The 144179-nt window shown below is 45.4% G+C and overlaps 1 protein-coding gene and 1 non-coding gene across 2 annotated transcripts; both read right to left on the bottom strand.

Moving 5' to 3' along the window:
* Window positions 1–8973: 8973 nt before the first annotated feature.
* On the bottom strand, window positions 8974–9045 carry TRNAR-UCU. The gene has a single exon. It is a non-coding gene; the product is annotated as a tRNA-Arg (tRNA).
* A 49865-nt stretch (window positions 9046–58910) lies between these two features.
* Window positions 58911–113606, bottom strand: PWWP2B (PWWP domain containing 2B). The gene is made up of 3 exons (XM_040361361.1): window positions 113353–113606; window positions 97223–98918; window positions 58911–59624 (listed from the first exon to the last, which is right to left on the bottom strand). Exons 1-2 carry the CDS (start codon window positions 113493–113495, stop codon window positions 97235–97237), a joined length of 1827 nt encoding a protein of 608 aa, XP_040217295.1. The 5' UTR covers window positions 113496–113606; the 3' UTR covers window positions 58911–59624; window positions 97223–97234.
* Window positions 113607–144179: the final 30573 nt, after the last annotated feature.

Here is a 144179-nt window from a genome sequence, read left to right as displayed (position 1 = left end):
TAGTACAAGCCAGAGGTGAAACAAGGAGATCAGGATAGGCAGGTCAAGGATCATGATACAGCAGAAACTTGGATTATGAGCATAATCCATTCCAGGAGAATGCTTGTAATCCAAAGCACTCGCATATCAAAGCGAGTTTCCCCATAGAAGTCAATGGAAACACTTGTGCTTGCGCCATTGCGCCTCTGCGCGCCCGTTCACGTCATCGCGCATGTGCGTGCGCCAATGCTCATGGGAGTCCACCTGATGCGGCCATGATGTGCACTGGTAAGATTGCCAGTTCTTTGGCCATTTACCTGACACGGGGTCTAGTTAAAATCCTGGTCTACCATCCACCATTTATAAACGGCCCTGGTAGAGAAGTTGTTAAACAATCTTCCCCTAAGATTAAATGTGCATTTAACCACTTGGCCCCGGACCATTTTGTTGCTAAAGGACCAGGCCACTTTTTGCGATTCTGCACTGCGTCGCTTTAACTGACAATTGCGAGTTTGCTCCCAAACAAAATTGATGTCCTTTTTTTTTTCTTGGTATTTTTTTTTTGTGGTATTTGATCACCTCTGCGGTTTTTATTTTTTGCACTATAAACAAAAATAGAGTGACAATTTTGAAAAAATATCAATATTTTTTACTTTTTGCTATAATAAATATCCCCCAAAAATATATTAAAAAAACCTCAGTTTAGGCCGATACGTATTCTTCTTCTACATATTTTTGGTAAGCGTTTATTGATTGGTTTGCGCAAAAGTTATAGCGTTTGCAAAATAGGAGATAGTTTTATGGTATTTTTATTAAAAAAAAAAAAAAAATGTAATAGTAATGGGGGCGATCAGCTTTTTTTTTTTTTTTGTGACTGCGACATTACGGCGGACACATCGGACACTTTTGACACATTTTTGGGACCATTGTCATTTTCACAGCGATCAGTGCTATGAAAATGCACTGTTTACTGTGAAAATGACACTGGCAGTGAAGGGGTTAACCACTAGGTGGCACTGTAGGGGTTAAGTGTTCCCTGCATAGTGTTTCTTACTGTAGGGGGATAGGCTCTCTGTCACATGACACTGATCTCCGCTCCGAGTACACAAAGCCGAGATCAGTGTCATTGTCACTAGTCAGAGCGTTTACACAAGCATCTCCCCGCTCTACGCCTCCGTGAGACGATCGCAGGGATGCCCGCGGCGATCGAGTCCGCGGGACCCGCGGTCCGACTTACTGGGATGGTGGCAGGGTCGCGACCACACGGACAGACATTTAAAGGGGACGTACAGGTACGTTAATATGCCTGTCTGTGCCATTCTGCTGATGTATATATGTGCAGGAGGCGGACCTTAACCACTTAAGGACCGCCTCCTGCACATATACGTTGGCAGAATGGCACGACTGGGCACAAGCACGTACCTGTACACCCTCTTTAAGTGCCTAGCCGTGGGTCGCGGGCGCGCGTCCACGACCCGGTCCGAAGCTCCGTGACCGCGGGACCCGCGGACCTGATCGCCGCTGGAGTCCCGCAATCGGACCCCGGAGCTGAAGAACGGGGAGAGCTGTGTGTAAACACAGCTTCCCCGTTCTTCACTGTGGCGCCGTCATTGATCATGTGATCCCTTTTATAGGGAAACACAATCGATGACGTCACAGAGCCACACCCCCTACAGTTAGAAACACAAATGAGGTCACACTTAACCCCTTCAGCGCCCCCTTGTGGTTAACTCCCAAACTGCAATTGTCATTTTCACAGTAAACAATGGCCCAGATTCAAGTAGCAATTGCGCCTGTGTAACCATAGCTTACTTGCCCCGGCGTTACGAATGCTCCTGATTCAGGAACATCGTAACGCCGACTGCAGCCTAAAATCTGCGTGGCATAAGGCTCTTATGCCCGCATATCTTAGGCTGCATTCTTGCGATGACCGCTAGGGGGCGCTCCCATTGTGCTCAGTGTATAGTATGCAAATTGCATACTAACACAGATTCACAATGTTGCGCGAGCCCTGCGTACGCAAGTTACGTCGTTTCCGTACGGCGTGTTTAGCGTAAGGCTGCCCCTTCTAATAGCAGGGGCAGCCAATGCTAAACTATACCCGGCGTTCCCGCGTCGCGACGTTCGAATTTTACGTAGTTTGCGTAAGTGAATCGTGAATGGCGCTGGACGCCATTCACGTTCACTTTGAAGCAAATGACGTCCTTGCGACGTCATTTGCCGCAATGCACGTCGGGAAAGTTTCCCGACGGAGAATGCGCTCTACGCTCGGCGCGGGAGCGAGCCTAATTTAAATGATTCCCGCCCCCTACGGGATCATTTACATTGCGCGCACTTACGCCGGGCAATTTTGCCGGCGCGCCCTCGCAATTTACGGAGCTACTGCAGGGCAGCGCAAAATATTTGCGGGGGCGCAGGGCAAAATCGTTGCCCTGCGCCTCCGCAAATAGAGCGCAATTCTTTCTGAATCCGGGCCAATGGTCCCAAAAATGTGTCAAAATTCTCCGAAGTGTCCGTCATAATGTCGCAGTCACGAAAAAAATCGCTGATCGCCGCCATTAGTAGTAAAAAAAAAAAAGTAATAAAAATGCAATAAAACTATCCCCTATTTTGTAAACGCTATAAATTTTGCGCAAACCAATCGATAAACGCTTATTGCGTTTTTTTTTTTTTTTTTTTTTACCAAAAATATGTAGAAGAATACGTATCGGCCTAAACTGAGGAAAAAAAAATTTTTATATATATGTTTTTGGGGGATATTTATTATAGCAAAAAGTAACAAATATTTCATTTTTTTCAAAATTGTCGCTCTATTTTTGTTTATAGCGCAAAAAATAAAAACTGCAGAGGTGATCGAATACCACCAAAAGAAAGCTCTATTTGTGGGAAAAAAAGGACGCCAATTTTGTTTGGGAGCCACGTCGCACGACCGCGCAATTGTCAGTTAAAGCGACGCAGTGCCGAATCGCAAAAACTGGCCAGGTCCTTTAGCTGCCTAAAGGTCCGGGTCTTAAGTGGTTAAGTGGTTAATCTTTTTATTATAGACTCTCTGTAAGTATTAACGATTTAATAGTAACAAAAATGGGTAAATGATTGGAGTGTTCCTTGTTTGTGTACCTACAAGGGGACAAGCAGCAATTCTGTACTGGACACTGACAAGATGCATTCACACATCTGTTTTCACAGCAAGGTGTACAAAACCGTTTTCCTTCCAAAACTGCAACCTGCATAAAGGAGGCAAACAGACGTCTCTCTAAAATCTTCACATAAACTGGAATTTTTTTAACCAGAATCAATATTTACACAACTTTGCAGTCAATATGCACCTATCCACATAACTGGAATATTCCAAATGGAGATAATATAGACAAGCTGTATCTCATCTTGTTTATATTCACAAAAGCATTGGGGTAGATTCAGGTAGGGGCGCGCGCCTCCGTAAATTACTTGAGCTACGCTTCATTCATGAAGCATTTGCTCCGTAATTTGCGGGGGCGTTTCGTAAAAGTGGCCGGCGTAAGCGCGCGTAATTTAAATGATCCCGTAGGGGGCGTGGATCATTTAAATTAAAACGTTTCAGCCAATCAGTGGCGGCTGGTGCTCAAAATTTTTGGGGGGGTTGCAAACAAAGAAAAGAAAAAAATTGCAGCCTCACTGTGCCATCAATTGTCACCACTGTGCTATCAATTGTCACCACTGTGCCATGCCATCAAACACAGCCACTGTGCCATCAATTGTCACCACTGTGCCATCAATTGTCACCACTGTGCCATCAATTGTCACCACTGTGCCATGCCATCAAACGCAGTCACTGTGCCATGCCATCAAACGCAGCCACTGTGCCATCAATTGTCACCACTGTGCCATGCCATCAAACACAGCCACTGTGCCATCAATTGTCACCACTGTGCCATCAATTGTCACCACTGTGCCATCAATTGTCACCACTGTGCCATGCCATCAAACGCAGTCACTGTGCCATGCCATCAAACGCAGCCACTGTGCCATCAATTGTCACCACTGTGCCATGCCATCAAACACAGCCACTGTGCCATCAATTGTCACCACTGTGCCATCAATTGTCACCACTGTGCCATCAATTGTCACCACTGTGCCATGCCATCAAACGCAGTCACTGTGCCATGCCATCAAACGCAGCCACTGTGCCATCAATTGTCACCACTGTTCCATCAATTGTCACCACTGTGCCATGCCATCAAATGCAGCCACTGTGCCATCAATTGTCACCACTGTGCCATGCCATCAAACGCAGCCACTGTGCCATCATTTGTCACCACTGTGCCATGCCATCAAACGCAGTCACTGTGCCATGCCATCAAACGCAGCCACTGTGCCATCAATTGTCACCACTGTGCCATGCCATCAAATGCAGCCACTGTGCCATCAATTGTCACCACTGTGCCATGCCATCAAACGCAGCCACTGTGCCATCAATTGTCACCACTGTGCCCTTTAATTGTCGCCACTGTGCCCATTGATGTCACTGTGCCCTTTAATTGTCGCCACTGTGCCCATTCATGCCGCTGTGCCAATTGTCCCCACTGTGCCCATTGATGTCACTGTGCCCTTTAATTGTCGCCACTGTGCCCATTCATGCCGCTGTGCCTATTGTCCCCACTGTGCCCATTGATGTCACTGTGCCCTTTAATTGTCGCCACTGTGCCCATTCATGCCGCTGTGCCTATTGTCCCCACTGTGCCCATTGATGTCACTGTGCCCTTCTTCGCCGCTGTGCCCTTCTTCGCCGCTGTGCCCTGTAAAATGCCCCTCCCCCGCCCGGCACTTACCTTAACTGGAGTCAGCCATCCACGTCCCTCGATGTCTTCTCCCGCCCTCGATGACGCTTCAGCCAATCAGGTTACCGTTGGCCAGAACCGGTGAACCTGATTGGCTGAGACGCCTGTCAGTCTTATCCAAGGAACGCACCCCCCGTACGTTCCCTGGATAAGCTTCCGGATGCTGAGGGCTGTACTTGGAAGGCTCTGATAGGCACTTCCATACAGCCAACCAGCTGCCGTTATTCAGGTGGTCGGCACTCTATGTCCAGCCATCTGAATAGACCAGCGGGAGCGTGACAATAACATACATTCATGCAATGCACAAATCTATGTTATTAGACTCAGTGGTGGTGCAGAGCCAGAGGGGGCGGTGCTCCAGCGCCCTCTATAGATGCACCGCCACTGCAGCCAATACAGATTAATAATCAGCGGGGTGAAGAATCCGCAATGGAGACACATCGGGAATCTTCATTTAACCTCTTCAGCCCCAGCCCAGCCTCGTTTTGACACGTGTTGTTTACAAGTTAAAATCCGTTTTTTTTTTTGCTAGAAAATTACTTAGAACCCCCAAATATTATATATATATATATTTTTTCAGACATCCAAGAGAATAAAATGGCGGTCATTGCAATACCTTATGTCACAACGTATTTGCGCAGCGATCTTACAAGCGCACTTTCTTTGGAAAAAATACACTTTTTTGAGTTGCAAAATAAGATAACAGTAAAGTCAGCCCAATTTTTCTTTATATTGTGAAAGATAATGTTACACCGAGTAAATTGATACCCAACATGTCACGCTTCAAAATTGCGTCCGCTCGTGGAATGGCGACAAACTTTGGCACTTAAAAATTCCCATTGGCGAAATGTTTAAAAATGTCTACAGGTTGCATGTTTTGAGTTACAGAGGCGGTCTAGGGCTAGAATTATTGCTCCCGCTCTAACAATCGTGGCGATACCTCACATGTGTGGTTTGAACACCGTTTTCATATGTGGGCGGGACTTACGTATGCGTTCACTTTGTCGGGACGGGGAGCTTTAAAAAAAAAATTGTATTTTATTTTACCTTTTCTTTTTATACTGTCCTTTTAAAAAAAAGGACAGAAAAGTCAGATGGGAGCTTCTGGTCGGATATTCCGACTACGTGTACGCTCCATCGGACTTTTTCTGTTAGAATTTACGACAGACTTAGATAGAGAGCAGGTTCTCTATTTTCCTGTCAGAAATTCCGACTGAGCTTTTTCCGATGGAAAGTCCGACCGTGTGCACGCGGCATAATAGAAAAAAATCATGACAGGTCCTCTTAAAGCGGGGGTTCACCCTATCGACGGGAAAAAAATTTTTTTTTTTTTTTTACCTTAAAATCAGGCATTGTAGCGCGAGCTACAGTATGCCTGTCCCGAATTTTTTACCCCCGTACTCACCTTGTAGTCATCCATCGAAGATACCGGGGAATGGGCGTGCCTCTGGAGACGGAGGATGATTGACGGCCGGCTCTGGCGCGTCACGCTTCTCCGGAAATAGCCGAAATAGGCTTGGTCTTCACGACGCGTGCGCATAGCCTGTGCGCAGGCGCCGTGAAGAGCCGAGACCTACTCCGGCTGTCTTCGGGGAGAGTGACGTGCCAGGGCCGGCCGTCAATCATCCTCCCTCTCCATAGGCACGCCCATTCCCCGCGGGAGCCGGAATCTACGATGGACGACTACAAGGTGAGTACGGGGTTAAAAAAATCGGGACAGGCATACTGTAGCTCGCGCTACAATGCCTGTCTCGATGGTAACATCATGGGATTGTGGGTGAACTACCGCTTTAAATATGAGATCTGGGGATCAAAAAGACGTCAAATTTAATATTTACACAAAAATGCAATAAAAAAAAATGTATGTAATAAAAAAATAAACCCCCTTGGAGATCATTGGGCAGAAGTGACATTTGACGTCGCCTCCGCCCTCCAATGCTATGGAGCCAATCGGGGGCCATCTTTCCCTCACTCGGCATCTGGGCTGTTAAGGGGAAATGACGCGATCGACTCCTCCGCTACCGACGGCTCCGGTAAGCAGCGGAGACACCAGGAGCAGCGGGAGGGGAGGGGGGGCCCTCTCTCGCCCCTGATAAAAGTGATTTTGCAGCGAATCCGCCGCTGAGACCACTTTTATCTGAAAGAGAAACGCACGCCGTTCCTGAAAATACTGGGGTTATGGCGGCTAGCTGTTACTATAACAACGGTATATAGCGTCATACAGGAGCGGCGATTTGTGTGAAGTGGTTAAAGAAGAACTCCAGCCCAAATGTTATTTTCGCATGCAGTGGGGCGGAGCCGGTACTGCACAGGTTAACTGCTCATTTCTGTCTAGGGGATTGCAGAGTGGAGATATACTTACCTATTCCACCGATCCTCCAGTGTTCAAGGCTGATCCACGCTGCTCCTGCCTCCCCCCCTTCCCCAAAGTTAGCAGTCTTGTGAATGGACAGTTCCTGACGTCATCACGCCCTTCCCCCGGCTCTGGATGTGAGGACGGCTGAAGCAATCCACCGCTGGACACGGGGGAGCGCGGTTCTCCAATGCAGTGCCGGGAACAGCGCCACCACATGGGAGACAAAACATTTTCATGGAGTTTGGCTTTTGAAACTTTATTAACCACTTCACCCCCGGAAGTTTTTACCCCCCCCCCCTTCTTCTATTCAGCACTGCGCTACTTTAACTGGTAATTGCGCGGTCGTGCAACACTGTACCAAAATGACATTTCTATAGTTTTTTTCACACAAATAGAACTTTCTTCTGGTGGTATTTGATCACCACTGGGGGGGGGGGGATTTTTTTTACTTCCTCTTTTGCTCCCTGATAATCCTGCAAATTAAAAGCATAATGGGCTAGTATGCATGGCACAGTCCTGGGGGTTAATAGTGTGTCCGCTGACACCAATGCTGGGGGTTATTAGTGCGTCCACATAGTGCTCTCCGACCAGGACACGGCCAGGATGGGATCACATGGCCCCTATAGTAGGTTCATAGTGATCTCCGACCAGGACATGGCCAGGAAGGGATCACATGGCCCCTATGGTAGGTTCATAGTGATCTCCGACCAGGACATGGCCAGGATGGGATCGCATGGCCTCTATGGTAGGTTCATAGTGCTCTCCGACCAGGACACGGCCAGGAAGGGATCACATGGCCCCTATGGTAGGTTCATGGTGATCTCCGACCAGGACATGGCCAGGAAGGGATCACATGGCCCCTATGGTAGGTTCATAGTGATCTCCGACCAGGACACGGCCAGGATGGGATCACATGGCCTCTATGGTAGGTTCATAGTGCTCTCCGACCAGGACATGGCCAGGAAGGGATCACATGGCCCCTATGGTAGGTTCATAGTGATCTCCGACCAGGACATGGCCAGGAAGGGATCACATGGCCCCTATGGTAGGTTCATAGTGATCTCCGACCAGGACATGGCCAGGAAGGGATCACATGGCCCCTATGGTTACAGCATTTGTTCACACCTGGCCAAAACTTTGCTACAGTACTGTAGAGAGAACATTGTATATACAAATATGATGGGATGGGGTGACACTTTACCAGATGAGGCATCCCTCTTGTGAGATTGCATTGGCCTGGTCAGCTGCTCAGTTAGCAGCTATGCTCACCACTGCACCACCAATGTGAGGTAGCGTGTCTTTGGAGTGTGGGAGGAAACTGGAGTACCCGGAGGAAACCCACACAGGCACAGGGAGAACATGCAAACTCCATGCAGATAGTGTCCTGGTTAGGATTTGAACCATGGACCCCAGTTCTGCAAGGCTCACCACTAAGCCTCTGTGTTGCCCATAGGCGGCCTCTCTAAGGCCCACCCCCGCTGTGTTGGGTATATCAGTAATGTCAATTGTCTTGTTTGTCCAACTACATTGATAGTTGGTGATTCAGAAGCTCCAAAAACAAAAATGGAGGGCTGATCGGAAGACCCACCAGTGTAGTGACCTGTGCTGGTACAGCCGTACCTGGTCCCTGGGAGGGTTCCTCAGACTTTTTGTTGAGTCTTCTTCTAGGAACAGCCAATCGTCTTGTTTGTCCACTTACATTGATAGTTGGTGATTCAGAAACTCCACACATTCGTTTCATTCCTCATTCCACCGCTAATCTATACTCAGCATTGACCTTGTATAGCGCTTTTCTCTCTGAGGACTCCAAGTATTGGAGATTGCGTTTGCCGGGAATCGAACCCGGGTCAGCTGCTTAGAAAGCAGCTATGCTAACCACTGCACCACAAACGCAAAGGTAGCATGTAGTGTGGGAGGAAACCGGAGTACCCGGAGGAAACCCACGCAAGCACAGGGAGAACATGCAAACTCCATGCAGATAGTGTCCTGGTTAGGATTTGAACCAAGGACCCCAGTGTTGCAAGGCTCACCACTAAGCCTCTGTGCTGCCCATATGCGGGCCTCTGTTCTCTAAGGCCCGCCCCCTCTGAGCGGGGTATGTCAGTTATGTTCACTCAACACACCTCCAGAAGAAATCCAAACTTCTTCTAAACTACAATCTATATATATAACCCTCCAATACACCCCCAAAGAATAATACACCTCCACACCATATCCAAACTTCTCCTAATCTACAATGTTTAACGCTCCTATAATAAGACACACCCCAGTGGTCCCTAAATTAGAATGGGGATGCACAGGTGTTCCCAGCATCCTGTGTAGACAGGCCCATTGCTGTCAACTGTACCCAATGTGACATCTGTGTGGGTGCCGGTGCACGGCCCCGAACACACCCATGGTGCGTCCGTGCAACTGCACCCACATGGATGTCCTTTTTGGGGTTAACGCATCCCCCACACAGGGTACAGATTCATACACCTCGTATGAGTGAGGCCTTGGACTTCTCCATGAAGGACCTCACTGGTGGGAAGAGTTCTCATTTCTCCAGCAGAGAAAGCCTAAAGAAAGCTGGAAAGACCGCTCACACCTCTGAAGACAAAAAGAGTTCCAACCTCCCATCATAGCCGATCCAACACACGCCTCGAAAATATACCGGCCTCCAACCTCCCATCATAGCCGGTCCAACACACGCCTCGAATTAACTGGCCTCCAATCTCCCCTCATAGCTGGTCCAACACACGCCTCAAAAACATACCAGCCTTCAAACCTCCCCTCAGCCGGTCCAACACACGCCTCAAAAACATACCGGCCTTCAACTTCCCCTTTTTATAGCCGGTCCAACACACGCCCTAAAAACATACCGCCTCCAATCTCCTCATATAGCCGGTCGAGCACACGCCTCAATAACGTACCGGCCTTCAACTTCCCCTTTTATTGCCTTCTCCCACATGCCTTAAAAACATACCGCCTCCAATCTCCTCCTCATATAGCTGGTCCAACACATGCCTCAAACACATACCGCCTCCAACCTCCCCTAATTGTTCATCCAACACACGCCTCAAAACCCCAATGTGACATCTGTGTGTGTGCCGTGCATGGCCCCGAACTCACCCAGGGTGCATCCACCCAACTGCACCCACATAGATGTCCTTTTTGGGGTTAACGCAGCCCCCACAGAGGGTACAGATTCATACACCTCGTGTGAGTGAGGCCTTGGCCTTCTCCATGAAGGACCTCACTGGTGGGAAGAGTTCTCATTTCTCCAGCAGAGAAAGCTGCAAAGACTCCTCACACCTCTGAAGACAAAAAGAGTTCCAACCTCCCATCATAGCCGATCCAACACACACCTCGAATATACCGGCCTCCAACCTCCCCTCATAGCCGGTCCAACACACGCCTCAAAAACATACAACCCTCCAACCTCCCCTCATAGCCGGTCCAACACACGCCTCAAAAACATACCGGTCTTCAACCTCCCTCATAGCCGGTCCAACACACCCCTCGAAAGCCTACCCGCCTCCAAACTTCACAACATAATTGCTTAACCACTTAAGCCCCGGACCAAAATGCAGCTTAATGCCCAGAGGTGTTTTTACAATTTGGCACTGCGCTGCTTTAACTGGTAATTGCGCGGTCATGCAATGTTGTACCGAAACGAAATTTGCGTCCTTTTCTTCCCACAAATAGAGCTTTCTTTTGATGGTATTTGATTGCCTCTGCGATTTTTATTTTTTGCGATATAAACGGAAAAAGACCGTAAATTTTGAAAAAAAAATGATTTTTCTTAAAACAAAAAGTAAAAAATATAGAATAAACTAAATTTTAGTCAAACATTTAGGCCAAAATGTATTCAGCCACATGTCTTTAGTAAAAAAAATCGCAATAAGCGTATATTTATTGGTTTTCGCAAAAGTTATAGCATCTACAAACTAGGGTACATTTTCTGGAATTTACACAGCTTTTATTTTATGACTGCCTATCTCATTTCTTGAGGTGCTAAAATGGCAGGGCAGTACAAAACCCCCCCAAATTACCCCATTTTGGAAAGTAGACACCCCAAGGAAACTGCTGAGAGGCATGCTGAGTCCATTGAATATTTTTTTTTTGTCCCAAGTGATTGAATAATGACAAAAATGTTTTTTTTTTAAAGTTGTCACTAAATGATATATTGCTCACATGGTTATATGTGGAATTGCACCCCAAAATACATTCTGCTGCTTCTCCTGAGTACGGGGATACCGCATGTTTGGGACTTTTTGGGAGCCTAGCCGCGTACGGGACCCCGAAAACCAAGCACCGCCTTTAGGATTTCTAAGGGCATACATTTTTGATTTCACTCCTCACTACCTATCACTACCTATCAGGCCTCGTACACACGACAGAGATTCTCGGCAGAATTCGCCGAGAAACTCGGTCAAAACCCGGATTCTGCCGAGAATCTCTGTCGTCTGTACAGTTTTGGCTCGATGGAGCCGCCGAGGAGCTCGACGAGAAAATAGAGAACATGTTCTCTATTTTCTCGTTGGCCGCGTTGTTCTATAGGAGAAGGCGGCCCGCCGAGCTCCTCGGCGGCTTCATCCCAAAACGAGACGAGGAACTCGACGTGCCAAGCACGTCGAGTTCCTCTGTCGTGTGTACGGGGCCTCACAGTTTTGAAGGCCATAAAATGCCAAGATGGCACACAACCCCCCCCAAATGACCCCATTTTGGAAAGAAGACATCCCAATCTATTTGCTGAGAGGCATATTGAGTCCATGGAATATTTTTTTTTTTGCCCTAAGTGATTGAATAATGACCAAAAAAAATAAATTTGCAAAACGTTGTCACTAAATGATAAATTGCTCAAACATGCCATGGGCATGGGTATATGTGGAATTACACCCCAAAATACATTCTGCTGCTTCTCCTGAGTACGGGGATACCACATGTGTGGGACTTTTTGGGAGCCCAGCTGCGTACGGGACCCCGAAAACCAAGCACCGCCTTCAAGATTTTTAAGGGCATACATTTTTGATTTCACTCCTCACTACCTATCACAGTTTTGAAGGCCATAAAATGCCAAGATGGCACACAACCCCCTCAAACGACCCCATTTTGGAAAGAAGACACCCCAAGCTATTTGCTGAGAGGCATGTTAAGTCCATGTAATATTTAATTTTTTTGCCCCAAGTGATTGAATAATAACCAAAAATTTTTTTTTACAAAACATTGTCACTAAATGATAAATTGCTCAAACATGCCATGGGCATATGTGGAATTACACCCCAAAATACATTCTGCTGCTTCTCCTGAGTACGGGGATACCACATGTGTGGGACTTTTTGGGAGGCTAGCCGCGTACGGGACCCCGAAAACCAATCACCGCCTTCAAGATTTTTGTGAGTGAAATCAAAGATTTATGTCCTTGGAAATCTTGAAGGCGGTGCTTGGTTTTCGGGGTCCCGTACGCGGCTAGGCTCCCAAAAAGTCCCACACATATGGTATCCCCGTACTCAGGAGAAGCAGCAGAATGTATTTTAGCGTGTAATTCCACATATGCCCATGGCATGTGTGAGAAATATATCATTTAGTGACAACGTTTTGTAAATTTTCTTTTTTTTTGGTCATTATTTAATCACTTGGGGCCAAAAAATTAAATATTCCATGGACTCAACATGCCTCTCAGCAAATAGCTTGGGGTGCCTTCTTTCCAAAATGGGGTCATTTGGGGGGGGGTTGTGGGCCATCTTGGCATTTTATGGCCTTCAAAACAGTAATAGGTAGTGATAGGTAGTGAGGAGGGAAATCAAAATTGTATGCCGTTAGAAATCTTGAAGGCGGTGCTTGGTTTTCGGGGCCCTGTACGCGGCTAGGCTCACAAAAAGTCCCACACATGTGGTATCCCCGTACTCAGGAGAAGCAGCAGAATTTATTTTGGGGTGCAATTCCACATATGCCCATGGCATGTGTGAGCAATATATCATTTAGTGACAACTTTGTGCAAAAAAAAATCAGTTTGTCATATTCTCGCAACTTGTGTAAAAATATAAAATATTCCATGGACTCGACATTCCTCTCAGCAAATAGCTTGGGGTGTCTACTTTCCAAAATGGGGTCATTTGGGGGATTTTTGTGCTATTTTGGCATTTTATGGCCTTCGAAACTGTGATAGGTAGGGTGTCAAAAAATAAGGGTGTCAAAAATGTACACCCTTAGAAAGCCTGAAGGCGGTGATTGGTTTTTGGGGTCCCGTACGCGGCTAGGCTCCCAAAAAGTCTCACACATGTGGTATCCCCGTACTCAGGAGAAGCAGCAGAATGTATTTTGGGGTGTAATTCCACATATGCCCATGGCATGTTTGAGCAATTTATCATTTAGTGACAACTTTGCTCAAAAAAAAAAAAAAATATATATATATTTTTCCCGCAACTTGGGTCAAAATATACAATATTCCATGGACTCGAGATGCCTCTCAGCAAATAGCTTGGGGTATCTACTTTCCAAAATGGGGTAATTTGGGGGGGTTTTGAATTGTCCTGGCATTTTATGCACAACATTTAGAAGCTTATGTCGCACATCACCCACCCTTCTAACCACTTGAAGAAAAAGCCCTTTCTGACACTGTTTGTTTACATAAAAACATATATTTTTTTGCAAGAAAGTTAAGTTGAACCCCCAAACATTATATATTTTTTTAAAGCAAAGGCCCTACAGATTAAAATGGTGGGTGTTGCAATTTTTTTTCCCACACAGTATTTGCGCAGCGTTTTTTCAAAGGCATTTTTTGGGAAAAAAATACACTTTTTTTTATTTTAAAGCACTAAAACACACTATATTGACCAAATTATTGATGAAATAAAAATGATGTTCTTAGGCCGAGTACATGGATACCAAACACGACATACTTTAAAATTGCGCACAAACGCGCAGTGGCGACAAACTACATACATTTTTAAAAGCCTTTAAAAGCCTTTACAGGTTACCACATTAGATTTACAGAGGAGGTCTACTGCTAAAATGACTGCCCTCGATGTGCCCTTCGCGGTGATACCTCACATGCATGGTGCAATTGCTGTTTACATATGACTCCAGACCGACGCTTGCGTTCGCCTTTGCGCAAGAGCAGGGGGGGACAGGGATGCTTTTTTTTATATATATTTATTTCGCTTTTTTTATTTTATTTGTAAACTGTTCCTTCCATTTTATTTATTTTTTACCATTTTTATTGTTATCTCAGGGAATGTAAATATCCCTCATGATAGCAATAGTTAGTGACAGGTACTTTTTTAAATGGGGTGATAAAATGCTTTCCCATTTTCCCAATGGCGCTGTTTATATCCGGGGGGGGGGGGGGACATTCCCTCCCACTGAATGTAAAAGCAGTCTAGAGGCTAATTAGCCGCTAGGACCGCTTTTACATGAAAGCCGACCGCTGGCTGAAAAGAATGATACCAAGATGATGCCAAAACCCGCAGGCATCATTCTGGTATAACCATTCAAAGTCCAGCAACATACCAGTACGTTGATGGTTCTTGTTGGACATGTATTGTAATCTTTTTTTTTTTCATGCAGACTGTTGGCTGAACGAAAAAAAGATTGATCGGTGGGTATGCCCACCATTAGAATACCTCCCTTCATCCACCCACTTCTAATGATGGGCATACATGCACCATTTATATATGCCGAAGCATGGGGGCATCCTCCCGCAAAAAAGTTATGCCGCGTACACACGGTCGGACTTTTCTATGCCGCGTACACACGGTCGGACTTTTCTATGCCGTGTACACATGGTCGGACTTTTCCACGGGAAAGCCTCCGTAGGAATGTCAACCGTATGTACGCGGCATTAGGAGCAAAATCGCTCCTCCGCCCCTAATGCCCCCATGCTTCAGCATATATGCTCTTTTTTTAACTGTGGTGGTGAAATCACCTCCTACAGCGTTGGAGTCGCGGCTTTATATATCGTGGGAGCAAACGCTGTTGCTGTCACGCTAAATAAATCCGCGCTGCAACTAAATGGCATACCTGCTAAGCAAATGATGGTTAACATTAAAACAAAGTAACATTACAGTATAACAATAAGATCATACCATACCTGCAAAGCAAATACCAAAAAAAAAACATAGTAAAAAATAAAACATTTAACGCAACCTGTGCCTAAAATATATATATATGCCGAAGCATGGGGGCATCCTCCCGCAAAAAAAGTTATGCCGCATACACACGGTCGGACTTTTCCACGGGCAAGCCTCCATCGGAATTTCGACCGTATGTACGCGGCATAAAAAGTTATGCCGCGTACACACGGTCAGACTTTTCCAAGGGCAAGCCTCCGTAGGAATGTCGACCGTATATAAGCGGCATTAGGAGCAAAATCGCTCCTCCAACCATAATGCCCCCATGCTTCGGCATATATGCTCTTTTTTTAACTGTGGTGGTGAAATCACCTCATACAGCACTGGAGTCACAGCTTTATATATCGTGGGAGCAAACGCTGTTGCTGTCAAGATAAATAAGTCCGCGCAACAGCTGAATAGCGTACCTGAAAACAGTAAAGTACATTACATACCTGAAAAGCAAACATAACAATTATAAAACTTTGCAGAATAGAATACAGTAAAAAAGAGCAGAACAATAGAGAGGGAGAGAACAATAAAACGACAACTATTTTTTTTTTTTTTATATATATATTTTTTTTTTTGTGTTTTTATTTTTTCCTTTTTTTTTTTTAACACTTTTTTTTGTAACTGTAACTTCAACTTTTCGGTTCCAGGTTTGGGTCTCTTAAAATGCGATGGCATCTTGGGAGACCCTGTGTAAGGCCCCATACACACGAGAGGATTTATCCGCGTATACGGTCCAACGGACCGTTTCCGCGGATAAATCCTCTCGAGGATTTTGATCCGATGGAGTGTACTCACCATCGGATCAAAATCCGCGCCAAAATCCCATCGCGATGACGTGTCGCGCCGTCGCCGCGATGATGACGCGGCGACGTGCGCGACGCTGTCATATAAGGAATTCCACGCATGCGTCGAATCATTACGACGCATGCGGGGGATTGATTCGGACGGATTGATCCGGTGAGTCTGTACAGACCAGCGGATCAATCCGTTGGGATGGATTCAAGCGGATAGATTTTAAAGCATGTCTTCAAATTTTTATCCGCTGGAAATCCATCCCAGGGGATAAAAATCCGCGGAAACAGATCCGCTGGATCGTACACACCAGGGGATCTATCCGCTGGAGCCGGTCCGCGGATCAATTCCAGCGGATGGATCCTCTCGTGTGTATGGGGCCTAAGTGTGCCTAGCCTGTGAAATGTTTTACCCTACGCTAATACTTCACTCGTGTGTGGAAGCGTTCAAAACATTACCAATACAAAGACCAGGATCGGCAGGACATTGGGGACAAAAATAACGGGTGTCCCGCCTAAATCCGCGCTTGGTACAGACACGACATCTTCTTTGGGGGGCTCTTTGGGTAGGGGTACGCTCAAGGGCATAGTGAGAGAGGGGGTTGCATGGTGCACCCCCCTTTCTCTGTCACCTTTGCTGCCCCTGCAAATTGTAATCTGGACTGTATAATCTCTCTCTACCCAGCCCTCCGTCACCCAGCCCTCCGTCACCCAGCCCTCCGTCACCCAGCCCTCCGTCACCCAGCTCTCCGTCACCCAGCCCTCCGTCACCCAGCCCTCCGTCACCCAGCTCTCCGTCACCCAGCCCTCCGTCACCCAGCTCTCCGTCACCCAGTCCTCTGTCACCCAGTCCTCTGTCACCCAGTCCCCTGTCACCAAGCCCTCTGTCACCCAGCCCTCTGTCACCCAGCCCCCTGTCACCCTGTCCCCTGTCACCCAGTCCTCTGTCACCCAGCCCTCTGTCACCCTGTCACCCAGTCCTCTGCCACCCAGCCCTCTGTCACCCAGTACTCTGTCACCCCGCCCTCTGTCACCCTGTCCCCTCACCCAGCCCTCTGTCACCCAGTCCTCTGTCACCAAGCCCTCTGTCACCCAGTCCTCTGTCACCCAGCCCTCTGTCACCCAGCCCTATGTCACCCAGCCCTATGTCACCCAGCCCTCCGTCACCCAGCCCTCCATCACCCAGCTCTCCGTCACCCAGTCCTCTGTCACCCAGTCCTCTGTCACCCAGTCCCCTGTCACCCAGCCCTCTGTCACCCAGCCCTCTGTCACCCTGTCCTCTGTCACCCTGTCCTCTGTCACCCAGCCCTCTGTCACCCTGTCCCCTGTCACCCTGTCCCCTGTCACCCAGTCCTCTGTCACCCAGTCCTCTGTCACCCAGCCCTCTGTCACCCTGTCACCCAGCCCTCTGTCACCCTGTCACCCAGTCCTCTGTCACCCAGTCCTCTGTCACCCAGTCCTCTGTCACCCCGCCCTCTGTCACCCAGTCCTCTGTCACCAAGCCCTCTGTCACCCAGCCCTCTGTCACCCAGCCCTCTGTCACCCAGCCCTCCGTCACCCTGTCCCCTGTCACCCAGCCCTCTGTCACCCAGTCCTCTGTCACCCTGTCCCCTGTCACCCAGTCCTCTGTCACCCAGTCCCCTGTCACCCAGCCCTCTGTCACCCAGCCCTCTGTCACCCAGTCCCCTGTCACCCAGCCCCCTGTCACCCAGCCCTCCGTCACCCTGTCACCCAGCCCTCTGTCACCCACTCCCCTGTCACCCAGCCCTCTGTCACCCAGCCCTCTGTCACCCAGCCCTCTGTCACCCTGTCCCCCAGTCCCCTGTCACCCAGTCCCCTGTCACCCAGTCCCCTGTCACCCAGCCCTCTGTCACCCTGTCCCCTGTCCCCTGTCCTCTGTCACCCAGTCCTCTGTCACCCTGTCACCCAGCCCTCTGTCACCCAGCCCTCTGTCACCCAGTCCCCTGTCACCCAGCCCTCTGTCACGGGCCCGCTGATTTCATGATACGCCCCTGCCCCCAAAACTGGCAAAAAAACTTTTTTTTTTTCATGCAGCCTGTTGGCTGAACGAAAAAAAGAATGATCGGTGGGTATGCCCACCATTAGAATACCTCCCTTCATCCACCCACTTCTAATGATGGGCATACATGCACCATTTATATATGCCGAAGCATGGGGGCATCCTCCCGCAAAAAAGTTATACCGCGTACACACGGTCGGACTTTTCTGTGCCGCGTACACACGGTCGGACTTTTCTATGCCGTGTACACATGGTCAGACTTTTCCACGGGAAAGCCTCCATAGGAATGTCAACCGTATGTACGCGGCATTAGGAGCAAAATCGCTCCTCCGCCCCTAATGCCCACATGCTTCGGCATATATGCTCTTTTTTTAACTGTGGTGGTGAAATCACCTCCTACAGCGTTGGAGTCGCGGCTTTATATATCGTAGGAGCAAACGCTGTTGCTGTCACGCTAAATAAATCCGCGCTGCAACTAAATGGCGTACCTGCTAAGCAAATGATGGTTAACATTAAAACAAAGTAACATTACAGTATAACAATAAGATCATACCATACCTGCAAAGCAAATACCAAAAAAAAACCATAGTAAAAAATAAAACATTTAACGCAACCTGTGCCTAAAATATATATATGCCGAAGCATGGGGGCATCCTCCCGCAAAAAAGTTATGCCGCGTACACACGGTCGGACTTTTCCATGGGCAAGCCTCCGTCGGAATTTCGACCGTATGTACGCGGCATAAAAAGTTATGCCGCGTACACACGGTCAGACTTTTCCAAGGGCAAGCCTCCATAGGAATGTCGACCGTATATACGCGGCATTAGGGGCAAAATCGCTCCTCTGCCCCTAATGCCCCCATGCTTCAATATATATGCTCTTTTTTTAACTGTGGTGGTGAAATCACCTCCTACAGCACTGGAGTCACAGCTTTATATATCGTGGGAGCAAACGCTGTTGCTGTCAAGATAAATAAGTCCGCGCAACAGCTGTATGTTATGGAATGCACAGTTGATCCAGAGGATGGCAAAAACCCTTGTGCAGCATGGCGTAATTTGCTCCAACTGGGAAAAAATTCCTTCCTGACCCCCGAAGGTGATCAGATTACTCCCTGAATCAACCGTCTGTGGTGTAGAGTAAAGAATGGCGCTCTTTACTTAAAGTGTTAGTTCACCTTTTCCATGAGACACAGTCCATGTGGTAAATTGTCCCATGATGCTAGGATTTCCCTAAACCTAGCTATAAGGCCCAAATGGGCACCCCCTCTATACTGGGGAACAGACTGCACCCTACTACATCCCTCCAATAGTTGATTTGCATTAATGCTGGGAGGGGCTTCAGGGGTGTGGTTAAATAGAACAAAATAGGTCTGCCTAACAGTAAAAATCTCCCCCAGTCAAAAAATGGCAGTCAAGCAGCGGAGTCCGTGGAGCAGGGCCGGTATGCTGATGAGCTGGGCGGGAGAGCTGTCCGGCTGTGGCCCCGATAAGTTGTTTGCTCTTGCAGGCTGGCAGCTGGTCTGTGCGGCAGGGAGCGGCAGCAAGCGGCTGTGTCTGCAATGTGGCCTCCGGATGTAGTGGGGCTTGAGCGGGAGAGCTTTCACAAAGTGGTGGCTTTCGTGAAAGGCTCTGGGATTCCCAAGGATGATGTCACTATGCCCCCCCAGCATGCTGATGTCATCCTTAGAAAATATTGGACCCGTTGGCGGAAGCCTCCGAAACTCTCCGAAGGGAGAGCAGTCACAAAGTGGTGGAGCTCAAGCCACATCCCGCGGTTGTGTGGCCTTCGGTAAAGGCTCGAGGATTCCTGAGGATGATGTCACCACGCCCCCCAACGTGGTGATGTCATCCTTGTGGATCCCAAAGCCTTTGCCAAAAGCCGCACAGCTGTGGGATGTGGCTTGAGTTCCACCACTTGGTGACGCCTCTCTTTTCATTTTGTTTCATTGCAGCAATAGTCTATATTTAGATGGGTGCGCCCCCTTTATGGGCCCTCTGATGGTGCTGGAGATGAGGCCATTGACTACGGCTTCAGACTTTCGCTCATGTAGGAAAAGCCTTCAAAGATCTTCTGCTCCCACCTCTCAATCCTCATCTCATTTTCGTTGCAGATCAAACAATCCTCTATTTTCATTCTTCTAGGTTCCGGTTTCTTGGGAAGCTGAAAAGGAGAAAAATACATTCATCAATGTTTCTGATTGATACAGGAAACGATACCAAAGCTTGGTGAACCCAACACCCGCTGGTAACCAATTACCCCAAGTAGGCTCCTTCAACCGCATCTCCCTCTAGTGGTCAAAAGAAGCCTTACACTGCATTATCCCACCCAAGGACCAAAATGTCACATATTGCTGTGAGGTCCTAAGATGTGGGGGCTGCATTCACTCTCTTTGTTTCATTTCAGGATAAGTGCAGGTACAGGACAATACCTGTTAATCCTGTCAGAAATTCAGTGTCCTTGTAAAGCAAGCCATAGATTATACAATTTTCTTTCCTTCCACCACCACGGGTGGAAGAAAAGAATATCGCTCGATTCCTCTCATCAACACATTCAGTGGTGATAGAGAAACCCCCCCCCCCACTGCACTATTGTGTTTTTCTGGTGGGGGGGCTTCCCTGCTGGTAGAACACAATGATCACTGCTGGTGGCAATAGCCGCTGGCAGTGATCGCATGCAGAATATCAGACAGACTGGTTGTACCCGAACGATGGATCAACTTCAGTACAACCAGCCTGACTATAGATGGATCGAATCTCAGCTGAACCGGCTGAGATTCAATCCATCTAAGGCTGGCTTAAGTTCCCAGACCATGTGATTGTCCCAGACCATGTGATTGTGCAGCAACTGCAAAGTCCCAGAGAAATGTGAGGATTCTGTACATAACATACGTTTTATATGTATGTGAGGTAAAGAAGAGCCTGGGGCTGAACCCCCCTCCCCCCATTGTACATGGACTCCTCCATTATTCGTATACTTACCTTGCTTGGTGGAACCGGTGAGGGTGATTTTCCTTTCTCTATGTCCTTCCAGTTGATCGTTCTGAAGAACGAGTGATATCTGATGCCCTGTACTTTGATTGCTCGCTCTTTCTGGTCAATCTGTAAGAGCTGTAAAGGAGAAAAAATTATGATAAGAAACCACGAGAGAGTAATAGCGATATGTGAACAATACAACCCCCGTTTTATGATTGGATTCTGACAGTGACATATTTAAACTTCTGTGATTTTGCTTTTTACTCCCCCTACTATGTCATGCTTGGATCGGGTCGTAGCATGACACCCTAGTGTGTAATATTGGATCGGGTCGTAGCATGGCACCCTATTGTGTAATATTGGATCGGGTCGTAGGATGGCACCGTATTGTGTAATATTGGATCGGGTCGTAGCACGGCACCCTATTGTGTAATATTGGATCGGGTCGTAGCATGGCACCCTATTGTGTAATATTGGATCGGGTTGTAGCATGGCACCCTATTGTGTAATATTGGATCGGGTTGTAGCATGGCACCCTATTGTGTAATATTGGATCGGGTTGTAGCATGGCACCCTATTGTGTAATATTGGATCGGGTCGTAGCATGGCACCCTATTGTGTAATATTGGATCGGGTTGTGGCATGGCACCCTATTGTGTAATATTGGATCGGGTCGTAGCATGTCATCGTATTCTGTAATATTGGATCGGGTCGTAGCATGGCACTCTATTGTGTAATATTGGATCGAGTCGTAGCATGGCACCCTATTGTGTAATATTGGATCGGGTCGTAGCACGGCACACTATTGTGTAATATTGGATCGGGTCGTAGCACGGCACCCTATTGTGTAATATTGGATCGGGTCGTAGCATGGCACCCTATTGTGTAATATTGGATCGGGTCGTAGCATGGCACCCTATTGTGTAATATTGGATCGGGTCGTAGCATGGCACCCTATTGTGTAATATTGGATCGGGTCGTAGCATGGCACCCTATTGTGTAATATTGGATCGGGTCGTAGCATGGCACCCTATTGTGTAATATGGGATCGGGTCGTAGCATGGCACCCTATTGTGTAATATTGGATCGGGTCGTAGCATGGCACCCTATTGTGTAATATTGGATCAGGTTGTAGCATGGCACCCTATTGTGTAATATTGGATCGGGTTGTAGCATGGCACCCTATTGTGTAATATTGGATCGGGTTGTAGCATGGCACCCTATTGTGTAATATTGGATCGGGTCGTGGCATGGCACCCTATTGTGTAATATTGGATCGGGTTGTAGCATGGCACCCTATTCTGTAATATTGGATCGGGTCGTAGCACGGCACCCTATTGTGTAATATTGGATCGGGTCGTAGCATGGCACCCTATTGTGTAATATTGGATCGGGTCGTAGCACGGCACCCCATTGTGTAATATTGGATCGGGTCGTAGCATGGCACCCTATTGTGTAATATTGGATCGGGTCGTAGCATGGCACCCTATTGTGTAATATGGGATCGGGTTGTAGCATGGCACCCTATTGTGTAATATTGGATTGGGTCGTAGCATGGCACCCTATTGTGTAATATTGGATCAGGTCGTAGCATGGCACCCTATTGTGTAATATTGGATCGGGTTGTAGCATGGCACCCTATTGTGTAATATTGGATCGGGAGGAAGGAAAACAGACTATTGCACTAAAAATAAAACACAAGATTTTTGGCAATGAATTGTTATGAAGGAGATCAGTCACTGCGGGTCAGTGTGATAGCAGCCTAATAGTTGTCACCCCTTTTATAGGTGCTAATATGTCCATTGTATGTGTTTTATACACTGACCTCCCTTTTCCTCTTCCAGCTTCTTCTTCTGCCATCGCTCTCCAGGCTGCTGGAAAGGTCCCAGGAGAGGTGCACTTGGTATCACTCTGCCTGGGGCAGGAGGTGGCGCTGCAGAGGAAGCATCGGCTTATGCGGCTCTTACTCCCTCCGCGCCCAGATTGCGATCGCTGACCCCCCCCGGAATACGTGAGGCCGGGGGGCACATCAGAGGGCTCGAAGGGCCACGGGTTAAGCAGTCAGCATGCTAAAAGTACTGCTATGACCCACATGAATGTGCAATGGTGTTTCCTAAAATCCTGAGAAGGTGTATATAGCCTTGAAAGGGTTTTGTCTGTTAGGAGAAGGTAATACTCACCTTATATAGGAGATCCTGGAGAGGAGTCGTTGTGGGTTTACAGATTTCTTTCCAAAGGTTTAAGAGGTTGACTCGTAAATTCGTAGATAGAAGCTTGCCCATGGCCATCTCGTATACTATCGCTCCCAGGGAGTAATAGTCTGCCATGGTGTAGTACGGTTCTCCGGCAATGACCTGTAGAAATAGAAGAGAGAGAAAGAAGGGTGAGCGAGTTTGTAGGCCAGGCAGAGGACAGAGACAATTGAGTATTCTCCATTTATTTATTACTGGTTCTTATATAGCGCCATCAATTTCTATGCAACGCTTTACACATATATATTGTACATTCACATCCATGATACTTTTTTTTTGCAATAACATTCAAATTTTCAGGACAAGCGTTTGTGGTGTGACCCCTTCATCAAGGTCCAAGAGTACCGTTTCAGCCAGAGAAAATGTGGATGTTGGTGGAAATGAAAACAAAGTATCACAGACAGTACTCAATTCTTCTTGTTGCAAGTGTATTTATACAACTTCAATCACCTCAGGCAGGATAGAGTACAGAAGGGTTAATACCCCTGCCCAGTTTATTTTTACTGTTTGTGTACCATTGGGGGAAAGTTCCCTACACTTCCTGTTCCAGAGATACAAGAGGAAGTCAAAGGAAATCTCCCACAGCGAGGGGCATTCTACTCTTAGGCCTCGTACACACGACCGAACATGTCTGCTGAAACTGGTCCGCGGACCAGTTTCCGTGGACTTGTCCGACCGTGTGTACGGCCTAGCGGACCGGATTCCTGGGCTAGCGGACAGGTTTCCAGCGGACAAATGTTTCTTAGCAATGAACTTCCTGGGTCGCGCACGTCGCCACGTCATCGTCGCCGCCACATCACCGTATATTCTGTCCGCTGGGAATTTGGTCTGATGGTGTGTACACACATCAGATCAAAATCCCCCAGCAGACGTGTCCGATGAAAACGGTCCACGGACCGTTTTCATCGGACATGTCTGGTCGTGTGTACGAGGCCTTAGAGTCTTTCACCCACCATTGGAAGACTTTCCCTCTATACCTGTTGTGGGGACAGCTCTAACATTTTCTCTATCAATGGTCACCAGTACAAATAAAGAGTGTGACGCCCCTAATGAGGACACAATGGAATTCTCCATTCAATGAATGAGGAAGTCCCCCCCCCCTCTCCCCCCCCCTAGCTCTTCTCTATATCCCATAATAAGCATTACAATAAAGTCTAATATCAGGAAATCACCAGTCTTACCTCTGGGGCCATGTAGAGTAATGTCCCCGCACGTCCTCTGATCTTATTGGCCTCGGAGACTCCCATCTCAGACAAGCCAAAATCGGCAATCCGAACGTGACCGGCTGCGTCCAGAAGAATGTTTTCCGGTTTGAGGTCTCTGTGAAGAAAAAGAGAGAACAGTTACATTAAGCAGAATATGACATGAACAGGGAGACTTCTGCAGCAGATGGAGTGAGACTATACGGGAGGCAACACAACTGGGAACTACTTCCTGATTTATCATAAAATAGCAGAAGCCCTATAAGGGGTGAGTGTTGGTCAGATAATCCAATACTTACCTATGGATGACCCCGCCAGCGTGCAGGTACTGCAGTCCACAAATAATCTCTGCCGTGAGATCTCTGAAAGGAGAAAGAAGAAAAATATGAATTACCATTCACAATCATCACAGACCAAGAAATGTAAAGCTTAGTGACTTCCCTCTATGGTACATAGGGGTGTGGATGGACGGGGCTCAGTGGGAGGGGCCTGGCTGTGTCACTGCCTGTTCTCATTGGCCAGCCACCCCTGACTCCGTCATGGCCCCGTCATTGGACTTACCTTATGATGTCCTTGTCAAATGATTTGTAGGCCAATAGTAGATCCTGAAGCTCCCCTCCGCTCAGGTATTCCATGGCAAAGAAGAGATGAGTCTGTGTGAAAAGAAGAGATAAAGGTTACATTAGAGACAAGTTAGATTTCATTTTATGGGAGAATATAGGAAGACACACACACACATACCGACAGACAGTGCAATGTGGGATGTTCCTTTAAGAGTTTGGGGGAACCAAACAGAGAAAATGCGTAGGCAGCCATGGCTGGACTATCCTGATCACAATACTAGTTTTGTCTGGATGTAAGGGTGATTCGGTGACTTCAATACTTTGGTCACCAGCATGGAAGTCCCATGTAGATCAGGAGGCCTGACTTCTACTGTCCTCCTAGCTGCAGACTGGCTCTGGCTCAGTGACTCAAAGTTTTGAGACCAAAGACAGCCAAGCAACTAGCAGTTTCCAAAATAGGTCAGAAATGGCAGCCTCTCAGTAAACGGTTTCTGTAAAGAAATCCTCTACTCTGTACAGTTTACCTAACTGGCCTCCAGCCTTGTAGGAGGCGCTCTAGAGTTCTGCTCTTACCTATACTGCTTCCCCGACTACAAAGAGCCCTCGGAACACCTGGTGTGGGATCTCCCTTCCACCTCCTCCAATTCAGCACTCAATGCCTAAAGGACTAATTGACAGACCTGAAGTCCATCACCGGGGGAAGGGGGGTGCCTAACCTTGTATAAGTTTTGACTCCCAACAGGGTTGTGATTTGAATAACTACAATATTTTAGGGGGTCTGATCAGTAGTGGAGCACAGTACAGAAAAGGGATGAAAACATAGAAGATGGAAAGACTTACCTCTGTCTGAAATGCTCCATATAGATGGGTGATATATGGATTTCTCTTATAGTTTTTGAGTATGTGACGCTCTTTGGTGGCCATGCTGGGACCATCATGAAGTACTTTTCGCTTTTTAAGGATCTTCACGGCCAGCTTCTGTCGAATGGCAGCATGAGAGGCCAACACCACCTTCCCAAAGGCCCCCTCTCCAAGTATTCCATGGAAATTGAATCTTTCCAACGATAGTACGCATGGCTGTTCTACCATGACATGTCTAATTGGGACTAGTGGAGGTGCCCCATGGCCTCTGTTGCTGGACTTTGGAGCTGCCACATTCACATTAGGCACAGTCACCTGTATTCTCCCGTTTGTCGGTCTTATAACCTGCATTCTCTGCTCCTTGTTGACTAGGTTTGTCTGTTTTTCCTGATCCATAGTGAATTTAGGCACATTCACCTTTATTCTTCTGTTTGTCGGTCTTATAACCTGCATTCTCTGCTCCTTGGTGAATGGGGTCTCCTGTTTTTCCTGATCCATAGTGAATTTAGGCACATTCACCTGTATTCTTCCGTTTGTCGGTCTTATAACCTGCATTTTCTGCTCCTTGGTGAATGGGGTCATCTGGATTTCCTGATCCATAGTAGATTTAGGCACATTTGCCTGAATTCCCATGTTCTTTGTCGGTCTTATAACCTGCATTCCCTGCTCCTTGGTGAATGGGGTCATCTGGATTTCCTGATCCTTGGAAGATTTAGGCACATTTGCCTGAATTCCCATGTTCTTTGTCGGTCTTATAACCTGCGTTCCCTGCTCCTTGGTGAATGGGGTCATCTGGATTTCCTGATCCATAGTAGATTTAGGCACATTCACCTGAATTCCCATGTTCTTTGTCGGTCTTATAACCTGCGTTCTCTGCTCCTTGGTGAATGGGGTCATCTGGATTTCCTGATCCTTGGTAGATTTAGGCACATTTGCCTGAATTCCCATGTTCTTTGTCGGTCTTATAACCTGCATTCTCTGCTCCTTGGTGAATGGGGTCATCTGGATTTCCTGATCCATAGTAGATTTAGGCACATTCACCTGAATTCCCATGTTCATTGTCGGTCTTATAACCTGCGTTCCCTGCTCCTTGGTGAATGGGGTCATTTGGATTTCCTGATCCTTGGTAGATTTAGGCACATTTGCCTGAATTCCCATGTTCTTTGTCGGTCTTATAACCTGTGTTACCTGCTCCTTGGTGAATGGGGTCATCTGCATTTCCTGATCCTTGGTAGATTTAGGCACATTTGCCTGAATTCCCGTGTTCTTTGTCGGTCTTATAACCTGCGTTCTCTGCTCCTTGGTGAATGGGGTCATCTGGATTTCCTGATCCATAGTAGATTTAGGCACATTCACCTGAATTCCCATGTTCTTTGTCGGTCTTATAACCTGCAATCCCTGCTCCTTGGTGAATCGGGTCATCTGGATTTCCTGATCCATAATAGATTTAGGCACATTTGCCTGAATTCCCGTGTTCTTTGTCGGTCTTATAACCTGCAATCCCTGGTCCTTGATGCACGTTGTGATATGTCTTAGCTGATCAATGGTGGATGGAGCTACGATCACTTCTACTTTCTGGCCTTTGGATGATGGAATCACGATCACTTGTACTTGCTGGCTCCTGGAAGATGGAATCACTACCACTCGTGCATCCTTGTCCTGGGTGGATGGAATCACTATCACTTGTGGTTTCTTGCTATGGGTCACTTGTCTTTGCTCATCCTTGGTAAATGGCATGACACGTGTCTCCTCCGTGGTCTTGGCGTGTGATGCTTTCCCATCCTCTGTGGTGATTGGAACCACTTGGGTTTTGTCACTGATGGATTCAACCAGTAGAATCGACCCCATTTCATTGGGGGTTGGGTCATTATATCCATCTGTGGATAGAGAAAAAAAAACAATTATTTCCATTCCTACTATTTACACTTCATTGATATCACACAGAATCTGTGGCTCTTTAAATGGGTTTCCTTTAACACATGTAAGTGAATGTTATCTGAGTTCTGGAAATGATCTTGTGTGACGCGTTTCTCTTTATAAACATGGAGGATATGGGGGTTCCCGTCCCTGGGATTCCATTCTCAGGACATGGATTTCTCTGCCAATATAAGTGTAAGTTGGAGTCCCTGTGGAATCTCTACCAGCTATTCACCCCGAATACCCAGACTTCAACCTTCAACCTTCTGTCCACCAAAAGGTAGAAATCCTGATGGGATCTCTGGTAATAAAGAGGGCCGATCTGCTACATTACATATGCAGGCTGTGCTTTCTGCTGGGTAGTGCTTGTGATTGAAGCCAACAAGGGCTGCTGTTAGGAATCATGGGGCCCCAATCCATATGTACCCCTGTCTGGTCTAATGATCGCCTTCCCTTGACCAGTCCTGATGGAGAACCAGCATTGATCAGTACATGATTGTCGGGGAGTGGGGCAATGGTTATGGACTAAAAAAAAAATTAAAAATGAAAACAAAAAAAGGGGCAATGCCATTTGGGGCCCTGGGGACCACCGGGCGCCTTAAAGGTCGGGGGGCTTTGGGTGCTGGCGAATTAAAAAAAAAAGGGTGATGACATCCGGGCCCATTAGAGGTCGGGGGGGGGATTTGGGTGCCGACGAACAAAAAAAAAGGGGGATGCCATCCGGGCCCCTGGGTACCACTGGGTCCCTTAGAGGTTGCGGGGGGCTTTGGGTGCTGGCGAATAAAAAAGGGTGATGCCATCCGGGCCCCTGGGGACCACTGGGCCCCTTAGAGGTCGGGGTGGGGGCTTTGGGCGCCGGTGAACAAACAAATTAAGAAAAATAAAGGGGATGTCATCCGGACCCCTGGGGACCACCAGACCCCTTAAAAGGTTGCGGGGGGCTTTGGGTGCTGGCGAATAAAAAAAGGGTGATGCAATCCGGGCCCCTGGGGACCACTGGGCCCCTTAGAGGTCGGGGTGGGGGCTTTGGGCGCCGGTGAACAAAAAAATTAAGAAAAATAAAGATATTGTCATCCGGGTCCCTGGGAACCACTGGGCCCCTTAGAGGTTGGGGGGGGCTTTGGGTGCTGGCGAAAAGTAAATAAAATAAAGGGGGGATGCCACCCGGGCCCCTTAGAGGTGGGGGGGGATTTGGGTGCCGGAAAAAAAAAAAAAGGGGGGGGATGCCATCCGGTCCCCTTACACGTGTACTGCCTGTACCCCCTGATGGTGGCTCTATGTGGGGGGAGGGGAGGGCATTCAGTACCATATATTCCTCTATAGTGCTTGCCTTATATTTCTCTATTATAATACTTACCCAAAATGTCTTCTCCCGCTCTGTCCTGTGATGATGATCCCTCCTCCTGGGTGATTTTCAGAGGCGGAGCTTCCCTCTTCTTTATATAAATTTCCCTATCTGCCTCAATCTCGCCCCTATGTGGACGGGGGGTTGGTTGGGGGTCCTTAGTCGGGGACCCCGCTCTTTCCTCTAATCCCTCTTGGTTGGTATACAGAGGGATTTTCTTCTTTTTCATAAAAAGCCGTTTTATTGCCCCAAGAAAACCTTTAGGTTTGCCCTGGGGCAGGGCAGCTGGCTGGCGTCCTTCCATTGGAAGCCCAGCTGTCTCCTGGAATAGCTGATCTTGTATGATCTGCATACCAAAAACTCTGTCTGCTTTAAATAATTTCAATGCGATGCGTAAAGTGCGTCCTTCTCTCTTCACTGTCACTCGCTGAATGAACTTTCCCTCTGTCCCTCCTTCCTTTTATTTCATCCCCTCCTCTGTGATGTCACAAGACTCACAGCTGGAAGCTTCGCCATGGCAACAGAATGTTTTGGCCAGCTGATTCAAAATTCACCATGGCAACAGAAGAATGACCTCACCAACTGCCAAAATTCAAACTGACCTGTAAAGAACTGTTGTGCAGAAAATATAGATTTTTAACTCTTTGATGACCGGACACATTTCTGACCCTTTTATTAAGTGGTCTTGCATAGCAAGAGCACTTATTGTAATCTCACATATATGTAAATTGTAACAAGTGAAATATTTGCGCTGTAAAGTGTTATACAAATTAATGTGTGTGTGCATATAACCACATACATATACAAGTACAAAAAATGGGTGGGGAAAGTCAAAAAAAGGGGGAGTGACACTAATATACCAGTAAACAATATTGTTGAATAGTCATTATTCGAGGGCACAGTGCTGAAGAGGTCCAGGTACAACAAAATCCAACCATGTAGGGGTGCAGTTCATCAATACTTTATCCAATCAATAACGTTGTGAAGTGAAAAATGTTGAAAAACACAACAATAAAAATAAAATATAAAAATAGAAATAAAAATAAAAATAAAAATAAAAATAAGAATAAGGGTCAAAGTATTTCAGAAGAAGGAGGCCTTGTATCCAAAAAGGGTGAAAGATAGAGAGTGAGCCGTAACCAAGATCTCATATATGCACCTCTAGTGATTCCAGCAGCTCACCTCTATATATGAGATCTTGGTTACGGCTCACTCTCTATCTTTCACCCTTTTTGGATACAAGGCCTCCTTCTTCTGAAATACTTTGACCCTTATTCTTATTTTTATTTTTATTTTTATTTCTATTTTAATATTTTATTTTTATTGTTGTGTTTTTCAACATTTTTCACTTCACAACGTTATTGATTGGATAAAGTATTGATGAACTGCACCCCTACATGGTTGGATTTTGTTGTACCTGGACCTCTTCAGCACTGTGCCCTCAATTAATGACTATTCAACAATATTGTTTACTGGTATATTAGTGTCACTCCCCCTTTTTTGGACTTTCCCCACCCATTTTTTGTACTTGTATATGTATGTGGTTATATGCACACACACATTAATTTGTATAACACTTTACAGCGCAAATATTTCACTTGTTACAATTATCACTTTTTGTCTATCGAGGTAGACCTCTTTTTTATTTGCAGCAGTATCCCCACTTTTCACTTGTCCCCTCACTCTAGACAGCGCAGGAGTTCACTTCACTTATATCTCACATATATATTATTCTTATTATTATAGCCAAATTTGCCACCCTAACTCCTCCCACAGTTTTTACACTACATAGACGAGTAATATATCGAGACGTGCGGATTGTTCCCGATCACGTTGCTATCACTTTGTGGAACGTTTCGCCGAATCATTCGCGAAATATCGTCATTTTTGCGGCAACATTTTCCCATAGGAATGAATGGTGAGCGGTAGAGTGTGAAATGTAAAAAACTGAAAAATCAGCACATGATTTGTAATCTGCGACCACTCCCTCATTTTTAAGCCGACCTACACAAATCGTATATCAAAACGTTCAGCTATCCCTGCTGGCACTACACTTGTTCACAGCTAAGCTATCGGCCAAACCGTTTTCACAATATGACAATTTGTTTGCAACCTACGAAATCAATTGACCTCCATTGACTTCCATTGAAATTCAAATCAAAACCCCTAAAAATTTTAGCACAATATATAAACTGCGACTGTGCTTTCAATTTTAATATTTCAGAGACATACTATACATCAAAATGTAGGTCTGGGTCTTGTGATTCACACAATATAAAGATATTCGCTGTACGATTTATAGTTTTTAACCACTTGATTACCGAGCCTGTTTTTCAGATTCGGTGTTTACGAGACTAAAACAGTTTTTTTTGCTAGAAAATTACTTAAAACCCCCAAACATTATATATATATATATATATATATATATATATATATATATATATATATATTCTAACACCCTAGAGAATAAAATGGCAGTCATTGCAATACTTTTTGTCACACCGTATTTGCGCAACGGTCTTACAAGCGCACTTTTTTTTAAAAAAAAAACACTTTTTTGAATTAAAAAATAAGACAACAATAAATTTTGCCCAATTTTTTTATATATTGTGAAAGATAATGTTACGCCGAGTAAAATGATACCCAACATGTCATGCTTAAAAATTGCGCCCGCTCGTGGCATGGCGTCAAACTTTTACCCTTAAAAATCTTGATAGGCGACGTTTAAAAAATTCTACAGGTTGCATTTTTTGAGTGACAGAGTAGGTCTAGGGCTATATTTATTGCTCTCGCTCTAACGATTGCGGCGATACCTCACTTGTGTGGTTTGAACACTGTTTTCATATGCGGGCGCTACTCGCGTATGCGTTCACTTCTGTGCGCAAGCTCGTCGGGACGGGGCGTTTTAAAAAAAAAAATTTTGTTTTTTTATTTATTTTTATTGAGTTTATAATTTTTTTACACTGAAATAAAAAAAAAAATTATCACTTTTATTCCTATTACAAGGAATGTAAACATCCCTTGTAATAGAAAAAAGCATGACAGGTCCTCTTAACCACTTGCCGACCTCCTCATGTAGATATACGTCAGCAGAATGGCACGGACAGGCACATGCACGTACCCGTACGTCCTCTGCTTGACGTGGGTGGGGGGTCCGATCGGGACCCCCCCCCACCACATGCGGCGTTCGGTAAGCCTCAGGGAGCGATCCGGGACGATCGCTCCCCGGAGCTGAAGAACAGGGAGAGCCGTATGTAAACACGGCTTCCCCGTGCTTCACTATGGCGGCGCATCGATCGAGTGATCCCTTTTATTAGGGAGACTCGATCGATGATGTCAGTCCTACAGCCACACCCCCCTACAGTAGTAAACACACAGTGAACTAAATGTTACAGCGCCCCCTGTGTTTAACTCCCAAACTGCAACTGTCATTTTCACAATAAAGAATGCAATTTAAATGCATTTTTTGCTGTGAAAATTACAATAGTCCCAAAAATGTGTCAAAATTGTCCGAAGTGTCCGCCATAATGTCGCAGTCACGAAAAAAATCGCTGATCGCCGCCATTAGTAGTACAAAAAATAAAAAAAATAAAAATGCAATAAAACTATCCCCTATTTTGTAAACGCTATAAATTTTGCGCAAACCAACCGATAAACGATTATTGCGATTTTTTTTTACCAAAAATAGGTAGAAGAATACGTATCGGCCTAAACTGAGGGAAAAACATTTTTATATATGTTTTTGGGGGATATTTATTATAGCAAAAAGTAAAAAATATTGCATTTTTTTCAAAATTGTCGCTCTATTTTTGTTTATAGCGCAAAAAATAAAAACCGCAGAGGTGATCAAATACCACCAAAAGAAAGCTCTATTTGTGGGGAAAAAAGGACGCCAATTTTGTTTGGGAGCCACGTCGCACGACCGCGCAATTTTCTGTTAAAGCGACACAGTCCCGAACTGTAAAAACCCCTTGGGTCTTTAGGCAGCATATTGGTCCGGGGCTTAAGTGGTTAAGTATGAGATCTGGGGTCAAAAAGACGTCAGATCTCATATTTAGACTAAAATGCAAGAAAAAAAAAATGTTGCTTTAAGACGCTGGGCGGGACTGACGTTTTGACGTCACTTCCGCCCAGCAGAGCTATGGGGACGGGTGAAGGAAATTTTTCCCTCACTCGCAACCCCAGTCAACAGGCGAACAGTCCCGATCGCCTCCACCGCTACCGACGGCTCCGGTAAGCGGCGGAGGGCGCGGGAGGGGGGGGGGCCCACTCCCGCCACCGATGACGGCGATCTCTGAGCCTGTGTTTAGAGGCTGCATATCAACAAACGCTGGTTTCCTAGGAGACGCTGAGGTAAAACTCCTCACACACACAGCTGTAAGGGGATTCTATAGCTCCTCCAACACAGTTGTGAGGTGATATCTGTGAGGTGATATCTGTGAGGTGAGTTCTGTGAGGTGATATCTGTGAGGTGATATCTGTGAGGTGATATCTGTGAGGTGATATCTGTGAGGTGATATCTGTGAGGTGATATCTGTGAGGTGATATCTGTAAGGTGAGTTATGGCTTCTACCACACAACTGAGGCAAATTATATCTAGTCTCACACAGCTCTGCTGCATGGACCTTTCAGCTTAGCCTATCCCAGCCACTTGGGTGTTGTGTGACGCACATTGTATATCTATATTTGCATTTTTCATCACTTATTTTATTGTTTATTTCACTTTACCATATAGAGTTCATGAAGTTATCTATTAGCACTCATGCATAGAAGTGATACACTTCTGTCAGCCAGTCCACTGATTATTTTCTGATGCTATTTTGTTTGTATTGCTATAATCACATACAGACCATCCTACTTCCTCTACACACCTTTCCCATCCCCCACCTACAGCGCAGCGCTACCTTCTTTTTTGTTAAAATCAATGGAAAGGTTTATATTTCTTATCATTTTTGGATGAACACCATTTAGGATTTAGGAGATCGGTCCTGTCCCCTGTCGGTCCCGTCCCCTGTCAGTCCCGTCCCCTCCAGCATCGGTCCCGTCCCCTGTCGGTCCCGTCCCCTGCAGAATCGGTCCCGTCCCCTGTCGGTCCCGTCCCCTGCAGCATCGGTCCCGTCCCCTGCCGGTCCCCTGCAGCATCGGTCCCGTCCCCTGTCTGTCCCATCCCCTACAGCATCGGTCCCGTCCCCTGTCGGTCCCGTCCTCTCCAGCATCAGTCCTGTTCCCTGCAGCATACAAATGACCTTCTAATGAAGAGCCTGGCCTCGGCGTTAGAGTAACCACGTTTCCCGGATTGCCCGGGACAGTCCTGCATTTTACAGGTCTGTCCGGGGTTTCGGGCACTTTCATTCCGGGGCAATATTGTTTCTGGAATGAAGCTGACACAGCCACTCCTCCCCCCCGGGCCGATCTGATGCCCCCAAAAAAGGCCGTTGCATCGCCGCTTTACTCACGGACAGTGCTTGTCCTGGCTGGCCGATACCCGTTTTACCTTGTTCCACCGCTGGCTCTAAACTACCCAAACTGGTTGCTAGGACTGCCTGCCGCCTGGCGTCTAACAACCAGTGATGTCACGTCACCCCAGAGCGAGGCCGAGACCCCAGCATTCAGAGCAGAGGAGGAGGATTTAACTTCCCCCTATGTGCCTAGTGCTTTAGCTTCACCCACCTCCACTTCAATCTTGTCCGGCGGCACGCTCAGAGGGAAGGAACTGCCAGGATTTGAGAGAAACTCCCAATAATCAGAGGTAAGGCCGAGCCCCGGGGATGGATCACCGTGTGTGTCATGAGGGGCTGGCAGCAGAGGGATGGGAAGAGGACACATCCTTAGATTTTAGGGTTACATGCTGGGACTTGTGACCCCCCAAAAGTGAAGGACCACAGGTTCCAGCAGGAATCCCTCAGAGCTGAAGATGTGATACCCCCCAACAAGAAAAGAACTACAGGTCCAAGTAGGAACCCGTGAAATATATGGCGGTCACAAAAAACTATCAAAAATCTTTTTGGGGGAAGGGGGGGGTGGTGTCCCTTAAAGGGGAGGTTCACCCTAAAAACGACTTTCTATTATTACATTGGCCCCCCACATTACAATACAATTATGCCTATTATGTTTTTTTTTGTGCTGTATCGGTATATACCTTGGTACAGCTAATTCACCCGTGGCTTCCGGGTTGCGAGTCCTGCGGGAGTGGGCGTTCCTAACATGCTGTTGATTGACGTGATGACAAAAAACAAGCTCCCCCCGTCGCGTAAGCTGCGTCACGATTAGCGAAAGGAGCCGAACGGCGAGTCGGCGCTATACTGCGCCTGCGCACCGCCGTTTGGCTCCTTTCGGCAATCGTGACGCAGCTTACGCGACGGGGGGGAGCTCGTTTTTGGTCATCATGTCAATCAACAGCATGTTAGGAACGCCCACTCCCGCGGGACTCGCAACCCGGAAGCCACGGGTGAATTAGCTGTACCAAGGTATGTACAGCACAAAAAAAAACATAATAGGCATAATTATATTGTAATGTGGGGGGCCAATGTAATAATAGAAAGTCGTTTTTAGGGTGAACCTCCCCTTTAATGTCAGTTTGGAAATGTGGTCACCCTAACATCGTCGTGCAGCGGTCAGCAAGTGGTTAAGACCTTTGTTGGGCTCTGCTAGAGGTTTCAGGGCCTAGCAGTTTTATGAAGGTGCTTAAAGTATCTGGAGATTCAAAGACGTTTTAAGGATTATTTCAGGCTAATTACTGACCCACCTGTTCTAACTTTGGGCTGTGTTGATGGAATTTTTGATACTTTGCACTTTTTTTTTCTGAAGCTAACATATGAGTTTTGGGGGGGGGGGGGAAACGAAATTAGTATGTCCCAGGAGTAATCTCTCAGTAATACATACCTCCCAACATTTTGAGATGGGAATGAGGGACACATACTAGCAAACGTATGTAGGCGTAGGACACTCCCCTTGCCACACCCCCTTAATGAAGAATTAACCAAATAAAAGTTAATTAAAGCGGATGTGCCATGGGGAAAAAATATTAAAAGCCAGCAGCTACAAATACTGCAGCTGCTGACTTTTAATATTAGGACACTTACCTGTCCTGGAGTCCAGCGCTGATCGCAGCAGAGCATGAGCGATCGCTCGTCTCTCTGCTGCTCCCCCCGCCATCCACGCTGAGGGAACCAGGAAGTGAAGCGCTGCGGCTTCACTGTCCGGTTCCCTACGGCGCATGCGCGAGTCGCGCTGTGCCCGCCGATTGGCTCACACGCTGTGTGCTGGGAGCCGAGTGTTCCCAGCACACAACGGGCGACAGACGGGAAGTCAGAAAAACCCATCTTTTGCCCGTAGCGTGTGGCCGGAAGTGGGTGCAAATACCTGTCTTTAGACAGGTATCTGCACCCCCCTCCCCCTTGAAAGGTGTCAAATGTGACACCGGAGGGGGGGAGGGTTCCGATCAGCGGGACTCCACTTTAGGGTGGAGAACCGCTTTAACCACTTAAGGACCGCCTCCTGCACATATACGTCGGCAGAATGGCACGGCTGGGCACAAGCACGTATATATACGTCCTGTACTTGTACCCAGCCGTGGGTCGCGGTCCGAAGCCCCGGGACCGCGGGTCCCGCGGACCCGATCGCCGCTCGAGTGCGGCGATCGGTCCCCGGAGCTGAGGAACGGTGCTTCACTGTGGCGGCGTATCGATCGCGTCATCCCCTTTATAGGGGAGACACGATCGATGACGTCACACCTACAGCCACACCCCCCTACAGTTGTAAACACTCACACAGTGAACCCTAACTCCTACAGCGCCACCTGTGGTTAACTCCCAAACTGCAACTGTCATTTTCGCAATAAAGAATGCAATTTAAATGCATTTTTTGCTGTGAAAATGACAATGGTCCCAAAAATGTGTCAAAATTGTCCGAAGTGTCCGCCATAATGTCGCAGTCACGGAAAAAATCGCTGATCGCCGCCATTAGTAGTAAAAAAAAAAAAAAAAATGCAATAAAACTATCCCCTATTTTGTAAACGCTATAAATTTTGCGCAAACCAACCGATAAACGATTATTGCGATTTTTTTTACCAAAAATAGGTAGAAGAATACGTATCGGCCTAAACTGAGGAAAAAAAAAATTTATATATGTTTTTGGGGGATATTTATTATAGCAAAAAGTAAAAAATATTGCATTTTTTTCAAAATTTTCGCTCTATTTTTGTTTATAGCGCAAAAACTAAAAACCGCAGATGTGATCAAATGCCACCAAAAGAAAGCTCTATTTGTGGGGAAAAAAGGACGCCAATTTTGTTTGGGAGCCACGTCGCACGACCGCGCAATTGTCTGTTAAAGCGACGCAGTCCCGAACTGTAAAAACACCTTGGGTCTTTAGCCAGCATATTGGTCCGGGGCTTAAGTGGTTAAATTCACAAGGGCTTTTTTTTTTTACCACTACTATTACTTTATATTGGCTTTTCAAATTTACAGATGCAGCAATTTAGAAATTGGATGAAAGGTTTACACTGGGAAACACTTTTTGAAAGATAAAAAGTGAATTTTATATCCAACTATATAGATCAGACCAGAATGAGGGACAAATGAGGAAAGAGGGACAGAGGGACATTGCTCCAAATCAGGCACAGTCCCTGGAAATCAGGGACAGTTGGGAGGTATGAGTAATGCAGGCAGGGCAGCCATCACAAATGTTGGGGCCCTTTACACAGCTTTAGGCAGGGCCCCCCTGGAGCAGAGAACCCTGGCCCTTGTAATGCAACAAAAAAAAAAAAAACTGGAGGGGGGCCTGTAAGGGGCCATGGGGACCATTGGGCCCCTTACAGGTGTAATGCAAAAAATAAATATATATATTTTTTTTAAATACAAAAAAGGGAAGGGGACCAGCCGGGCCTGTAAGGGGGCCTGGGGACCATCGGGTCCCTTACAGGTGTGATGCAAAAAAAAATAAAAAATGGGACGGGGGCCAGTCGGGTCTCTGGGGTGCAATGCATGTATTACCATGGTGCAATATAGTGTTAACAGACCCTATATGTTTTATTTTATTATCTGCATTGACTTTAGAGCACTTGTTCTTGAATCTAAAAATGTAATAAAAACCTAAAAGCAAATATCTATAGCCGGATTCAGAAACACTTACGACAGCGTATCAGTAGATACGCCGTCGTAAGTCCGAATGCGCGCCGTCGTATATTTAAGCTTATTCTGGAAACCAGATACGCTTAAATTTGGCCAAGATACGACCGACGTAAGTCTCCTACGCCGTCGTATCTTAAGTGCATATTTACTCTGGCCGATAGGGGCTTGTGCGTGGATTTACGCGTCGAATATGTAAATGAGCAAGATACACGGATTCACGAACGTACGTACGCCCGTCGCAGTAAGATACGCGTAAGCGTACGTGAATTGGGCTGGGCGTAGGTTACGTTCACGTCGAAAGCATTGAGCCGACGACGTTACGTAGGGAGTATTTGCGACGTGATTCTGAGCATGCGCTCAAATGCGCCGTACGAACGGCCCTCATTTACATGGGGTCACGGTTAATTTAAATGTAGCCCGCCCACTACATGCCTACTTTGAATTAGGCGGGGTTACGCCGGCCCATTTGCGCTACGCCGACGTAACTTAGGGAGCAAGTGCTTTGTGAATACTGTACTTGCCTCTCTATTTTACGTTGGCGTAGTGCAAATAGGATGCGTTACGCCGAACTAAAGATGCGCCCTCCTACGTGAATGTGGCTACTAGTGTTTGGCACCGGGATTACCTCTTCCAGTTTCCTTAGAATCTAATCCAGTCAATATGACATACAGCTTTACCCAAAGCCAGTGTTCTGGCAGACTCTCACTTACTCATATTAATTAGCTTAGTCATTTTCTATAATTAAATGACAACACAAGTATGAATGCTTCTCGGTTCGCTTCTCATTTTGAAACCTGCACACATGATTTAACGGGAACCATGGGCCAGATTGAGGCTAGGTTCACACCTATGCGAATTGAGTGCGGTTTAAACCGCATCTAATTCGCAGGACATTTCAAAATACATTGTTTTCAATGAGGCTGGTTCACATATGTGCGATGCATTCGCACTGCGTATTGCCTCCAAACCGCATGCGGTTTTTATGTCTTGCGGTGCGGCTCAGGTGCGAATTCAGTCCCATTATCTTCTATGGGTATGCATCTAATTCGCACATGTGTTCAGTTCTCTGCAGGAGTTTCTCTCATTCAGCTCAATACAATTCTCCCCCACTCTCCTCTCACCCGGAAGTTCTCCCAGGTCTCCAAATTCGCACCTGATCTGCAACTAAACCGCAGTTGATCTGCAGAACACCCTCTAGAGAAATCTGCAACGACAACGCAGCTCAAAAAAGCAACGCACTAGTGTGATTCCGGCCTCACAGAACAGATACGACGGCATATCGACTTGTCGTATCTATGCGACTGATTCATAGAATCAGTTACGCATAGATAGCCCTAAGATCCGACAGGTGTAATTGACTTACACCGTCGGATCTTAGGATGCAATACTTCGGCCGCCGCTGGGGGGAGTTTGCGTCGTATTCCAGCATTAGGTATGCAAATGAGGGTTTACTGCGATCCACGAAGGTTTTCGCGTTCGTTACGTTGGCGCAAGTCTTTTTTTCCCGTTGCAAAGTTAGGTGTGCTATTAACATGGTGTAAAATTACTCCACCATGTTAAAGTATGGCCGTCGTTCCCGCGTCGATTTTGAATTTATTTTTTTACGGCGTAAGTACGTTACGCACGTCGCGATTCACAAACATGTCGGGCCGCCATAATTTTGCGCAAAGCACGTCGGGAAAATTGCAAACGGAGCATGTGCAGAACGTCCGGCGCAGGAGCGCGCCTAATTTAAATGGTACACGCCCCATTTGAATTGGGCGGGCTTGCGCCGGATGGGTTTACGTTACACCGCCGCAAGTTTACAGGTAAGTGCTTTGAGGATCAGGCACTTACACTGAAAACTTGCGGCGGTGTAACGTAAACGGGGTACGTTGCGCCACCGCAATTGTACCTGAATCTGGCCCCATATTTGGATGCAAAGTGCGTGATCTGAAAATCTGTGGCTAAAGACGGTACTTTGACATAACATTTACTATTCAAGTCTAGGTGCTATAAAATTGTTCTAAAACTTTTTTTGGAAAAAATTCACAAGCTTAGATTGATCAATATCATGAATTATTACATTTGCAGACAAACATCTGCTCAGAGGCCAAAATTAGACACCAAAGGGTGACTGCAAAAACCATTAAAATATATGCATTAATAGGGCAGTATGAGATCGGGAAGGGTGAAGCCCACTCAAGCCTCGTACACACGACCATTTTTCCCGGCAGGAAAACTGCCAGGAGAGCGTTTGGCCGGGAATCCCGGCCGTGTGTATGCTCCCTAGCAGTTTTCCCGCCAGGAAAACAGCCGAGAATTCCGACTGGAAAATAGAGAACCCTGAGTGTTTCCTGATGAGAAAAACGTCATCTGTATGCTTACCTGTCCCAAGTAAACCCACGCATGCTCGATAAGAGTTCAACACATGCGCGGTACCATACAAGTTTAGTGTGGGGTGTAGCAAGATGACAGCGACGGCATCGAATGCGACGGGCGCCGGCTTGTCGTAGTCGACGACGTCACCGCGTTCTTGCAATTCAAAAGAACGGTGGTTCTTTTGAATGGCCGTCTGTATGCACGCCAAGCTTGCCAGGAATCCTGTCAGGAAAACGGAAGTGTGTACAGGGCCACAGACTTGTGTGCTTTGGTAATGCGCAACAAAACGTGCGCACTAACGTGAATTGCCACAATAATGGCATGTACAGTGGATATAAAAAGTTTACACACCCCTGTTAAAATATCGGGTTTCTGTGATGTAAAATAAATGAGACAAATATAAATGATTTCAGAACTTTTTCCACCTTTTAGGCCTCACATTGGATGTTTTTGCACATTTTTACAGCAGCTGTTTTTGGCAGTAGACGTTTTTTTTTTTTTCTACAGTCAATAAACTCTCCATGTTATCCTATGTGCCCATGCACACATAGGCTGTTATCAGCAGTTTTGGGCAGTGGTGTTTTTGAGCAGTAAAAAAAACCCAAAACTAGTGGGTTCTGAGAGACGTTTTCAGCTGTAAAAACTCTCTAATGCTGATAAACGCTCAAAAATGTAACTCACCAGCGTTTTTTAACCACTTAAGTCCCGGACCTTTAGGCAGCTAAATGCCCAGGCCATGTTCTGCGATTCGGCACTGCGTCACTTTAACAGACAATTGCGCGGTCGTGCGACGTGGCTCCCAAACAAAATTGGTGTCCTTTTTTCCCCACAAATAGAGCTTTCTTTTGGTAGCATTTGATCACCTCTGCGGTTTTTATTTTTTGCGCTATAAACAAAAATAGAGCGACAATTTTGAAAAAAATTCAATATTTTTTACTTTTTGCTATAATAAATATCCCCCAAAAACATATATAAAAAACATTTTTTTCCCTCAGTTTAGGCCGATACGTATTCTTCTACCTATTTTTGGTAAAAAAAAATCGCAATAAGCGTTTATCGAATTGGTTTGCGCAACATTTATAGCGTTTACAAAATAGGGGATAGTTTTATTGCATTTTTATTTATTTTTTTTTTTTTTTACTACTAATGGCGGCGATCTGCGATTTTTTTTCATGACTGCGACATTATGGTGGACACTTCGGACAATTTTGACACATTTTTGGGACCATTGTCATTTTCACAGCAAAAAATGCATTTAAATTGCATTGTTTATTGTGAAAATGACAGTTGCAGTTTGGGAGTTAACCACAGGTGGCGCTGTAGGAGTTAGTGTACACCTAGTGTGTGTTTACAACTGTAGGGGGGTGTGGCTGTAGGAATGACGTCATCGATCGAGTCTCCCTATATAAGGGATCACTCGATGGATGCAGCCGCCATAGTGAAGCACGGGGAAGCCAGGGAGCCATCGCGAGGGGGCGGCTAGAAACTAATAGCTGCGCCGTCGTCCCGGGTCGCTCCCCGAGGGAACCCGACCGCCGCATGTAGCGGGGGGGGTCCCGATCGGACCCCCGACCCGCGCAAAGGCAAGGACGTACCTGTACGCCCATTTGCCTGTACGCCCATTCTGTGGACGTACATATACATGCGGCGGTCGGGAAGTGGTTAAAGTTTTTGATCCATTTAAATATTGTATCTTAGAAATTGTGTGCAGCACCTTCCAAATCTATCGCAGGTACAGCAGTTGCTATATTTGTGCTTCCACTGTGGGTGGAACGGCCGATTAGTGTTGACCTTTTAGGCGATGGGAACTGAGCCTGTGTAATGTTTACTCTCTGGATTGCATTTTCTCTTTCCCTTTACCAGACACAGCGAGAAGTTGCACAAGTTTTCAGACTGCATTGTTTTGCAATGTAAAATTTATCATCTTGTATCATCTAAACATTTGTTTTTTGGTGGATAGTCGTGTTCCTTTCCTACAAGTGTGTTTGTAGAAGGACATTTTTTAACCACTTAAGACCCCGACCTTTAGGCAGCTAAAGGACCCGGACAGTTTTTGCGATTCGGCACTGCGTTGCTTTAACTGACAATTGCGCAGTCGTGCGACGTGGCTCCTAAACAAAATTGGTGTCCTTTTTTTCCCACAAATAGAGCTTTTTTTTGGTGGTATTTGATCACCTCTGCGATTTTTATTTTTTGTGCTATAAACAAAAATAGAGCGTCAATTTTGAAAAAAATTCAATATTTTTTACTTTTTGCTATAATAAATATCCCCCAAAAATATATAAAACATTATTTTTTTTCCTCAGTTTAGTCCGATACGTATTCTTCTACCTATTTTTGGTAAAAAAAAATCGCAATAAGCGTTTATCGGTTGGTTTGCGCAAAATTTATAGCGTTTACAAAAAAGGGGATAGTTTTATTGCATTTTTATGAATTTTATTTTTTTTACTACTAATGGCAGCAATCAGTGATTTTTTTCGTGACTGCGACATTATGGCGGACACTTTGGACAATTTTGACACATTTTTGGGACCATTGTCATTTTCACAGCAAAAAATGCATTAAAAATGCATTGTTTACTGTGAAAATGACAATTGCAGTTTGGGAGTTAACCACAAGGAGGCGCTGAAGGGGTTATGTCTGACCTCATTTGTGTTTCTAACTGTAGGGGGGTGTGGCTGTAGGTGTGACGTCATCGATTGTGTTTCCCTATAAAAGGGAACACACGATCGATGACGGCGCCACAGTGAAGAAGGGGGAAGCTGTGTTTACACACACCTCTCCCCGTTCTTCAGCTCCGGGGACCGATCACGGGACTCCAGCGGCAATCGGGTCCACGAGTCCTGCGGCCGCGGTCACAGAGCTTTGGACTGTGTCGCGTGCACGCGCCTGCGTGACCCCACGGCTGGGCTTAAAGAGTCACGTACATGTACGTGGATGTGCCCAGCCGTGCCATTCTGCTGACGTATATCAGCGTGAAGGGGTCCTTAAGTGGTAAAAGAACCTTACTTATACAATTTGTTTTTGAAAAGTGTACTCCCTTTTCCCTGTATCAATGGTAGAGGGGTCCCCAAATGAACCATATGTCAAGTTTATATAGAATTTATCAGCTGAATAGAAAGACCTAGGCAGCAATTTTTCCATTGAAAAAAACAATGATTAAAACTCTTTCCTACATTGGAGGTGATATTGAATACATAGAAAATGTTTTAACCCATGCATTAGTCATTTTTTCATTCAACCAATGGGTGGAATGGGAAAAAAAAACTACCCCATTACCCCCATCAACACCCAAGGTGGATGGGGGAATCCTCCTCGCTAAATTGTACAGTGGAACCTTGGATCACGAGCATAATCCGTTCCAGGAGAATGCTTGTAATCCAAAGCACCCGCATATCAAAGCGAGTTTTCCCATTGAAGTCAATGGAAATGAAGATAATTTGTTCCACATTGACTTCTATTGCATGCAATACCGCATGTGGTCAGAGGTGGGGGGGGGCGCCAGAGATTAAAATTTGCTCGTCAACCTCGTTACTCGTTGACTCAGGCCGTGTACACACCAGCAAACATGTACGATGAAACCGGTCCGCCGGACCGTTTTCACCGTCCATGTCTGCCCGGGGCTTTCTGTACGATGGCTGTACTAACCATCGTACAGAAAGCCGCACGTAAATAATACGCGGGGCGTGTCCGCGGTGTCGCCGCGACAATGACGCGGCGACGTGGGCGGGCCTGCCAGTTAAATGCTTCCACGCATGCGTCGAAGTCATTCGACGCATGCGTGGGATGGCGGGCGCTCGGACATGTACGGTAGGTCTGTACAGACGTCCCGAACATGTCTGAGCGGGCAGGATTCCAGCGGACTGTTTTAAAACAAGTCCAGGAATATTTGTCCGCTGGGAAAAGGCCCGGCGGGCAAATGTTTGCTGGAATCCTGCCCGCTCGGGCCTACACACGACCGAACATGTCTGCTGAAACTGGCCCGCAGACCAGTTTCAGCAGACATGTTTGGTCGTCTATACGGGGCATTAGGTTCCACTGTATTCTGCTGCAGGGAACTTTCTCGCTGTCAGAATACGCTGATCAGTACTGCTGCTACTGCCGACAGCACTGATAGATCAGGAAAAATCCAACAGGGTAGTTGTGCAAAAGTCATTCAGTAGATTGACTTCTGTACAGATACCAGTGGTGGACATCCAGTGGATATAAAAAGTCTACACACCCCGGTAAAATGTCAGGTTTCTGTGATGTAAAGAAATGAGACCAAGATAAATCATTCCAGAACTTTTTCCACCTTTTTAATGTGACCTATAAACTGTACAACTCAAATGAACAACAAACTCAAATCTTTGGGGGAGAGTGAAAATAAAAAGTGTGCACGCCCTCTTATAACTGGTGGTGTCGCTGTGTTTCGAATTAAGCAATCACATTCAAACTAATGTTAAATACTAGTGAGTACACACCTCCCATGATTTAAAGTGCCTCTGATTAACCCCAAATAAAGTTCAGCTGTTCTAGTAGGTCTTTCCTGACATTTTTTTAGCCGCATTCTACAGCAAAAGCCATGGTCTGCAGAGAGCTTCCAAAGCCTTAGAGGGATCTCATTGCTAAAAGGTATCAGTCAGGAGAAGGGTGCAAAATAATTTCCAAGGCATTAGATAGACCATGGAACATGGTGAAGACTGTCATCATCAAGTGGAGAAAATATGTCACAACAGAGATATTACCAAGAACTGGACGTCCCTCCAAAATTCATGAAAAGACGAAAAGAAAACTGGTCAGGGAGGCTGCCAAGAGTCCTACAGAAACATTAAAGGAGCTGGAGGAACATCTGGCAAGTACTGGCTGTGTGGTAAATGTGACAACAATCTCCTGTATTCTTCATATGTCTGGGCTATGGGGTAGAGTGGCAAGACGGAAGCCTTTTCTTACCAAGAAAAACATCCAAGCCTGGCAAATTTTTGCAAAAACACATCTGAAGTCTCCCAAAAGCATGTGGGAAAATGTGTTATGGTCTCATGAAACGGTTGAAATTTTTGGCCATAATTCCAAACTATGGCCTAGATTCACGTACGGCCGTTCTACGTTGCGCGGGCGTAGCGTATCGTATTTACGCTACGCCGCCGCAACTTAGAGAGGCAAGTGCTGTATTCACAAAGCACTTGCGTCCTAAGTTACGGCGGCGTAGCGTAAATGGGCTGGCATAAGCGCGCGTAATTCAAAGTAGGCTGGTAGGGGGCGTGTTGTATTTAAATGAGGCTTGACCCCATGTAGATGCATGGCCGAATGAACGGCGCATGCGCGCGCATGCTCAGATTCACATCGTATTTACGCCCAAAGATACGCCGGCTCAATGCCTGTGACGTGAACGTAACTTACGCACAGCCCTATTCGCGTACGACTTATGCAAACGACATAAAAAGATACGCTTGTTCCGACGTCCATACTTTGCATGGGCTGCGCCACCTAGAGACCTGCTTTATCTTTACGCCGGCATGTCTTACGTAAACGGCGTAACTAATTGCGACAGGCGTACGTAGGTTCGTGAGTCGGCGTATCTTGCTCATTTACATATTCAACGCGGAAATCAAGGAAGCGCCACCTAACGGCCAACGTTATTATTGCACCCCAAGATACGACGGCGTAGGAGACTTACGCCGCTCGTATCTTGGCCAAATCTATGCGTAACTGATTCTATGAATCAGGCGCATAGATACGACGGCGGGCCATTCTGACTTACACCGGCGTATCTGGAGATACGCCGTCGTAAGTCTTTGTTAATCTGGGCCTATAAGTGCTAAAACTACACTGCACATCACAAAAATAACACCATACCCACTGTGAAGCATGGTGGTGACAGCATCATATTCTGGGGCTATTTTTCTTCAGCTGGAACAGGGGCCTTAGTCAAGGTAGAAGGAATTATATACTGTTCCAAATACCAGTCAATATTGGCGCAAAACCTTCAGGCTTTTGCTAGAATGCTGAACATGAAGAGGTCTTCATCTTTCAGCATAACGACCCAAAGCATACATCCAAATCAACAAAGGAATAGCTTCACCAGAAGAAGATTCAAGGAATGGCCCAGCCAGCGGCCAGACCTGAATCAGATTGAAAATGTGTGGGGTGATCTGAAGAGGGCAGGAGATGCCCCTCGCAATCTGACAGATTTTAAGTGTTTTTGTAAAGAAGAGTGGGCAACTATTGCCAAGTCAAGATGTGCCATGCTGATAGACTCATACCCAAAAAGACTGAGTGCTGTAATAAAATCAAAAGGTGCTTCAACAAAGTATTCAGCCGTGTACACAATCGGAAATTCCGATAAGAAAACCGTGGATTTTTTCTGACGGAATGTTGGCTCAAACTTGTGTTGCATACACACGGTCACACAAATCTTGTCGGAAATTCCGACCGTCAAGAACGCGGTGACGTACAAGACGTACGACGAGCCGAGATCAATGAAGTTCAATAGGCAGTTCGGCTCTTCTGCTTGATTCTGAGCATGCGTGTTTTTTTGCACGTCGGAATTGCATACAAACATGCGGATTTTCCGACAGGAACTTTTTCCGTCTGAAAAATAGAGAACCTGCTCTCAGTCTTTTGTTGGCGGAAATTCCGCAAGCAAAAGTCAGATAAAGCATACGCACAGTCGGAATTTACGATCGTGTGTACGCGGCATTAGTGTAAGGGTGTGCACACTTATGCAACCAGATTATTTTATTTTTTGATTTTTACTTCCCTCCACCTAAAAGATTTCAGTTTGTTGTTCAATTGAGTTGTACAGTTTATAGGCCACATTAAAGGTGGAAAAAGTTCTGAAATGATTTATCTTTGTCAAATTTTTTTACATCACAGAAACCTGACATTTTACCGGGGGTGTGTAGACTTTTTATATCCACTATAGCTCTGCAGAAGATAAGAGCGCAGTCTCTACCTGCCAGACTAGGGTGACCACGTGTCCCGGATTGCCCGGGACAGTCCCGCATTTTGCAGGTCTGTCCCGGGCACCTTCGTTCCAGGACAACACAGTGTCCCAGAATGAAACTGACACAGCCACCCCCCGGGCAAATCTGATGCCCCCAAAAAAGGCAGCCGCATCACAGCTTTACTCACTGACAGTACTTGTCCTGGCCGGGAATGCCTGGAATGCCTCTCTACTCCCCTGTCAGAACAGAGATCTGTTTGTTTACATACACAGATCCCCATTCTGTCTCTCTGTGGCGTGATCATGGGTGGCCGGCAGACATCACGGCTGCCGGCCACGCACATCGGCATCCCCTCTATCCACGGCCGCCACATCTTAATTAATGCTCTATGATCCACGGCCGCTACCCCCTATTCATGCATCCGGCCCCCTTACAAGGATGGTGAATGCATGAATTACAAAGGCGGGGGTGGTTTTTTGAAGCACCTGATTAGAGCCATAGGCCATAGGCATCGACTCTAATAGGCTTCAAAATAGGGTGGACTCGGGATGCAGAGAATTGCGCCATGAGCCCACCAAGGTATTACAACCCTGAATGAATAATTCGCTGTTGCAACCCTGATCCTCCTCCCGGTCAATCGGGCAGCGAGTCTAATACCTGCCACCCGATTGGCTGAAAAGGACAGGTAATCCTATTGGGCGCCTAGGAGGAAGGGAAAAGAGGCACAGCGGTAGCGAGAAGACACAGGAAACCAATGCCCCCAATCCCCGACACTGCCCAATGTGCCCTCCGCCTGAATGGGGCAAGTGCCGGTGGACCGGCAGATGGGAGGGAAGGGGGTGTTTGAGGTGGCGCAAGGGGTGGTTGTTTTCCGCCCCCCCCCCCCCCAACAAAAAAAAAAACAGCCGCCACTGGCAGTAGGTTGTGAAGTCCTGCAGCTCAGTAACCTGCAGCGTGGTCAGTTGCACGGTGGAAACAATGCAGCATGTATAAACAGCATTGTGGTGTGAACAGGGCACAGAGGGTACAAATGTCTTTGCATTGATCTATGCAGATCCAGGAATATGGTTTGAACAAGCCTAAGGAGATCAGTATGTGATATGTTTGTGCATACTGTGACATCACTATGACATCACACACGCCGATTGGTTGGTTTTGGCAAATATCACTTTTCAAGGTCCCTGTAAATGTTGATGCTTTACATCAGGGCTCGACAAAATCCAGTCGCCCGGTCGCAAATTGCGACTAAAATTTGCGACCTGGTGCCCGGGGAAGCTTAGGCCTGCAGAAGGCCGCAAAGCCGCCGCCTCAATTACCGGCCGGCCCATCCTGTGTCTCTGTGCGCCCCCACCTCCCCCGCCGGGCCGGCCGGTAATTGAGGCCGTGGCTTTGTGGCCTTCTGCAGGCCTAAGCTTCCTTCTATGATCTGGCGCCATCTTGTGGTGGCTGTTGGCATGACAAGTAAATCAGCAATTCTAATGGAGCTTCCACAGTGTTTTCACTGCCATCTCCTTCCCTCTAATTAGGACCCTCAAATATTATATACCGTATATATCGGCGTATACCGCGCACTTTTTTGCCCTGAAAATCAGGGCAAAATCGTGGGTGCGCGATATACGCCGATACCCGCTTTCCTGCTCCGAGTTTTGAATACTGCGCCGACATATACCGAGCGCAGTACACTCGGGTATAGTCGGGCAGTCTCGGCTCCTTCCGTGCTCACGTCCTGGACGTACAGGACGTCAGCGCGGGTAGCCGAGCATTGCCGACAATACACGAGTGTACTGCGCTCTGTATATGTCGGCGCAGTATTCAAACTCAGCGCGGGAAACGAGCGGGGAGGACGCGAGGACCCCGCAGAAGGATGCCGGACCCGCCGAAGAGGACACCCGACCCGCCGAAGAGGACACCCGACCAGCCGAAGACGGATGCCGGACCTGCCGGAGAGGACACCCAAAGCCGCAGAAGGACGCCGGACCCGACGAGGCCGCCGATGGACGCCGCGCAAGACACCAAAACTGTAAGTACAAAAAAAACAAAAAAACTTTTTTTCCACAGGATTGGGGGCCACTTTAGGGGTGCGCGGTATACGCGGGAGCGCGTTATACCGCGATAAATACGGTATATTTTTTTATTATAACACCCTAGAGAATAAAATAGCGGTCGTTGCAATACTTTCTGTCACACTGTATTTGTGCAGCGGTCTTACAAGCGCACTTTTTTGGGAAAAAATACACTTTTTTAAATAAAAAAATAAAACCCACAGTAAAGTTAGCCCAATTTGTTTTTATATTGTGAAAGATAATGTTGCGCCGAGTAAATTGATACCCAACATGTCACGCTTCAAAATTGCGTCCGCTCGTGGAATGGCGACAAACTTTAACCCTTTAAAATCTCCATAGGCGATGTTTAAAAAAATTCTACAGGTTGCATGTTTTGATTTACAGAGGAGGTCTAGGGGTAGAATTATTGCTCTCGCTCTACCGATCGCGGCGATACCTCACATGTGCGGTTTGAATACCGTTTACATACGCGGGCGCTACTCACGTATGCGTTCGCTTCTGCGTGCAAACTCGGCTGGACGGGGCGTGTTTTCTGTCTCCTAACTTTTTTTTTTTTAGCTGGCTCCTAGATTCCAAGCAAATTTGTCAAACCCTGCTTTACATATACAGAAAGGTTCACCGCTTCGCTACAGATATTGTTGTTATTAACAGTTTACGCAGGCGCTTTACAAGGTAGAGGGGGGGGGGGGCAGCACAATTACAGTACAGGAGATATTGTGCGCCAGCTTTTCTGATAATAGGTGTCGCCTGCCAGCAGCCCACAATCTGCTTCACAAATCTACCATATGGATAAATGAAAAGAAGCCGCACTCCATAATAAAAGCCGTAACACCCATTTCATTCTTTGGTGCGCAGACAATTCCACCTGGACCTCCCTCCTCTATGAATTAATTCACTACCCTAGTCTAGTAGAGTCTACAATAACGTAGTATTAAACCCTAAAAGAGAAATGTAATATAGTGCAGCACACCGATCCTTAACCACTTAAGACCCGGACCTTTAGGCAGCTAAAGGACCTGGCCAGTTTTTGCGATTCGGCACTGTGTCACTTTAACTGAAAATTGCGCGGTCGTGCGATGTGGCTCCCAAACAAAATTGGCGTTCTTTTTTTTCCCACTAATAGAGCTTTCTTTTGGTGGTATTTGATCACCTCTGCGGTTTTCATTTTTTGCGCTATAAACAAAAATAGAGCGACAGTTTTGAAAAAAATTCAATATTTTTACTATAATAAATATCCCCCAAAAATATATAAAAAAAGTTTTTTCTTGTTCCTCAGTTTAGGCCGATACATATTCTTCTACATATTTTTGGTAAAAAAAAAAAATCGCATTAAGCGTTTATATGGTATATGGTTTGCGCAAAATTTATAGCGTTTACAAAATAGGGGATAGTTTAATTGCATTTTTATTAATAATTTTTTTTTTTACTACTAATGGCGGCGATCAGCGTTTTTTTTCATGACTGCGACATTATGGCGGACACTTCGGACAATTTTGACACATTTTTGGGATCATTGTCATTTTCACAGCAAAAAGTGCTATAAAAATCCTTTGTGTACTGTGAAAATGACATTTGCAGTTTAGGAGTTAACCACTAGGGGGCGCTGTAGGGGTTAAGTGTGACCTCATATGTGTTTCTAACTGTAGGGGGGCGGGGCTGGACGTGTGATGTCATTGATCGTCTTTCCCTATATCAGGGAAAACACAATCAGTGTCACTGCCACAATGAAGAACGGGGAAGCCGTGTTTACACTCACCTCTCCCCGTTCTTCAGCTCTGGTGACCGATCGCAGGACACCGGCGGCGATCGCGGGTGCGGTCACGGAGCTTCGGAGTGGGTCGCGAGCGTGCCGCCGGCGGCGTGCTTGCGACCCCACGGCTGGGCTTAAAGAGACACGTACAGGTACGTGATTGTGCGGGGTCCTTAAGTGGTTAATAGCAAAGAAAAAAAAGAAACAATGGTAGTTTTAAAAGCGGTGTTCCAGCCTAAATTTAGCTGCTGATTTTTTAATAAAGACACTCACCTGCCCAGGGAGCCCCCGCGATATCGTGCCCCAGAGGCTGATCTGTCGATCGGATCAGGTGGCGGCGCCTCCATTCGAACTAGGGGAAACAGGCAATGGAGCCTTGCGGCCTCACTGCCCGTTTCCTACTGCACATGCACGAGTCGCTTTGTGAATGGCCGGGTGTCTTCTGGGACACACACGGGTCCCAGAAGACGGCGCGTCCCATTTCCCAGAAGACAACGCAACGAGGAGCTCCACGGTATAGGAAGTGGCAGATTAGGACGACTGCCTAGCAACAGGCTTTCCTGGTAAGTAAAAAAAAAAATTTTTTTTTTTTCAAATGTTTTTAATGTATTTTAAAAGAAGCCCGTTTATGTATTTTTTTTTTAGGTTGGACCTCCACTTTAAATAGCACCACAATTAAAAAAAGATATAGGAGTCACTGGGGAACACACTTGCACAACCAAGGATCAAACCATTACAATTCCTGGCTTAGGCTTTTAAAGATTACAGAGCGGCATTAACATGTTGCCTGGAGTTCAGCTTTAAATTCCGCTGATTGATTAACCCAGTGTTTCTCAACTCCAGTCCTCGGGGCGCACCAACAGGTCATGTTTTCAGGATTTCCCTCAGATCAAACTGCTGTGGTAATTACTAAGGCAGTGAAACTGATAAAATCACCTGTGCACAATAATGGAAAGCCTGAAAACAAGACCTGTTGGTGCGCCCCGAGGACTGGAGTTGAGAAACACTGGATTAACCTGCAGTTAATGTTTGGCGACAGTAATGTTCACGGCTTTATAAATAGATCACTAAGCGTGACCAATTCGTTTTTTTTCTTTTGCTCCATTCAAAACATTACAGGGCGTTGGAGTTGCATTTTATGCACTTCTGAGAATTCCCACATCTGCCACTGCAGTCAAATTGCAGCATATTCCTTAACCACTTCACCCCCGGAAGGTTTTACCCCCCCCCCTTCCTGACCAGAGCACTTTTTACAATTTGGTAATGCGTTGCTTTAACCACTTAAGACCCGGACCTTTAGGATGCATTTACACGGCTGCATTCACACCTAGGCGTTTTGTCGCCTGAAGCACAACGCTCAAAGACGCTAGAGGGGAAAATAACATTATTCTCCATGGAGATGGTTCACATCTCCACGCCGAACGCCTGAAGCTCAAACAAGTTCTGGACCCTTTTTTGACGTGCGTATCGGGCGGTTTGGGCGTATTTGAGCGTTTCCATTTCCCATAGAAAGTAATGGAAACGCTCGATTCAAGCGACTTGCGCGACAATGAGCGTTTGCTATGGGCGTTTTGTCGCTTTAATCAATAGAACATTTCACCCAGGCAGAAGATTAAAAAAATCTACCAACATAGCAACAAGTGATGAAAAGATGATCATTTTTCCTATTGGCTAAAATAAAAAACGTAGAAGTACAAAAACGTCAGACGACGCTGTATGCAAACGCGCAAATAAGCATGAATACGCGCAAAATTTTCCTCAGTTTAGGCCGATACGTATTCTTCTACCTATTTTTGGTAAAAAAAAAAAAATCGCAATAAGCGTTTATCGGTTGGTTTGCGCAAAATGTATAGCATTTACAAAATAGGGAATAGTTTTACTGCATTTTTATTAATTCTTTTTTTTTTTTTACTACTAATGGCGGCGATCAGCGATTTTTTTTGTGACTGCGACATTATGGCGGACACATCGGACAATTTTGACACATTTTTGGGACCATTGTCATTTTCACAGCAAAAAATGCATTTAAATTGCATTGTTTACTGTGAAAATGACAGTTGCAGTTTGGGAGATAACCACAAGGGGGCGCTGATGGGGTTATGTGTTCCCTGAAGTGTGTTTACAACTGATGGGGGATGTGGCTGAAGGAGTGACGTCATCGATCGAGTCTCCCTAAAAAAAGGGATGATACGATCAATGCTGCCGCCACAGTGAAGCACGGGAAAGCCGTGTTTACACGTGGCTCTCCCCATTCTTCAGCTCCGGGGACCGATCGCCTGACAGCAGCGGCGATCGGGTCCCGGAGCTTCGGACCGGGTCGCGGGAGCGCGCCGCGACCCACGGCTGGGTACTAGCACAGGACATACCTGTACGTACATGTGCCCAGCAGTGCCATTCTGCCGACGTATATGTGCAGGAGGCAGTCCTTAAACTGGTTAAGGACCCCTTCACGCTGATATACGTCGGCAGAATGGCGCAGCTGGGCACAATCACGTACCTGTACGTGTCTCTTTAAGCCCAGGGGTCACGAGCGCGCCCTGGTCCGAAGCTCCGTGACCGCGGGACCCGCGATCGGCCACCGGAGCTGAAGAACAGAGGTGTCATTGATCGTGTGTTCCCCGATATAGGGAAAGAGGATCAATGACGTCACACGTCCAGCCCCGCCCCCCTACAGTTAGAAACACACATGAGGTCACACTTAACCCCTATAGCGCCCCCTAGTGGTTAACGCCTAAACTGCAAATGTCATTTTCACAGTAAACAATGCATTTTTATAGCACTTTTTACTGTGAAAATGACAATGGTCCCAAAAATGTGTCAAAATTGTCCGATGTGTCCGCCATAATGTCAGTCAAAAAAAAATAAAAAAAATTGCTGATCGCCACCTTTAGTAGTAAAAAAAAATTATTAATAAAAATGCAATAAAACTATTCCCTATTTTGTAAACGCTATAAATTTTGCGCAAACCAGTCAATAAACCCTTATTGCAATTTTTTTTTTAACCAAAAATAGGTAGAAGAATACGTATCAGCCTAAACCTTTTGGGAATATTTATGATAGCAAAAAGTAAAAAATATTGAATTTTTTTCAAAATTGACGCTCTATTTTTGTTTATAGTGCAAAAAATAAAAACCGCAGAGGTGATTAAATACCACCAAAAGAAAGCTCTATTTGTGGGAAAAAAAGGATGCCAATTTTGTTTGGGAGCCACGTCGCACAACCGCGCAATTGTCTGTTAAAGCGACTGTGGGGGGACATGGCTGCATCTGTGGGGGGACACATTTAAAAAAAAGTATCGGTATTCGGTATCGGCGAGTACTTGAAAAAAAGTTTCGCTACCTGTATTCGGTCCTAAAAAAGTGGTATCGGGACAACCCTAATTGCCACCCATGAGTGCCCATCAGTGCTGCATATCAGTGCCCATCAGTGAAGAAGAAAACATGACTTAGTACTTGGTGGCAAAACCCTTGTTGGCAATCACAGAGGTCAGACGTTTCTTGTAGTTGCGCACCAGGTTTGCACATCTCAGGAGGGATTTTGTCCTCTTTGCAGATCCTCTCCATGTCATTAAGGTTTCTAGGCCGACGTTGGTCAACTTAAACCTTCAGCTCCATCCACCGTTTCAATGGGATGAAGGTCTGCAGACTTGTTAGGCCACTCGAGGGCCTAATGAGCTTCTTCTCGAGCCACTTCTTTGTTGCCTTGGTTGTGTGTTTTGGGTCATTGTCATGCTGGAATACCCATTTTCAATGCCCTGGTTGAGGGAAGGAGGTTCTCACCCAAGATTTGACAGTACATGGCCCCATCCATCGTCCCTTTGATGCAGTGAAGTTGTCCTGTCCCCTTATCAGACAAACACCCCCAAAGCATAAAGTTTCCACCTCCATGTTGGACGGTGGGGATGGAGTTCTTGGGGTCATAGGCAGCATTCCTCCTCCTCCTCCAAACACAGCAAGCTGATGCCAAAGAGTTTAGTCTCATCCGATCACAACACTTTCCCCCAGTTCTCCCCTGAATCATTCAGATGTTCATTAGCAAACTTCAGGCGGCTGTACATGTGCTTTCTTGAGCAGGGGGACCTTGCGGGCACTGTAGAATTTCAGTCCTTCATGGCGTAGTGTGTCACCAATTGTTTTCTTGGTGACTATGGTCCCAGCTGCCTTAAAGCGGATGTGCCACTAAACAAATATATTAAAAGCCAGCAGCTACAAATACTGCAGCTGCTGACTTTTAATATAAGGACACTTACCTGTCCTGGAGTCAAGCGGCGTCCGCAGCAGAGGACGAGGGATCGCTCGTCACCCTGCTGCTCCCCCCTCCATCCACGGTGAGGGAACCTGGAAGTTCAGCGCTGCGGCTTCACTGCCCGGTCCCCTACGGCGCATGCGCGAGTCGCGCTGCGCCCGCCGATTGGCTCCCGCTGTGTGCTGGGAGCCGAGTGTTCCCAGCATACAACGGGGGACGGACGGGATGCCAGGAAAAAAACCCGTCTTTTGCCCGTATCGTGTGGCCGGAAGTGGGTGCAAATACCTGTTTGTAGACAGGTATCTGCACCCCCCTCCCCCCTGAAAGGTGTCAAATGTGACACCGGAGGGTGCCAATCAGCGCGACTTCACTTTAGGGTGGAGATCCGCTTTAAGGTCATGGTAAACGACGAAACAGACCCGAACAGCGCAGTTTGGAAAATCTCGGAAATACTCCGTTCCCAAGTTCAGCTGAGGTGTCTTCTGGCCTTTGAGTGATTCCGAGGCTCCCTGGCGCCCCCCACCTCTGGCCACACGCAGTATTGCATGCCATTGAAGTCAATGCGGAACAAATAATTTTAGTTTCCACTGACTTCAATGAGGAAACTCGCTTTGATACGCAAGTATTTTGGATTACGACCATTCTCCTGGAACAGATTATGCTCGTTATCTGAGGTTCCACTGTATATAAAAATGTTCAAAATGTGCTAATATTTTTGTTGTTATTCTATTCCTCACTGTTAAAATAAATCTACCATTAAAATTATAGATTGATCATTTCTTTGTCAGTGGGCAAACCTACAAAATCAGCAGGGGATCAAATACTTATTTTTCCTTACTGTATGCCATTTTCTGAAAAAGGCGAACTTGGCCTTTAAGGCTTGATAAAGTCTAGCATCTCTTAATGGAAAAAAAAAAATGGCTGGGCGAGAATATGCCCGTAGGGCCAGGGCATACCGAAACATGATGCATACCGGAACATGATGCATACCGGAACATGATGCATACCGGAACATGATGCATAACGGAACATGATGCAGGAAAGGTGCGTTCCGTGTATGTTTCTCACACCGCGTTGGAAATGCACTGCCTTTGCGATCTGTTGCAGATACCAATACCTTAATGCAGGCCTCGACAAAATTCGGGCGCCAGGTCGCAATTGCGACAAGAAATTGTGACCTGGCGCCTGAGGAAGCTTAGGGCTGCGCCCACCGGTAATTGAGGCCGCGGCTTTGCGGCCTTCATAGAAGGAAGCCGAGGACTGCAGAAGGCCGCAAAGCCGCGCCTTCAATTACCGGCCAGCGCAGGCCGGCATTCGAGGCCGCGGCTTTTCAGCCTTCACAGAAGGAAGCTGGGGCCTGCAGAAAAAATCTAGGAGCGGCCATTGGCATTATAGGTTACATCACATTACAAGAAGCAAAAAACAGCAGTTCTGAATGTGTTTTTTCACTGCCATCTCCTTCCCTCTAATTAGAACCCCCAAACATTATATATATTTTTTATTTTAACACTCTAGAGAATAAAATGGCGGTCGTTGCAATACTTTGTCACACTGTATTTGCGTAGCGGTCTTACAAGCGCACTTTTTTGGGGAAAAAATACACTTTAATAAAAAAAAAAAACAGTAAAGTTAGCCCAATTTTTTTATTTATTATGAAAGATAATGTTATGCCGAGTAAATTGATACCCAACATGTCACGCTTCAAAATTTGCGTCCGCTTGTGGAATGGTGACAAACTTGTACCCTTTAAAATCTCCATAGTCGACGTTTAAATTCTACAGGTTGCATGTTTTGAGTTAGAGTAGGACTAGGGCTAGAATTATTGCACTCCCTCTACCAATCGCGGCAATACCTCACATTTGTGGTTTGAATACCGTTTACATATGCGGGCGCTGCTCACGTATACATCTGCGCGCGAGCTTGGCGGACGGGGCGCGTTTTTTGGCACCTAAATTTTTAAGCTGGCCCCTAGATTTCAAGCAAATTTGTCAAACCCTGCCTTAAATGGCACTTCAAACACAGTGGGGTTAATTTACTAAAGGCAAATCCACTGTGCACTACAAGTGCAGTCGCTGTAGATCTGAGGGGAAGATCTGAAATTAAGGGAAGCTCTGCTGATTTAGATCATCCAATCACGTGCCAACAAAGATGGTGTTAATTTTACTTGCACGTCTCTCTTACAAAGCAGGGCCGCCAATGGGGGCGGGGGCGGGGACGGGACGACGACGACGACACACACAACCATTCCTCTTGTAGAGGGTCCCCAAACAGTAGGAGGTGTCAGCGTGGTCAGGCTATTACGGAAAATGGAGGAACACAGGAACGATGCCCTGTGTCTGTGTCTCTCCCTGCAGCAGCCGAAAGCCGATTTCTCTCCCTCCGGCTGGCTTTCAGCTGCTGCGGGGAGAGACACACAGACACAGGGCATCATTTCTGTAATTCAGGGTTTGACAAATTTGCTTGGAAGCTAGGAGCCAGCTAAAAAAGTTAAGAGCCAGAAAACGCGCCGCGTCCCGTCCCGACGCGCGCAGAAGCGAACACATAGGTGAGTAGCGCCCGCATATGTAAACGGTATTCAAACCACACGTGAGGTATTGCCACGATCGTTGGAGCGAGAGCAATAATTCTAGCTCTAGACCTCCTCCAACTCAAAAACATGCAACCTGTAGAATTTTTTAAAACGTCGCCTATGGAGATTTTAAAGGGTAAAAGTTTGTCGGCATTCCACGAGCGGACGCAATTTTGAAGCGTGACATGTTGGGTATCAATTTACTCGGCGTAACATTATCTTTCACAATATAAATATAATGTTTGGGGTTCTAATTCGAGGGAAGGAGATGGCAGTGAAAAATGACATTAGAATTGCTGTTTAACTTGTAATGCCTAACTTGTAATACCAACGGCCACCACCAGATGGCGCCAGCTCACAGAAGGAAGAGCTTAGGACTTCGCAAAGCCGCGGCCTCAATTACCGGCTCAATTACAGGATCCTCACGGCGGGCCCGCGGTGGCCGGTAATTGAGGCCGTGGCTTCGTGGCCTTGTAGGCCGCAAAGCCGGGGCCTCAATTACCGGCGGGCGCCAGGTCACAATTTCTTGTCGCAATTGCGACCTGGCGCCTGGATATTGTCGACCCCTGCTGTAATTGCTTCCCCCTCTCCTTGTTCTGCCTACTTCCGATTCATTCATTTTTCGAAAGCAGACCAGCTGAAATAAAAACAAAAAAGGCACTGGAATACAGTAAAGAAAACAAACTTTAAAAATAAAATAGGTTTTTACTAAGTTTGGGATAAAATCAACCAATACAGAGCCTGAAATAAGTTCATGTAATCTAATAAATACATGAAAGTTCACATTAGGATTTAAAAACAAACCAAAAATAAAAATAAAAAATAAATCCCTAAAACCATTGTTAAATAAATACTAGTTGAAACTACAGTTTCCTTTGGTAGCGATTTCAGAAAAAGAACATTTTGTGCAGAAAAGATCCAGATTGGGTAACTGATATTTTTAAACCGTTGAAATTTACCTTGAAGACACTTATTTCGACTTTTCTAGGATTTTTTTTTTTTTTTAGCTTTGATTAAATACTCCTGTTTGGTTATGTTGTTTCATAGCTTTAGTCTATTACCTGTAAACTAAGCAGCAGCAAGATTTATTTTTTATTTTTTGTAGTTAAAAAAAAAAAATTAATAAATTAAAAGTTTGCGTTTGTTTGCTGTTCTTATGTCCCTATTATTAAAAATGCAGAGCAGATTTATTGGTGGGTCAATGTCCTTGAGAATTTTGCATGTAGCAGGCTCCTCGCCGCCGAGGTCCAGGTGACCGCCGTCCTTCGCACATGAGCAGATAACTCATCTCGCTGTCAGAAGTGCAGCCGCTGCAAGAATCTCCATTGGGAATTTGTTGTTCGGATGTTTATAGGCGTAGTGAAACTCTAGTAGAACAGCTGTGTTCCCATCTTCTGATCTAAAGAAGAGAAGAAAAAAAAAATGAATTATGTATGGCCACACATTTATTTACTATTGACAGCCGACGCAGCAAAACCAAGAACAAAATATCGTAACACAATAAAGGGCTCTTGCACACGAGCGCCATAGAATCCGCGTATTTAGGGATTCGAGATTTATATATTTTTTAAACGGATCTGATTTCTGTCTACTGCTTTCAATGGACCTGTACACAAAAGGTGTATTAACCACTTAAGCCCCGGAAACCATTTCGCTGGCTAAAGACCAGGACACTTTTTGCAATTCGGCACTGCGTCGCTTTAACTGACAATTGCGCGGTCGTGCGACATGGCACCAAAACAAAATTGGTGTCCTTTTTTTCCCACAAATAGCGCTTTCTTTTGGTGGTATTTGATCACCTCTGTGGTTTTTTTATTTTTTGCGCCATAAACAAAACAATGTGACAATTTTGAAAAAATATTTTATACTTTTTTCTATATTTAAATAATAAAAAACATTACTTTACCTGCATATTGTCCGGGTCTTAAGTGGTTAAGAATTTTTTTTTTATTATATTTATTATAGCAAAAAGTATAAAATATTTTTTCAAGATTTGCGCCATTAACAAAACAAAGTGACAATTTTGAAAAAATATTTTATACTTTTTTCTATATTTAAATAATAAAAAACATTACTTTACCTGCATATTGGTCCGGGTCTTAAGTGGTTAAGAAATGTTTTTTTTTTTTTTATTGTTATATTTATTATAGCAAAAAGTATAAAATATTTTTTTTAAATTGTCACTTTGTTTTGTTTATGGCGCAAAAAATAAAAACCGCAGAGGTGATCAAATACCAGCAAAAGAAAGCTGGTAGGGAAAAGAAAGGACGCCAATTTTGATTGAGAGCCACGTCGCACGACCGCGCAATTGTGAGTTAAAGCGGCGCAGTGCCGAATCGCAAAAAGGGGCAAGGTCCTTAACCTGCATAATGGTCCGGGTCTTAAGTGGTTAAGGACCATGCCCCTTTTTGCGATTTGGCACTGCGCCGCTTTAACTGACAATTGCTCGGTCTTGCGACGTGGCTCCCAAACAAAATTGACGTCCTCCCCCCCCCCCACAAATAGAGCTTTCTTTTGGTGGTATTTGATCACCTCTGCGTTTTTATTTTTTGCGCTATAAATAAAAATAGAGCGACAATTTTGAAAAAAATGCAATATTTTTTACTTTTTGCTATAATAAATATCCCCCAAAAGTATATATATATATATATATATATATATATATATATATATATATATATATATATATATATATATATATATATATATATATATATATATATATATATATATATATAAATATAATATTATATATTATATAAACAAAAAAAAAAAATGTTCCTCCCTCAGTTTAGGCCAATACATATTCTTCTACCAATTTTTGGTAAAAAAAAAAAAAAAAGGATAAACGAAGGTCCGTAAATGGTGGAACACTGAACACAGTGTCTGCTAAACTGAATCCAAGGACCTCCGTGAAAGGTGGTAGCGGAACACAGTGTCAAACGCCTATCATGGACCAGGAGAAAGCTGCGACTTTAAAAAAAAATAAAAATGGACGCCCGCGACCCGACAGGTACACTGACTATGACGGAACAGGACCAGGAGGAAGCCGTGACTTTTAAAAAATGGATGCCCGCAGCCTGTCAAGAATACAGGTACACCGAGGCTACAATGGGCACAGTAAGGCTGCAATGGGCACAGTGAGAATGAGAACAGTAAGGCTGCAATGGGCACAGTAAGGCTGCAATGGGCACAGTAAGGCTGCAATGGGCACAGTAAGGCTGCAATGGGCACAGTAAGGCTGCAATGGGCACAGTAAGGCTGGGCAGTAAGAACGGGCACAGTGAGGCGTGCAAATGGGCATAGTTGACCCTCTTTTCCGCTTACAGTAGCTACCGCATTCTCACCCTAGGCTTATACTCGACTCAATGCGTTTTTCCCATTTTTTTTGTGGTAAAATTATGTGCCTCGGCTTATACTCGGGTTGGCTTATACTCTAGTATATACGGTAAATACTCATAACCCGTTTAGTAGTTTACTCCTGTGCAGGCTTTTGTGTTAAGAGTTGTGCCCAGTAGGACAATGTTTGTTGCCATGGAGGACAGTATACACTTATCTTCAGTTGACCAAGGAATGTCCAAACAGACGCAACACTCTGCAGTGTTTACAGTCCTTGAAAGCCAACAAGAAATATCTATTTCCCAACAAGACCAATTCAGTTCCAGGGCCTATATGATATATTTTATGAGCTCTGTTGACCAAGAGCATCACCTCCCAAATGTGTCCCATGGAATCGTAGGCGAACCAATAATATATTTTTTTTAAATAGGAACGAGCAAAAATCACTTCACAAAACATGCTCTTTTGGTTTATTGCATTCCTTAAAAACCTCCGACTATAAAGTGAATCAACACAGGTGTGCGTAGCCTATTGCATTAGGGTGTGCACCCCAAAGCTGCAACACATACTCTCTCCAACCTGAAACAACGGGAGGAAGAGGCGACCTGGGCAACAGAAGGAAGAGGAACAGGGAAAGGAGGGGTGGCATATATTGGTACCGATTCCCTATATTTCAGTCCTGTGGCGGCTGAATGTTGACAAAAGGGAGGAGGAGAAGCCCAATTTCAGCCGCTGCAGGAGGAAAATACAGATCGGTTCCACTAAATTCCACCCCCCCTGTGCAGGTTCTGAGGGTCAACAAGGAAGGATTGTGGTTTACCTGCCACCTGCCCACCATTGACAGGTTGCTAACCCCAGGATTAGGGTGTGCCCAGGCACACCCCTTGCGCACGCCTATGTTTATCAACCATTTTTAACATTTAAGGCTAAAAAAAGTTTTCCTATGAACAGGAAGTGCAAAGTGTCTAGGATTTCACTTGGACAGAAAAGCCCGTTCTGTGCACACATTGGACTTAGTTCCTCTCTCATACTAGGGCATGGGTGCTCAACCTGTGGCTCCCCAGCTGTTGCGGAACTCCATTTCCCATGAGGCATTGCAAGCCGCTGACAGGTACAAGCATGTCTCCCAAAGGCTGAGGCATTATGGGAATTGTAGTTTTGCAACAGCTGGAGAGCCACAGGTTGAGCACCCATGTACTAGGGCCTTGCTTTCCCAGATATCGGCCATTAACCTGTACAAAGTACAGCTGTTCATACACCAACAGCATTTTGTTAAAAAAATCAAAATTTTTGGAATGTTCCTTTAATTTTCCAATGGTTAATGGGGTGAAATCTGCAATTGTTTGACCATAGTTTTCTAGAACAAATATAATTCTAACTGTGAATGTGGTTTTTGATATGGAAAATTCATACATATTGTAGTACGTATGTTCTAGGCACAAAAAAAGTGCCCCATCATTGGTGTCAGTGGGAGGAATAGCGCTCCATCATCGGCGTCCTCTTGCTGGTACCCAGTGGCGGCGGGTGCTCAAAATTTTTGTGGGGGCGCAAATGGGAAAAAAATATTTGCAGCCTCACTGTGCCCATCAAACGCAGCCACTGTGCCATGCCATCAAACGCAGCCACTGTGCCATGCCATCAAACGCAGCCACTGTGCCATGCCATCAAACGCAGCCACTGTGCCCTTTAATTTCTGCCACTGTGCCCTGTAAAATGCACTTAGCTTACTCCTTCCACGTCCCTCGATGTCTTCTCCCGCCTTGGTGACGTTTCAGCCAATCAGGTTACCGATAACCAGAATCAGGGAACCTGATTGGCTGAGACAGCCGTGAGTCTTATCCAAGGAACGCACCCCCCGTACGTCCCAAGGATAAGACATCCGGGAACTGTGTTTACAATGTTTCAGTTTATGAATGAAGAGAAGCCGCTGTCTTCACTCATTCATTTTCAGGGCAGCTGAAGCTGCAGAGAAAGGGATTGGGGAATCTGTGTCCCTAGTCCCTTTCCCTGTCTCAGAGGGGAGATGTCAGAGGTCCGTTAAGACCCCTGATATCTCACCAAAGCCCCCCCAACAGGGCTGATTAAAAAAAAAAAAAAATTGCAATAAATAATCAAAAAAAATAAAATGCAAATAAAAAAAAATAAAAAACACACACACACACACACACACACACACACACACACACACACACACTGACAATCCACGACACCCCCCCTCCAAAACATAAAAAAATATCACTAAAAAAAAAGAAAAAAAAAATCACCATAAAAAAGAAAAAAATAAAGTAATTTTCGGTTTCGGCCTGACTTTTTTTTATTTCGGTTCTGAAATTTCCATTTCGGTGCACCACTACCGGTAAGAGCGGCGGGAGGGGGGGCTCCTCCGGGATAACAACCGTGTGGCTTTTAGCCGCATCGGTTGTTATTCCTGGAAAGCCAATAGCCCGGCTCTAAAAAATGATACCAGGATGATGCCTGCAGCTGCGAGCATCATCCCGGTATAACCCCCGAAAGCAAAGGACGCATATCTGTGTACGCTCAGCGGGAAAGGGTTAAAGTGACGCAGTGCCGAATCGCAAAAAGTGGCCTGGTCATTTGGCCAACCAAATGGTTCGGGACTTAAGCGGTTAATGAATGCATTAAAGCAAATATTTTATTCAGTGAAATTTGAAGGTGTTAATGATTTTATTCAAGTCTTCGGATAACACCTGCTTCGAAGGAAATCGTACAGTGGGATCTGGCTGCAAGCTTTTGCAATGTACACCGTTAAGGCGCCACCACCCCATCATGACACATCACACAGACATGCAGCTTTCTCACGTGACAACACTTAGCCAGAGAAAAAAAAAAAAAAAGACTAATATAATAGGCGTGAAGTGGTGGCAGTCATCTGCTTACAAAAATAAATTAAAAATAAATAAAATTTACTAGGAATGAGTACAAAAAAAAAACTACATTCAGGGCTCTGCCAATCAGGCCAGTACTGCGTACAAGTGAAACGGCTGCGTTTGCGCCTAACAAACAGGATTTTTTTTTTAAATTAGGTATGGGGAGGGAACAATTTTAAAGAATTGTTTGGTAAACTGGAAGAAAAGCCCAAACCTAACAAGGAACTTTGGCTCAGACCCAGTCGGGTGATGTGATCCCGAAGCTCTGCCTCCCCTGCATTAACAAAGCTGCTGCAGGGGAGAAGAGGGAATGCAAATGATGGTTTGGCCATGGGAGCCTATAGGTGACATCACCGGCCTGGGAATTCCCAGCCATTGTCGAGTGCTCCCTGAGCCAGAGATGCAGGATCACATGACTGGATCGGAGCAAATTAATAATAGGCAAGTACACACATCCTTATACAGGTTAGACCGGGTAGGTAGGAGGGAGGGAACGTTTTTAAGAATAGTAACTTCATCTTTTTTTCCCCCACTTTAAGACCAGCATTTCCTAGTATCGCCACGATTGGTAGAGCGAGATCAATAATTCTAGCTGTAGACCTCCTCTGTAACTCAAAACATGCAACCTGTAGAATTTTTTAAACATCGCCTATGGAGATTTTAAAGGGTAAAAGTTTGTCGCCAATCCACGAGCGGACGCAATTTTGAAGCGTGACATGTTGGGTATCAATTTACTCGGCGTAACATCATCTTTCACAATATAAAAAAAAAAAATTGGGCTGTTTTTTTTTTTTTTTTTATTAAAAAATAAGACAAGTGTCTTTCTCCCTCAAAAAAGTGCGCTTGAAAGTCCGCTGCGCAAATACGGTGTGGCAGAAAGTATTGGAACGATATATATATATATATATGAGCTTGCGCGCAGAAGTGAACACATACGCGAGCAGCGCCCGCATATGTAAACGGTGTTCAAACGCAATTTTGAAGCATGACATGTTGGGTATCAATTTACTCAGCGTAACATTATCTTTCATAATATTAAAAAAAATGGGGATAACTTTACTGTTGTCTTATTTTTTAATTAAAAAAAGTAATTTTTTCCCAAAAAAGTGCGCTTGTAAGACCGCTGCGCAAATACGGCGTGACAGAAAGTATTGCAACGATCGCCATTTTATTCTCTAGGGTGTTAGGATAAAAAATATATATATAATGTTTGGGGGTTCTAATTAGAGGGAAGAAGATGGCAGTGAAAATAATGAAACATTACATTAGAATTGCTGTTTAACTTGTAATACCAATGGCTCACCACCAGATGGCACCAGATCACAAAAACCAAACCACCTTCCAAACCAAGTCGCCAGGACACTATTTCTAGTCGCCATGGCGACCTGGCGCCCGGGATTTGTCGATCCCTGACATACATACATACATACAGGGAGTGCAGAATTATTAGGCAAATGAGTATTTTGACCACATCATCCTCTTTATGCATGTTGTCTGACTCCAAGCTGTATAGGCTCGAAAGCCTACTACCAATTAAGCATATTAGGTGATGTGCATCTCTGTAATGAGAAGGGGTGTGGTCTGACATCAACACCCTATATCAGGTGTGTATAATTATTAGTCAACTTCCTTTCCTTTGGCAAAATGGGTCAAAAGAAGGACTTGACAGGCTCAGAAAAGTCAAAAATAGTGAGATATCTTGCAGAGGGATGCAGCACTCTTAAAATTGCAAAGCTTCTGAAGCGTGATCATCGAACAATCAAGCGTTTCATTCAAAATAGTCAACAGGGTCGCAAGAAGCGTGTGGAAAAACCAAGGCGCAAAATAACTGCCCATGAACTGAGAAAAGTCAAGCGTGCAGCTGCCAAGATGCCACTTGCCACCAGTTTGGCCATATTTCAGAGCTGCAACATCACTGGAGTGCCCAAAAGCACAAGGTGTGCAATACTCAGAGACATGGCCAAGGTAAGAAAGGCTGAAAGACGACCACCACTGAACAAGACACACAAGCTGAAACGTCAAGACTGGGCCAAGAAATATCTCAAGACTGATTTTTCTAAGGTTTTATGGACTGATGAAATGAGAGTGAGTCTTGATGGGCCAGATGGATGGGCCCGTGGCTGGATTGGTAAAGGGCAGAGAGCTCCAGTCCGACTCAGACGCCAGCAAGGTGGAGGTGGAGTACTGGTTTGGGCTGGTATCATCAAAGATGAGCTTGTGGGGCCTTTTCGGGTTGAGGATGGAGTCAAGCTCAACTCCCAGTCCTACTGCCAGTTTCTGGAAGACACCTTCTTCAAGCAGTGGTACAGGAAGAAGTCTGCATCCTTCAAGAAAAACATGATTTTCATGCAGGACAATGCTCCATCACACGCGTCCAAGTACTCCACAGCGTGGCTGGCAAGAAAGGGTATAAAAGAAGAAAAACTAATGACATGGCCTCCTTGTTCACCTGATCTGAACCCCATTGATAACCTGTGGTCCATCATCAAATGTGAGATTTACAAGGAGGGAAAACAGTACACCTCTCTGAACAGTGTCTGGGAGGCTGTGGTTGCTGCTGCACGAAATGTTGATGGTGAACAGATCAAAACACTGACAGAATCCATGGATGGCAGGCTTTTGAGTGTCCTTGCAAAGAAAGGTGGCTATATTGGTCACTGATTTGTTTTTGTTTTTGAATGTCAGAAATGTATATTTGTGAATGTTGAGATGTTATATTGGTTTCACTGGTAAAAATAAATAATTGAAATGGGTATATATATTTTTTTTGTTAAGTTGCCTAATAATTATGCACAGTAATAGTCACCTGCACACACAGATATCCCCCTAAAATAGCTAAAACTAAAAACAAACTAAAAACTACTTCCAAAAATATTCAGCTTTGATATTAATGAGTTTTTTTGGGTTCATTGAGAACATGGTTGTTGTTCAATAATAAAATGAATCCTCAAAAATACAACTTGCCTAATAATTCTGCAGTGTGTGTGTGTGTATGTGTATGTGTATGTGTGTATGTGTATGTGTGTGTGTGTATGTGTATGTGTGTATGTGTATGTGTGTATGTGTATGTGTGTGTGTGTATGTGTGTGTGTGTATGTGTATGTGTATGTGTATGTGTGTATGTGTATGTGTATGTGTATGTGTATGTGTATGTGTATGTGTGTATGTGTATGTGTGTATGTGTATGTGTGTATGTGTATGTGTGTGTGTGTATGTGTGTGTGTGTATGTGTATGTGTGTATGTGTATGTGTATGTGTATGTGTATGTGTATGTGTATGTGTATGTGTGTATGTGTATGTGTATGTGTGTATGTGTATGTGTATGTGTGTATGTGTATGTGTGTATGTGTATGTGTATGTGTATGTGTGTGTGTGTATGTGTATGTGTATGTGTATGTGTATGTGTATGTGTATGTATGTATATATATATATATATATATATATATATATATATATATATATATATATATATATATATATATATATATATACACACACATATACACATATACATATACATACACACATATACACACAGTCACACATATAATGTTTGGGGGTTCTAATTAGAGGGAAGGAGATGGCAGTAATGCTTGTAATGTAACCTGTAATGCCAACGGCCACCACAAGATGGCCACTCCTAGATTCCTTCTGCAGGCCTCAGCTTCCTTCTATGAAGGCCGCAAAGCCGTGGCCTCAATTACCAGCTGGCCGGAAATTGAGGCCACGGCTTTATGCGGCCTTCTGCTGGCCTCAGCTTCCTTCTGTGAAGGCCGCAAAGCCCTGGTCCCGCCGCGATCGTGCCCCGCGCCAGCCAGTAACTGAGGCCGCCGCCCTGCGGCCTTCTGCAGCCCTAAGCTTTCCCAGGCGCCAGGTCACAATTTGTCGCAATTGCGACCTGGCACCCAGATTTTGTCGAGGCCTGGCCTAGCCAGTCTCCAGACCTTAATCCCATAGAAAATTTGTGGAGGGAGCTGAAGGTTCCAGTTACCAAACGTCAGCCTCAAAACCTTAATGACAGAGGATCTGCAAGAGGATTGGGACAAAACCTCTAATTGCCAACAAGGGTTTTTCCCCAAGTCAGTCATGTTTTGTGAAGGGATCATATACTCATTTCACTCATTAAAATGCAAATCAATTTAGTTTTTTTTTTTTTTAATTTGGGGGATATTTTTGTTATTCTGTCTCTCACTGTTATAATAAACCGACCATTAAAATGATAGACTGATCTTTTCTTTGTCAGTGGGCAATTGTACTAAATCAGCAGGGGGCCAAATACTTTTTCCCCCTTTGCTGTATATATTAGGCGTTAAATCTAATAATCCAATGCAGACATTTCAGTACCGTCCACCAAATTGTGAAAATTCTGAATAACCTACAAAAGCAGCAAAAACTAGACTGACCAAAGCACACCATCCTGTGCAAAAGAAAATTGTGACTATCCCTTTAAATGATTCGGCAGATTAGTTGGGAGAAGAAAAAAAAAAAATCCATTCACCATTCCTAAGCAACAGCACAAATGATTGATGACAGCGCTATGAAACCACTCGGGACCAGCAAGGACGCAATCAATATTCAGACAAAACATAATTAGACATCCTAATCAGTAGCGCAGAGACCCCTCCCCCTTTTCTAAAGCCAATGACGGTTCGCTCTAATGTGCCTTCGACTTAACCATGTATTGAACCGAATTTCTGGTACAAAGACGCCGTAATAAAAATGCATATTTACTTAGTCAATAAACAAACGAGGTCAAGCGTTAAGTCGATAATAGACATTTATAGAATCACAAACTACAGAACATTCGCAGAAGTTGCCCAAAGGGTGGCACTACCTGTTTGTTGGCCAACAATTCTTTGCTGTTTGTAGGCAAGACAAGTTCCTGGCCAATGCCCTTTGGACAAAAGTCCTACGATTTGTCCACGGAAAATCCCATCGTGTGTACAAGCTCAAGAGAGGCTTCATCCCATCAGATGCAGCTGCTTTTGGGGTATTCCTTGCCATTTTTTCTTCTTCAGCCTGAAATCTTAGGAAGACCATAATGCGATTTTCTTTCCTGCAACCACTGACCGCGTTGGTGGGGGAATCCTTCCCGCTGAGCTATAGTGTTCTCCAGAGCAGGGGGCTGTTCCTGCTGGGGGAACACAAGTCAGTGGGAGGCACGGTGGCACCGGAGTCAGTGGGAGGCACGGTGGCACCGGAGTCAGTGGGAGGCACGGTGGCACCGGAGTCAGTGGGAGGCACGGTGGCACCGGAGTCAGTGGGAGGCACGGTGGCACCGGAGTCAGTGGGAGGCACGGTGGCACCGGAGTCAGTGGGAGGCACGGTGGCACCGGAGTCAGTGGGAGGCACGGTGGCACCGGAGTCAGTGGGAGGCACGGTGGCACCGGAGTCAGTGGGAGGCACGGTGGCACCGGAGTCAGTGGGAGGCACCGGAGTCAGTGGGAGGCACGGTGGCACCGGAGTCAGTGGGAGGCACGGTGGCACCGGAGTCAGTGGGAGGCACGGTGGCACCGGAGTCAGTGGGAGGCACGGTGGCACCGGAGTCAGTGGGAGGCACGGTGTCAGCGGGAGGCACGGTGGCACCGGAGTCAGCGGGAGGCACGGTGGCACCGGAGTCAGCGGGAGGCACGGTGGCACCGGAGTCAGCGGGAGGCACGGTGGCACCGGAGTCAGCGGGAGGCACGGTGGCACCGGAGTCAGCGGGAGGCACGGTGGCACCGGCGCCAGGGGGAGGAACGGTGGACCCGGCGCCAGCGGGAGGAACGGTGGACCCGGCGCCAGCGGGAGGAACGGTGGACCCGGCGCCGGAGTCAGTGGGAGGATTCGTGCCCAATTGTTGGGGTCAGTGGGAAGATTAGCGTCAGTGACCGGAATTATGCCCCACTGTTGGTGTAGAAGGAATATTTCCTTGTATCGGTGGGAGGAAGAGTGTCCCAAGGGCCTGATTAAAGCAAAGGGCCGCATCCAGCCTCCGGGACCACTGCTCGATATCTTTAGATCAGCAGGTGCAGAATATTTGCTGCCTTGGGAAAGAATGCATAGTCTCAGGATACCAGTTCTAAAAAAAACAGGGTCATGCAGAAAAAGCTTTGTCATGATCCCAAGTAATAAACCTTAATAGCTCCGCAAGATGATATGGCTGAAAAAGACAGTAGAAAGCAATGTACTTTCCCTGCAGGAAATTGCATGTGAAGCTATAAAGTAATGTGACACTTGCCAATCTGCTTTGCACTACAGGCACTCTACTGAGCTATATCCATATCTAATGGAACCGCGTAGACTAACCCTTCACAAAATTGCGCATTTTCAAAACCATTTCTGTATATACAAACTTCACCGCTGAGAGCTCCAGTTGTAAGGATTTAAATTGTTGTTTTTTGTGCCGCTTTTCTTCTTTCAACTATACGGAGCTGATCAAGAAACTATATATTTTATAAGCACCTGAACGACCACAACATACAGGGATATACAATGTAATACTGACATAAAATCACACACATAGGTTGCAACGATAGGCGGCACTGGTAGGTTGGCACTGATATGCAGCACTCATGGGCACTCATAGGTGGCACTTGTGGACACTTATGAGTGGCACTGATATGCGTCACCTATAGGCATTCCTTGTGGCACTGGCACACATTGTGGGTGGGGACTGATTGGCAGCTGCCTGGGCACAGATTGGCATTTCCCTGGTGGTCTAGGCGGCATACCTGGTGGTTCAGGGCATGCATCCGAGGGGAGGCTGCGATGATAAAACAATCAGTACACACCCCACCTGTCAGGAAAGCAGCCGATCGGCTTGCGCCTGTCAGATGCGAGTGAGGAAAAGCCGATCAACGGCTCTTCCTTTTTAGGCTCCATGTACACGGGATGTTTTTACAACTACTCCTAAATTGACAGATCGTAACCCACATTTAAAACGTCCATTTTGACACGTTTACATGCCGCGTTCACGTTGAAAAGAAAAAATTATATATACATTTTAAATGGCCAAAAACGCCTATAAACAAAAACACTGCTAAACGCGGGTTACCGCATTTAGTCGCGTTTGGCGTCTGAACCCATTTTTTTACTTTCAAAGAAACGCTGTTAAAAGCAACTTCCTAAAAGTGTCAATAAACGAGACATAGAGACACATAGGATAACACTGAATGAGTTCAGGGGCAGTTGAAAAAAGCGTCCAACTGCCTCTGAACGTACGTTTAGCAGCGTCCCGTGGCCTTACATCGTGATCAGCAGCGATTGGACACAGCTGATCATTCGGTAAAGAGCCTCCGACAGACCGACACTGAAACACCTCACCACCGATCGCCGCGATGCGAGCCCCCACGGGCGTGCAGCGGCTGTTATGCTGCTGAACGTCATATGACGTCCTGTCAGGATAACGCAACCACCGCTTGCCCGTCATTCTGCTATAGGCCGGGCGGTAAGTGGTTAAATACAGCCAGTGCCTGCTGATCCCTTCATAACTAGCATGAAGGCACCTAAAAATCTGCCATGAAGTGTCTGAGATGTGGACACAACTTTGCCTACTGTACAGAGGAAACTAGGGTTGTCCCGATACCGATACCAGTATCGGTATCGGGACCGATACCGAGTATTTGTGGGAGTACTTGTACTCCCGCAAATACCCCCGATGCCTAAATAGAATACTTGCCCCCCGCAACGAATGCCGCCGCCGACCCCGTCACATACCGCAACAACGCCGCCGCCGCATGGTTAAACAGCGTGCGGGGAATATCACAGCTTTCATTTGAATAGCTGTAGTGTTTCCTGCCGCCCCGCGTATAGACACTCCCCCTTGCTCGGGATTGGACGGATCTGTCCAATCCCGAGCAAGGGGGAGTGTCTATACGCGGCGCAGCGGGAACACTACAGCTATTCAAATGAAAGATGTGATGTTCCCCACACGCTGTTTAACCATGCGGCGGCGGCATCTAGGTGTGGGTGGACATGGCTGCATATGTGGGGGGGACATGGCTGCATATGTGGGGGGGACATGGCTGCATATGTGGGGGGGACATGGCTGCATATGTGGGGGGGACATGGCTGCATATGTGGGGGGGGACATGGCTGCATATGTGGGGGGACATGGCTGCATATGTGGGGGGACATGGCTGCATATGTGGGGGGACATGGCTGCATATGTGGGGGGACATGGCTGCATTTGTGGGGGGACATGGCTGCATTTGTGGGGGGACATGGCTGCATTTGGGGACACATTTAAAAATAAGTATCGGTATTCGGTATCGGCGAGTACTTGAAAAAAAAAGTATCGGTACTTGTACTCGGTCCTAAAAAAGTGGTTTCGGGACAACCCTAGAGGAAACATCTATGGAATGAATAAATCTAGCCACGCCCTAAACATATAAGCACCTAGATGGTGAAGAATTGGCGGAGGTTTACGAAAAACGATGACAATTTATTTTTCTATGAAAACAGGGAAATCCTGACACATGACACATCCAGTAATTTGTGCCACTGAGAAGTACAACAGAAATAGGATATCCGGATACTTTGACGCATCATATGCCAACTCCTCAGGAATCTATTTACAAAGCATACAGATTAAAAGAGAGCAGATAACACCTTGAAATACAAATAAAACAAACTAACAAACTGTACGCCTTTGGCAAGTATTATTATAGACTTTGTGCTATTGATTCTACAGACATCATTCCAAGCTTGTTTAACAAAGGAAAGGAACGTCCAATTGTTCCCTCTTAGCAACCAGGGTTGCAAGGCCGAATTTTACATTTCTGTAAAAGATAATTTCCTAAAAAAAAATAAAACAATTATACACAGGGGGAAAAAGTTTATATGATCGTAGTATTGGATTTAAAAATGTACCCGCTGCTGCTTGGTGCCCCGGTCCCCGCCGCTCCTCGGATGCCAAATCCCTGCTGCTGCATGGTGCCCCGATCCTCGCTGCTGCTTGGTGCGCCAATCCTGGCCATCTCCTCGGATGCCCGATCCCTGCCGCTGCTTGATGCCCCGATCCCTGCCGCTGCTTGGTGCCCCGATCCCCGCCGCTGCTTGGTGCCCCGATCCCGGCCAGCTCCTCCGATGCCCAATCCCTGCCGCTGCCCCGATCCCTGCCGCTCCTCGGATGCCCAATCCCTGCCGCTGCTTGGTGCCCCGATCCCCGCCGCTTCTCGGATGCCCAATCCCTGCCGCTGCCCCGATCCCCGCCGCTTCTCGGACGTCCAATCCCTGCCCCTCCTCGGATGCCCAATCCCTGCCGCTGCTTGGTGCCCCGATCCCCGCCGCTCCATGGATGCCCCATACCTGCCGCTGCTTGGTGCCCTGATCCCCGCCGCTCCATGGATGCCCCATACCTGCCGCTGCTTGGTGCCCTGATCCCTGCCCCTCCTCGGATGCCCAATCCCTGCCGCCGCTTGGTGCCCCGATCCTCGCAAGCTCCTCAAAGGCCTGATCCGCCACCTCCTAGATGGGTTAAGGGCCAGTGGACCAACTGGCAGACAATGTGGGGGGGAGGGGTTTGAGTTGCTTGCCACCCCCCCAAACAAAAGACCACCAACCGCCACTGGCCTTTAGGCCCGTTTGTTGAAGCTTTTAACGTACCATTCAGCTCCAGTAAATGAATAGAGTTTGTCATGGGAGTTGTGATTGCCACTTTAGGCAAGCTGCAGGCAGGCTTCAACAAGCTTCTACAAACACTGAGGCCTGCTAGCAGCTTGTTTAAAGTGGCAATCAGCACTCCCATGACAATCTGTGTTCATCATTTACATACTGGAGCTGAATGGTACTTTAAAAGGTTCATATCAAGAATGTAAAATGTTGGGTTTACAGATTCTTTAAGAGATTTAAGTGTTGGGGGGGGGGGGGGTGCTTCAGGGGGTCCGGTGTGTCTCCATTCACCAGTTCAGCCTGAATTTTTGGGCTGAATTCGGACCTGAAACAGACCAAAAGACGCACCTGAGCCACTCCAGAGATGTGTGAACCAGCTCCATTGAGAGCCGATCACGATCTCTCGACATGCGAATTGGATGTGGAGAAACCCAACATCCAATTCACAATAGTGGGAACCCAGCCTTAGGGTATAGAGCTGCAGACAGACCATGCTTCGTTATAAACCTTAAGGCACCATGCACACGAGACGCTGGTAAACGCGTGTTCAGAGGCATTTTGACAGCTTTTTCAACTGCACCTGATCACATTCAATGTTATCCTATGTGTCCATGCACAGTGTCACGTTTTTCTGCGTTTTTCGGCAGTTGGGTTTAGTCTTGTTTTTTCAGAAGCAAAAAAATGGGTTCAGATGCAAAAGTTTTCGTGTTTCAGACGCAAAACACCGCTAAAAACGCGGTACCGGCGTTTTGCCGCGATTTTGTTTATAGGCGTTTTTAAAGGTGACCTATTTTTTTACATTTTACATTTTTTTAAAATGATGGTAAATGATGAAAAACCATTAAAAAAAAACCATAAAAAAAACGATTTGCTTGCATTGAATTGTGGACAATTCACAACTTGTGGCAGGTGACGTGGCCAGGTCATGTGGCAAGTGGACAAACCACAACTTGTGGCAGGTGACGTGGCCAGGTCATGTGGCAAGTGGACAAACCACAACTTGTGGCAGGTGACGTGGCCAGGTGACTTGGCCAGGTGATGTGGCAAGTGGACAAACCACAACTTGTGGCAGGTGATGTGGCAAGTGGACAATTCACAAGGAGCCTGGCAAGCGGAGCCTGGGTAAGGGGGGTGGATGGAAGCATTTCTTGTCGCCATGGCGATCTGGTGCCTGGGATGTGTCGAGCCCTGGTGCAACATGAAACCGGGCCTTTCAAATTTTTTTCCACAATACTTCTAGATACAGAGATGGATGAGGTCTTGTTTTAACCACTTGCCAACCAGGCCTTTTCTGGCACTTTGTTAAATACATGTTTTTTGTTTTGCTAGAAAATTACTTCCTTTTTTTCTGCCAGAACGCCGTTTCGGCACCTACGGCAGCCCTCTCTGCTCCGATATGTCATGTAACACAATAGCTAGTAGAGGAAGCTTTCTGCACAACTTACTTCCTCTACCGCAGTGTTTCTCAATTCCAGTCCTCAGGCCCCCCCAACAGGTCAGGTTTTCAGGATTTCCCTCAGATGAAAAGGCTGTGGTGATTACTAAGGCAGTGAAACTGATCAAATCACCTGTGTAAAATAATGGAAATCCTGACCTGGTGGGGGGGCCTGAGGACTGGAATTGAGAAACACTGCTCTACCGGCTTCTCTGTGCTAGCCCATGCGAGTCCTACACTTGATCGGGTCGGGTTCAGCTATATGTACACAGGACATACTCATCGCCTGTAATTCAGGCTCTTCTTCCCGTCACACTCTATGCCTCCAAGGGCAGTATTAGGAGTGACAAGAACAATCAGAAGAAAGGCCTCTGCATCAAGTTCTCTCTATGACTTCAGCTGTCTCTCATTAGTAGCTGTAGATACCCAACAGCTGTTGATGACACACCAGAAATCCAGACACAAGTGTAATTACGGCCTTGCACCCGTTCCCTGAAACTGCGAATTGCTAAAAAGCAAAATTTTCCTCGATATGTCCGAGTCCAGCTGACTCCCAATACTACAGAGTGTTCCTTTATACTGGAACCAACATACGCTCTTTAATGTGTTTGTTAAGCCACTCTAACCTGTATGCACCATCAGCACCGCTTCCTATTGTAGCATCCCCCTCGGTGTGCGATTTATAAAAATAAATGCAGCAAATACCTAATTTCACTGCCGAGATTGTGATCACATGACTGGCCAGCTTTCTCCTTTCCCCTCAGAGATACAGTGGGCGGGGCTGAGATTCCCCTGCTGTCTCAGTCTGGAGAGAAGGAGGAGAAGAGACCCGACTGGTCATGTGATCGCAATCATGGCAGTGAAATTAGGCATTTAGTCACAGTCACGAAAAAATAAAATAATCGCCGGTGTATTGTCACATTCTGCTGCCTATAGTAGAGTGCGGAAGTCACGTGGCGGACAACTGCGCATGCGCAATGCGTTCCAACCGCAAGTGCGATGCGTTCCACAGGATTGACGACACTACCCTTCAGTGAACCCATCACAATTTGTCACGGAAGTGACAAATTACCATAGACGGAACGGGGGGGGGGGGGGGCGAAGAGAGAGAGAGAGAGAGAGAGAGAGAGAGAGAGAGAGAGAGAGAGAGAGAGAGAGAGAGAGAGAGAGAGAGAGAGAGAGAGACTGAGATCCATTCAGAGCGAGAGAGGTCGTGTACATATATTTTATATAAGGGAAGTAATGCACATAGGGGAGGTAATCCCCTCCCTGAGCCCCGGTTCCCTCTCAGTATCTCTATATCTCTCTCTCGCTCTGAATGCATCTCAGTATCTCTATTTCTCCCTCGCTCTGAATGTGTCTCTCTCTCTCTCTCTCTCCCCCCCGCTCTGTGTATGGTAATACTTCCGTGACAAATTGTGATGGTTCACTGAAGGGTAGTGTTGTCAATTCTGCGAAACGCATCGCACTTGCGGTTGAAACGCATTGCGCATGCGCAGCATTCTACGATAGGCAGCAGAATGTGACAATACACCGGCATTAGTAGTAAAAAAATTGAAATATATATATATATATATATATATATATATATATATATATATATATATATATATATATATATATATATATATATATATATATATATATATATATATATATATATATTACATTTTAATAAAAAATGCAATAAAACTATCCCCTATTTTGTAAACGCTATAAATTTTGCGCAAACCAACCGATAAACGCTAATTGCGATTTTTTTTAACAAAAATAGGAAGAATACGTATCGGCCTAAACTGAGGAAAACTGTTTTTTTTTATATATTTTTGGGGGATATTTATTATAGCAAAAAATATATTTTTTTTTTTCAAAATTGTCGCTCTATTTGTGGGAAAAATAAAAAAACCGCAGAGGTGATCAAATACCGCCAAAAGAAATCTCTATTTGTGGGAAAAAAAAGGACGCCAATTTTGTTTGGGAGCCACGTCACACGACCGCGCAATTGTCAGTTAAAGTGACGGGTCTTAAATGGTTAACTAGCGCCTAAATTTTTGTTGCATCCCCGTGCTGTTCCTTCAGAGTCCAGTGCTATGAACAGCGGCTCCCGTGCCCATGCACGGGAGTGATGTAATCATGGCACGGCCAGAGGATGCAAGACTGGGTGAAGGTGGAAGCCCCATCATCGGTGACCGCGTGTCACTTGAGGGCTTCGTTCCAAGGAATGTGCTAGTATGCAATGCATACTAGCACATTATAACTTTACCTTGCAAGTTTAAAAAATATAAAATCATAGCAGTTTACCATCGCTTTAAGAAGGCACAAATATTAAATTTTGAATGCAGCATTTGCAGGGCACATAATTGCACACTCCTGGAAAGCCCTATATATATATATATAAAAATAAGAAGTATTTTAATAACAGTCTGCAGGCGCTCCACAATGCATACAACCTGCAGACAAAGCACACTGCTGGGAACGAAGCCCAATGTGAGCCAAGCCAAAAGTAAATAAAACACTGGAGTCGTTTTTTCCGCATATAAACCGTTGGATACGTCAGTTCACGATAATGTGCAAATATATCAACGGGGTACAGATTACCTCTATAGTAACAGGAGCCATGATTGTCACCTCTCTACTGGGGCTTACAGATTCACCGGCGATACCCCTCCTGTGTGCGCCAGATTTAGCCGTGTGACCTATTCATTTGGCCTCCCTTGTTGTCATAGGCATGTCAAAAACGTTGTGGCTGATATCGATTCCAATTAATTCCATAACAAGATGAAATTGAGGAGGGCAACAGGTGAAAAATGCACCGGCTTGCAAGTATTTTAACTACTTAACCACTTCCATCCTGGGCCTATTCTGACACTTCTCTCCTACATGTAAAAATCATCTTTATTTTTGCTAGAGTAGCGCCTGGTTACTTCCAAGTACCGGTGCTAGTTAAATTTAGAGGGGGATCAGAGGGTTAAAGTGGAGGTTCACCCGAAAACGTAATTTTTAACATTAGATTGATGCTCATTTTGTCTAGGGGAATCGGCTAGTTTTTTTTAAAATCGAAGCAGTACTTACCGTTTTAGAGAGCGATCTTCTCCGCCGCTTCCGGGTATGGGCTGCGGGACTGGGCGTTCCTATTTGATTGACAGGCTTCCGACGGTCGCATACATCGCGCCACGATTTTCCGAAAGTAGCCGAACGTCGGTGCGCAGGCGCCGTATAGAGCCGCACCGACGTTCGGCTTCTTTCGGCTACTCGTGACGCGATGTATGCGACCGTCGGAAGCCTGTCAATCAAATAGGAACGCCCAGTCCCACAGCCCATACCCGGAAGCGGCGGAGAAGATCGCTCTCTAAAACGGTAAGTACTGCTTCGATTTTAAAAAAACTACCCGATTCCCCTAGACAAAATAAGCCTCAATCTAATGTTAAAAAAAAAAAAATTCGGGTGAACTCCCGCTTTAACTGACTGATCCAAATTGTTATGTTCAAAGTTGGGTCTGTGTTTCAGCTTGGCTGTGCTGTGGGTTCATTCTGTCGTTTCTGGGGTGCTGTTCCCACCCCAGGGCGATAGATGGCAGCCCGAGGTTTGGGTGCTCTTCCCCAGCAGCCTATCAGGAGGGTTTTTCCTCGCTGTGCATGCTGGGGGGGGGGATTTATGGAACAGACGCCATTGGTCTGGGTCTTCGAGTGCAGCACCCACCTGTAGGGTGATCGCATCACGGCGCCCTGGCGTAATGGCCTTCCATGCCGGGGTGCGCGTGCCACGCAGTGTTCCTGGCTCCGGGACCATGTTGATCCGTAACATTTAAGCTGTGGCTGGGGAGCCCAGTAGTCGACTGGGTTCCGAATCTTGAAAGATCCCAAGCGAGGAAGCTGTTTCGGTGGGGAGTCCATCTGAGGAGAGCCAATGAGAGGCTGGCGATCCAATAGGGTCTCGACAAACCACCAGGGATCAAGGTAACCGGACACTGAGAGGCTGGTCACCTGTTAGTCGGTAATCTGAAAACTACCTGAAGGAGATCCAGGCAACAAAATCTATTAAGGAGGTTCATCTCCGCCATCACAATTCTGGGGAGGGTCTGTGGCAGAGACTTCTCCTTCAAGTCCTGAGTGCTACCAAGGAGGGTCTGTGGCAGAGACTTTTCCTGTTCTGAGCAATACTCTGGCTGCCAGGTCAGTGAGAGAGGCCTGTCCAGGTACGCTATACCCACTCTGGCTAGAGTGACGAGGAATTCAAAGTGTTGTTGGAAGGAGGACTGTTTCCTATTGTTACGCCTGAGTCTGCCATTTCTCCTTCTACTTCATCTCTACTCTTCACCACAAGTTTTATTGTTATTACCCGGCCGGGTCATAAAGAGCACAGAAAGACACCTGTTGTGGAAATTCCGTTACTGATACATTCACCATACACCCCTAGGACAACGGACGAGGCAACGTGCCACCCAAAACAAACCAGTAGTTCTTTCGGGGGTAGTGCTACACTAGAAAATTACTCAGAACCTCCACACACACACACACACACACACACACACACACACACACACACACACACATACATATGTATGTATCACACACACGCCGTATATACTCGAGTATAAGCCAACCCGAATATAAGCCGAGGCTCCCAATTTTACCACAAAAAAAACTGGGAAAACGTATTGACTTGAGTATAAGCCTAGGGTGTCCATCTGCATGTCTCACTGTGTCCATGACTAGACTGATGTTTAACATGGGAGTCAATGGAAGGGGTGCCCGAGTTTGAAAGATCGGTGCTCCCAGATCGTAGGTCCCCCAAACAACAAACTTTGCACACTTGTAGAGGAAGAGTGGGACTACATGTGTGCCAAGTTTGGGGTCCAGGGAACCTAAGGCCGACACCGGGTCCGCAAAGTCCGGGAGATCAGGCGCAAAAAGGTGACTCGAGTATAAGTCGAGGGGGACATTTTCAGCAAAAAAAAAAAAAAAATGTGCTGAAAGAGAAAATATATAATATATTTATTAAGCAGAGGCTCTAGGGAATAAAAATGGCGGCCGCTGCAACTTTTTATGTCACACGATATTTGCGCAGGAATTTTTCAAACGAATTTTCCAAGGGGGGGGGGGGGGATGTGAAGTTTCATTAATTAAAAAAAAATAAAAAATTAGCCCTTTTTTTGGTATAATCTGAAAATGATGTTACATCGAGTGAAAACATACTGAGGAAGTCACACTTTAAAATTTAACACATGGAATGGCGCCAAACTTTAAGTACTTAATCTCCATAGGCAATGCTTTTGATTTTTTTTTTTTTTTTTTTTTTTTTTTACAGGTTACCAGTTTAGAGTTAGAGGAGGTCTTGGGCTAGAATCGTTGCTCTTGTAGTAACGCACACGGAGATACCTTACACGTGTGATTTGAACACCGTTTACACATGTGGGCGCAACTTACGTATGCGTTCGCTTCCATGAGTGAGCACTTACCATTTTTTTACCTTTATTTTTACACTCTCTAAAAAAAAATTTTTTTTTTTTTTTTTAACACTTTTATTCCCACTAGGAATGTAAACCATCCCTTGCAATATGGTTCAATATTATTTTATATATAAAATCTCTTGTAATATGAATAATGTGTGACAGGTCCTCTTTATGGAGAGATGTAGGGTCAATAAGACCCCACATCTCTCCTCCAGAAAGAACTATCTCTGTCTTTCCAGCAGAGTCCCGGGCTTTGTTTACATCCGCCAGCCCAAGCGTGGACATCATAACATCGCGCCCGGGTCCTCCGAGGGTCATAACGATGTGTCTGAAATCGCCACCGAAGTCGGGACTGACATGCGGGAATGAAATTGTGCGACTTGAGTTCAGCTGAACTCGCACAATTTCATTCCCTCTGTCAGTGTAAATCTGGGCTCAGCGATGTTGTGATAAACTTGGCAGGTTGCCCCTTTTTTTTTTTGCTTTGTTTTTTTTTACAGCCGTTGGCCAGAGAACTCTCTGCACTGAAATCAAGGAAATGCTGTGTTAAGATCGCAAGGGGGTAGAATCGCCATCTCAATTCTTTAAGGATTGTGCAGCTCTAAAAAAAATAATTCTTCATCAATTTAGGCCAAATATGTATTCCCGCTACATATTTTTGGTCAAATAAATTCTAAAAGGTGTATACCGATTGGTTTGAGCAAAAGTTATAGCATCTACAAACTATGGGATAGATTTAGGGACTTTTATTTTTTATTGTTTTTACTGGTAATGGCAGCGACCAGGGACTGCGACGGACAAATCTGACAGGCACTTTTTGGGGACCAGTAACACCAATACAGTGATCAGTGCAAAAAACAAAAAAAGCACAGTAACTGTATGACACTGGCAGGGAAGGGGTTAATGTCAGGGGCCATCAAAGGGTTAAGTGTGTCCTAGGGAGTGCTTACTGTACGAGGGATGGACTGGCAGGAAGAACAGAGATCCGTGTTCCTGCTTACAAGGAAATGTGTACTTGCCTGTCCGAACAGGGATCTGCCTTGTTTACATAAACAAATCTCCGTTCTGCCCTTCTGTGGCGCGATCGCAGGACCCGCTGATTGGCTCCTTCACTGTGTAGCAGGCGCAGTATCTATTGCACGAACGTACAGGTACATTTTTTCACGCAATAGAGCCACCCTGTCGCAGTATAAATGCGGTGGGCGGTCTATAAGTAGTTAAAAGGGTAACTATATGTTTGTGGGTTTGTGGGGGGGGGGGGGGGGGGGAATAGCAAATAAAGAAAAAAATATATATATATATCACACACACACACACACATACAATTGCGACACAAGTCATATTGTAATTGAATGTTATTAAAAATTTACTTTTGTCAATCTGCAGCCACTGTAATTTCTGAAAATGCAATATGGCCACCTGGAGGTATTCAGTAAACAGACAGTGTACAGAACGCCCCAGAAACATTTCCTGCTTGTGTGATTGGCTCACTGATTTTTCCAGAAATTTGCTCAAGATACAAGTCAGATTTCAGGCATCTCCTGCAACAAAAATGTAATGCCTGGTGAGATACTCCCAATAAAAAAAACAAAAAAAAAAAAAACTCATCTAAAAAGGGATGCAGACCCTGCCGCTTTCCACAGAGCTGATTGATAATTATAAAACCACTCCCACTAGACTCACCTTTCCCAACACGGACACAGAGAAACACACATGGACTTCTTCAGAATAACAAAAAGGTAGAAATCTGCAACATTGACCGAGAGGGGAATTTTTTGTCTTCAACAAAAGTGGACTTATTCTTTAACCACCCCCGGATCATATTGCTGGTCAAAGACCAGAGCACTTTTTGCGATTCGACACTGCGTTGCTTTAACTGACAATTGCGTGGTCGTGCGACGTGGCTTCCAAACAAAATTGGCGTCTTTTTTTCCCCCACAAATAGAGCTTTCTTTTGGTGGTATTTGATCACCTCTGTGGTTTTTAGTTTTTGCGGTATAAACAAAAATAGAGCGACAATTTTGAAAAAAAAAAAATGAATATGTTTTACTTTTTGCTATAATAAATATCCCCCCCCAAAAAAACGTAATAAACGTTTGATTGGTTTGCGCAAAAGTTATAGCGTTTACAAAATAGGGGGTAATTTTACGTCATTTTTATTAATATTTTTTTATTTACTAGTAATGGCGGCGATCAGCGATTGTTTTTCGGTACTGCGACATTATGGCGGACACTTCGGACACTTTTGACACATTTTTGGGACCATTGGCATTTTTATAGCGAACAGTGCTATAAAAATGCATTGGATTACTATAAAAATGCCACTGGCAGGGAAGGGGTTAACACTAGGAGGCGGGGAAGGGGTTAAGTATGTTCCCTGGGTGTGTTCTAACTGTAGGGGGGTGGCCTCACTAGGGGAAATGACTGATCGCTGTTCATACATTGTATTTCTCCCCTGACAGGACCGGGAGCTGTGTGTTTACACACACAGCTCCCGGTCCTCGCTCTAACGAGCAATCGCGGGTGCCCGGCGGCGATCGCGCCCACTGGGCACGCGCATGGGAGTCCGGGACAAGCGGGGGCGCACGCGCCCCTAGTGGCCGCTTAGAGAGCCGACCTTATAGTACGGGCTCTCGCACAGGAGGAGTCAACCTGCCGCCGTAGAACTGCGGCGGCTGGTCGGCAAGTAGTTAACCAGGTAAATTGTTTAGCAGGCCAAACAAATCCAAAAAGTGAGAAAAACAAAGCGTCTAATAAAGACAGCTGGCTCCTCTTCAAGCCTTTTACTGGAAATATGAACTACCATTGAAGGTTTGGAATCTCCCAGAAATTTTCATGGGTTGAATAGGAATAGATACTTTATGAAACAGGGAACTAAACTCAATCAACAACTATTTTTAATCCTTAGGCCATTAGCCTTATTCAGTAAATCTACTTTCCTATCCATTTTAAACTTTTCTTGTACATTTCTTTAGTTACTTCCTGATTTCTGGCCTAGGCCAAAATGATGTCATAAATCCCAGGAGTCATGGCCATTTTATTTTTCTTCTTTCATCTGGAGGAGGGGTAGGAGGAGCTGCATTAAGGTGAAACACTTTAAACCCCTTTAAAGAGGAAGTAAACCAGGCGCTCCCATTTACTGTAAAAAAAAAAAAAAAAAAACAGGCGCTCCCAGACCCCCCCAGCATTCCAGTGAGTGCTGGAGGGGAGAGCAGAGAGCCGATGACTGACCGTCAACTTCTCTCTGCTCAGAGGGGAGAACTAAGTGTTCAGCAGTGTTTGATCACTCAGTTATCACTGCAGAACCAGCGGGGGATTGATTCCATACTGCATCCACGTATGTATGTGAATAGATAGATATCTATCTCATTAATAGTGCAATTGTACAGTAACAAGGGGCGTAACATAGGCAGGCTAATTCTAATCAGGACTCGAAAGAATGCAACATGTAATGAAAACATTAGTGCCCTGTGCACAATGTAAGTGCAATACATGCAAAATGCAAGAATATACAGGACTTACAATTGTGTGTGTGTGTGTGTATATATATATATATATATATATATATATATATATATATATATATATATATATATATATATATATATATATATATATATATATATATACACACACACACACACACACACACACACATATATATATATTACACACACACACATATATACACACACACACACACACACACACACACCGTATTTTCCGGCGTACAAGACAAAACTGGGGGTCGTCTTATACGCTGGGTGAAGCAGCGCTGCCCGATGGATATCAGGCCGCCGGGTGCTCTGTAAAGCTGTATGTATTTAGTATATGCGCCGCTCAGCCAATCCGAGCAGATTGCCAGAGGCTGTTACTACAGGCTCTGTAGTCAACAACAGTGCATCGGATGAGCGGCGCATATACTAAATACATACAGCTTTACAGAGCACCCAGCGGGCTGCGGCCTCTTCGGGTTTTGAACACATATGGTATTAACGCACAAGGGGGTCGTCATACGGTGAATAGAGCACAAAACTACAGTTTTAAACTGAACATTAAGGGGTCATCATATGCCTAGCTGCCTTATACACCGGCAAGTACGGTATATATCCTTGTGTTTTCACATTAATGCATCCTTTGAGCCCACCTGAGCCCTGTAATTCCCATGCCCTCTGCCCGTTGTCTCGGCTCTTGATTGGATAGATAGCAGCGCAGCCATGGGCTCCTGCTGCTGTCAATCAAATCCGCGGGCGCCGGGCCGAGGCTGGCACTCTGTCTATGGATGCAAACGCTAGACTTGGGAGCGCGCCCTCGCGGTTACTCCCAGGGAGAGCGCTTCTCCTAGGTGGCTTCCCGATGCGGGGGAGGAGCCGTGAGCGCTGTTGGGGGACCCCAGAAGAGGAAGATAGGAGCCACTCTGAACAGTGGAAGCAAGTATGATGTTTGTTTAAAAAAAACAAAAAAACAAACAAGGGTTTAATAACCCTTTAAAGCGGAGGTTCACCCTAAAACAATTATATACCATTACATCCAGCATACTTCCGACATCTACAGTACGCTGGGTATTTATTTTTATTCTTTTTGTTGTACATACCGTTTTATTGTTATTTTCCCCCCGGCTTCCGGGTTCTGGCTCCCGCGGGAGCGGGTGTTCCTATTCAGAGGTTAGACGATTGACGTCTGGTGAAAAACTTCCCCTGGCACATAAGGCGCGTCAGTTTTCCATAAAAAGGCGACCTGCGAGTCGGCTCTATACAGCGTCGTGTACAGCTGACTGCGCAGGCGCCATATAAAGCCGACTCGCAGTTCGGCTACTTACGGAAAACTTGTGGCGCGTCTTATGCGCCAGGGGAAGTTTTTCACCAGACGTCAATCATCTAACCTCTGAATAGGAACGCCCAGTCCCGCGGGAGCCAGAACCAGGAAGGAAAAATAACAATAAAACGGTATGTACGGCAAAAATGTAGATGTCGGAAGTATGCTGGATGTAATGGTATATAGATGTTTTTTTAGGGTGAACCTCCGCTTAAAGTCCATACTTTGGATGGGTTGGTCGCACAAGGGAGATGGAGGAGGGTTGGGGGGGGGTGGTAAAAAAAATAGATAGCCATTTATGTACAGTTTGCATGGTCTTTGTGACCTGTTGGTATGGGTATGCCCAATAGGCTCTGTGTTTGTAGGTTTTATTTATTTTACAAATCTAAGAATTAAAAAAAAGCTGGCCATGGTCGAAAATCATAATTTCTGGAACATTTATTTAATTGTCTTATGGTTGGCAAGGTCAAAACAACAAATCATTTTTGACTTTACTGATGAAAGAATTCAAACGATTTTTCGATGGAAACTTTCTGAAACAAAATAATTTATATTTCAGGAAAAAGCACACAGATTACAATGCTGTTCTAAGCACAAGGTCTGGACATTTTAAGCAATTCCAATAAAATTAGTTGATACAATGAGAAGAACAAATGTTTTTTTTTTTTTTATTTCTGTACAAAATGTTCAAACAAAACAATTACTGTATGACCAGCTCAAGGCCTCGTGCACAGTGTAGGTTATAAAAATGACAGTAGCTTTGCAGTGAGTTATTCAAAAAATGTCAGCGTTTTGCGTTATCTTCAACGTTAGCATTTTTATTTTAAATGAATGGGATCAAAGACTTAAAAAAACACTGGCAAAACACGTTTTTGAGCATTTATCTGCGATTTTTGACATTAGAGCCTTTCTATAGCTGAAAAACTTCAGAACGCACTCGTTTTTTTTTTTTTTTTTATGGCCAAAAACAGTTGATAACAGTCTATTGGCCAGACTCAGAGAGAGTTACGCCGGCGTATCAGTAGATACGCCGACGTAACTCTGAATCTGCGCCGTTGTAAGTATAAGTGTATTCTCAAACTGAGATACACTTAAACCTATCTAAGATACGACAGCCTGCGCCGTCCTATCTTAGGGTGCAATATTTAGGCTGGCCGCTAGGTGGCGCTTCCATTGAGTTTGGCGTAGAATATGTAAATGACTAGATACACCTATTCACGAATGTACGTGCGCCTGTCGCAGTAAAGATACGCCGTTTACGTAAGGCGTTTTCAGGCGTAAAGTTATTCCATCTAATAGCTGGACTAGTCAATGTTAAGTATGGCCGTCGTTCCCGCGTCGAAATTTGAAAATTTTACGTTGTTTGCGCAAGTCGTCCGTGAATAGGGCTGGACGTAATTTACGTTCACGTCGAAACCAATACATCCTTGCGGCGTACTTTGGAGCAATGCACACTGGGATATGTACACGGACGGTGCATGCGCCTTTCGTAAAAAACGTCAATCACGTCGGGTCACCCCCCATTAACATAAAACACGCCCCCTCATCCTCATTTGAATTAGACGCGCTTACGCCGGCCCCATTTACGCTACGCCGCCGTAAGTTAGGAGGCAAGTACTTTGTGAATACAGCACTTGCCTCTCTGACTTAAGGCGGCGTAGCGTAAATACGATACGCTGCGCCGCCATAAAGATACGCGCCCCTACCTGAATCCGGCTATGAGTGTGCATGCAAACATAGGATAACATGCAGGAGAGTTTTTTTACTGCAAAAAACACGTCAGACGCCAAAAATAGCCGCTGTAAAAACGTCCAGTGTGCATGAGGCCTTATGCCGCGTACACACGGTCATTTTTTGCGATAAAAAAAAAAATGACATTTTTAAAAACGTCATTTAAAATGGCCGTGTGTGGGGAAAACATTGTTTTATGTCTTCTGAAAAACGACAAAAAAAAAAAATTCGAACATGCTTCAATTTTTTATGTCGTTTTTCAAAACGTCGTTTTTTGTGTCATAAAAAATGATCGTGTGGGGGCTAAAACGACGTTTTTAAACCCGCGCATGCTCAGAAGCAAGTTATGACGCGAGCTTGAATGGAACAGAGTGCCGTCGTAGGTGCTGAACGTAACCGCGCTTTGCTAGAGCATTTTGAAAAAACGATGGTGTGTACGCGGCATTAGGCTGGATTCACACTATTGTGAATTGGATGCAGGGATCCAATTCGCAATAGCAGGAGAATGCGGATGGCTCTCTATGGAGCCGGTTCACATATCTCCGATGCGGCTCCGGTGTGAATCTGCACAGAAGCCCTGTGCGTCTTTGGTTCCATTTTAGGTCCAAATTCAGCTCAAAATTCGGGCTGAAATCGGACCTGGAACGGTGAACCAGGACGCACCGGACCCCTGCTGGGAGCCGCATCTGCATTAGGGTGTGAACGGAGTCTGAGAGTTAATTTTTTCCTTAGGAGATAAAACAGAAACGCATTGATTAGACAAGCATCACTTTGATACGCCTTCTACTCAGCGGGGGTTCCAGTCGAGCTCTTTAATCACGGAGACAATTAAATTACATACATTCTGTGGCTAATTAAACGCTGTGAGATAATTACCTAGCCGTAATTAAAGAAACAGGATGCAAGCTCTAATCTTGAGTGCTCCTTACATGCGGGCTAGACTTTGGGTCATTGTCAAAAAATGGCAGAGGAAAAAAAAAATTATATAATATATATATATATATATATATATATATATATATATATATAGTTATTTCCACCCATTCCTACCTACTTTCAACTTTAGATATTAACTACTTGCCGACCTGTCCCCATCGTTTTACGGCGGCAGGTCGGCTCCCCTGCGTGGGAGCCCGTAGCTCATGTTTTTTTATATATTTTTGGGGGATATAGCAAAAAATATTTTTTTCAAAATTGTCGCTCTATCTTTGTTTATAGCGCAAAAACTAAAAACCGCAGAGGTGATCAAATACCACCAAAAGAAAGCTCTATTTGTGGGGAAAAAAGGACGCCAATTTTGTTGGGGAGCCACGTCGCACGGCAGCGCAATTGTCAGTTAAAACGACGCAGTGCCGAATCGCAAAAAGTGCTCTGGTCTTTGGGCAGCAATATGGTCCGGGGGTTAAGTGGTTAAAAAATACTTTTAGCCCTTTCACACCGCTGAAACTTTGAATCCGACATCCCTGCGCCACTTCACCTGGGCTTGCATACAAGCTCTCTCGCATGGTGGCAAGTTCTTGCGGGCGCGTTCCCGTGATACAGACGGCGGCTATAGCCGCTTACTGCATCACTCTGCCACGCCACATCATTGGATATGATTGACAGCAGCGCGAGCCAATGGCTGCGCTGCTTTCAAATCAACCAATGAATGAGCCGAGAAGCCAGCGCGTTCACGGCGTGGGACTTTCAAAGAGGTCAGTTAAGTAAACGGGGGGCTCGAGGGGGCTGCTAATGCTCGGATGTTTTTTCACCTAAATTTTTTTTGCCTAAAATGAATGTCTGCAAGGTAGACAGACAGAATAGTGTAATGATTCGGTTAAAAAAAACGAGTAAATACCTATTAAAATTCCTTCATCTATATCACCTCCGGCGTTCTAGTTTCTGTTCTCTCATTCACTTCCTGGTTTGCGGCGCTCGTTCATGCAAGAACTACATTTCCCAGTATGCATTGCGGCACACCTCCTTGAAGTCTCCAACACGTACAGAGCGTCCTGCCACACAGATGTAGTTCCCAGGAGGAGGATGCAAATTTCATTTGGGTACAACATTACATGACCGCGCAATTACCAGTTAAAGCAGCGCAGTGCCAAATTGTAAAAAAGTGGTCTGGTCATTCAGCAGCCTAATCCTCTGGGGCTGAAGTGGTTAAAGGGGTTGTAAAGGTTTGTTTTTTCTTAGCTGAAAACCCCTCCTGAAGACTCCTGGATTTAGGCCAGAAAACCAGCTAAAAAGTTCATTTTGAGGGTGAACCTCCGCTTTAAGCTAGTGCATTGTTGGTTCACTTACCTTTTCCTTCAACTTCCCTTCTAAATGTTTTTTTTCCTTTGTTTTCTTTGAATTTCTCACTTCCTGTTCCTCCTCAGTAAGCTGTTCTAAATGACTTTCCACCGCTCGGATGATGGTAGAAAGTTTACTGAGGAGAAACAGGAAGTTAGAAATTCAAACAAAGAAAAAAAACATTTAGAAGGGAAATGGAAGGAAAAGGAAAGTGAACCAACATGTAGAAAATAGAGCTTAAAGGAACCCATGTAGAAAATAAAAGACGAACCTTTACAACCCCTTTAAAGTGGAGGTTTACCCTAAAACAATTATATGCCATTACATCCAGCATACTAACGACATGTACAGTATGCTGGTATTTTTTTTTTTTTTTCGCAGTACATACCGTCTTATAGTTCTTTTTCACCCGGCTTCCAGGTTGTCACTACCGCCGGGAGTAGGCGTTCCAATGAAGAGGCGTAGATGATTGACGTGCGGATAAGGCGCATCACGCATTCCAAAAATAGTCGAACTGGGACTCGGCTATATACGGCGCCTGCGCAGTCAGCTCTACACGGCTCCTAGTCTGTACGCAGGCGCCGTATATATAGCCGAGTCCCAGTCCGGCTATTTTCGGAATGCGCGACGCGCCTTATCCGCACGTCAATCTACGCCTCTTCATAGGAACGCCTATTCCTTGTGGGAGTGTGAAAAAAAATCTATAAAACGGTATGTACAGCGAAAAATAACATAAAAAATATCAGCATACTGTAGCTGTCGGAAGTATGCTGCATTTAATGGTATATAGATGTTTTTTAGGGTGAACCTCCGCTTTAATATTAGGACACTTACCTGTTCTGGAGTCCAGTGATCCTGGCACCCCAGTCGATGGCCGGGGTCCCTACTGCACATGCGTGAAGTGCACTGCGCTCTCTCACTGGAACGGCAGCGGGGAAAGGAGGAGGCGGGGAGGGGGCCAGACTTGTGACGTACCTCGCAAACTGTCCAACTGAAGTGGAGTCAGGGTATCTGACAAAAACAGGTACCCAAATGTGACACCGGCGGGGCGGGGGGGCGGGTGGTGTATGGTGTTGGGATCAACAATCAGAAGTTCCCCTTTTGGGTGGAGCTCCGCCTTAACCACTATATCACTTATCTATACCAAAGCCCCGGTTAATTGCTGAACGTAATCATTAGCAATCTTTTGGCCTTGTACACATGGGCTTATAGAGCAATGTGTACCACAAGCTTTTAGAGAGGATCTGCAATGCTTTCAGCAAGTCTGAGCAGCATTGTTAAAGCATTTGAAGGAACCATCAGCTCCAGTTGATGGATCGGCAGCACAGATTTTATTGGGAGTGCCGTCACTTTAAACGAGCTGCTAGCTAATAAGTAAAGCGGAGGCTTACAGACTGCAGACAGCTTGGGATGAGTCAGCACACCTATTAAGGTCTGTGTTTAGGATGTCCAAAGTGAAGCTGTAACCCTTTTACTGCCACGGACGTGAGGGTTACAGCGGAGAAGAATTGCCCGCAGCAGACCAGCTCAGTAACCCTTATGCAGCAAAGCTCAAGGTTGTGTCAGCAGCCAAAAAAAACTTCACCCAAGAGGTACCCAACACCTTCCCTTTTTGTGAATGGATGCGATCGGTAGCTGGCAAGGCGCTGGTAACTTTCACCAAGCATGCAAGGTCAGCGCCTGCTTCTCTAAATACCTAAACTCTGCCAATGTAATCTGTAACCCCTTCCTGTGCTCATCTCTGAAACTTCCTCTCCTGTCCCCAGAACCCACTAACAGGCCAGATTTTAAAGTGGACGTAAACTAGAGCTGCACGATTAATCGCGGAGAGAATCGCGATCTCGATTCTCCCCGCCCGCGGGATGACCCGCGATTTTCAGGTGTCCCATGTGTCCCGGAAGTGGCTCACATTCCCCATCACCACCATCCTCCAATCCGCAGCAGGAACGTCATCATCTGCCGCCCGCTGCTGCACCGCATGGCATGCCGGGATATGTAGTCCCGCCTCTGTTAGTGAACGGGAAGATCTCCTTGTAGAACTACCAATCCCAGGATTCCAAGCGGGCCTGGTTCCAGACAGGGAGCGGAGCAGAGAATGCTGACCGGAGCCGGGGAGATGAGGGCAGGTGCTGGGGGAGCCCGGCCGGAGCTTTACCACTGGAGGAGGCAGAAGACGGGGGGCACCAAGGTGAGGGCCGGCGGAGGGGTTCCCTGTAACCTAAGAGAGAGAGAACCATTGTACTACCTGGGGGCCTGAGTGAGAGTATACATATATGGATAGGGGTGACAACATGGGCAATGGCGACAAGAACGGGGTTTACTACCGCTTTAAATAAAAAAAAAAAATTTAGAATCGCGATTTTCATTTAATGCAAAAGAATCGCGATTCCCATTTTTCCCAGAATCGTGCAGCTCCAACATAAACCCATTTTTTTCTTTTAATTAAGACTTGCACCTTGTACAGTATAGGATTTAAGGTCATCTGTGCCCAGTCTTGCCATGAAGAGTTAATCCAGCTCTGAGCAATCCTCTTATCTTATTTAAGTGAGAGAAAAACTGACAGAGAAATAGGAGTCAGTTCTTCCCCCTTGCTGTGAGTGACAGGTGATTTACATATCATGCAGGAGCCCGAGAGAGACATCCTGTGTACTTCAGATTCCCTCCTCCTTTCTTCCCCAGCTCTCCCAGGACTGGCTGCTCCACACCTCAGCCTGATTGGGCATGCTGAAGTCATGTGGTGACCTTTCTGGGTTTTGACTGGATGTTAGTGATCATAGCAGAAGTTCAGTGTAAAAAATACACAGGAAAAAAATGCCTATTGACAAAGGGGAGTGTAGAGGTGGGCGGGGAGTCTGCTGACATAACTCCACCCACCGAGCTCCGGACAACAAACCTGCCCACAGAATCTGCAATTTTTCAGTTCTTATAACAGACAGAGGGGAGACATTTGACAGGTAAGGATACATGCAGGAGAAAACTATATTCTTATAGATCAGCACTATGGCAGTAGTTTATAAAGGATGAGAGTGGGTTTACATCCACTTTATGTAGTGCAGGGATCCTCAAACTACAGCCCTCCAGCTGTTGTGGAACTACACTTCCCATGAGGCATTGTAAAACTCTGACATGACTAGGCATGATGTGAATTGTAGTTCCTAAAAAAAATGGAGGGCCATAGTTTGAAGACCCATGATGTAGTACCTTGGGGGAGATGCAGACTAGAATACTGCAATCACTGAGCAGCAATTGATATCGCCTGTGATGTATTCTAGTAAGTTATCTTGCAAACCTGGCCTGTTAGGCCTCATATACACTGCAGCTGGTAAAAGAACGTTTAGCCTAGATTCACATTGGTACGATTTGGAATTATTTATTATACAGGATTTATATAGCGCCAACTGTTTGCACAGTGCTTTACAACAACATCAGGGAAGACAGTACAGTCACAAATTGGCGGCTATTGCTGGCAACAGCACCGTCCAAAATTGGTGCGACACCGAGGCACCTACTAGTTCAAATGCATTGAAAATGCTGCAAGAAAGCATCATTAAAAACGCACCCATTTCCGAGTCACATGACCTATGAAAAACACACCATAAAGCACAGTAAATCATGTTAAAAAAAATAAATAAAAATAAATAAATAAATAAAAAAAAATCAGCTCAAAATTGCTGCAACCCAAATATATTTTTTTTAAACATTGCGTCTTCAATGCCATTGTTGGCACCTTTTCCTCTTATCACCCGAATGCCGATAACACCATTTTCGGGCAAAAATCTTTCAGTGGATAAAATTTTGGTGCATCTTTAAAAAAATAAAAATAAATAAAAAATGAAATAAAAAACCAAACCCGCAAGTGATAAAATCCTTGTCTCTTCCGGCCTCTTTCATCACAGAGGAGAGTTGGGCCAGTTACTTGCAATAAAAAGGGCCTACATTAGTGAAATTGTTCTAAAGCTAAACTAAATAGAAGCAGATATATGACGACAGTGTATGCCGACATTCCTCATATGATAATCTATCCAACCCTCATTTTCTACCTAGCTGTTGCTTAGCAATGATGCGCATGAGACATTCAAATGACATCAAAACTGGAATGTGGAAAAGTACCTTCACACAAAAACATGAAACAGAAAGCACACAAAGCATTTAAAGGGGTTGTAAAGGTTCATGTTTTTTCACCTTAATGCATTCTATGCATTAAGATAAAAACATCTGATGTTTGCCGCCCCCCCCCCCCCCGTTTACTAACCTGAGCCCTCGAAATTCCAGCGTCATGAACGAGCAGGCTTCTCGGCTCATTCATTGGATGATTGATAGCAGCGCAGCCATTGGCTCCCGCTGCCATCAATCAAACCAATGACGCAGCGCACCGGGGGACGGGGCCCGAGAGCTACAGGAGCGCACCCGCAAGCTAACCCCCTTAGGAGAGAGCTTCCCATGAAGGGGGTTAGCTGATGCGCGGAGGAGCCGACACAGCTGTGGAGGGACCCCAGAAGACCATGATCTTTTGTGAAAAACGAGCTGCACAGTGGAGGCAAGTATGACATGTTTTTGTTATTTAAAAAAAAAATAATAAAAATTGATCCTTTACAACAGCTGTTCTCAACCCGGGGGGTCGTTTGGCAATTTGCCGGGGGTCGCGAATGCTAGTCCAAACCAACGCTGGCCGAGACGGACCCGAAATTACTGTTTACACCCAAGTCTGTCCATCTCGGCCAGCAAGACGTCACTTCTGGGAGAGGAGAACCGCGCGGAAGTGACTTTCCGTCGCCGCCATCATGGTACTCTCGTCCGCAGTAAGGCTGCAGTTAGAAGTCAGCAAGCGGAGTTAACTGGAAGTGACGCCGCCACCATCTTGGTACCCTCATCTGCAGCAAGGCTACAGTTAGAAGTCAGCAAGTGGACATCTTTTTACACCCACCGAAGTCTTGCAGTTTACATGTATTTTTACCAGTAAACTGAGCTTATATACTATATAAGCTTTATATAGTATATAAGCTCAGTTTACTGGTAAAAATACATGTAAAATACAAGACTTTGGTGGGTGTAAAAAGATGTCCGCTTGCCGACTTCTAACTGTAGCCTTGCTGCGGACGAGGGTACCAAGATGGCGGCGGCGTCACTTCCGGTTAATATAATAGACGGGTTGCTGATGCTGACAGAACACCTGAGGTACTTTGGCAAGCCAGGCACTAAATACCGGTAATTAAGGCATTTTTGTACTGTTTGTCACAGCAGTGTAATTAATACATCGATTTTGATTAAATAAGTCTGACATGACTGTGAAAAATATAATTGTGGTACAATACATATCATTTATATATAAATGTCCCAGTTGGTTCCTCAAAAGTGGTTATTCTGTGTCAGTGCTAGATACATGTTTGGGTGCTATACACTTTGAATATCTAGCACTGACACGGAATAACCACTTTTGAGGAACCAACTGGGACATTCATATATAAATGATATGTCTTGTTCCATAATAAAAAAAATTCTTGCATAGCCACGTCATGTTGGACTTAAAAAAAAAAAAAAAAAAATGGCGGAACTCCGCTTTAAGTCCAACATGGCGTGGCTATGCAAGAAAATAATTAATATGGAACAAGACATATCATTTACAGTGAGGAAAATAAGTATTTGAACACCCTGCTATTTTGCAAGTTCTCCCACTTGGAAATCATGGAGGGGTCTGAAATTGTCATCGTAGGTGCATGTCCACTGTGAGACAATCAAAAAAAAAAAAAATTCCAGAAATCACAATTTATGATTTTTTAACTATTTGTATGATACAGCTGCAAATAAGTATTTGAACACCTGTCTATCAGCTAGAATTCTGACCCTCAAAGACCTGTTAGTCTGCCTTTAAAATGTCCACCTCCACTCCATTTATTATCCTAAATTAGATGCACCTGTTTGAGGTCATTAGCTGCATAAAGACACCTGTCCACCCCATACAATCAGTAAGAATCCAACTACTAACATTGCCAAGACCAAAGAGCTGTCCAAAGACACTAGAGACAAAATTGTACACCTCCACAAGGCTGGAAAGGGCTACGGTGAAATTGCCAAGCAGCTTGGTGAAAAAAGGTCCACTGTTGGAGCAATCATTAGAAAATGGAAGAAGCTAAACATGACTGTCAATCTCCCTCGGACTGGGGCTCCATGCAAAATCTCACCTCGTGGGGTCTCAATGATCCTAAGAAAGGTGAGAAATCAGCCCAGGACTACACGGGAGGAGCTGGTCAATGACCTGAAAAGAGCTGGGACCACCGTTTCCAAGGTTACTGTTGGTAATACACTAAGACGTCATGGTTTGAAATCATGCATGGCACAGAAGGTTCCCCTGCTTAAACCAGCACATGTCAAGGCCCGTCTTAAGTTTGCCAATGACCATTTGGATGATCCAGAGGAGTCATGGGAGAAAGTCATGTGGTCAGATGAGACCAAAATAGAACTTTTTGGTCATAATTCCACTAACCGTGTTTGGAGGAAGAAGAATGATGAGTACCATCCCAAGAACACCACCCCTACTGTGAAGCATGGGGGTGGTAGCATCATGCTTTGGGGGTGTTTTTCTGCACATGGGACAGGGCGACTGCACTGTATTAAGGAGAGGATGACCGGGGCCATGTATTGCGAGATTTTGGGCAACAACCTCCTTCCCTCAGTTAGAGCTTTGAAGATGGGTCGAGGCTGGATCTTCCAACATGACAATGACCCGAAGCACACAGCCAGGATAACCAAGGAGTGGCTATGTAAGAAGCATATCAAGGTTCTGGCGTGGCCTAGCCAGTCTCCAGACCTAAACCCAATAGAGAATCTTTGGAGGGAGCTCAAACTCTGTGTTTCTCAGCGACAGCCCAGAAACCTGACTGATCTAGAGAAGATCTGTGTGGAGGAGTGGGCCAAAATCCCTCCTCCAGTGTGTGCAAACCTGGTGAAAAACTACAAGAAACGTTTGACCTCTGTATTGCAAACAAAGGCTAATGTACCAAATATTAACATTGTTTTTCTCAGGTGTTCAAATACTTATTTGCAGCTGTATCATACAAATAAATAGTTAAAAAAAAAAAAATCATACATTGTGATTTCTGGATTTTTTTTTTTTGATTATGTCTCTCACAGTGGACATGCACCTACGATAACAATTTCAGACCCCTCCATTATTTCCAAGTGAGAGAACTTGCAAAATAGCAGGGTGTTCAAATACTTATTTTCATCACTGTATATATGAACGTCCCAGTTGGTTCCTCAAAAGTGGTTATTCCGTGTCAGTGCTAGATACATGCTTGGGTGCTATACACTTTGTAAATAATTTTACTGTTGGGGGTCCCCACAACTTGGGAAATTTCATCAAGGGGTCACGGCACTAGAAAGGTTGAGAACCACTGCTTTACAACCCCTTTAAACCTATAACGGTAATGGCAGAAAATTCCTGTACATTTTTGTTTTCGTAAACTTACCTTCTAATGAAATTACGTTTCACATTGCATTAACAGTTCCCTAATTTCCGGAGTCAGATGATTAGTAGCCCTGGCAGCTTCGGCAATAGCTTTACGGTACACTCCTTTTTTCTTCCTATTGAACCTCAGTTTAAAAAATTCAGAAAAGGAAGAAAGTTTTGAAACGGATAAACTGGAGGTCGTTGGAGAACCAAACCATGAAACCGATGCCTCTTGCCATGTAGGCTCACCGTTCTCCTTTTGAGTAACATTAATAGTCAGTATACGGGCCGGCCACCAAGGAAAGCCATGGACCTTCCCCCATACGATATCACCCACTGACACCGTCTTTCCATCTACAGTGATGCAGTTTGACACGCTTTTAGAGTGAAGTCTCACCATAAGAGGTGGCACAGTTTTCTGTTGATCTTTAGAAGACGAGACTGAAACCTCATCACCAGGCAGAAGGTCACAAAAATCCATCCTATTTAATTCCAGACAGGTCGACTTTGATTCCTCTAGGCTGTCGTTACTGCACAACGACGCACTAGACGAATCGGCTTTCCTTTTCCGGTAATTCATAAGTAAATTCAGGTTATGTCCTTCATTGCTGTGTGGAAATCCTTTGAAGTCGTCGTCTTCTCCAGAGCTTCCCAAAGACACATCATGATAACTTCTTTCTGCAGCGCTGTCCATGTAATAAGCTGAGGAATCCATTTCAGACTCTTGGCTGCTCTGCAGCACATTCACTTCGTCAATTAGCTCAGATTTATAGACTGAAACGCTTTGTCCATCACCGATCCTTTGTGGTTTTAGTCTGATTTTGGGCGGTGGAATATCTACATTGGAATGCAATGGTTTGGGTAACTTTAATTTGGGAATAGAAGCTACCTGACTGTCTGTTAATCTGTCGGCTAAACGTTTGGGAGCTTGACACCGTTCGGCGTCCTTGGGTATCTCTTGGTCCCTACTTCCATTTTCCTGGATTTGCTTTGGACAAAATGGCTCAACAGAGCCATGTACGCGTGATGGAATCTTAACCACTTCCCCTTTGCCCTGTGGTGTACTATATGAGATCTTGATGACGGGACTCCTAGGTATCAAGTCTTTGGAGGGACTCCTGGGTAGCAAGTCTCTAGAAGCACTTTGTTCCTCTCTCCTCTCCTTTGTTGCCTTTCTCTCTTCGGGATCAGACTCCGCTTTATGTCGTTCCTTATCCTCATTTTGTAGTCTTTTGCCACTTTTAGCGTTCTGTTTTTCCTTGGCAGTCTCCTCCGCATTTAAGGTGTTTTTACACTTCTCACAAAGGACTTGTCTAGGCCGCAGCCTTATTGTGCTCATTATTAGCCTCCCGGAATCTCGATTCCTTGACATTCGCCTCTTTGTCCTTTTAATACTGCGTGGGGGGGGTTGAGGCACCCACTGATTGTAGGAGTGTCTTATCCACAGAGGAGGGGGAAAAGGGGCCCCTTCAAAGTATGGAGGAATAGAAGGAGCCGTACCCGGGGGTGGAAGGAGTGGAGGAGCAAGGAGTGGAGGAGCAAGGAGTGGAGGAGCTTGATCAGTGTTGCTTTTTACAGGGAGTCCAGTGTCTTGAATGGGGGTTTCGGACAATGGATGGGAGAAGTTGGCATCTGTCGGAATACTGTTACAGGAACCGTTGGGAGAGTCTTCATTTTTTGGAGCAGATGGTGGTGGCATGCAGAACAACCCAGACCTAGAGAAGTACAAAACAGAATGTCAAAAAGGGCCTGCTCAAAAGGACAGATGACAGCTTTGTTTTAACCAAACACACATGCAGATCTCACGACAGCGATCTGCAGTCATGAGATCTGAGTGAACTCATTATCCAGAAAGTTAAAGGGGTTGTAAAGGTTCAGCAATTTTTTTTTTAAAATAACAAACATGTCATACTTACCTCCACTGTGCAGTTCGTTTTGCACAGAGTGGCCCCGATCCTCGTCTTCTGGGGTCCCACGACTCTTTCCCGCAAGAGCTAACCCCCTCTGGGAAGCTCTCTACTGAGGGCGCGCACCCGTGCCATATAATCGGCATCCATAGCCAACATTTGTATGACTCGGCCCAGTCATTGGATTTGATTAACAGCAGCGGGAGCCAATGGCTGCGCTGCTATCAATCAATCCAATGAAGAGCCAAGACCTGGGGAAAAGCAATGCGGGATCGTGCCCACGGAGAGTGCAAGGTTTTTTTCACCTTAATGCATAGGATGCATTAAGGTGAAAAAAACACAAGGCTTTACAACCACTTTAAGCTGAGCAGGAGCATAAAAACATAAAAAAAAAAAAAAAGAAGAAGATCAATGCCAAATCAATACCAATATGATCCTATTGTGTTAAATACAATATTCCTGAAAAACTCCTGTGTGTGCACAACAAACAATAATACATAAAATGTGAATAATCTAGGGCTGCAACTAACGATTATTTTCATAACCAATTAGTTGGCCGATTAATCGGATAATAGCCAATTTGTTGTTTGGCAGATTACAAAACACAAATTGCCGCAAAAACACATTACATGCTTTTCTGCAGCTTCTCCATTGAAGTATATTGAACCAAAAAAAAATAAAAATAGCACCGTTTTGCGTTAAAAAGTCCTTCCCTTTCCAAATACGCAGCAACTGAAAAAAAAAAAATAAAAAAAAAATTCAAAATAAAATCATGGATGTGAACGTGTCCCATAGGAAATCAAAAAACAGAGGTGTGAACCCGGCCTGAGATGTTTAGTAACATAATGGGGTAAAAAAAAAAAAAATAAGTACAAAAATCGCTACTGTAAGGGGTTCATTTTTTTTACTGTGGGACAGTGAAAGTACCGGTAATATTTACAGTAGCGATTTCCTTATTTGTACTATAAAGGGCTCATTTTATTTTTTTAAACCCCATTATGTTACTGATCGATTATGAAAATTTTAATCGATTGTCGATTAATCGATAAGTTGTTTTGGCCCTACATGGGAGTCTATGGAAGGGGTGCCCGGCTTTGAAAAATAGGTGCTGACTGGCTGTAGGTCCCCTGGACAGCACACTTGTAGAGGAAGAGTGGGGCTAAATTATATTATACGTGTGCCAAGTATGGGGTCCAGGGGACCTACAGCCGGTACCGGCTCCCCAAACTCTGGGAGATCAGGCACAAAAAGGTGACTCGAGTTTAAGCCGAGGGGGGCATTTTCAGCACAAAAACAATGTGCTGAAAAACTCAGCTTATACTCAAAATAAATAATTAAATAGCACTTTTTTGCCCTGAATATCAGGGCAAAATCGTGGGTGCGCGATATACGCCGATACCCGCGCCGAGTTTGAACCACTGCGCCGGCATATACCGAGCGCAGTACACTCGGGCAGGCTTGGCTCCTCTCGCGGTCGCGTCCTGGACGCACAGGACGTGACCACGAGAGGAGCCGAGCCAGCGCGGGAAGGACACCGCAGAAGGACGCTGGACCTGACGAGGAGGACACCACCGAAGCCGCAGACGGACCCGACTAGGTCGCCGATGGACGCCGCGCAAGACACCAAAACTGTAAGTACTAAAATCTTTTTTGTTTACAGGAATGCGGGTCCACATTAGGGGTGCGCGCTATACGCCGATAAACACGGTATATATAGATAGATAGATAGATAGATAGATAGATAGATAGATAGAGATATCTCAATAAACTAACCACCAAAGCAAGCCCAATTTTTTTTTCTAGAATGTGAACGTTTTTACGCAGCGAGAATCGTGATCTTTATTCTAAGCAAATAAATAAACACAAATCGTGATTCTCACTTTGGCCAGAATCGTGCAGCTCTAGCCTATGGCTAGCTTTACCCCAACAGTTGAAATAAACAAATCGTATTTGCGATTTAAAGTAACCTCCCATCACCAGTTTGTGTATACCGGTAATTACATTAAAGAAGAGGAAGGAGTTTCTTCGCCATCAAAGCAGTTGACAGTAAACACTAAACTGACTGCGATCATAAAAGGCCGTGACTCAGGAGACTCGACTCTTTGTTTTACTTTACATTTAAATAACCACAAGGTACCGTGGCAGCTCCTATGTTCCTCGGTACAGTGACTTTTCTTTTTGTCTATTTACCAGCACTGAAGGAGAAATCGAGCAAACACAAGAGAAAGGCAGCAGCAGATCACTTAAAAGCAGCATGCACGCCCCCTCCCCCACTTCACAGTAGAAGGCTTATATTCATTAAAGCTGATTAGAAGCAAGGCCCCGGCCAGCTGCCCTTTCATGTTCCTTTCTGGCCTGTTTTTATCAAGATGCCAGCCTACAGATTCATGCCAGGAAGAAACTCGAATCTTTATCTATGAGGACTCATGTATGTACTGTCCCAATACAAGTCAATGGCTGTACGCAGCCGTATTCAGGCTAAAGCGCCGATCGCTTTCCAGCCTTGTATCGCCATTCACTTGTATTAGCCAGAGGGGACACACTGGACCTTCGCCGCCAATGGTGGCTTTCCAGTGCGTTTCAGCGCCTCAATACTGGGCACTTTCGCCACCCTTCCTTGCCAGACCAATTTTCAGCTTATAGCGCTCTCGTAAGTTCAATGACAATTGCGCGGCCATGCTGCGCTGTACCCAAATTTTTATCATTTTGTTCACACAAATAGAGCTTTCTTCTGGTGGTATTTATTCACGACTCCATTTTTATTTTTTGCAATATAAAGCGGAAATATATATATATATATATATATATATATATATATATATATATATATATATATATATATATATATATATATATATATATATAAAATAATATTTTCTTCTTTCCATCTTAAAAGAAATGCAATAAAAATCGATTTTTGTCATAAATTTAAAAAGGGTTGTAAAGTTTAGTTTTTTTATTTTCTAAATAGGTTCCTTTAAAGCGGAGGTTCACCCTAAAACAATTATATACCATTACATCCAGCATACTTCCGACATCTACAGTATGCTGTGTTTTTTTTTTTTTTTTTTTTTGCACATACCGTTTTATTGTTATTCCCCCCCCGCCCCCCCTGGCTTCCGGGTTCTGGCTCCGGGAGTGGGCGTTCCTATTCAGAGGTTAGATGATTGACATCTGGTGAAAAGGCGCATCATCAGTTTTCCGTAACTAGCCGACCTGCGAGTCAGCTCTATACGGCGTCTGCGCCCGCCGTGTAGAGCTGACTGCGCAGGCGCCATATAGTTCGGCTACTTAGGGAAAACTGGTGACGCGCCTTATGCGCCAGGGGAAGTTTTTCACCAGACGTCAATCATCTAACCTCTGAATAGGAACGCCCACTCCCGCGGGAGCCAGAACCCCGAAGCCGGGGGGGGGGGGGGGAAATAACAATAAAACGGTATGTACGGCAAAAAAAAAAAAAAACAGCATACTGTAGATGTCGGAAGTATGCTGGATGTAATGGTATATAGTTGTTTTAGGGTGAACCTCCGCTTTAAGCTAGTGCATGGTTGGTTTACTTACCGTTTCCTTCGATTTCCCTTCTTAGGCCCCGTACAGACGACCGAACATGTATGCTGAAACTGGTCCGCGGACCAGTTTCAGCATACATGTTCGGTCGTGTGTAGGCCCGAGCGTGCAGGATTCCAGCAAACATTTGCCCGCCGGGCCTTTTTCCAGCGGGCAAATATTTCCGGGCTTGTTTCCGCTGGAATCCTGTCCCCTCGGACATGTTCGGTCGTCTGTACAGACCTACCGTACATGTCCGAGCGCCCGCCATCCCTCGCATGCGTCGAATGACTTCAACGCATGCGTGGAAGCATTTAACTGGCAGGCCCGTCATCGTCGCGGCGACGGTGCGGACACGCCCCGCGTATTGTTTACGCACGGATTTCTGTATGATGGGGAGTACAGCCACCATACAGAAATCCCCGGGCAGACATGTATGGTGAAAACGGTCCGACGGACCGGTTTCATCGTACATGTTTGCTCTTCAGTACCCGGCATAAGTGTTTGTCTTTTTTGTCTGAATTTCTCACTTCCTGTTTCTCCTCAGTAAGCTTGCCCCCATCATCCGGGGGTTAGTCAGCCAGAACAGCTTACTGAACAACAGGAAGTGAGAAATTCAGACAAAGAAAAAAAAAAAAACATTTAGAAGGGAAATTGAAGGAAAAGGTAAGTGAACCAACAATGCATTAGCTTAAAGGAACCTATTCAGAAAATAAAAAACAAACCTTTACAACTCCTTTAGAGCCAGTTTACACTGCCACAACCTGGGGGGCGACTTGTGTCGCGCGCCATGTCAAATTACATGTCAGTCAATGAGAGCCGTCTTAATGCACATTACTGAAGTCGCTCCGACTTCAGAAAAGGTTCTTGTACTACGTCAAGGTGACTTGTACCCATAGATTTCAATGGAAGTCACATCCCCTGTCTTAACTGAAGCAACTTGCCACAGTGCCGATTATTGTTTGATTAGACACTGGCAAAGTCGCCTGTCCTGGAGGCGACTTTAAGTCGCCTTGTAAGTCGCCCCAAGTCACGCTGAAGTCGCGCTGCCCTTGTGTGAACTGGCTCTCAAGCCAAAATGTATTCTGCTACATGTTTTTGGTTAAAAAAAATCCGTTAAGGCCTCTTTCACACTGGGCGGATCAGTAATGATCCGCCCCGTGCACCTCCGCTTGCTTAGCGGGATCGCTCCGTTGATCCCGCTGAGCCAGCGGATGACAGTGCGGTCCCCGCACACTGCAGGGACCGCCCTGTCTTTTCTCTGCTCCCCCCTATGGGGGTGGGGGAAATCGGATGAACCCGGACCGTATGTCCGTGTTCACCCGATCCACCAGACGGAGTGAAAAGTAGGTTTTTTCCTCCGTCACACTTTGGCGGATCGGAGCGGGTCGGATGTCAGCGGGCGTGTCACCGCTGACATGCGCAGCTCCATAGAGGAGCACGGAGCGCCCGTACAGGTCCGCAAAAAAAAAAACAAAAAAAACTGACAGACGGACCTGTACGGGCGCTCAGTGTGAAAGAGCCCTAAGTGTATAATAATTGGTTCGTGTGATCACGGACAGATGTACGCAGATAACCATGTACAGATGTGCGCAGGCGATCACGGACATGTGTGCAAATGATCATTGGGACATATTTTACTGTCACAGGTGTTTTTACTGTGTGGGGACACTGGGCCAGCGATCAGTGTGTAAAAAGCTGTAAAAAAACTGTAAAAGCTGTAAAAACTCGCTGATCACCGGCCGGCTGCGGCGATCTGCTCTCCTCTCCTCACAGACAACATCCGTGTGAGACGAGGAGAGCCGATCGCCTAGCAACCGGCTCTTCATTTTCATCACATAATGGCAGTGATTGGACATCAGGAGGGCCAATCACAGAGCCCTCCTGCCGATCAGAGATGCGCCGCATCCGGGTGAACAGCCAACTTTTGTTGATAATTCAGCCAATAATTGTCTGATGGAGCGTACACACGGTCGGATTATCCGACACAACACGTCCGTCAGACAATTATGGCCATAAAATTGGATCGCATGTACGGGCCTTAAGGCTACTACATTATATTTAGTGGGAGGTTCACTTTTACAAAAAAAAAATTCTAAGTACACGATTTTGGGATTCCACGATTTAGATAAATTAAATAAACATTCTGAAAATGAAGTTCTACTGGTGTCAGACCAGCTTTAGGAAAAAAAAAATCAAAAAATATGCAATTTCCTCTAACCACTTTATAAAGCAGCCATGCGACTGCAATAGAGCGAGCCTGACCCACTAATCCGAGGTAGAACTAAAAGCCACAAGCCCTGGCGTAGAAATCGAATAAGAGCCTTCAGTGTTTCTGTTCTGCAGATGAGTTTTAAAAAAAAATCCATAAAAGGCAAAAATTTGAGTCCTTTATGTTTTTAAAGTTGAGAAAATGCTGAAGGCGAGAATTGTAACGTATTAGCGCTAATGCCATACTTTTCTAATTTCTTTCTATGCAGAATTTATAAATATATTTTTTTTCTACAGCCGCTTCCCATTTAGCAGAAGTCCACAATCACCATCTTTGAGCGACAGTCACCTGAATACCAGGCTAGTTGTAGTAATGAGATTGGGTCAATTTCAGACCTGGAAGTCAGCGGTCATTGCTGGGCCACTGAGCTGCAAGTCACCCCGCATTTGACAAACAAGGGGGCAGGAATGTTTATGGGAACATGGCCGCATTAGGTCTACGTCACTGACCCACTGTGGGCACATGGCCGCATTAAGTCTACGTCACTGACCCACTGTGGGCACATGGCCGCATTAGGTCTACATCACTGACCCACTGTGGGCACATGGCCGCATTAGGTCTAAGACAATGACCCACTGTGGGCACATGGCCGCATTAGGTCTACGTCAATGACCCAATGTGGACACATGGCCGCATTAGGTCTACGCCACTGATCACTGTGGGCACATGGGCTCATTAGGTCTACGCCACTGACCCACTGTGGGCACATGGGCTCATTAGGTCTACGCCACTGACCCACTGTGGGCACATGGGCTCATTAGGTCTACGCCACTGACCCACTGTGGGCACATGGCCGCATTAGGTCTACGCCACTGACCCAATGTGGACACATGGCCGCATTAGGTCTATGTCACGGACCCACTGTGGACACATGGCCGCATTAGGTCTACGTCATGGACCCAATGTGGACACATGGCCGCATTAGGTCTACACCACTGACCCACTGTGGGCAAATGGCCGCATTAGGTCTACGCCACTGACCCACTGTGGGCAAATGGCCGCATTAGGTCTACGCCACTGACCCACTGTGGGCAAATGGCCGCATTAGGTCTACGCCACTGACCCAATGTGGACACATGGCCGCATTAGGTCTACGTCATGGACCCAATGTGGACACATGGCCGCATTAGGTCTACGCCACTGACCCACTGTGGACACATGGCCGCATTAGGTCTACACCACTGACCCACTGTGGGCAAATGGCCGCATTAGGTCTACGCCACTGACCCACTGTGGGCAAATGGCCGCATTAGGTCTACGCCACTGACCCACTGTGGGCAAATGGCCGCATTAGGTCTACGCCACTGACCCAATGTGGACACATGGCCGCATTAGGTCTACGTCATGGACCCAATGTGGACACATGGCCGCATTAGGTCTACGCCACTGACCCACTGTGGGCAAATGGCCGCATTAAGTCTACGCCACTGACCCAATGTGGACACATGGGCGCATTAGGTCTATGTCATTGACCCACTGTGGGCACATGGGCGCATTAGGTCTACTTCATAGACCCAATGAGGGCACATGGCCGCATTAGGTCTACGTCATTGACCCAATGAGGGCACATGGCCGCATTAAGTCTACGTCATTGACCCAATATTGGCACATGAGAGCATTGGGTCTACGTCATTAATCCAACGTGGCCGCATCTTCATATTGGGTCAACATCATTGACCTAAAATGACCATGCTGCTTTTTTACGTCAATGATGTCATGAGCATCACCACCCTGCAGCTGCACATATACAAAAGGGGTGGGGATGCTCATGACATCATTGACCCAATATGGCCATACATCCATGTTAGGTCAATGACGTTAGCCTAATATGGAGACGTGGCCACATCGGGTCAATGAAGTGGACTAAATGTGGCCATGTGCCCATATCAGGTAAATTTTCCACTGGCAGCTTATTGGCCCAGCAAGGACAACTTCTGAGTTCAGACCGAACACAAGCTCATCTCTACTTAGGAGGCTTACGTCTATGGCAGCAAAAGAAAGCAGTAAGAGGGAACATTGGTCAATCAGGTTAGAAAACCTGTTCTCATCACTACAGCTCTTAAAATAATCTGCCAACACCTAATTTCCCTGCTTTGGCATGAACGTGCAAGGCCGGCAGAGCCAACTGTGTAGATTTATGGAGCCAAGCAGATTTACACAGTCTTCAGCTTGGTGAAACCTGACCGACTGCCCGACTTGCTGCCCTCCAATGCCTATGGGAAGCCCTATTGTTCACCACACTCAGTGCAAGCCTATCAGTCACGTCTGACTGTAGACAATGCAATCTCTACGGCGCAGATTCTGTTGACTCGTGAGGCTTGGTGACTGCAGTACTCTACAGATAAAGCAGCCTCTCTCTCAACCAGGGTTCCATTGATCCCTAGGATTCCTCCAGGAGGTTGCTAGAGGTTCCTCAAGCAATGGGCTAGTTCTGCCTCTCAAATAAGCAGCCATGGACACCAAAGTTCTTATTAGCCATCTGTAAGTGGGGGGGGGGGGTTTCACAGACCACAAATGTAAGGAGCATTCTTCCAACTGACCATCGCGCTTATAATCAGTGATCTAGTCATTATCCACTTCTCGCCCGCCCGCCGGCCGTCATAGGACGTCCTGGACTTGGAACGGGGATATCTGAATGAAGGGTGCAGCTACAGACATCATTCAGATATCGTTTTTTTTTTTAGAGCCGACAATTCCCTACACCAGGGGTCTCCAAACTGCGGCCCAAGGGCCAGATGTGGCCCTTTTCTAGCCTTCATCCGGCCCTTGGGGCACTATTACTCTCACTGATATGAGGCACTATTCCTCCCACTGACACCAACAAGGGGGCACCATTACTTCCACTGATGACTTTGATTGGATACTATTCCTTATACCGATAGGGGCACTACTCCTACTCCTATTGACCACCAACCCTGAGGCCATATTGATTCTCACTGATGCCGGGCCTGGCACATTTTCTGGCCACAATTTGGCCTTCCTAAGGTCTGAAGGACTATAAACTGGCCCTTTCTTCGAAAAGTTTTGAGACCCCTGCCCTACACCATAGGAAGGATCATAGCGGCTGGTCAGGCACTTGCTCATTCTTACGGGCGACGAGAGGGGACATCCCGGACCAAATGGTTGCCGGAGTCTCTATGATCGTTCGGAGGCGCGATGTTATGATGTCACGCCCGATCTCTGCATTCACAAAAACAGCAGCGACGCCGGAATCCCCCCCCCCCCCCCCGATTTCAGGCTTCCCAGTCTAGAGTTGAGATGTGGGGTCTTATTGACCCAATATCTTACTGTAAAGAGGACCTGTCATGCTTATTCCTATTCTATTTCTGTTTAACCACTTTCTTACTGGGCACATATAGCCCCCACCCCCCCCTCCTGCCCAGGTGAAATTTCAGCTTCCGGCACTGCGTCGCTTTAACTGACAATTGCGCAGTCGTGCGACGTGGCTCAGTCTAGGCCGATACGTATTCTTCTACATATTTTTGGTAAATAGATTTTTATTGGGACTGCGACATTATGGCGGACACATCGGACACTTTTGACATCATTCACATTTATACTGCGATCAGTGCTATAAATATGCACTATAAATGTGACTGTCAGGGAAGGGGTTAACACTAGGTGGTGAAGAAGGGGGTAAATGTGTACCCTGCATAGTGTTTCTAACTGTGGGGGAAGGGGACTGACTGGGGGAGGTGACTGATCTATGTCCCTATGTACAAGGGACACAGATCGGTCTCCTCTCTCCCTGACAGGAAGTGGCTCTGTGTGTTTACACACACAGATCCTTGTCCGTGTTACCGCCGATAGCGGGTGCCTGGCGGCCACCAGGTACATGCATCGGCATCTCAGTGATGCGGCGCTCGCGCGTCCCCCAGTGGCTGGAGGCCGTATATAGACGACCACCCGAGATTGGCAACCACACTGCGGCCGTATATAGTCGTACGGCCGACAGAAAGTGGTTAAAGCGCAAAAAATAAAAACCCGCAGAGGTGATCAAATACCACCAAAAGAAATCTCTTTTTTTTTTTTTTTTATTTTTTTTTTTACAAATAAACAACAACACACGTCAATTTTGTTCGGGAGCCACGTCGCACAACCACGCAATCGTCAGTTAAACGGACGCAGTGCCGAATTGCAAAAAGTGGCCTGGTCTTTGGCAGCCAAATGGTCCGGGGCTGAAGTGGTTAACAGACTTGAACATTTTTGTTTGAGTCAATGAAAAGATAGGAGGGGAAATGAGAAATTTTTAAATAAAATTGCATTTTTCCCCAGGTGCTCCCATAAAAGTCCATTAGGGTTAAACACACCCGACTATATATCATATTTGATGTCGCTTTGCGTAAAAAGTGACGCTCCGATGTGAAGACCACAATTAAATACAATAGGAATCTTGATGTTGAGCATTAAACCACTTCAGGAAAAGCACTTGAGATCACTCGGGGATGAATGGGGATATTGGGCCCCCCTCACACTTGAGTGTAATGCCCGGTACACACACCTGAGCGATCATTCATCCGATCGTCTCGCTGTGTGGCTTAAGTGTTTTCAAGTGATTTTGCAGCATTTTTTTTTTTAAGGGACGTTTTTCAGGGGTAATTTTTTTGTTTTAGCCTATGGAAAGCTAGTTCCTAAAAAGGATATTGTATTAAAAGAAAACAAGTGTATCCAGGAACTCCCACTGAAGTCTATAGGTGCCAAAAATCACACGGCTCTGCCCTAAAGAAACTCATCAACTTTTTAAAGCTTTCAGCAACCCGATGCTTAACTGTGAAAGAACACCAAATAATAGAATGAAAATCTTCATGTTGGGCATTAAAGCTCTTCAGGGATCGCACTTTAAATTGCTCAGGTGTGAGAGTTTTGGGGGAAACCATGAGAGGCCATTCCCAACCAGCATTATGGGGAGCCCTGGGAATCCTCAAGAATTTATTTTAGGGGCCCCTTGACCTATGGTAGATTTACCTCCTATTTGATGGTACCAGCAGGGTCAATGCCACAAGACATAATGCCAATAATCTTTTTAGCTGTCTGCACGGAGAAGCCCTCTGCCCACCTGTGCAAGGAGGCAAACCCCACCGTCTGCCAACGTAAAGAGAAGCGCTCTGCCCGCCAGCTTAAAGAGAAGCGCTCCGCCCGCCAGCGTAGAGAGAAGCGATCCGCCCGCCAGCGTAGAGAGAAGCGATCCGCCCGCCAGCGTAGAGAGAAGCGATCCGCCCGCCAGCGTAGAGAGAAGCGATCCGCCCGCCAGCGTAGAGAGAAGCGATCCGCCCGCCAGCGTAGAGAGAAGCGATCCGCCCGCCAGCGTAAAGAGAAGCGATCCGCCCGCCAGCGTAAAGAGAAGCGATCCGCCCGCCAGCGTAAAGAGAAGCGATCCGCCCGCCAGCGTAAAGAGAAGCGATCCGCCCGCCAGCGTAAAGAGAAGCGATCCGCCCGCCAGCGTAAAGAGAAGCGATCCGCCCGCCAGCGTAAAGAGAAGCGATCCGCCCGCCAGCGTAAAGAGAAGCGATCCGCCCGCCGTCCACCAGCGTAAAGAGAAGCGCATCGTCCACCAGCGTAAAGAGAAGCGCATCGTCCCGCCAGCGTAAAGAGAAGCGCTCAGCCCGCCAGCGTAAAGAGAAGCGCTCAGCCCGCCAGCGTAAAGAGAAGCGCTCAGCCCGCCAGCGTAAAGAGAAGCGCTCAGCCCGCCAGCGTAAAGAGAAGCGCTCTGCCCGCCAGCGTAAAGAGAAGCGCTCTGCCCGCCAGCGTAAAGAGAAGCGCTCTGCCCCCCAGCGTAAAGAGAAGCGCTCTGCCCACCGTCTACCAGCGTAAAGAGAAGCGCTCTGTCCGCCAGCGTAAAGAGAAGCGATCTGCCCGCCAGCGTAAAGAGAAGCGATCTGCCCGCCAGCGTAAAGAGAAGCGATCTGCCCACCGTCCACCAGTGTAAAGAGAAGCATGCTGTTCATGTCCACCAGCGTAAGGGGAACCGTTCTGCCCAACAGCGTAAGGAGAAGCATTCTGCCCACCAGCGCAAGGAGAACTCCTCCCACTGACCACCAATGAACAGGTTTTAGCAGGGGTACTTCATGACCTGAAAATGATGAGTTCCTACAGATCATACAGAGGAGACGGACGGAAGGCAAGCGAAAACCAACCTGGCGGGCCCAACCATGAGGCTGCGCCAAACCCGCGGGCCCAACCATGAGGCTGCGCCAAACCCGCGGGCCCAACCATGAGGCTGCGCCAAACCCGCGGGCCCAACCATGAGGCTGCGCCAAACCCGCGGGCCCAACCATGAGGCTGCGCCAAACCATGAGGCTGCGCCAACCCACGGGCCCCACCATGAGGCTGCCCCAACCCACGGGCCCCACCATGAGGCTGCGCCAACCCACGGGCCCCACCATGAGGCTGCGCCAACCCACGGGCCCCACCATGAGGCTGCGCCAACCCACGGGCCCCACCATGAGGCTGCGCCAACCCACGGGCCCCACCATGAGGCTGCGCCAACCCACGGGCCCCACCATGAGGCTGCGCCAACCCACGGGCCCCACCATGAGGCTGCGCCAAACCCGCGGGTCCAACCATGAGGCTGCGCCAAACCCCCGGGTCCAACCATGAGGCTGCGCCAAACCCGCGGGCCCAACCATGAGGCTGCGCCAAACCCGCGGGCCCAATCATGAGGCTGCGCCAAACCCGCGGGCCCAATCATGAGGCTGCGCCAAACCCGCGGGCCCAATCATGAGGCTGCGCCAACCCAGCGGCCCCACCAGCACTGGACTGTCCAGGGGTAGCAGGCTGCACAGACCCGACTCTGTGTGGCAGTCAGAGCCCATCCGGGGGAACCGGAGTGCTCTGGGCCATTGCTGAGCCTGAGGCCCCGTACACACGACAGAGTTTCTCGGCAGAATTCACCGAGAAACTCGGTCAAAACCCGGATTCTGCCGAGAAACTCTGTCGTCTGTACAGTTTTGGCTCGATGGAGCCGTCGAGGAACTCGACGAGAAAATAGAGAACATGTTCTCTATTTTCTCGTTGTTCTATGGGAGAAGGAGGCCCGCCGAGCTCCTCGGCGGCTTCATCCCAGAACTCGACGAGGAACTTGACGTGCTTGGCACGTCGAGTTCCTCGGCCGTGTGTACGGGGCCTGAGAGTCTCCCCGGACAGCTTGGCCTGGACCCGCACTCAGTGATCCTATAGGAGGAGCCCGGAGTGGGAGGAGTTTCGATTCCACACCGCCATGGTGTCACTAAGAGCCGTACAGGGGGGTCACTTCCTGCCAGGGGCTCCGCACCATACCTGTCAACTCTGCTCCTCCCCTGACCCCGCCCCTCCTACATCCTTACAGCCCCCGAAACCTCCCTTAGTCCCGCCCCTCTCCTGCTTTAACCCGCCCCTAACAGTGCCAATCCTGGGCAAAGTGACACCTGCTGGCCACCTGAGCAAAGACAGGACTGGCGTCTGTTCTGGGTGCCTCCCCCTCCGCTATGCCACCGAGGCCGACAAAAGCCCAAGCGCCAGGACGCAATTTCAAGTCGCCATGGCACCCGGGATTTGTCCTCATATTATGTAGCTATAATCGATATAAAAGAGATTGTATAGTGTATCGGGGCTGTACTATCTCCTCCAAATTAATGAGGACAAACCTAAACCCACCATTAAATCGGTATCCAATCAGTCAGGCCCTTATACCGCATAGCTGACGGTAGATCTAAAGAAGATTGGACAGTGTATGGCCAGTCTTAGGTTTGAATTCACATTTCAGTGTTTTGGTTAACCCAATACTGGCCATACAATCTGATTGTACAATCGCTTTTGATCTACCTGGCAGGGCTGGACTTCGCATGACCGAAGAGAGATCGAAGAGAGATCGAAGAGAGATCGAAGAGAGATCGAAGAGAGATCGAAGAGAGATCGAAGAGAGATCGTATGGTCGCGCCTAATGGTGGCCCTACGTGTGTCCATTTTATCACCCAATCGATGTGCAATTCGGACAAGACCGATAGCCGCACTTCCATACGACGCGTTCCGTCGGATCCGGTCATTTATCCAAGCGTGCCATAAAGACGATTGTATAAAAACCATCGTCTGATCCCCGCCAATCGGAATATTCAATCCGTAATCGATCGACGCGACTCGGCTGTTACTGGGACGATCTGACGATTTATTATCCACCATATCGGTTTCCACCGCGCAATCACATTGATGGCGATACGATTACAATTTATGACAATCATCTCGGCGCCGACAATCAATGATATTTTTGCACTCAATTCGATCAAATCAGAAAATTAAGTGCAAATCGATGGGAAGAAAGTTCTTAGTTATTGGAATGTTTGCATATGTGATTGTCTTTGTACTAAAATCTCACATCAATTGGATAAAAATCGAAGCATGTGATTGTACGATGAGATTGTACAGTGTATGGAGGAGCGGGGGTGTACTTACTTCTTCCGGCAGTCCAGGAGGATCCCGCTGTAGGACTTCTCCCCGCAGCTCAGAGTCACCACCAGCGTGTCGTTCACCATCTGCTCCACCACCACCGGCACCAGCGAGCCGACCCGCAGCTCCTGCCCGGCCTCGGCCTCCATGCTGCTCGCTCCGGCTTCCGGATCCCGGACCCAGCCAGGCCCGTGTACAGTGCACAGCGCCCCCCTCCTCCAGCGCTCTTCCGTCTCACCTCCCGGGATCCGTGTGACGACACAACACGCCAACCACGCCCCCCCTACCCAACTCTACCGACGCCCGCTTTGTGACGTCACGGGAGGACAGCTGGCTTTGTGACGTTACAGCTGGGAAATCCTCAGATCTCCAATACATGGATCCCCCCCCGACATCCCCACACCGACCGGAGGAATGATACATTGTATCCGATCTCCGATATATATTATATATTTTATATACATTGTATCCGATCTCTGATATATATTATATATTTTATATACATTGTATCCGATCTCTGATATATATTATATATTTTATATACATTGTATCCGATCTCTGATACATATTATATACATTGTATCCGATCTCTGATATATATTATATATTTTATATACATTGTATCCGATCTGTGATATATATTATATATATTGTATCCGATCTCCGATATATATTATATATTTTATATACATTGTATCCGATCTCTGATATATATTATATATTTTATATACATTGTATCCGATCTCTAAAATATATTATATATATTGTATACATTGTATCCGATCTCTGATATATATTATATATATTGTATACATTGTATCCGATCTCTGATATATTTTATATATTTTATATACATTGTATCCGATCTGTGATATATATTATATATATTGTATCCGATCTCCGATATATATTATATATTTTATATACATTGTATCCGATCTCTGATATATATTATATATTGTATACATTGTATCCGATCTCTGATATATATTATATATATTGTATACATTGTATCCGATCTCTGATATATATTATATACATTGTATCCGATCTCTGATATATTTTATATACATTGTATCCCATCTCTGATATATATTATATATATTATATATACATTGTATCCGATCTCTGATATATATTATATATTATATATACATTGTATCTGATCTCTGATATACATTATATATTTTATATACATTGTATCCCATCTCTGATATATATTATATATATTGTATACATTGTATCCGATCTCTGATATATATTATATATTATATATACATTGTATCCGATCTCTGATATATATTATATATTTTATATACATTGTATCCCATCTCTGATATATATTATATATATTGTATCTAAACTCTGATATACATTCTATATATTATATACATTGTATCCCATCTCTGATATATATTATATATATTGTATCCGATCTCTGATATATATTATATATATTGTATCCGATCTCTGATATACATTATATACATTGTATCTGATCTCTGATATATATTATATATATTGTATCCGATCTCTGATATATATTATATATATTGAGCCAGATTCACGTAGCGCAGCGGATCTATAGATCCGCTCGATCTACGTGAATTAAGATCCGCTCCCGTAAGTTTAGGAGGCAAGTGGCTAATTCACAAACCACTTACCTCCAAACTTGCGACGGCGGATCCTAAATCCCCCGACGGAATTTTAAATTCCGCGGCTAGGGGAGTGTCATATTTAAATCAGGCGCGTTCCCGCGCCGATTTAAATGCGCAGGCGCCGTCCGGGGAATTTTCCCGGCGTGCATTGCTCCCACTGACGTCACTAGGACGTCAGTGGTTGCGACGTGAGCGGGACTTGCGACGCGTGTTCGTGAATCGGCGTACGCAAACGACGTAGGAAAATTCAAATTCGACGCGGGAACGCCGGCTATACTTAACATTGGCTGCGCCTGATAAAAGAAAGGGTAAGTATACGACGGGAAAACCGCTACGGAAACGACGTAAGAACACTGCGACGGGTCCACGTACGTTCGTGAATTTGCGTATCTCGCTGATTTACATATTATTTATCGTAAATCAGCGGGAACGCCCCCGGCGCCATTTTTAAATTGAAAAAAAGATCCGACAGTGTAACACATTGTAACACTGTCAGATCTTAGTCCTATCTATGCGTATCTGATTCTATGAATCAGGCGCATAGATAGGACCAGTGTAAGTCAGAGATACGATGGCGTATCTGTAGATACACCGGCGTATCTCTTTGTGAATCTGGCCCATTGTATCCGATCTCTGATATATATTATATATATTGGGCCAGATTCACAAAGAGATCCGACGGTCGGATCTATGCGCCTGATTCATAAGAATCAGTTCCGCATAGATCTCCCTTAGATCCGACTGGTGTAAGTGACTTACACCGTCGGGTCTTAGGCTGCAATCTCCCTCCGGCCGCTAGGTGGCGCTTCCATATCTTTTACGCGTCGGATATGCAAATGAGGAGAACCGCCGATTCAGAAACGGAACGCCCGCCCGTCGCTTTTTTTTTACGTCGTTTGCGTTCGGCTTTTTCCGGCGGATAGTTACCCCTGCTATATGAGGGGTAGCTAATGTTAAGTATGGCCGTCGCTCCCGCACCGAGTTTCAAATTTTTACGGCGTTTGCGCAAGTCGGTCTGGAATATGGATGGCCGCAATTGACGTTGCCGCCGAAAACAATGACGTCCTAGCGACGTCATTTGGAGCATGCGCACTGGGTAAATTCGCCGGCGGTGCATGCGCAGTTAAATCGGCGCGGGAACGCGCCTGATTTAAATTGTACACTCCCCCTAGCCGCGGAATTTGAATTCCGCCGGGGGAGTTACGATCCGCCGGTGCAAGTTTGGAGGTAAGTGCTTTGTGAATACTGCACTGGCCTCGCTAAATTGGATCGGCAGATCATAAATCAGATAGATTACGCGGATCTAAAGATCCGCTAATCTATGTGAATCTAGCCAATTGTATCTAAACTCTGATGTACATTCTATATATTATATACATTGTATCCCATCTCTTATATAAATTAAATATATTCTATACATTATATCCAATCATATACGTTGTATACATTGGCCCGGATTCACAAAGCACTTGCGCCGACGTATCTCGAAATACGCCACGTAAGTGTAACTATGCGCCGTCGTATCTGTGCGCCGTGCCCACAAAACTAGATACGCCTGAAAATAGGCTTCCTACGAACGACGTAACTTGCCTACGCCGTCGTATCGTGGGCGCATAGTTACGCCGGGCGCATTTGCCGCTCCCATAAATTTTCTATGCACATATGCAAATGAGGGAGATACGCCGATTCACAAACGTAGTTGCGCCCCGGCGCATCATATACGCGGTTTGCGTAAGTCATACGTCCGGCGTAAAGTTATTCTATGAGGCGCAACTCATGCAAAGGTATGGACCAGGGAACTCAGCCGTCGTATTTTACGTCGTTTACGTAGTTCGTGAATAGGGCTAGGCGTAGGTTATGTTCACGTCGTAGGCAGTGATTCGACGTATCTTAGGCAGTTGTTTCGACGTGATTCTGAGCATGCGCACTGGGATGCGGCCACGGGACAGTGCATGCGCCGTACGTTATTCGTATCTTTATGACGCTCAATCCATCATTTACATGGGGTCACGCCTCATTTGCATGGCTCACGCCCACTTCCACTTATGACGAGTTACGAGTAAGGGCCCTTTCACACGGAGCAGATCAGTAATGATCCGCTCCGTGTGTCCGCTTTGCTCAGCGGGGATCCTCCGTAAAATCCCCGCTGAGCTGGCAGCTGACAGGGCGGTCCCCGCACACTTTGCAGAGACCGCCCTGTGTTTCCTCCGCTCTCCCCTATGGGGGATCGGACGAACACGGACCGTATGTCCGTGTTCATCCGATCCGATCTGGCAGACGGAAGAAAAATAGGATTTCTTCCGTCTGCAAATGCGGATCTTTGCGGAGGCAGACAAATTACGGGTGTCAGCGGATGTTCATCCGCTGACACCCGTAATCACATAGGGACCCATGTATGTCCCGTTTTCATCCGCAACAACATACGGTCCGCACGTGTGAAAGGGCCCTAAGAAACCCAGCGTAGATTTGGAGGCAAGTGCTTTGTGAATTAGGTGCTTGCCTCTCTGCGCTATGTCGGCGTAACGTATATTAGATACGCTACGCCCACCTAAATATGCGCCGATGTCTGTGAATCCGGGCCATACATTCTACACATTGTATCCGGATATATACATTCTATACATTGTATCCAGACATATACATTCTATACATTGTATCCAGACATATACATTCTATACATTGTATCCGGATATGTACATTCTATACATTGTATCTGGATATATACATTCTATACATTGTATCTGGATATATACATTCTATACATTGTATCTGGATATATACATTCTATACATTGTATCTGGATATATACATTCTATACATTGTATCCGGATATATACATTCTATACATTGTATCCGGATATATACATTCTATACATTGTACCTGGATATATACATTCTATACATTGTATCCGGATATATACATTCTATACATTGTATCCGGACATATACATTCTATACATTGTATCCGGATATATACATTCTATACATTGTATCCGGATATATACATTCTATACATTCTATCTGGATCTATACATTCTATACATTGTATCCGGACATATACATTGTATCCGGATATGTACATTCTATACATTGTATCCGGATATATACATTCTATACATTGTATCCGGATATATACATTCTATACATTGTATCCGGATATATACATTCTATACATTGTATCCGAATATGTACATTCTATACATTGTATCCGGACATATACATTCTATACATTCTATACATTGTACCTGGATATATACATTCTATACATTCTATACATTGTACCTGGATATATACATTCTATACATTGTATCCAGATATATACATTCTATACATTGTATCCGGACATATACATTCTATACATTGTATCCGGACATATACATTCTATACATTGTATCCGGATATATACATTCTATACATTGTATCCGGACATATACATTCTATACATTGTATCCGGACATATACATTCTATACATTGTATCAGGATATATACATTCTATACTTTGTTTCCAGATATATACATTCTATACATTCTATACATTGTATCCGGATATATACATTCTATACATTCTATACATTGTATCCGGATATATACATTCTATACATTCTATACATTCTATACATTGTATCCGGACATATACATTCTATACATTCTATACATTCTATACATTGTATCCGGATATATACATTCTATACATTGTATCCGGATATATACATTCTATACATTGTATCCGGATCTATACATTCTATACATTGTATCCGGATCTATACATTCTATACATTGTATCTGGACATATACATTCTATACATTGTATTCGGACATATACATTCTATACATTGTATCCGGATATATACATTCTATACATTGTATCCGGATATATACATTCTATACATTGTATCCGGATATATACATTCTATACATTGTATCCGGATATATACATTCTATACATTGTATCCCGACATATACATTCTATACATTGTATCCGGACATATACATTCTATACATTGTATCCGGATATATACATTCTATACATTGTATCCGGATATATACATTCTATACATTGTATCCGGATATATACATTCTATACATTGTATCCGGACATATACATTCTATACATTGTATCTGGACATATACATTCTATACATTGTATTCGGACATATACATTCTATACATTGTATCCGGATATATACATTCTATACATTGTATCCGGATATATACATTCTATACATTGTATCCGGATATATACATTCTATACATTGTATCCGGATATATACATTCTATACATTGTATCCCGACATATACATTCTATACATTGTATCCGGATATATACATTCTATACATTGTATCCGGATATATACATTCTATACATTGTATCCGGATATATACATTCTATACATTGTATCCGGATATATACATTCTATACATTGTATCCGGATATATACATTCTATACATTGTATCCGGACATATACATTCTATACATTGTATCCGGATATATACATTCTATACATTGTATCCGGATATATACATTCTATACATTGTATCCGGACATATACATTCTATACATTGTATCCCGACATATACATTCTATACATTGTATCCGGATATATACATTCTATACATTGTATCCGGACATATACATTCTATACATTGTATCCGGATATATACATTCTATACATTGTATCCGGATATATACATTCTATACATTGTATCCCAACATATACATTCTATACATTGTATCCGGACATATACATTCTATACATTGTATCCAGACATATACATTCTATACATTGTATCCGGACATATACATTCTATACATTGTATCCCAACATATACATTCTATACATTGTATCCCAACATATACATTCTATACATTGTATCCGGATATATACATTCTATACATTGTATCCGGACATATACATTCTATACATTGTATCCGGATATATACATTCTATACATTGTATCCGGATATATACATTCTATACATTGTATCCGGACATATACATTCTATACATTGTATCCGGATATATACATTCTATACATTGTATCCGGATATATACATTCTATACATTGTATCTGGACATATACATTCTATACATTGTATCCCGACATATACATTCTATACATTGTATCCGGATATATACATTCTATACATTGTATCCGGACATATACATTCTATACATTGTATCCGGATATATACATTCTATACATTGTATCCGGATATATACATTCTATACATTGTATCCGGACATATACATTCTATACATTGTATCCGGATATATACATTCTATACATTGTATCCCAACATATACATTCTATACATTGTATCCGGATATATACATTCTATACATTGTATGCGGATATATACATTCTATACATTGTATCCGGATATATACATTCTATACATTGTATCCGGATATATACATTCTATACATTGTATCCGGATATATACATTCTATACATTGTATCCCGACATATACATTCTATACATTGTATCCGGATATATACATTCTATACATTGTATCCGGATATATACATTCTATACATTGTATCCGGATATATACATTCTATACATTGTATCCGGATATATACATTCTATACATTGTATCCGGATATATACATTCTATACATTGTATCCGGACATATACATTCTATACATTGTATCCGGATATATACATTCTATACATTGTATCCGGATATATACATTCTATACATTGTATCCGGACATATACATTCTATACATTGTATCCCGACATATACATTCTATACATTGTATCCGGATATATACATTCTATACATTGTATCCGGACATATACATTCTATACATTGTATCCGGATATATACATTCTATACATTGTATCCGGATATATACATTCTATACATTGTATCCCAACATATACATTCTATACATTGTATCCGGACATATACATTCTATACATTGTATCCAGACATATACATTCTATACATTGTATCCGGACATATACATTCTATACATTGTATCCCAACATATACATTCTATACATTGTATCCCAACATATACATTCTATACATTGTATCCGGATATATACATTCTATACATTGTATCCGGACATATACATTCTATACATTGTATCCGGATATATACATTCTATACATTGTATCCGGATATATACATTCTATACATTGTATCCGGACATATACATTCTATACATTGTATCCGGATATATACATTCTATACATTGTATCCGGATATATACATTCTATACATTGTATCTGGACATATACATTCTATACATTGTATCCCGACATATACATTCTATACATTGTATACGGATATATACATTCTATACATTGTATCCGGACATATACATTCTATACATTGTATCCGGATATATACATTCTATACATTGTATCCGGACATATACATTCTATACATTGTATCCGGACATATACATTCTATACATTGTATCCGGATATATACATTCTATACATTGTATCCCAACATATACATTCTATACATTGTATCCGGATATATACATTCTATACATTGTATGCGGATATATACATTCTATACATTGTATGCGGATATATACATTCTATACATTGTATCCGGATATATACATTCTATACATTGTATCCGGATATATACATTCTATACATTGTATCCGGATATATACATTCTATACATTGTATCCGGACATATACATTCTATACATTGTATCCGGACATATACATTCTATACATTGTATCCGGATATATACATTCTATACATTGTATCCGGATATATACATTCTATACATTGTATCCGGACATATACATTCTATACATTGTATCCGGATATATACATTCTATACATTGTATCCCAACATATACATTCTATACATTGTATCCGGATCTATACATTCTATACATTGTATCCGGATATATACATTCTATACATTGTATCCGGATATATACATTCTATACATTGTATCCGGACATATACATTCTATACATTGTATCCGGACATATACATTCTATACATTGTATCCGGACATATACATTCTATACATTGTATCCGGACATATACATTCTATACATTGTATCCCGACATATACATTCTATACATTGTATCCGGACATATACATTCTATACATTGTATCCGGATATATACATTCTATACATTGTATCCGGATATATACATTCTATACATTGTATCCGGACATATACATTCTATACATTGTATCCGGATATATACATTCTATACATTCTATACATTGTATCCGGATATATACATTCTATACATTGTATCCGGATATATACATTCTATACATTGTATCCGGATATATACATTCTATACATTGTATCCGGATATATACATTCTATACATTGTATCCGGATATATACATTCTATACATTCTATACATTGTATCCGGATATATACATTCTATACATTGTATCCGGATATATACATTCTATACATTGTATCCGGATATATACATTCTATACATTGTATCCGGATATATACATTCTATACATTGTATCCGGACATATACATTCTATACATTGTATCCGGACATATACATTCTATACATTGTATCCGGACATATACATTCTATACATTGTATCCAGACATATACATTCTATACATTGTATCCGGACATATATACAATAAAATTGGGCTAACTTTACTGTTTTGTTATTTTTTAATTCAAGAAACCGTTATTTTTTTCCAAAAAAAAGGCGCTTGACAAATTATTGCGCAAATACTGTGCGAAATAAAAAGTTGCAATGACCGCCACTTTATTCCATAGGGTGTCTGCTAAATATATATATATATATATATATATATATATATATATATATATATATATATATATATATATATATATATAATGTTTGGAGGTTCTGAGTAATTTTCTAGCAAAAAAATCATGATTTTTACATGAAGGAGAGAAGTGCCAGAATAGGCGCGGTATGGAAGTGGTTACATTGTATCCATCCATATACATTATCTACATTGTATCCAATCTTTTATATAAATTAAATATATGCTATACATTGTATCTAATCACTGATATACATTATAAACAGCATATGCATTGTATACAAGTGATAATCATGGTACACTGGTGGTCTCAGTCTGCACAAACACAATCAAAATCCATCAGTTAAGGCCCCTTTCACACCTATGCGACTTCAAAGTCACACGACTTTGCCGCAGTCCGACTTTGCCCCATGACTTGAAGTACGACTTCAATGAGCAGGGACGCCGACTTTGATCTCCCATTAATTAGGGGGAACTCCATGACAATATTTTTTGAAAAGAAAAATGGCATGGGTTCCCCCTTCATTGGCATTCTGGGCCCTGGTAAGGGTTTTAAGTGGAACCCCGCAGAAAAAACGGCGTGGGGTTCCATACCAGACCCTTAACTGAGCACCAGCCCTGCTGGTCAGGAAAGGGGGTGGGGACGAGCGAGTGTCCCCCCTCCTGAGCCGTACCAGGCCGCATGCCCTCAACATGGGGGGGGTGGGTGCTTTGGGGCAGGGGGGCCCCTTCCCGACAACCCTGGCCGTTGGTTGTCGGGGTCTACGGGCGAGGGGCTTATCGGAATCTGGGAGCCCCCTTTAATAATTCCATCATTCCAAGGGACTGTGGCGTCCTATGGGGCGGGGTCACCGGGTGACATCACCTGGTGACCACGCCCCATGTCTATATAAATGGTTGCGCACGGCACACACGGCATTACAGCCGGAGGGAGCATTGTGTCAACATCGGGACAAGAGGAGAGGGAAGAAGCCGATGGGGAAGACCGGGTCGCCACTAGTAAAAGAGTTGCAAGAAGATAGCGGAGCACGGCAGAAGGCAGAAAGCACCGGAGAGCGGGAGAAGAGAGCAGAGAGTCGGAAGAGACCCCCGAAGTTGGAAGAAGACCCCCGGAGCTGCCTAATAAATTACCGTATTTATCGGGGTATACCGCGCCCCGGCGTATAACGCGCACACCAAGCTCAGCAAGGTAAAAAAGAAAACTTAAATTTTTGCCCTGCGTCCATCGGCAGCCTTGTGGGTGTCCGTCTGTGGCTTCCTTGCGCAGGGTCCGTCTGCGGCTTTGGAGGTGTCCGTCTGCGGCCTCCATCCAGGTGTCTGTCTCGTCCAGCGTGTCCGTCTGCAGCCTCCATCCAGGTGTATGTCTCCATCCAGCGTGTCCATCTGCGACCTCCATCCAGGTGAGCGTCTGCAGTGTTCGCTTTTCGATTTTGGCGCGAGCCGAGAGGAGCCGGATTTCCTGTGAGTTCGACTCCTCTCGGCTTGTCTCGGCTCCTCTCGCGTTGCTTCAGTACACTCGGCTCGGCTCAGGCAATGTCGGAGACAGCGGGGATCGGCGGGGTATCGGCGTATATCGCGCACCCACGATTTCCCCTGATTTTAAGGGGAAAAAAGTGTGCGGTATACACCGATAAATACGGTACTTTAAAAACCTGTGTAGTGTGTTTTTTTTCTTGACACTCTCCCCCCCCAGGTGAATGGGTAGGAGTACAATGTACCCATACTCATTCACATAGAGTGGGGGCCGGGATCTGGTGGCCCCCTTATTAAAGGGGGCTCCCAGGATCCGATAAGCTCCCCGACCACAGACCCCGACAACCAACGGCCAGGGTTGTCGGGAAGGGGCCTTGTCCTCATCAACATGGGGGCAAGGTGCTTTGGGGTGGGGGGGCGCAGGGCCCCTCTGTCCCAAAGCACCCACCCCCCCCCCCATGTTGAGGGCATCTATACAGTAATCACTGGCTATTTTTAGCTCTAATCTCTGTATTAGCCCTGGTTCACACTGGGTACGATTTGGAACGATTTGAGATGCGATTTGACATGTCAAATCGCATCTCAAATCGGCGGCAATTGTCGGCAATGGCACTGTCCTAATCAGTGCGACGCCGCATCTGCGATTTCAAAAAGTAGTTCCTGTACTACTTTTTGCGATTTCGGGCCGCGATTTACATTAAATTGTGGCCGAAATCGCGGCAAAATCGCGGTAAAATCGCGCATTTTACCGCGATTTTGAATTCGCAGCAGTGTGAACCTAGGCTAAATGACAGTGGTCCCAAAAAAGTGTCAAAAGTGTCAGATATGTCCGCTGCAATGTCACAGTCGTAGATCGCCGCCATTACTAGTAAAAATAAATAATAAAAATGCCATAAATATATCCCCCTATTTTGTAGAAGCTATAACTTTTGCGTAAACCAATCAATATACGCTTAATGTGATTTTTTTAACCAAAAATATGTCGAAAAATACATATTGGGCTAAACTGATGAAGAAATTTGTTTGTTTTTTATTTTATTTTTGGATATTTATTATAGGAAAAAGTAAAAAATATTGGTTTCTTTTCTAATTTGTCGCTCTTTTTTAGTTTTTAGGGCAAAAAAATAAAACTGTAGAGGTGATCAAATACTACCAAAATAAAAGCTCTATTTGTGGGGAAAAAAGGACATGAATTTTGTTTGTGTACAGCATCACATGACCGCGCAATTGTCAATTAAAGCGACGCAGTGCCGTATCGCAAAAAATGGCCTAGTCATTAAGGGGGGAAATCCTTTCATCCTTAAGTGGTTAATTGGGAACATGTTTAACCACTTCAGCCCCGGACCATTTCGCTGGTCAAAGACCAGGCTACTTTTTGCGATTCGTCATTGCTATTCGGCGTTGCTTTAACTGACAATTGCACAGTCGTGCGACGTGGCTCCCGAACAAAATTGAAGTCCTTTTTTTCCCACTAATAGAGCTTTCTTTTGGTGGTATTTGATCACCTCTGCGGTTTTTATTTTTTGCGCTATAAATAAAAATAGAGCGACAATTTTTTTTTAAAAAATCTATATTTTTTACGTTTTGCTATAATAAATATCCCCAAAAAATATATAAAAATTTATTTTTTTCCTCAGTTTAGGCCGATACGTATTTTTCTACATATTTTTGGTAAAAAAATCGCAATAAGCGTTTATAGATCAGTTTGCTCAAAAGTTATAGCGTCTACAAAATAGGGGATAGTTTTATGGCATTTTTATAAAAAAAAAATTTTTTACTAGTAATGGCGGCGATCAGCGATTTTTATTGTGACTGCAACATTATGGTGGACACATCGGACACTTTTGACAAATTTTTTGGACCATTGTCATTTTTACAGCGATCGGTGCTATAAAAATGCACTGTTAACTGTGAAAATGACACTGGCAGTGAAGGGGTTAACCACTAGGTGGTGCTGTAGGGGTTGCGTGTGCCCTGATAAGTGCGTCTAACTGTAGGGTGGATGGGCTGTGTGTGACAAGACAGTGATCACTGCTTCCAAATACAGGAAGCGGCGATCACTGTCATTGTCACTAGGCAGAGCGGGGAGATGCTTGTTTACATAAGCACCTCCCCGTTCTATCTCTCCGTGAGACGATCGCGGGTATCCCTGCGGCGATCGAGTCCGCGGGACCCGCGGTCAGACTCACGGAGAAGGCAGCAGGGTCGCGAGCGAGCTGGCAGGGCGCGTGCACGACCACACGGTGGCATCTTAAAAGGGAAGTACCTGTACATACCTATGCCTGTCCATGCCATTCTGCCGACGTAAAATGTTGTGAGATGGTCCTTACGTAGGGATGAGCTTCGTATTAGAGTCGAACTCATGTTCGATTGTTCGTCGAAATAAGAACAAAACGGGTCGTTCGCGCCAAATTCGAGTTACGTTTCACAGACCGTAATTCACTGCGGCATCGCTGGCTGATGATTGGCCAAGCATGCACTATGACCCGCATGCTTGGCCAATCACAGCGCGCAAAAAACGGAGAGCCATAATTGACCAAAGCCAGGATGGCTTTGGCCAATTATGGCTCAGGGGGTTTAGTACACGCCCCACACTATAAAAGGCCGCCTGCAGGGCAGCCTTGTGTAGTGTGTTGCGGCAGTTATCAGAGAACAGAGAGAGAGAGTGTAATTTGTTGCAGGTAGATAGAGCAGGCAGGCAGGCTAGTCAGTTAATGTTACAGTATGTAGAGGATATATATACATCCCAGGTGTTGTACATATATTTATACACTGTATAGTTTAGCTAGATCAGTTCTTCCTAATTTACTGGCAGGCAGGTGATTGTGCTAGCTGCAGTATTCTTACGTGGTTTATTGCCTGTGTCCTCTGTAGTTTGCACCTAAAGCTACTTGGTGTGTACTGGCCGTGTGCTCTGTAGTTTGCACCTAAAGATTCAGGAGCAGTGATTTTAATGATGCTTAAAAAAAAAATAAAAAAAAAATAATAAATTCCTTTAAATATTGTACCTGCTGGGTGTCTATAGTATGCCTGTGAAAACGTCTTTGAGAACCCGGGTCTTGCCCGAGGGAACATGTATCAATGGAAAAAAAGTTTTAAAAACGGTAGTTTTTTCAGGAGTCCTGAAAAAAACGATAGTTTTTAAAACTTTTTTTTCCATTGATACATGTTCCCTGGGGCAAGACCCGGGTTCTCAAAGACGTTTTACGACAATAACTTGCATATTAGGCTTTAAAATGAGCACTTTTGAATTTGAACATTCGAGTCCCATTGACGTCAATGGGGTTCTAAATGTTCGCGCGAACGTTCGGTCCGTTCGAAGGTCCTGGTGCGAACCGAAGGGGGGGGGTGTTCGGCTCATCCCTATCCTTCATCCCTATCCTTAAGTGATTAAAGGCAGAATTACCCTTTACATTTCAATGTTTGTGTAAATGTAAATGGTCAAAGAATATTTTTTTACTTAAAAAAAAAAAAATCTAATTTAAAGTAGCATTGTGTTAAGAGTACAGAATCCCTTATGTTCAAACAGAGCATGTCTGTAGCCCGATGACTGATTTATGCTGCCTCTAATATAACTCTAAATGATAAATCCTGCCGAGCAGCTGGACATAAGTTTTACTACCATGAAATAATGGCCGTGACAGTTCCCAGTGTGTGCTAAGAAATATAGGCTCCTCTGCTGTTTCATTCTATAGGTGGAAGGCAGCAATCTCTCTTCTAGTCTGGTTTAGAAGGACCATAAATATCAGAATCTGTTTACGGGCATTACTGCCATAATATAACCAGAGGTCAGGTGTATCTATGAACATGGTGTAAGGGCACAGGTAGGTTTACATGTCAAGCATTATCATTAAAGGGTAACTCCACGTGAAAAAAAAAAATAGCAAACAAAAAATAATAATAATATATGGGTAGATTCAGGTACGGGCGCGCAATTTTAAGACGGTGTAGCCTAGCGTGTTTACACTACGCCGCCTTAAGTAAGAGAGGCAAGTACATGATTCTCAAGGCACTTACCTCCTTACTTAGGGCGGCGTAATGTAAACGCGGCGGGCGTAAGGGCGCCTAATTCAAATGGGTTGGAGGGGGCATGTTTAATGGTAATGAGGCTTGACCTCACGTTTTTGACGTTTTTTGGCTACTGCGCATGCGCCGGGCGCCTACATTTCCCAGTGAGCATTGCGGCTAAGTACGCCGTACGGGCCAATTGATTTTGACGTGGACGTAAACGACGTAAATCCCGATTAGCGGACGACTTACGCAAACAACGTAAAAATTTCAAATTTCGCGGCGGGAACGGCAGCCATACTTGACAATACTATTCCACTAGAGCCTAGCTCTAACTTTACGCGGCCTATCTTTTACGTAAACGACGTAAAAGTACTGCGTCGGCCTGGCGTGCGTTCGTGAATCGGCGTATCCCCTCATTTACATATTCTACGCCGACCGCAATGGAAGCGCCACCTAGCGGCCATCCAAAATATTGCAATCTAAGATAGGACGGCGCAAGCCGTCGTATCTTAGATAGGTTTAAGCGTCAGCAGGCAGGCAGTGAGGTACCAAATCATAGACAGAGCCAGGGTCAGGAACGGAGCCGGGTCAGAGATGGGCAACAGTACAGGAACAGAACACAGAGCCAAGGTCAAGAGCAAGCCGGGTCTAAATACTGGGAGGACACACAGGATCAGAGCACGATTCAGGAACACAGGTGAAGATCAGTCAGCAAGGCACAAGAGCCCAGACTCCCTTTAAATAGGCTGTCTGGCGCCAAGGAGAATTAGGCTCGTACGTGTGCGCGTGCTCATGCATGTCTGCGCACCTGTGCGCATGCGCACCCGCGATTGCGGGCTCTGGCATGCATGTGCCAAGCCAGTGCTCCCAACGCTGCGCTGGGTTTCGAAGGCGTACGCCGGCGTAGGTGGAAGTGAGCGTGAGCCATGCAAATGAGGCGTGACCCCATGCAAATGACGGGCCAAGCGCCAGACAGATACGTATCACGAACTGCGCATGCGCCGAGATGTGGACGCATCCCCCTGCGCATGCTCACAACCATGTCGGAACAACTGCCTAAACTACGCCGGATCACTGCGTACGGCGTGAACGTAACCTACGCCCAGCCAGACACGTCCAATGTAAAATACGCCGGCTTGTGTTCCCTGGTGCAGACCTTTGCATGTCTGCTGCTGGGTTTCACCTCCTTTATGGGGGAATAACTTTACGCCGGACGTACAACTTCCGCGCACTGCGTCGGGCGCACGTATGTTCGTGAATCGCCGCATTTCACTCATTTGCATATTTGAATGGCTAATCCAGTGTTTCTCAACTCCAGTCCTCAAGGCGCCCCAACAGGTCAGGTTTTCAGGCTTTCCATTATTTTGCACAGGTGATTTGATCAGTTTCACTGCCTTGGTAATTACCACAGCCATTTCATCTGAGGGAAATCCTGAAAACATGACCTGTTGGGGCGCCTCGAGGACTGGAGTTGAGAAACACTGGGATAATCAATGGGAGCGCCATCATGCGTCCAGCCTAAATGTGCGCCCACCCTACACCGGCGTAGGCAAGTTACGTCGGCGGGATGAAGCCTGTTTTTAGGCGCATCTTAGTTTGTGGGTCCGGCGCACAGATACGACGGCGCACATTTGCACTTACGTCTGCGTATCTTGTTATACGTCGGCGTAAGTGCTTTGTGAATCTGGGCCCAACTGTGCAAAAACTCAAGCCCATTCATGTGAAAAAATATTAAAGTTGGTAAATTCTTCTTCCATCCCACTACTCCCCACCCGTCCACTCCTTCTCCAGGGTCTTTTACAATCCTATTGTCTATAGTGTATACTAAAAAAAATGCTGTGCGCCAGTAAAGTGTTCGGGTTTGGATTTAAGAAAAGGTGGCAACCCTAATGAGGGCGCTAGACTAGATTTGTCTCTCAGCCCAGTTCACCCTAAAAGACTATTGCTAAACTAACAGTGTAGAGCAAGCTGGCAGGGACTCTTTCCGTGCTGCCCCCCCTGCAAAGTGCTGCCCTAGGCCTGGGCCTTGTTGGCCTAGGCCAGGATACAGCATTGGTGGCAACCCTATTTTTAATCCTATATCTTAGCATTGCCCAGATTGCATTGTCTTTTCCCCTTCTGATCCTTTGCTTTTCCCATCCTGCCTTAGTTCTCCCTGCCCCTGCACTCTGTATTAGGTTGAGTTATTAACCTTGTAGATATCTTGTATCTACACCTTTTGGAGTTTGATTGTTCATTATTGTTTGCCTTTATTTCTGTTATCTGTGTGGTGTTATTTGTTAGCTTGTTTATTTTGCAGTGTAATCACTGACTATATATCCACTGTGGCGTAATAAACCCCCCTTACACACTGGTATTCCTGTGCCGGTAGTTTCAAATTGGGTCACACATTTGCTGAACAAGATTCCTACCTAGAAATTCATAGCGGTAAAACTCAATGGTGAACACATCAGAAATACAGAAAGGGACATCTAGGGTGAATTAGGCTGTGACCACAGCCAGGCCAGGATTTACTCCCTTTGCCGCCCCAAGGGGTAAGGTGTCCAGATTTCTTAAAGGGGAGGTTCACCCTAAAAACGACTTTCCCTTATTACACTGCCCCCCCCCACATTACAATACGATTATGCCTATTAGTTTTTTTTTTGATGCTGTACATACCTTCGTACAGCTATTCACCCGTGGCTTCCGGGTTGCGAGTCCCGCGGGAGTGGGCGTTCCAAACATGGTGGTGATTGACGTTTTGACAAAAAAACAGCTCCCCCCGTCGCGTAAGCCGCGTCACGATTGGCGAAAGGAGCTGAACGGCGAGTCGGCGCTATACTGCGCCTGCGCATCGCCGTTCGGCTCCTTTCGCCAATCGTGACGGGCGTGGCTACAACGGCGCTACACACGGATACAGACTGCGTTCCACCTGCGCTCCACCTACTACCAACCACAATCCAGCACTTGCTACAGCAGTTCCTGCATAGCACGCGCGCGGCCCCTGGAGGATAGAAAACGGCGGTGACAGCGGTGAAACCTTTACTGTTTATATGCTTTCTTAACAGTGTTATATTGTACGGGCATTCACCATAGGTCAATTTACATATCTGAGCCAGTTTCATCTAGACATTATTGCACTATCATCTGTACCTTTATTTCTCTTACATGACACTTTGCTGAGACGTGCTCTGCCTTATCAATACCTGGAGGACCAGATGGTGTAACTGCAGAGCTTTTATCTTGCTGTGCTGTGGTAGGCTTACACCCCTGGTGGGTGAGTTTAACCGCTTATATAGGTATCTTTCTTTGAGTTGTTTTTGGTGCACTTAAACTTATGATCTGATCACCTTTTACACCAACTGTGCCCACTGGCCTTTATTCTCTGAATTGATTTAACAATTCAATAGCGCTGTTTATCTTTTGAACTTTAGTTCACGTTTTTTAGATACTTGTTTACACATCGTTTAAATGGGTTTTCCCGTTTTTATTTAAATAGCTGCTTTTTAGATAATACCACTTTCACTTTTGTGGTGTTCTCTTATTTATCTCTGGTATTCTTTATTCCACTTTTACACTGAGTCACTCTAAGGTGTTTTTGCAACACTAAGCGCCGGCAGTGCAATATTAGGCCTTTTTTGCACTTTTCTTCTCTTTATCTTTTCTTATAATAACTAATATAACATAATCTTTTCAATATCATTCATTCATTCAATTTCTCCCCCCATCCTCCCCTCTTATTTGCTATCCGGGTTGATGGGTTTTCCTTTCATATGGGGTATCCCATTTTTTTCACGTTCTGGGGTCAATCTCCTACTTCGTTTTATATGTCTCATTTATAACATTGAGGATCTCTTGCCAATACCTAAACAATTTTGGGCACCTCCATAATATATGTATCAGGTCCCCCGTGTCCTGGCAGGTTCGAAAATACTTGGAATCACTCGGAAATACTCCATTCCTGGGTGTTTCCGAACCTTTCCAAGAGTTTCCGAGGTCAGCCGAGCTGTCCCCAAGCATGTTCAAGGCTCTCTGTCGCCCCCCCCCCCACCTCTGTCCACATGTGGTATTGCACGCCATAGAAGTCAATGCAGAACAAATTATTTTAGTTTCCATTGAGTTCAATGGGGAAACTCACTTTGATATGTGAGTACTTTGGATTACGAACATTCTCCTGGAACGGATTATGCCCGTAATCCAAGGTTCCACTGTACCACAATAAACAATGTTTACATTTCCTAAATAGTTAAGATGCATTTTTTAGCTCACACAATGGATTTCCATATGGTGTGCACATACTGCTCTGTCTTCATATAAAGACTAGATTGCCTCATAGATGATTCACCTCTGGATCTTACGATATTGTCCTTTCAGATTTGCATATGAAGATTTACACTCACCAGCCACTTTATTTGGTACGCCTGTTTATTTGCTTGGTAACACAAATTGCTAATCAGCCAATCTTTGTTTGGTGCTCCGCCTGAGGTAGCCAACCAGGTGAAGGACTTAGGGATCATCTTGGATTCCAGATTGACTCTGGACCCTCAGGTGAGTGTAGTAGTGAATTCATGCCACCTCCACCTAAAGCTCCTGTGGGCCCTTTTCTGCTGTATGGATGATGACTTGGATAAGATCGCACTGATCCATGCAACAATTACCAGTCGGTTGGACTACTGTTAGGCCTAGTACACACGAGAGGATTTATCCGCGGATACGGTCCACCGCGGATAAATCCGTATCCGCGGATAAATCCTCGAGAGGATTTCCACGGATTTGGATCCGATGGAGTGTACTCACCATCGGATCTAAATCCGCGCCGAAATCCCCTCGCGTTGACGTGTTGCGCCGTCGCCGCGATTGTGACGCGGCGACGTGCGCGACGCTGTCATAAAAGGAATTCCACGCATGCGTCGAATCATTACGACGCATGCGGGGGATCCCTTCGGACGGATCGATCCGGTGAGTCTGTACAGACCACCGGATCGATCCGCGGGAGCCAATTCAAGCAGATAGATTTGTAGACATGTCTACAAATTTTTATCTGCTGGAATTGGGAAATTTCCGCGGATAAATATCCGCAGGAATGTACACACCATAGAATCTATCCGCTGAAACCGATCCGCTGAGATTTTTCAGCAGATGGATTCTATTGTGTGTACGGGGCCTAATGCTTTGTACCTTGGCCTACCTAAAAAGATCATGCATAGACTCCAACTAATTCAGAACGTCGCAGCAAGGTTACTTACGGGGGCTGGAAGGAGAGAACATATCACCCCAATTTTGAATACCTTGCATTGGTTGCCTGTCCGTGAGCGGGTTCTGTTTAAGATTGGCTGTTTTATGCGTCGAATTACAAACGTTTTGGGCCGTTCGCGCCAAATTCGAGTGGCGTGTCATGGCCCATAATTCACTGCGGCATCGCAGTGCATTGCTGGCTGATGATTGGCCAAGCATGCACTATGGCCCGCATGCTTGGCCAATCACAGCTTGCAAAAAACGGAGAGCCATAATTGGCCAAAGCCAGGGTGGCTTTGGCCAATTATGGCTCAGGGGATTTAGTACACGCCCTACACTATATAATGCTGCCTGGAAGTCGGCCTTGTGTAGTGTGTTGGTGGTTTACAGAGAGAGACAGAGAGAGAGAGAGAGTGTAATTTTTTGGAGTTAGATAGAGCAGGCAGGCTAGTCAGTTAGAGTTACAGGGCCATATTCTCATAGAAGTTACGATGGAGTATCTCAGGATACTCCATCGTATCTCCCTTTTTTGGCCCGTGTGTCTATCTAAAAACCCGCACATGCTCAGAATCAAGTCGACGCATGCTTGGAAGCATTGAAATTCGTTTTTTTTCAGCACGTCGTTGTGTTTTACGTCACCATGTTCTGACATGATCGTTTTTTTAACCGATGGTGTGTAGGCACATCAGACCATCAGTCAGCTTCATTGGTTAACCGATGACAACGGTCCTTCGGACCGTTGTCACCGGATGGACTAATCGTGTGTACGCGGCCTCAGACTGTGTGTTTCCATTAGAATTAATCATAAACTAAACACTGAGCATAGATACTAAGCTTCACTTAATGGAAATATAATGACTACTGCTTCAATGTCTTTTTCTGCCATCCTTCATGGTAAGGCCATTATGCGTTCCTCTCTGTTTTAATAAGCTAAATGGAGATTCTATTAATAGTACATAGCAGCATTTTGGCTGAAAATGTCGTTACTTTCCATAAACAAGAGATAAAATAATAAGCAGCATGAAGGCTTCCACTGAAATGCTATTTTGTTCTTGGTGGTGAATATCACGCACATTAGGTCCTGACACTATATAGAAAAAATGGGACTAACAATGTCAAGATGTGATTTTTACTTTACTATTACCTACATTTTCATTGTTATTATGTGTGTCAGAGGAATAACCTAAAACCATAGGATCCTGGTGCAAATTCTTAAAATAGGCCTTATCATGTATCACACAATAGCCTTCAACAGTACAGTTCTACCATTTGACAAAATATTAGGGCTGTTACTGATCAAAATTTTTCTGTTCGATTAATCGTTTTTTTTAAAATCGATTAATCGACTAATTTCAATTAATTATAACGCACATACAGATCCAACTACTTTTAGCTGATCTCCTTGCAGGCTGATTCCCAGTGCAGCTACCAACCACTGGAAAAATGAATAGCAGGATACAAAAAACACAAAGGCAGCGCTCAATGGGAATAGCATTAAAACTTTTATAGTCTTCAAGTAGGTAATAAAATAAATATTGCACTGGAGATAAAATCAATGTAGCTACATAAACTGTAAAAATGGTGCGAGTAATACCAAACGGTACCAAAAGCAGTCATAAAAACATGTAGCTAAGTATGATACTGGCATAAAAATGTGTACAACGATACCACTGCTGAATCCAGATGAGGAGAGGTTAACATCAGTCCGTCGGCATGTAGATGTCCCGTGAAGGGAACTATCACAACTCCCAGTGGATGGCTGTAGAATCCCAGGTTGATAGAGGGAAGTGATAGAGGGAAGTGTAACAGCCCTTGCGTGTGGCAGATAGTAAGGTCCCGCCGGCATGCAGATATGAAGGCACAGCAAAGGAGCCCTTCAGATGGACACGGCAAGCCCCGCCGGTGTCCGTGACGTTACCGGATCTCCGACGAAACTCCCTGAAGGCCCAGAAGCCGGCGGAGAGGTGAGTACCAATCAAAAGAATTTTAATCGATCAAAAAGATTTTGATCGATCAAAAAAATTCAAGATTAATCGATTAATTAAAAGTTAATTTGCACAGCCCTACAAAATAGGTTATATATTTGCAATAAGCCTACAAGTTGCCCGGTAAGCAGAAAAGAGAACAGAAAATGCAACAGCCATCAGAATATACATAGAGCTGGAGGGAAGAGGGGAGGGGGATGTGAATTGAGCACTTTTTACAGAAGCTGTGTATGTCTGCAAGAAGTGCACGAGATATGTAAATAACTTGTCACTCAAGCAAGGACTTTGGTTTTTATCTGGAAGTCTGTTTTATTTCCCTCAACAATAAAAAGAGGATTGCTCAGAGCTGGATTAACTCTGTGTGGCAAGACTGGGCACAGATGATAGGAAATCTTATTCTCTACATTGTGACATAAAAAAAAAAATAATAATAATTTTTGGGTTTACATCCACTTTAAATGACAATACTACTTTTGTCAAGGTCATCAATCAGGTTCGGAGGCCAGTAGCTATAGCAGGCTGCCACAAACCGGCAGGATAACTAAACAAGCAGGTCACCTTGGCAGATGACTCACCCGAGGTGCGGAGGCTAAGTACTAACCTGTCTTCGCGCAGACCTCCTGATGGTGCAGATGGGTTTTGCTGTGCATTAGTGGCAGGTCACGGTCCTGAGGATCACCCCACCAGTGTTAGATTATCAAGCTGAGCTCCAGTCGTAGAAATAGAAGGCGGGGATCAAACAGAAGTGTAGTCAGTAAACAAGCCAAAGGTTGGTAACAAGTGGTTTCAGGGAGGGAGCAAGTGAAAACATGGTTGAGGGACAAGCCAAAGGTCGGTAACAAGTGGAGATTAGGACAGCTGCAGGTACGCAAAGAAGCAAGATATCGGCTGTAGAGAGCACAATATTCTGGCAAACAGGAAGTGTAGAAACATGGCTTAAATCAGGAAGTTCATGGGAGAAGCAAAGAGTTCAAGTTTCACCAGAAACAAGAGACAAGGCAAGAAAGTCCAAGGTTTAGATAGGGAGCTGTCCAGCATCTCAAGAGGAGCCCGGAGTGAGACGCAGGCTAGGCAGTAGCTGACATGACAGGGTAGCAGGGAGGAAGCCTGCAAGGATAGGGGTTAAACCCAGGGGAGAATGGCTGGCTAGGGTAGGGGATGACCTGTTTTGCCACTTCCTGGGGGTAGGAGGAGCCAGGGTCCGGTGGTCAGTCTCTTGCCACCGGACTAAGGAACAGCTCCCACCATGGGCGTCCGCTCAACTTTTTTCAGGGGGGGGCATCATTTTAAGGTCATCCATGCTCGGTCCCTTTTTGACAATGTCATATGTGTGTGTAACAGTGTGTTTGTGTTAGGATTAAGTTCACCTGCTGGTGGCACTATCCTGCTCTGGGCTGTTTGCTGCAGTTCCAGTGTCCACCAGCAGGTGTCTCCCAGAAGCCAGCAGGTTCTGATCAGCCACACCTGGCTCCAGCTGCCAGGTGGATATTTAAGGCTGCTCCTCCCTTCCCCCAGTGCGTTACGATTCTGGTCCCTTCCTGTCTGTCTGCTACCAGCTTGTGCCTAATAACCTGCCCTTGTCCTGATCCATCCTGCACCCATCTTGCCTTGTTTCATGCTCTTGTCCCCAGCCGTGTCCCTTTCCTTGCATCCCTGTTGCCTTTTCCCTTATGTTGTAGATATTGTATATAGATAGCTGTTAGGTTTATTAGTTGTTCTTGTTTGCTGGAGTGGTTTATGTTTTCACTGGTTGTTGTGTATGTTTATTGGTGTATGTTCACTGTAAATAAATATCACTTAATACATATATCCTTTGTTTGGTCTCAGTTCCTCTGTGTAGCTACGTGTCTGGTCACCTTAGCTGCTGATCCTGACAGTTTGGCACTGCTGCTGTTACCTGTGGTTCTTCAGCGATCGATCATAGGCCCAGGGCAGGCACTGGCAGTGTATTCTCTCTCATCTTGGCCACTGCATGCCACGCACCTGCGGGAGGAACCGGCGCCGCGCCGGCCAGATCGGCATAGGCATAGCAAGTGAAACATACATTTACACAGGCAGGCAGGCTGAGGCGGCCAATCACGGAACAGAAAAGCCCGGATGTTAAGCATAGGCCCAAGCGGCAGAGCCAATCTGATGCTCGGGCCGGGGGTGAGGAGGGAGGGACGGATGTGTCTGTATGTATCTTGTGAATAAGTCGGAACAACACTGAGAGAAGCCCCAGCCCCCAGGCCAGCAGCAGACCTAAAAAAAAGTCCACGGCTTCCGCGCCGGCCATTGCAACACAGAGGGCAAGTTAAGTGTCTTCTCTTACGATTCCAGGGGGGGGCAATTGACCCCTCTTGCCCTATGGAGCGGACGCCCATGGCTCCCACCCTCGCTCCCTATTTTGGTTGTGTATATGTGTATTGTGCAATTTGGGGTTGGGGGTCTTCAGAGGCAATACAAATTAAGATCATTATGGCTTAAGTGGGGACCTATCACAGTATGGGATCCTCGGTGGATGCCATTAACCAAGGTTTAACTGGCATTGGGAGATGGGTATCAGTGTTGGAAGGTAGTCCTCGAGTCGGCGTGCTGCGACTGTGGACCTGGTGTGGCCACGCTGATGCGATAGAGAAAGTTTGGTCAGTGCCTTTGATGATCCTTAACATTAGTAGTGACGTACCTGGGTTAATATTTGTGTTAAATAATGTTATGGTTAAACGTTTAATAAAATGGCAGATTCGGTCAATTTTATCCAAAATGGGTGTCATGTTTGCGTCAAGCTGTTGGCATCTGCGTGCCATAGTCAAGTGACTCGGCAAGAAGCGCCACTGCTGGTGTCAGGAAAGACAGGTCTGCAGTACACATAGAGGTTCTTGGCATAGGCGCATGTGCAATAGCGCATTGGCACATCAACGTACGCACATGCGCACCGGCACATCGGCATACGCACGTACACCAGGTGGGCTATTTAAACTAAGCTTCTGCATAGACTCATTGCTGTTTGGTCTGCAGCTTCTGTGTGTTCTGACCTGTTACCTGTGCTGACCTCTGATATTGATCCGGTTGTTCTCACTAACGCTGTCTGCTTGATACCCTGACCCCGGCTTGTTATGGACTCCTCTTCTGCCTGCTGCTCTGTTTATATGCCTGAACATAACCGACATGGCTTGCCTGACCCTGCACCTGCTCATCCAGCCTGCCACGAGTCTGCTCTGCAATACGCATTTGGATCCTGCTCCAGCTGCAATCCCAGCCTGCCACGGCCCTGGTCGGCCTAACCATCATCAGCCTGCCTGCTGCACATCTATCCACTGATAACCTGTCTGCCTGCCTGCTGCACATCTATCCACAGGCAACCCGCCATACAGACTACAGGACTAATCTCAGGCACTCCTACGCCACCGTGCTTCTGTGGCTGCTGTCTCACCTTCAGTGACCCACAAGCTGGTGTGGTACAAGAGGCCCTCCTCTACACGTCAGGCTCTGATGGGGAACAGTAGCGAAAATTGATGGGCACACTGGCAGCATTTGATGGGGCACACTGGAGGCAATTGATGGGCACAGTGTCAGCAATTGATGGGTACAGTGGCTGCATTTGATGGCACAATAGCTTTGTTTAACACAGTAGCAGGGATGGACTGGCCATTGGGACTACAGGGAGTTTCCCGGTGGGCCGATGGCTCAGTGGGCCGGCCTCAGTGACAGCGGACTGCCACGCCCCTCCGCTCCTCTGTCTGTCCCTTCCCGCAGTGCTCACCTGGGGGGAACAAAGAAGCAGTGGGAGGAGCAGGGGGGATGACAGAGGAGCATGGGGGGAGGGGACAGACAGCTGACTCAACAGCTATGGCCTGGGAGTTTTTCACTTCTGCCTAATCTTGTCCCATAAGGGGGGCACCGAACTGATTCTTTGCCCCGGGTGAAATAATGTCTAGCTTCCCCACTTGTACTGCCTATAAGAGGACCAGTACCAGCCGTTCTACTCTAATAAAGTGGAACGGCTAGTAAAGGTGGAGAGGGGGCTTGGGTGGTTGGGGGTGCGGGAGTTGTCCGGCCGCCATGGGAGAGACCTGTCAAAGTGGGCCAGTCTGGATGAAGTCCAGGGCCAAATTTCTGTCCCAGTCCAGCCCTGCACAGTAGCTGCGTTTGATGGGCATAGTGACTGCAATTGATGTTTTTTTTTCAGTTTGTTTGCACCCTCCAATAAATTTGAGCACCAGCCGCCACTGACCCCCTATAATTATAAATTACACTGGCAGTATCTGATGGGGCACAGTGGCGGCAATTGATGGGCACACTGACAGCATCTGATGGGGCACAGTAGCAGCAATTGATGGGCACACTGGCAGCATCTGATGGGGCACAGTAGCAGCAATTGATGGGAACACTGGCAGCATTTGATGGGGCACACTGGGGGCAATTGATGGGCACAGTGTCAGCAATTGATGGGTACAGTGGCTGCATTTGATGGCACAGTGGCTGCAATTTATGGGTACAGTGGCTGCGTTTGATGGCACAATAGCTGTGTTTAACACAGTAGCTGCGTTTGATGGGCATAGTAGCTGCAATTGATGTTTTTTTCAGTTTGTTTGCACCCCCTAATAAATTTGAGCACCAGCCGCCACTGACCCCCTATAATTATAAATTACACTGGCAGTATCTGATGGGGCACAGTGGCGGCAATTGATGGGCACACTGACAGCAACTAATGGGGCACAGTAGCAGCAATTGATGGGCACACTGGCAGCACCTGATGGGGCACAGTAGCAGCAATTGATGGGCACACTGGCAGCATTTGATGGGGCACACTGGGGGCAATTGATGGGCACACTGGCAGCAATTGATGGGTACAGTAGCTGCGTTTGATGGCACAGTAGCTGCGTTTGATGGGCACAGTGGCTGCAATTGATGGTTTTTTTTTCAGTTTGTTTGCGTCCCCCAAACAATTTGAGCACCAGCCGCCACTGACCCCCTGTAATTATAAATGACCTTGTAGCTCTTACTTGCTATTTCCATCCTGTTGATTTAAAGCAAACAGTTTTACAGTTCGGTAGGTAACTCAGCCTAATGGAAAAAAAAAATCCATATGAGTATCTTCAAGGAAACCCTACGTCAAAATGATTAGTACAGCCTTTCTCAACCTTTTTAGCACTAAGAAACTCTTAGTAATAATTTTGTGGCCTCGGGGATCCCCTGCTAATGATTTTTTTCAACTAAAGCTCACAGAACATTAGCATTATGGTCAGTTGGAGGAACGCTCTTTACATTTGCAGTAAGTGGGAAGAATTCCCCTTGCAGAGATATCTAAAGAGATTTATGCCGGTAATTACTTATCTGAGAGGTGGTTGTTCAGTGGACAAGGAACCCCTAACAACCCCTGGAGGAACCCTGAGAAAGGCTGGATTAGTAGATCACATGGATCCAAAGATATAGGGGTAGATTCACGTAGATCGGCGTTTCTTTGTGCGGGCGTAACGTATCCTATTTACGTTACGCCTCCGCAACTTTTACAGGCAAGTGCCGTATTCTTAAAAGAAAGTTGCGGCGGCGTAGCGTAAATAGGCCGGCGTAAGTCTGCCTAATTCAAATTGTGAAGAGGTGGGCGTGTGTTATGTAAATCAGGCTTGACCCGACGTGATTGACGTTTTTCCCGAACAAATTTCCCAGTGTGCATTGCTCCAAAGTACGCCGCAAGGACGTTATTGGTTTCGACGTGAACGTAAATGATGTCCAGCCCCATTCACGGACGAAGTACGCAAACAACGTAAAAAATTCAAAATTCGACACGGGAACGACGTCCATACTTAACATTCGTACACCGCACTTACGCCACCATATAGCAGGGGGTAACTTTACGCCATGAAAAGCCTAACGTAAACAGCGTAAATGTACTGCGTCGGCCGTGCGTACGTTCGTGAATTCGCGTATCTAGCTGATTTACATATTCTAGGCGTAAATCAGCGTACACGCCCCTAGCGGCCAGCGTAAATATGCAGTTAAGATCCGACGGCGTAAGAGACTATGAATCAGGCGCATAGATACGACCGGCCGGACTCAGAGATACGACGGCGTATCTCAGCGTTGCACGAACGCACAATTGTCAGTTAAAGCGACGCAGTGCCGTATCGCAAAAAATGGCCTGGTCAGCAAGGGGGGAAAATCATCCAGGGCTGAAGTGGTTAAGAATAGGATAGCTTGTTCTGCAACATAAAAAGTTCTAAAACTATAAATGTCATTAGCATTGAAGAACACCTTTGTGTAGGATTTATATCAAACCGGACAACAATTATGCTTTGTCAATTACAAGCTTTTCTCAGGAGGCGCTGAGCAGCCTTAATCCATGACCGGTTGGGTCAAGTTACCCATTCACTATCATTAGCTGCACAATTTGGGAACGAAAACCATATATTTCAACCACAAAGCAAAAAATAATTATTTTTTACACTCCCTTTTGTGATAACAAAGGTTACCGGCAATTACCGGCAAGAAGTCACCTAACAATGATATAAAATGTAATAATATAAAAAGTCAACAGCCCAATACTAGACAAAACAGAGGAGAGTTATTAACCACTTAAGCCCCGGACCAAAATGCAGCTAAAGGACCAGGCCAGGTTTTGCGATTCGGCACTGCGTCGCTTTAACTGACAATTGCGCGGTCGTGCGACGTGGCTCCCAAACAAAATTGATGTCCTTTTTTCTCCACAAATAGAGCTTTCTTTTGGTGGTATTGATCACCTCTGCGGTTTTTATTTTTTGCGCTATAAACAAAAATAGAGCGACAGTTTTGAAAAAAATGCAATATTTTTTACTTTTTTCTATAATAAATATCCCCCAAAAATATATAAAAAAACATTTTTTTTCCTCAGTTTAGGCCGATACGTATTCTTCTACCCATTTCCGGTAAAAAAAAACGCAATAAGCGTATATCGGTTGGTTTGCGCAAAATTTATAGCGTTTACAAAATAGGGGATAGTTGTATTGCATTTTTATAAAAAAAATTTTTTTTTACTACTAATGGCGGGGATCCGCTAATTTTTTTCGTGACTGCGACATTATGGCACGGGGAAGCCGCGTTTACATACGGCTCTCCCCGTTTTTCAGCTCCGGGGAGCGATCGCGCGGGGGGGGTTTCAAGAAACGACCCCATGTAAATGACGTTTTTTTTTAACGGGGGGGTATCCATGGGGGTATCCCAGTGCGCATGCTCGAAATCACGTCGCAAATAGTCAATGCTTTCGACGTGTACGTAAATGAGGTCCAGCCCCATTCACGGACGACTTAAAACACGACGCTGTTCGTACGTTTCTGACGTCTATACCTAACATGACTTACCCCCTGCTTTATGAGGGGTAAGGTTACGCCGAAAAAAGCCTTGCGTAAACTACGTAAAAAAATGCGCCGGGCGGACGTACGTTTGAGGATCGCCGTATCTAGCTAATTTGCATACTCTATGCGGAAATCAACGGAAGCGCCACCTAGCGGCCAGCGTAAATATGCACCTAAGATCTGACGGCCTATTTACACTACGCCGGCGCAACGTACGGCGCCAGATCTTAGAGAATACTATTCTGGGCTCCCTATTTTACGACGGCGTAGCGCATATGAGATGTGCTACGCCGGCCAAAAGATGCGCTGAGCTACCTGAATCTAGCTCTATGTTTATAATGTTAACCACTTAAAGACCAGCTGCTGCAGTTGTACTGCGGCAGGTTGGCTCTATTATGCAAATCGCAGTCATTGTACATTGTTTCGTGTAACAGATATGGCTAGCAGGCGCAATGTATATCGCTCCACAGAGAGACAGAACGGGGATCTGCCAACGTAAACACGTCGATTCCCGTTCTGACAGAGGAGCTGAGAGTGATCGTCTGTTCCTAGTGATTAGGAACAGCGATTTCTCTCCTCCTCCAGTCATCCCAGCCCCCATACAGTTAGAAATGCCTCCCAGGGAACACATTTAACCCTTTGATTGTGCCCTAGTGTTAACCCCTTCCCTGCTAGTGACATTTATACATTGATCAGAGCATTTTTATAGCACAAATCGCTGTATGAATATCACTGGTCTCAAAAAAGTGTCAAAAGTGTCCGATCTGTCCACCGCAATGTCGCAATCCACCTAAAAATCGCAGATCGCCTCCATTACTGGTAAAGAAAATAATAATAAAAATGACATAAATCTATCCCCTATTTTGTAGACACTATTGCGCAAACCAATTAATTTACGCTTATTGTAATTTTTTTACCAAAAATATGTAGAAGAATACATATAGGGCTAAACTGATTTTTTATATTTTTTGGTGATATTTATTATAGCAAAAAGTTAACAATATTGTTTTTTTTTTTCAAAATTTTCACTCTATTTTTGTTTATAGCGCAAAAAATAAAAACTGCAGAGGTTATCAAATACCACCAAAAGAAAGCTCTATTTGTGGGGAAAAAAGGTCAATTTTGTTTGGGTACAACGTCGCACGACCGCGCAATTGTCAGTTAAAGCGACGCAGTGCCGAATCACAAAAAATAGCCTGTCATTAAAGGGGTTGTAAAGGTAATTTTTTTTCCCTAAATAGCTTCCTTTACCTTAGTGCAGTCCTCCTTCACTTACCTCATCCTTCCATTTTGCTTTTAAATGTCCTTATTTCTCCTGAGAAATCCTCACTTCTTCTGTCTGTAACTCCACACAGTAATGCGAGGCTTTCTCCCTGGTGTGGAGTGTCGTGCTCGCTCCC

Source organism: Rana temporaria, chromosome 8 (assembly GCF_905171775.1).
Source record: "Rana temporaria chromosome 8, aRanTem1.1, whole genome shotgun sequence".
NCBI lineage: Eukaryota > Metazoa > Chordata > Amphibia > Anura > Ranidae > Rana > Rana temporaria.
This window is presented reverse-complemented; position numbering and strand designations above follow the sequence as displayed.

What these genes read in the sequence shown, in the direction of transcription:
- PWWP2B (XM_040361361.1), bottom strand. Translation starts at nt 113,495, where the DNA reads ATGGAGGCCGAGGCCGGGCAGGAGCTGCGGGTCGGCTCGCTGGTGCCG. An exon ending in CTCCTGGACTGCCGGAAGAA is followed by an intron (nt 98,919 to 113,352) that starts GTAAGTACACCC and finishes GTACTTCTCTAG; the next exon opens with GTCTGGGTTGTTCTGCATGC.